Raw genomic sequence first — 129,343 nt, forward strand, 5'->3', positions numbered from 1 at the left:
AAGAGTTGTCCGGAGCTGCTGTCTTGTACAGAGCAATGCTGCTGATCAGCTGAGTGATGGCATCCTCCTGTAGACCTGCTTAAACAGCTTCAGCAAGAGGATAGAATAAAACTTGCATCTCTCCCCTGCTATGAAAATGAGCACCATGTCCAAGTGGAATGCCTAATCCCTTCACTATTTAGGTAACCTTTAAAATAAAACCTTATTCACTAGCAGAGCATGCTACCATGCTGCTGTCACAGTATGCTTTAAGATTAGGTACCTTTGAGCGACAACTAATACTTCTTACTCTTTAAAGTGCCACGAATAAAAGAAGTCATAGGAAGAAAGTTTGCCTGGCATAAAAACATAGTCTCTTGGTTGTGACCTTCATCATTCTGCACACTGAGAAGTAATAGGAGCTTCGGCTACAATTAAGGAGCAGGCAACATGCTGCGCAATCCAGGCTGTGCAGTGTAGGATTGGGTGTGAGCAAGAATTTCATTTAAATCTTCCACTTGTTAAATACATCTTTCCATCTGTCTCTGAGTCAGCAGCATCCCCCTCGAGGCTGATACAAAGGCCCAAGAGGAAACGAAACTGTTCCAAAACATTTTCAAACTTAATATATCAAGTCAATATTTAAACACATCTGAGGTTCGCTCTACTCTAAATGAAGGGGTGGGAGTGTTCCTTTCTGAACCACAAGTGTACTTCAAAGGTACACTCTTTTCACTTCAATGTGAAAAGCAGACCTAGTGCTCTAAAGCTACAAAGCCCTAACGCCCTTGATGTCTTAAAGATTATTTAAAATCAAATCAAAATTAATACCAGATGGGGAGGGGCAAGGAAGCCAGAGAAAACGAAAAAAATATTAACATTCTGTTTTATCTTCAGTTATTTTTGGCATTTCATATTGGTACTTTAATTTTTTTACCCTTCAGTCTGCTATGACTAACTAATTCCGAGCTTAACTGGTAGTGACTATTGGCAATTTTGCTCACTTGTCAGATAATCACAGCAGTTAATTTTTCCAGATCTCTTATTTAATAGCGCTAGGCAATTTATTTGCACCACAATTTATTTGCAAATACTATTCCCTTGTCAATTATTTCTTCTGCTGACTCATGGCACTGGTATTCACACCCCGCTTATTTACTTAGGCCTTGGATCCTGCTAGCGCTTATGTTCACAACTTATTGCTCACACGGAGCCAGCCAGCGGGACTATGCACGGACTAAAGGCTACCATCTCACGCAAACCGTGGATACACACAGTCAACAGTTGCACGTACAGTAAAAAAAAAAAAAGCTCTTGTTTCACAGCATAAAAGCAACCATTACAAATCCTTAAGCAACTTGGGAACAGAGAACAAGACAGCACATTTTTCACTCTTAAGCTTTCCATAAGGAAACAAAAAGAATAATGTGTAAAAAGACAATGATCCTACGGCATGAATAACTTGCAGCAACTGGTATAAGAAAAAAACCCACAGTCTAAAATGAATTTACGCAGATTACCGATTGAATATTAAGAACACGAACACATTCCCAACACAACCCTTTTGTGGGAACTAGGAATAATCTTGAGGGATATATTTTAAGAAGCTGAAAAGGTCCCTTTTTATAATTTGCTAGCTCAATCTAACTGAAAACCCAATTAAGATGTAAGATAATTTGCTTTAAAGTATCCTAAATGTCACATGGCAGCCTTGGCTCCACCACAGCATATTTATACATGTATATTATATTCAGTGTATATTACACTACATTATATTATATTCAAAAAAAGCCATATGGAAGAACGTTAAGCCTCCAAAAGCCAAACACTGAAAAGTTAGCAAAAATCCAGAGTTCAAGTTGCCTGTTCCACCATAGCGTAGACATTTTGACACCATCTCCCATTACATGGCCGCTTACTCTTCTCCCTAAAGAAACCCTCCCCCAGATATTGCATATTTCCTCCCTCCCTCACCCAGAAAGGTGCAGCACATTCTGTTATTTACTGCGTGAAAGCCTTACTGTGAGGGCAGGATTCATTTCCTCCGTGGTGAATGTGGTGTTGCACATCCCCATAGTAACTGAGTGCTTCAACCACGCACGTATTTTCACAACACCCCTGTCTCCATCCTCCGTCACTCCGCTTGGTCCCAATCCCTTTGGCAAGCTGTTGCCTTCCACAGTTTCTCACGCCCCAGTCACCCAATTCCTCATGTAATCTTGGTCTCAGCCACACCTAGAGAACGAGATTTCCATCCAAGTCATAACTCCAGCAAAAAAAAATTTAAAAGGTAGGGTTTAACCCTGATTTCTTTGTGCACCTTCTGATGAAGCTCCTCTCTGACTCCTACAGACCTGCCAGAGAGGAGAAACACCAGCCCAAACAGCCAGAGTTTAGCAAAGTTTTTATGAACTGAATGCAGGGAATTGGAAGGGGTAATGTCTTTGCAGAAGTTGCAGCAGTTCTGCCAATAGTTTTTATAAAAGACGACACCAGCTTCTAGGGAAAAGGAATTTGAACTAAGGAAAAAAAAAAAAAGCACATGGGGTTAAAATCACCCCCTGGAACAGAGAAAAGCACGCGTTTGCAAATGCCACTTCCAAGGTTAGGGCTGTTTCATTTTGCACCACTTTAAGGGCCAGTTCCCCGCAAAACGTGCCTCTTCCGAAAAGCAGGCAATATTAACAGTTGTAGTGAAAAGTGTTGTTTGTGTGTATTTTTGAATACTTCCAAAAAGCAAAATATATTACATATTCTGAATTAACTGTTGCTATCCTTGCAGATTTTGAGGTTTTTTTAAAAATAACAATAATATGAAATCACACTTCAAGACCGGTGGTTTTTGTTTTGTTTTTAAGCTTAAACACAGTGTTACTCTTCTTCCCTCTATAGTAATTGAAAAAATATTCTTGGAAATTTTCTCCCATTAACACATTGTGGTGGTCAAACCAACACACCCCTGCATGTCGAGGAAGGGCCTGTGTTGATGAGCTGATCACTCACAAACACAAACCCACATATCCTTTATGAAGGCTGTGTTCCTCTCCATCCCCTTCTGCAGGTTCTCCTCAACCTGACCAACATTGCTGCATTACAGGACACCACCTGGGTAACCCAGACAAATCAGCTGTGGGTACATGCCTTGGGTCAAATATGTCTCTTCTGCAGTATCCCTGAGCACAAACTACACCAGCTCCTAAGAGGAAACCAGAGCACAGCGTGGGGAATGCTATGCTATACTGTCCTAAAAACGAGCGGTCTGCTCTCTGTCAGCCTCTGAACATTTGGATTCCCCTCAAACACCGAGTCCCCAGCAGCTTGGAGTCCGAAGAAAGTCCTGGCACTGTCTCCACATCTCAGAGTTCACGGCCTGAGCATAAATGCCAAAAGGCCAAGAGTGGTGGCCTTTGAGACAAATGTTTGAGGCTGGAGGCCCCTTCTGTGCTCCTTCGGTCACTGTTGTACCTCTGAAGCTCCTCTTTGCAGGACAGCGGTGCAGCTGAGCACTCCGTAAACACTCATACGAACAGCAGCAAAGCAGTTTCATTCTTGTAGACCAAGCAATCCCATGACAGCATAGAGGTACCAGCCTTCCACTGTGCAGTATCAGCCCCAGTAGCAAACCCGTGTTAGAGGTGTGAGGCAAAATTAACTTTTTCTTTTATCAAATAATTCATAGAAGAACCGCCCCTGCAATGTCAGCTTCTAAAGATCTTGCAGCAACCAGGAGCACCCAGTCTTCACACGAACCCTTCCTACCTCCTAACATGAGAGACCAAATTTTTTCCTACTCGCAGCTTTAAGACCAAGTAAAATGTCTCAAGTTAAAAAAAAAAAAATAATAATTTAGCAGCACACTGACACACAAAAAAAAAAAATTAATGGGCTTGGGTTTATTTCAGCTTTATCAAATCCCAGTGATTTTTTAGAACATTTATTCAGCTGCTCTGGATAAAAAGTAAGATCTAAAATATTTTGAACTGTCATCAGATGTAAGACTCTCTCATAAATTACAAATTGAAAGGTCAATGACTGTGTGAGTGTAAATGGTAACCAATTAGTAATCTGAGGCAGGAGTCCAACTGTTATGAAATCCATCTCCTGACTTTATTAAGTTGCAGATTAAGAACTGTGTAAACCCTAGTCCTTTATGCATCTATTATTTATTAAAATTCAGCAAATGTTTTGAAGGCCACACCAGCTTAGTGTGGAAACAACTTTGAATCAAAGAGCCTCTGCTTTTTTGCCATAACTTGTTGTACTGCTTGTGGTTTTAACACTTTCTAAAGTGGACACTCTTCAGGTGAAGGATGTAAACCCTCCCTATTATCCTTACAGCTACCTCCTCAGGATATGAAGTATTAATCTAGGCTTGAAGTAAAAGAAATCTTGCAATCTCACCACACAACAGGTATGGATTTCCTGAGGTATTATCGCATGTCCATAACAGAACCACAGAGAGGAGCCCACACCTCCTGGCCCCAATCCAAGGGCCCCATCCACAAAAGCTGGCTCTCTTTTTAAATGCCTTCTTGTCAGCATTTGTCCAGAATTACTTTTCCAACTCTGTATCTGCCTAGACGCCAACGTCAAGCACTGAAGTGCAAGTTTTTCAATCAATAATACAAAAGTTCCTGTACAGTTAACGCGTTCTCTGTACCTAGTAGTGATGGCTCAGGTGATGCCATCAAACATGCACGTGATGTATCCCTAGCTCCTCCCTCCTATTTGGAAGGTGTCACAACACCACCATGCAGCTTCTTCACATTGAACATATGTTGTGGATATTATCACTTACACTACACATAAATGTACCACTCTGAATAGTAGGAATTTGAGGACAGACTCCCTTCGGTCTCTCTGGGAATCCAGGAGGCCTCATCTGGCCTCCACCTTGAGAGGTGGAAACAGAAAGGCTAGTCAGCCTTTACCAGAGTGCAGTAAGTAATTTTAATGAGCAAAATCGGTGTCACCAAGAATTACAGACAGTGCAAAACAGTGGGCTGTTGCCTTTGTCAAAATCCAATCTACAGAGCTTCCCATTTCCACCTCTAAAAGTCCACCATACCTCAATTTACCCTTATCTTTCTGCATCCATGTTTGGCTCCTGACCCCTACTTACGATGGCAGCTCTTTGGGGCGAGGCCATCATTTCTTTCTGCATTTGAACAGCATCAAGCTTCAAGTTGAGGTTTTACCACTTTTTGATAAATATAGTGCATAAATATTCTTCCATGCTTCCCCTAGCAAACAAACAAAAAAAATCCAAAACACAAGGGCGAGATAAATGCTCAGATTTGAATGACCTGACCATCACTTACATGGCATAAGCATTTACATAGATAACACACTGCAAATATAAATCAACAGGCTCTGCCTAAGGATTGCAGCTTCTACACAAGCAGGCAATTTCAGCTTTGATGCAGGTAGGCAAAATGACATGAGCTTCAGTTGCAGCCATATGCCAAACATGCCTTTCTCAGAGAGAGAAGCTTTTGAGCCAGGACCAAAACTACACGAGAAAGCTTCTAATCAGTATTGCTTTGCTGTTATGTTACACTCCCTTCCTCAAGTCACTTATTCACCATCGGATAGAAGGAGAAGAGAAAAGCCAGGTATGTTAAAACAGCAACTGTTTTTTTCATGAAAAAAAAAAAAATGCTAGAAAACCCAGAGAGGAATGTAAAGTATTTCTTTGCAACAGATTTCAGATAGGCTGACAGGGCACCCCAGTGCATTTCCTCCCTCTTTCTTCTGCTGTTTCAAGAAACCACTGTAGAGGTACAGTAAAGGGGCAGGTCATTTTATTCGTAAGGTAATAATCTTCCTTCATTGAATTTAAAAAAAAAAAACAAACCAAAACCAAACAAACGCAAACCACCCCAACACATTATTTTATAGAGAGAGAAGTTACAGCCATCAATGTTCAAAACTTGGGGTAAACCTTAGGCCTGCAATCAGACGCTCAGGTATTCAGCGTCTCATTTTAGGCATCTCTGAAACATCCCCTATATGGAACACAGTCAGGTCTGTCTTTTGGTGCCAGATGTTCTTTGATGAGGCAGCTGGCTTGGCAAAAAAAGGGGAAATTCTTGAAAATCATTATTATCTTCTGTGTTTCTGCCATTAATAGCAACATACAAGAAAGACAATGTGAACTGAGTATCTGGGACCCCAGGAAAGAACTGGCTTTCTGCAGGTGGAACCAATGTCAAGAGGAGGTCAGACAGTGGTGAGAAGGATGAGGAAAAAGGTCACTTTCTTTACAACTTTTTCATGGCCTGCGGAATGAAGGTCATAAAGACCTATACATTTACCCAGCTCTGTGACTTCATGAGAAGCTGTCTTTACCCAAACACTGACTGGTGGTGCTTCTGTGCCACAGATCACTCGCTGTCCCCTCAGCTGTGCTTAAAGAACACGTGCCAGGCTACATCAATCCTGTTTTCTAATAAATACCAATTCTCCTCTTCCGCTTTTTTTAAGCTGGATCATTTTCCTAGTCCAGATTAAAACATAGCCATATAAATAATTGTGCTTCCTTAGTGACAGTGGAGTGAGGATTTAACTCAACAGACCAATAATCGTTCTTTTGTTATTTCAAAAGAATCCCAAGACTGACTTAGCGACTAGTCAGTCAGTCAAAAAGCATTCATCTATCCCCAGGCTTTGCCAAAGTATCTCAGTGACCACTTGCATTAGCCTTCAGCTGTCATTTGTGTGTCTTCTAAGCAGAAAGCAATGTCTTTTAATGTTTATGGCTTGTATGACGTAATCAGTCAGCTAACCTTGCTGGGATAACTTTTATAAACTTGAACCTATTTGTTTCCCGAAATACAACTGGTCCAGGTCCGCCCCATGTATTTGGCTGTAAGAGGAACACTGACAGACTGCACAGCTGAACAACAGAAGCATTAACAAGAATCCCAGATAACATTGCTTGATGCCTCCCATGTCTGGACAAGGTAGCAGTCAAAACTACAACTCCACCACCACCACCGTACGCAAGCACAGAGCCTTCCCACAAGTGTCCATGACAGTCCTGCTGGGTGAATCATTATGGTCACCCTGACAAGATCCCAGGACACAGGCAGCTTAAGTGGTTTGTACAAAGGCACACAAGAAGCATTTGTGCCTCCTCCAACTCGGAGCCAGAGATGCCATGCTGCCAATTTCTGTTGAAAACACTCATCTGCAAAGCCCAGTTCCAAATAATCTTAAAAGACATTATAATTTGAATTTCTTGGTGAATAGGTAAGTGTCAATTAGATTAGTAAGGTCCTATAAACAGCCAAAAAAAAAGGAAAAACAAAACCAAAAGTACAAACCAATCAAAAAAACCCCACCAATATTCAGCAATTAATCAATTTTCATTGCCCAGCACTTCCACCAGTGCTGGGGGAAGAACAGAGAAACAATCACAAAGATCAGAACAACCACCAGCTACTTAATACCATCCTCTCGTAATGAATATTGCAGTACCAACATTACTGAGAGCTGGCTAATGAGGTCAGTGCCTGCACAAGGGTCCAGATTCAAACTTTCTCAGAGCTGAGTCAGATTCAGTGGTCATGATACTTTTTACATCAGAGAATAATTCACTTCTTAATTGCAAGAAATCTTTAATGTCTGACAAACCTGCTATAGTAGCAGATCTCTGGCTCTGTAAAATTCCAGAAAAGAAATATAGGTAAGCTACAAAATGCAGTTTCCACACATAAACTGATCTCTGACAAGCACCTTTACCCCCCTTCTTTCTTTCCAGTTAAGTTCCCTGCTGATGATTTAAAGCAGGCACAGCATGCTTTGATTAACTTCATACCCAGAAACAAATAACAATGCTTCTAAGAACTTGGCTTGCATGCAGCCCTCTGCAACCTGACAGGAAAGTTATTTTTCATGTGCTGAATGACAAAGAGGATTTTTACCAATAGCAGATCACTGTTAATGATGTGGGGATCTTCATGGACCCTAGAGTTGCCCTAATCTACCATATTTCTGTTGGCAGCATAAATGTTTTGCCAGAATAGGCAAACCCATGGTTGCAAGCACCTGTGCCATGATTTTGCAGATCTGTGCCTCTTATATTGCTTTCCAGACAGTTGTCAGTAAATGTTGAAAGTTGTTGCATTTACTGTTCAGACAAACATCTCAAAGCACCTTTGGAGTGATACCACTATTTACTCCTCAGATGAACAGTCATTGGAATTAACACTAACTTTTTGGAATGAGGTTTGGTCTCATCCTTGCTACTCCAGCCTAGGAAACTGGAAAATGCTAAGAATCTGATTCAGAAAATCTGAACTTTTGTTCACAGAAGTCACAAAATGTGCCCTGAGAGAGAAATATCTACTGAATAACAAGGTGCATGTGCACAGAGGGTAGTAATAATTTACAAGTACTCACTTCGAATTATCTGGGTACAAAAGAAGTTATAGCACTTTATAACTAAATGAAGAGCCAACAGCCCAATTCTTGTGCTAATCCTGTCTCTAGCATTTCTCTGCCTTTCCACATGGCCACTCCACACATCGGTAATGGACTTTCATGATACAGAAGACCCTGGCCACAGCCTTTTTTCACAGAATCACAGAATAGTAGGGTTGGAAGGGACCTCTGGAGATCATCTAGTCCAACTCCCCTGCCAGAGCAGGGTCACCTAGAGCAGGTTGCACAGGAACGCGTCCAGGTGGGTTTTGAATGTCTCCAGAGTTGGAGACTCCACCACCTCTCTGGGCAGCCTGTTCCAGTGCTCTGCCACCCTCAAAGTAAAGAAGCTCCTCCTCATGTTTAGGTGGAACTTCCTACACTCAAGTTTGTGCCCATTCTCTTTCACATGCATGATTTATGCTACTATGGACATAAGCACAGGTGTACAAACCCACCTTTATTTTGAAACTGTTGCATTTTCCTTGTGTCTGTTTTGTCTCTGGAAGGCATGGGTTTCCCACTCCCCAGTATCAATCACTCTGAGTTTTTCCCCTATATTTATTTTAATGAAACTCTATTAACAGGGCTAAATTATATGAACTCAAATATATCTTTTTGCAGCACGTACAGAGACAGCAAGAATAGCAGACAGCATCAGGTATAATACAACAGCACAGGCATCCTTTAAGTACCTATATAACAGCTGCAAGGAACAGGATTTGCTCTGCACGTGGAATAGGAACATCCACCTGGTATTTCCAGACTTCTACGACCTGGGTAGTGTCCAACCTGAACCAGTATGGTTAGTGAACCTGCACTGCAACAAGCTTCTCAACCAAAGAGGAAAAGACTACCAATGCCCACACCCAGGAGGATGCAGAAACATCCAACCTGTTGTCACAACTACAACAAACTTACGCTCACCTAACAAAAAGAATAACAACAATTAAAAAAAAAAAGTTTGTGTCTTGTACAAAAAACAATGGAAGAAAGTCAACTGCTGGTGACTGTATAAATCAAACAAATTGTGTCTCAATCAATTAACTTACACTTCTGTGATTGCAAAATCTGGCTGAGATCTCTCCAAGGATGCTCAGCTGCGATTCAGCATCACTGCGGGCTGTCATCTCAGTCTCTGCCACTGGGCACCTGGCTGGCCAGCAGGTGCTCTTGACAGAGGAGATCAGAAAGCCATCTAATCAACTCAGCTGTTGGCTATACAGAGACAGAGTTAAACTCTGACTTTCAAAGGTTAGCCATTTAGTCAGAAAGATTAACAGAACCAGAGTGGGGGGGGAAGAAAAAGAAAAACAAAAGATAAGGAGCACTCTCTTAAGACTCTTTAGCTTAATTGTCACAAACACAAATTGAGCTTTTAATTTGAGACTGTGTAACCTGTTGAGTACAAGCTTATTTGCATCCCTGAATTTCTGAGTGATAAAACCATGAAAGAAGTTAAACTGAAAGACTTCCATTTCCTTTCTTACATCAGTGTGTGATTCCTGGGGGATATGATTAGTTTTCTTGTAGTTTATGCTAGGTTGTGAGCTCACTCACTGTTATAAATGGGTTGTCCATATAATTGTTACCAATTACATGCAAATTGCTGCTAAATGACACAGACAGCCCATTTGTGCCAAATGTTGGTTTACACTTTGCTCTCTTTCCAAGACAGTGGGGAGATAAAAAAGCAATTGGATTGATGAGTGGGATGTCAAATTTTCTCTCCAGTTTCCATTATGCAGTTAAACATTGCCTCACCATTCTCTGACAAATACTGGAATATATCCAGAAATCACACTTCATTTTTTCCAAGATGGTGATCAAATACCTCCCCAAATCTGAGCAAGAAGTACCAGCTCTTGTTTATCCTCCATGTCAGATCGGCAATTCAGACACTACAAATGGGAGCTTGATATGTTTTCCTGCACTATCAGTCCAGTATTCAGTTTTCAGGAGGCTTGCCAAGCCGCTCCAGATTCCGTTCTCTGGTTTCCGATTCATTATGGATCTGAGGAGCATTTGTTCCAAAACCAGCAACTCCCCCAATGTCAAGTAAACGCTCTGATCACACAACTAAACCACATTTCATCTTTTTCTTTGTTTTCCCCCCAACTTCTTTATCATTCACGCTAGGAGAAAGTATCAGAAAAGTAACTGAATATATGAGAAATACCTTTTTTTTTTTATTATTTTTTTTTGTTTTTAACTTGGGAGTGGTTTTAGTTTATACCCTTCACAATAGGTAGAAAATTTAAGAAACAACACTGAAATTCCTCAAAGAACTTTAGCCTCAAAGGCATTTATTTCAATGGAGTCAGAATTTCTGTGTCAGCAAAGTATGCCAGAACGTATTTAGCTTCAAGTGTGTACTTAAATCACGCAGACTTCAAGGGAACTTAAATATGTGCTTAATTTTGAGCATATGCTTAAGTGCTTTTGGTGAATAGTATTGAACCACAGCATTCACCTCTTTGTAAAGGAGAGAATGCTTTCCAAAGCTACATTTACTTCTCAGGGCACGGTGTGTGTCTTTTAAATCTTCCTTTGATGTTTCTTGCTCTACTTTGTTTTTAAAAGCTCACCAGAAATCAGAAAGGATTAGTAGGTCATGATCCTGCAAGCTACCTGGTATGGATCAGCCCAGGAAAGGACAGAAATGGAGTTTAGCTGGCAAAGAAAAAATGTTTGCCTGGAGCGGTTCACAGGATCCAGTTTTCTGAGGCACAAATCAGTGAGAATCAGTTTGGTATTTTATTTGGTATTTATAATCATGATCATTCTAAGGAATATTTTAAATAAGAAAAGTAGAAAGCAGAATATAGGATACTTAGCAGATCATAACAAGTAAAGTTGATTATTAATGTGTATTAAACGCCTTCACCTATGCCAGTGAAACCTCATACAACATAAGCAGCTTTGTCCGCTCACCCTTAAAAGACAAACTTTCCTGAACCAATGTATAATTACCACATTATGTTTTTAAATCGGGACTTGAATTAATATTTTTATAAAAATATTGATTGCCAATATGACATTAGAGAGTAGAGGTAGAGAAAGTCTTGAAAGTGAAATTAAAAAAAGATCTGGATTCCTATTTCCTTCAGAATTCAGTGCTCTAAATGTGGTATCTGAGCAAACACAAGCTCTTGACCTCAAATCTATATTCTTCTCCTGGGTTCGTCCACTAGGATAAGGAACGCTGTGTAGCGGTTAAATACAAAACAAACCTGAAATTGGTACCTTCTGAGGTTTGGTTCCGACCAACCTTTGAAACAAGATTGCTTTCAGTCAATTGGTTATTTCAGCACTTGACATCACCCCCACATAAAACAAGGCAAATGGCCAATTAGCTAACTGGAAGTTTTCCAGTTCAAAATGGTGCCAAAATGCACCAAGATGAAGTGGAGTAGGAAAAAAAAAAAAAAGTTTAAATTGGCTGAACAGTCAGCTCTCTATGGGAAGCTGAAAATAGAAATCAGTTCGTGGAACTCAGGAGCTTCACTATCTTCTATTTGGGGAAGATCAAACTTCGGCATTTGCAAGTTAAACAGGGATCCCCAAGGCTTCCAGAGAGCACTTTATAAAAAGAGGTTTTATACAGGACCTGTGTATTTTGCAAATAAAACTGTAGCACATTAAATTCTAATCACATTCTATTCATAGCATCTGAAATCAGAGTATAAATTTGCTTCCTACAGATAATTATCTGGACTGGAGTTTTAATCTCATATGTATGCCATTACCCCTATGCAAACACTGATAAATTTTGGATTTTTCTTTTCAGCAGCATTCAGCTATTTTGACACTTTAAGTCGTTATGAGTTGGTTTTAAATAAAGACAGCCTAAAGAAATCAGATGATATGTTAAGGAGTAGTACTTGAACTGAGAAAGAAAAGAATACAACATTGTAGAATAACCTCTTTGCTTGGGAAATAATGCCCAAATTCCAGAAGGAAAAGTAGTTAATCATGTCAGCTTTGCAAATATAATTTCTATAAAGATTAATGTCGCTTTAAATGCATTTATCAGGCCCCTCATACAAACTCTTAAGCTACATCAGAAATTAACACAAGTATTCTAAATAAGAAAAAATCTGCAGAATTTTCCCCATTATTATAAAATTGCTAATTGTGTTATGGAACAGCAATTTAGTCTTCTGTAAGTGACAAAGCATAAACAGGAAAGTACAGTTCTAGTTAGATATACCAAGATTTACTTTGAGAGGGTTGAAGACACCAAGTTATGGGGGATTCTGTTTTGTTTTCAGTCAGTTACAGCTGTTGGGCCAGCTAAGAGCAGCGATCCAAGCATGGCACAGGTAGGCAGCGACAAGGCTTCAGAGCCACTTGCTCTCCCCAACGACACCTAAATCTTTGGTCTCAGATCCATGCATGAAATAGGGACACCTTCTAAACAGTACTCTCTACTACAACTGATATGAAATGGTCACGATCATCATGAAACAAAGATTACAAACCTTCTTTTGTGGAAAAAGCAACCATATTCCTAACAGAAAATAAATGTAAGAAGCAAAAATATTATTTCAACTTACTTAAATTGACATCATCATAAAAAGCAAAAGAATAGCCAACTTTATACATTACTGTGATATTTTTCAGTATAAATCGATTATAAAATTTTGGCTAGTGGGTTCAATATCAGGTGAATTTGACAATGTTTACTCTGACAAGCAAATTAGCTCTGCATTTAAAAGAAGCAGCCTGATCCAGAAGCCCTTTAGTTCCAGTGAAACCCAAACAGTGCTTTATGGAACAGGGTTTTTTGGTAAATAGATGCCTAATGATGCAGATAGATAGCACCAACAATTTTCAAATTCTTCAAAGGGCACACTTCACATCATTTTTCTAGTGACCTTGTATATGTCTTTTAAAGCTTTTTTTTTTTTAAAAAAAAAAAGTTATTCTGGTTAAAAGGAAGCATCATGTGTTTTCATAACTCTTATGAACGGCCAAAAGAATGATGTATTCAGAGAGGAGATCATGAACTCTTTGCAGGTTCTGGCACTCACAGCAGCTGATCATAAGGGAAAATACCTTCACATTCCTGTTTGTAAAAGTCTCAATTTGACCCCACCAAATTTTAGAACCACAAAAGATAAGAAGTTGCATGAGTCCCATAATGCCTCCAATACATGTATTAAAAGCACTGGTAATCTAACATACAGCCAGACACAATGTACCTATTGGAATTCACCACATCACACGAGACTGACCCTAGCAAGGAGCTGAACTTCGAAACAATTTTTAGCTGCAGAGCTGTTACTGAAATGATTAGTTACAACAGCTCTGAGCAGGCAGATCGCTTCACCCGTGTGGATCTGCATAAGATCAGGGCCTGAACACATTTCTTCCCTTCATCTGGCCTCAGCTGCAGGAAAAAACACGCTTTCCCCCACCCCAGCCTGCTCCCCATGTCAATGGACATTAAGCATATGTCGCCTCACTTTTGGAAAGTGTTGCATTATTTAACTTCATTACTGTTTGTTGAATTGCTTTCAACCTTTTTTTCACCTTTTTTAAGTGCATTAATATGGCACATGCTTAAACTTTACCGTATGTGAATCATGTGGATCAGCAGTGGGACATTACTTATGGAAAGGAGACCGGCCACAGGGCGGTGGCTCGTCTACCTCCCCACTATACACCTCTCCGACTAAATTCATTTCTGTCCCTCCAGAGTGCCCATGCTTTCCCTGCAGAACAGCATCTACTCCCTCTCTCCGTGTTGCTTAATCCTCCAGAATTACCTCTGACCTTTCTGCTCAGCCTGGTGGGACTTGGCCACAGCAATGGCAAAGGCACCCCTGAATCTTCATCCACAGCTGCTGCAGCACTTCAAAAGGCAGCTACCGCAGCAAAGGATTTAGACTGCAGCTGGAATCCGAAGGCTTGGGGTGCGGTCCCCAGGGCTGAGCAAAAAGAGCAAAGCTCATTTGTAAGGATTAAAACACGGACAGGTAATGGATCTAAATGGGGCAGGGAGGGTAGGGAAAGGCAGGGAGAGTGGAAGTCAGTATACAATGCAGAAAATCTGAGGAGGTTAAGAGGGGCAGCAAAGGGAGGGGCTGGGGGCACAGCAGACAAGAGATTCCTGGTTAGGGTAAATAATATACATGTATGTTAGGGAGGAAGAATGAGAGCAGCTTGGAAATGTAAACAAAAATATCTTCAGAGGAGGTAGGGCTTAAACATAGAAAACAGTGAAAAGATCAATGGGAATAAAACACAAAAGGATGTACAAGTTAAAGACAGCTAAAAAACAGGCACTGAGAATAAAAGACTGTGATGAGATGGAGACATAGAATTCATCTGTAAAATAGCTTTGACTGGGACATGTATCACAGCCTTCATACTGTAGGACTGCCCCAAATGTAAAAGCAAAAGTATTTATTAGTCAAGATAAGAATGGGCTTTGCGTATCACATTATGAAAAAGCATTTCTTTTTTGAAAAGTAAGATTACAGCAGTTTTTTAAAAGAAAAACACTGTTTGGTTTTTAAGACCGTGCTACGTATTACTTGGGAAGCAGGGATATTAAGTTGACTCACATGCACTACAGAAAGATGGGTCCGGCCTGAAGCTGAGCCAGGTTGTGCTCAGCTCCTCAGAGAGGGCGCAGTTCTCATGAATATTTCAACATATGGGCAGAATTCAGGACACAAACACAACAAGAAATCTGAGGGTTCAAAAAAAACTTACCACATGCTTTGGAGAGCATAAACTCAAACTCATCAGCTACTTCAGAAAAACTGTTTGAACAGAAGTTCTCATCTGATGGTAGTGATAGTTCACCTTTCAGATGCATTTAACGGTAAGGTAAAGCTACGCAGTGGGACCCAAACTCCATGGGACAGGAGCAAGAACACAGACTGTAACCCTAGAATAAATAATTTACTGCAAAATTCACACCTATCTTAGTGTAGTACAATTTCTCAGTATCTCAGCATGTTTCTTAGAATTTCCTACATTTGAAGGACAAAATATAAACAACACTAAGTCATTATGTAGTTATAAAACTATGTGTCAAGCTGCATGTTGAATGGTTTAAAAATGAACTTAGCTTTTCAATCAGCTTGGAATATACCAAAATAATAACAAATAGCATATTTTTGCCATCTGCAATCTTTTTTTTTTAACATAGTTAAAATAGTTTAACTATTTTATTAAACTATTAATAGTTTAATAGTTCTAACTATTAAATACTTGCTTGAACAGGTTAAAAGGAACACTCACTTGAAGGACCTTACCATTTTCACTTGTGATATACAAGCTTCCCTCACTCAGGCTCATTAATTTTCTAAATCTCCAAACGTTTTGTTGTACTTTATAAGAAAACACATTCTGGAGTTCAAACAGGAAGATTCCTAGTTTGGAATCAAGTTGGCTTAATTTTTTTTTTTCCTTAGCTTTCTATTCAGATGTGCCAGCTGACAAGTGCATGTCTAAAAGAAACTGCCAGAAAAGAAACAGAGGAGAAATGTGATCATCACAGAGCAGACAGCTCTTTATTTGTCATTTACTCTGAACTAGAAAGAAAAGAGTACCAGGCCAAAAGTCATTCAGTTAGTTATTAAAAATGACTGATCCTAATTGATCTATCAACAGTTTCCAATGCATGCTGAATATATCACTCAACATTTACAGCCCAAACTGTTGACTGAGGTTCATCCATATTCATGAAGATATACGAGCATATCTACTACTGCAAGAAGAAATGCTGATGTAGTAATAAAAATACACAAAAAACACTAGCATTTTTCAGAGCACTCATGGAGACAACTTGAGACTTCAGAAAAGTAACTATTTTTATATTACAGCTTTATTTCAAGCACTGTTTCTTACTGGATACCATTTATACATTTTGCTCTATGTATATATATTAGCGGAATACTTTCCAAATTATCCCTAGATAAAATATATTATGTGCTTAAAATTATTCCAGCAATAGCTTTTCCAAGTTACATTTTGATGACTGTTAGTTCAGATCACAGGAGAAAAAAAAAAAAAAAGGAGAAAAACATTTTTTAAATGCTTTGGCAAAAACCGTTCCATAGTGATGTCTTTAAAAGTGTTTTGAATGCAGATCTTCATCCATTTTTATTCCGGTATCAGTCAAATAGATAGGAGGAAACATATAAACACAGTTATACTGCTTTATTTAAATATAATTTAAAAGAATAGAGATCTTAATTTTTCAAAGTGTGTGGTCTCACGTTTGAACATCGGCCAGTCAAACAACTGCCTGCTGCTTGTCAACGTACAATGGTGCAACATGTTTTTGAAACCTCTAATTGCATTGTTGCGATGGTCACTGTTAAAACAAAGTTCCTGGTAATCCCAGAGCCTGTGTCAAGGTAGGAGGACCGCCAAAGGTATCAAAACAAAGAAGAATAGCATGGTCATTGAACTGCACACATTGAGCTTCTAGGAGGATTAACAGTTCTTGTCACAGGCTCTTGACTGTAGTTGACAATATCTGCCTTCACCACCCTCTGTCATAAAAGAAAACACAGTAACAATCAGAAAATACAATCTTCATGCTGGCAAAACATTCAACAGATATTTTACTATGAAATACGATAGGAAAAAATTAGGCAAAACAGACAGTGTTTAGGATTTTTTCATCACTTTATAGAAAGTCTTATCAGGTGCTAATTCTCACTCTAAACACCAGTTTAACCATACTAAGCAGAAGGAAGTGCCTTGGTAGGTTTCCACAAAACTACAAACGGAACATGACTTTTTTTCAAAAGCAGTGAATACAGTTTTACTTCTATGAAAATTGTTTTGTATGGAAATAATAAAACAATATTCATTTATAAAGACTACGGTATGCATTGTTTAAGAATAACTGTCTAAATTGTAACTGGAAATTGTATGTAAATTTGTCTTTTCATCTTTTCTCCAAGCACTTCACAGGAAAATATGGACAGAATACAAAGAAAATTTCAAATACAACCACGTTTCAAAAAAGCTTTGATAGGCAGACTGACTAAAGACTAAATTAAGAGAAAAAGAACCACCATAAGTATTTTCTAATACACACCAACAGATATTACCCATTCTATTTACAAAGCATTTAATAAGACTGTTTGGGTCTCCTATATGAGGAAATGAGATTGCAATTTTGTGTCCATTTCCATCTGAGGCAGCTATGTAGCATTTTAAATATACAGCACTGAAGGACCTTCCTAAAACAGTAACATGAAGTATTTCAAAGTTTCTATGAACTATCTCGTTATTAGAAACACTATATAATTGTACACATAGTTTCAAATTAGTATATTAAGTATTACAAGTGCTTACAGATGAAAAAATATATTTTCTTCCATAGAATTTACTGTAACAGTTGTTACTTCGTGTAAAAGCAACGAAGCTTGAAAAAAATACCAAGGTTTCCATCAATACCTGAACTACTGCATTGAGCAGACTTTGCTCTGGCAGTTGGAAGTGGTGTGATGTTGGTTATCTTCTTCAGGATATTTCACTAGTCCTGCCCTGACAACATGCTGTTAATCGTGTATCAACATAATGGATAGAGAGCAAGGAGAAGAATGTAAAAAGGAAAGAGAAGAAAAAAAAAATTGAGAGATTGATCAGTAGTTGAAAAGAACGAATGAATGACATAAAAAGACTATGCAGCAGCAAAACAGAAGTGCATTTCTTTTCAGGCCTTATGCTGATATAAGAGCAACATGTCTGGAAGCTGGAAGCATCCCTATCAGCATGAGGGCTGCTTCTCAAGCTTCTCCAAGGACACGCCCTTTCAAAGCACCAAAGTGAAATATTCTTACATGCAATCAATGGAAGTGTATTAAAGCAAGAGAAGGGACAGAATAAAAAGGAAGGCAATTCAGTAGAAGAAAAGATGACAATGGCCTATTCCTTTAAGTCTAGTGTACTGAAATATTACATTAGTTGCAACAACTGTAGCAAGTGCATTAGACATACGCATGCATCTTTCCATTGCATCTTTCACATTACAACTAAATATATAATAAAAAATAAATTTTGTGACATAAATTAACCTCATATCTAAGTGCTACAAAGCTTTGAGTTTTCTTTACTTCATACAAGAAAATAAAAGGCTTTCATTCTTCCCTTTAAAAACAAGCAAAACTGTTGAAAGTTTTCTCACTATTAATACAGTGTTCATGCAAAGGGAAGAAAAATTCATAGAGCAATTTCAGCAAAGAAGTAACAGAGCAGGGAGGTCTGCTATGAAAAGTACCATAAAACAGTTTAATAATTTTTTCTTAAATACTTCAACTTCTACACAACATATTTTTAAGGTTAAAATGAATGAATAAATTAATAAATACTATTATTTTAAAGGAAACAATACATAAACTGGATTATACAAATATATAAACAGTATATACTAAAGATTACCTCTGTAAATAAAACTTGTATGTCAAACAAGCAACAATAACTGAATTGGCTGGTAAGGGATCTGGATTTATTAGCTGCTGATGTGTTCTTCTTGAGTTTAATTGATCGCATTCATATTAGCTTATCTAGTGGACAACACTCATGATTTACTGGACTCCTGGTCTGATGTTATCAAGGGAAAGGTTGCCAAATCCCTTGTAAGGCGCTAGTAGGAGTTTTAGCATTAAACAGTCTTATCTGACCTCACAGGCCCCAGTTTCTTCATACCAGTCTTTTGACTACACCTAAGGGAGGGGGGAAAAAACTCTTGCAATCAGTAGGCAATTAATAGTTCATCAAAACATTGGTCTAAATCCCATCCTGTAAACATAGGCAGGTTAGTGACCCATGCTTAGGCACACTGTAGGAAGAAACTGACTATCATAAATGACTTGGATTTTCTAAAGGAATTTCATCTAAATAAAGGTTAAAAAAAAGTACCACTGCGACATTTCTTTTATTAACTTTCTGGTAATTAAAAACTTGGGCTTCTTTGTATCAGTTTCTGATACAAAGTTTCTGTGTCAGGCATATCATTGCCATGGTTCAAACCACTGTCAATAATAAGAAACAACCTTTCTTGGTGCAGGTGCTCTGAATTCCAGATCTGACTTATCTGCCAAACATTTTATTGTACAAAGCTGTTTTTTGTAGAGCACCCTCATTTGCTGAACTGGCATTTAGTTAAAGAGAAAACTACACATCACTTACAAAAATGCTAGCTCTTGCCAATGCCAAGGAACAAAGCTGTACCCCATGCAGTTTTTACACTACAGTTGAAAGTAAAAAAACATAGAAAGAAAAACATTTTATTAGTAAAGGAGCTATTTCCTCAAATTTCATCAGACCCTTGCGATTTTGAGGACTGAAAAATCAGTCAGAACCTCCAATTTTCCTACTTTGGAACTGTTTCACTTCAAAAACATGCTCTACTTTCCAGTCACGTATAAAGAGTAATCTAGTTCTTTGTTTCACCACAGTTTTGACCAAATAAAGGTTTGATTAACATTCATCTCAGCATATTAACAGACAAGGTTTAGTAGCTCTAGCTGAGATAGTTTAAAAACTTACCACCCCCAAATGTCTGTGCTATTCCTCTGCTGGAGATCACTGCTGCCAAAGGAGAGCTGGTGGAATGCAACGTGTACTTGCACCTCATCCGCTTCAGCACAAAGTCTGGCAGCTTCACTTAAAAACAACTTTCAGCAGCAGTTTAAGCTAAGCTGCTCGACTTCACCCTGATGTGGCCAAGGCACATGATCACCTTCCATTTTCTGATTCTGCTGTGGGAGTGATAAATTCCAGCAAAAGGGCAGTAACAAATAGCTCGGGTTGCATTAATATCTTAAACTGCTGCAGCCGTTTTCTAAAGCAACGCACAGTAAGTAATTCAATTTCTAAGGCTTGTTCTTGCAGTTAAGTAACAGAAGTTTTGCTGTTAATTTGAAGGAGACCAAGAACCCCATCCACGTTTCACCAGGGCTTCTGCCACTCCGCCAGTCATCAAAGCTCAAAAGGCATAAGTCAAGCCCCACAAATTCATACAAGTTAAAAAAATGTGTTTGGGATTCCTATTACTTATTTCAAACCACACGTGAGACACTTCTAAGATCTTCCTAGTGACTGTGACAATTATAATTGATTTCCAACACAAGAAAGATGATCTTCAGGCATGACATCAAAAGTGCAAGAAATAATTTTTAAAGTGTATTTTCAATATTAGGCAATCAGTAATAATGAAGAAAAAACATAATAAAACATAATTCACATATAAAATTTCACTGTTGGCATTTTATACAAACTCAGTATTTCATCTTGTACTTTGTTATCACCTAGACTGACTGAAGACATCTGATGTTCTCTGACAAAAATATTCAAGCGAAAACCTCATTTTTCAAAATGAGGAAACCTCACGTTACACAAAATACGAAAAATATGAAGATATAATCCAGCGTGTAAATAGTGCACATTTGTAAAAACTAAAATTTATTTTACTCTTTGTTTAAAAATTAAACTTAAGTCAACAATTGCATACTTACTGATGTAAGGATGAGTCACACTTACCATCGTATTTTTTTTATTTGTTTCTTTATAGCATTTATCTAGCATCTCTCTATCTACTTTTATAGTCCAATAGCTAGAGTATTAAATGGATACAAATTTTAAGGAACATATTCATATAACTGTTCGACAATTTAAGGAAGCCCTGTGCCCACTTTACAGAGAGGGAAGAAAAAACAACCAACCAACAAAAAAAAAAAAAAAAAACACACCTACAAAAAAACCCCACCAACCAAAAAAACCACAACCACCACCACCCCACTAAGGAAGCTGTACCTGTCATACAAAAAGTCTGTGGTAAACCAGAAACCTAGTAATGGCAACATCATCTAACACCACCTCCTTCCAGCCAAGAGACCAGCTCCATGCTTCTGGGAAACAGCATCAACACATTACTGCAATTAGTCTTTTCCACTGCAGACTAATAAATTTCTCTCAAGAAATGTCCTTCTATTCATCTCCCTGAGGATATGAAGGTTAAAGTTTTCCTTCACTAATTTTATATAGAGACTTTACCTTTCCTATCTTAAGAAGTTCCATACAACAATGAACCTTAAGACACAGCTAACAGACAGATGCTCCAGTACAATTCCCATTGGTTTCTCACTGACTTAAATTTGGACAATTCCTACATCCCACTCAAAATAGCACTCTGAAAGGAAGCAAATGTTTTACTGGTAACAAAGAACTATTGCTTCTTCGGCATAGACTGATTAGCAGAACCTTGCAAAGTCAGGCAGTTGCCTTCCAGCTCTCACTCTTCAGCTACATGCACAGCGTAGCACCACATAGTGACTTCTGCTGTACCTCAGTAGCGACAATGAAGTTTCTTTTCTGTCCAACTCCATTTACTGGCTTTGTTTCTACTTTTGTTGTTGGTTTTTTGTTGTTGTTCTTTGTTTTTCGGGATGGGGGGATGGGAGGGTGTTAACCTTTTTTTTTATCACTATAGCTTGGATTCACATTAACAGTAATGTGTGGGCCACTGTATTTAATTTATGCATATTAACTATTTCTAGGCTATTGCTACTGCAATTTACGTAATATCAAATTTGTCTGATCTACATATTGCATATTCCATTGATCTGCTCAACAAAGTTAAAAATTGTAATTACAATACCAAGGCAGAAATAAGCCTACTTAAAGCTGATACCAATTTGATATAGAAAGTTAGGTACTTGGGTCAGGGCTACATGGAGGTTCTTAATTTAAAAACAACCTAAAAATAGACACTTTCGTCAGAAAGTTCGGATTTTCTGTATAACCCTGTTTCTCATATTCTGTTTTTAATTTAAGGCAATTGCATACCTATCTGCAAGCTTACACTTGAGTTACTGGAACACACCACCCCACAGCAGAGAGGTCTAAGACTGATGTTCCAGTGCTAGGTAAACAATCAAAGAAAAAGTAAGGAACTCTTTACATGCTGATTTATATGCAAATAATCACAGAGCTCAGAACAGTAGACGGATGGTGCCTTAGTAGTAAAAGATCACTGAAGAGACATGATATTTCTCTACCTATAAATGACAGCTTTTCAAATCTCCTTAGCTTTGCTTGTTAGGTATGCGCTACAAGTATATTTTACCATTCCACTGTTTGCAATACAGTTTTCTAGTTAACCACTTCAACACAGATTGTAAACACTGCTGTGGCAAAACACTTTCAGAAATTACATGTTTATTGTATTTCCAAAAAGCAGGAGACCAAGCTGCACATAAGAAATGTTGTGCCTTTCTTTTAAACAAACCTGTTGACTTATTTTGTGGTCCTGGTTTAATGTTGGTAGCAATTCGCAGTTCCAGGATATTACACCACTAGAACAGCTACCTTTTGGTTCAATAAGTAAACTTCAAATAAGCATATTGTAGTCTCAAATGTCATTGTATAGGAAGGGTTGCCTCAGTAGCATAGCCTTTGTTTTCGAGGTTTCTGAAACTGGGTTTGTATAAAATCTTTTTGGTTTAAACCTATGCGCACAGTCTTGCTGGCAGGAAAATTATTTTTAGAAGCAGGAACTAGGAAGAAGGAGGTGGTAAGGGAAAGAGTTTATACCAGAAAACCTCTTGCTTGATTTCTTATTTGAACAATTAACACATTTTTGGTTTCCTAACTCAATGGTAAAATCTAAATGACTTCCAACTCTGGTAGATACAGTTAAGCAAGTACTCACATTTTAATTAATATATACTTATGGTTCAAATTTATAAAAACAGTGAAAACATCTTTTCCTCACTAATTCGTAAGGTCATAACACCACATCCTCATTAGAGCTATTTTGCATACATCAATTACTGAACAGCATGAACGGCAACAAAGCTCCGCTACAGTTCAGAGCAGAACATGGAGCAGGGTTTCGCCATGCATTCACAGTGAAATCACTACATTCACATCCCTAACTCACTAATAACCAATTTAAGAGAATGGGGGACAGCCGTCTTGATGACCTTCCCACCTATTGCTGGGAAGCTTTCTCCTCTCTCTCAGCCCTTTCTCACAGCAGAGGAAGTGACAGAAAATCCCCAAGATAACACTCATAACACAAAGCATAAAACACAGAATGCAAGGTCAGAAACTATGCAGCTCCTTTAGGGGAAGATTATTTGGGACTGATACAGTGAGAAAAATAATTGCAGATGCCAGAGAGCTGTAATAGCTACCCAAACACATGATTCCACAGGTCTGCCTGCTGCTGAGAATGGCTATGCCGAACCAGAGTTGGATTCACTTCTTATCTGCACATCATAATAAAATGGGAAATAGTGACTACAAAGTCAATATTCCTTCCCCAAGCCAGACAGTCACTACTGAGGAAAGTATTCTTGTCCTGTGTTATACAGGGACAGAATGAAAACTAAAATCTGATATTAACCAAACACAGGATTTGACATAGTTAATTCCTGACTGTGACTGCAAAATAATATTTTTTCCTGTATGACTACAATGAAGATTTATTTAGAACATTTCCACTCACAGAAGCTTATGCCTTCTATCAGTTAAATTTGTATTGTTCTAAAATTAAATTTGTTTTTAAATATGTAAAGAATTTAAAAAGAACAATTATCATAAAAACGGTATCTGATATCAATGTCTAGTAATTAATGTATATATAAGAGTGTCTCCCATGATACCTGTATATGCATACATATAGAGAGGCTTTAACTTCTAAAACAATTTTGAGTACTATTTTTAAACAAACAGTTCTCACAGTGAAGTTTTTTCCTGTTTCCTTGTTTCAGCAAGTTTATCATGATGGATAAATAAAGAATCATTATGTTTTTTTAACAGCTGTTGTGAAAGTCAATAATTGTCTTCAGAACAACAGATACTGCTTGCTTTAATGGACAGTTATTAATTTGCAATGAGGTAATTTTTTTAATACTAAATAAAATACTAAGGAAAAACATGTATTTGTGGAAAATCACCTGTGATTGTTCCAATTCTGCTTTGTTTAATTTGATGCCAAGTATGTCAGCAGCAATTCTCTGAAAACACAGGAAGACCTATGGAAAAAAATTAAATTGCATTTAAATGATTAAAAACAGACATCCTTGAGGTTCTTTCAAATATATCAAACCATTCTTGAACTGTAAACAATGAGATATACAAAATTATGACCTGTGCAAAACAGATCTGAAAATAACCTCATCTGGTACATTCAATTTTGTTTAAAAATTGGAGAAAATAACTCAACAATGGTACAAGGAACGAACAGTATGCTGGATTGTTAAGCAACACTTCTACCCTGCCTCCAGAGACCTAAGTTTAAACAAGCTTTTACACAACCCACCTCTCAAATACTACTCTCAGTGCTATAAAATATGAATAAGGGTATTCACTAATGCTTAGCACAAAAATATATTACCAGCATATTGTGCAAAAGCGTTGTAAGTTTCTGAAATTGACAACAACAGAACTGTGCATCAACATAACCAAAATCTCTACTGCATACATTTTAAAAAACATTAGCAATTATACATTTGTTCTGAAGAGTCTTGCAAAACATTATGAGTGTTATACTGAAGTTATCTAGGAAAAAAGCAAGACGGTGTATGGCATGCACCAGCCCAGCAGAGTTAGACTTTGGACATGGTTTGAGAGATAACACAGGGTGGCAATGCTATCTTAAATAACTCCTTTACTTCATCTCAATCCAGTCCACCAATCTTCCTGTTTAGGCAGCTGCATTTTAAATGAGATTAAAGAACACAACAGATGTTTAAAAGGGGAGCAGCTTAAGCTTGCACTGCTGCTGAACACTGTATTGTCAAGTTACACATTATCTTTTATCTACACGGTTATTCGACTGAGCTCACAACCTAAACTAATAACAAACATTGCTTTTCATCATGCAGCTGCCACCACCAAAAGGTAAGGCCTCTGTAAGTGCTTTTAGTCATTTGCAATGAAAATTCAAAAAAATACCATTTACACAATTTTTTTCATACACCTGACATGGAAACCAGTAATGAATTAGTGGCACAACCAACAAGCCATGGTAGCTTCCAAAATAATTTCTCTTTCTCTAACTACTTGGTCTAGTACTGGTCTATTCTCCTAGCATCCACACAGCAAGAAAGGAAATCCTGGCCAGGCTTACCTTTTCCAGAGACCTACTTTAAGCCACACCAGGCACTCAGGTGTACTGAGCTTTCTGCAAAAAGCATCAGGCACGAGTTCAGTGCTTAAGTTATGCAATTTGATGGACAGTAAGGCAGTTAGCTATACTAAATCTTTCACGAAAGTTTTTCTCCCCTGAGGAGACTTTCGGGCTTTTCTGTGTACATAAAATTATCTTTTGCATATGAGTGTTGGAGAAATCTGAGGTAAACAAAACAAATCACTTCATTTATCTTAACTGAGTATTTAAGACTCCTCTAGTCTATATCCAAGGTAGCAATGGATGGCCTCTTCTTAAATCATTGCCTAGGGTAAACACCCTGTCTTTCCTGCACAACTACCCAAATACATGAAGATTTTAAAAGGTCAGTGTGCAGTAACAGTGAAAGAGGTAATTCAAATCTATATTGAAACTAAAAATGAATTATGTGAACTACACCTCACACCTTCTTTTGTTAGTAGATATTTAAACAGAGATTTCTGGTTAACGCTTTCTAGGTATATTCAGATTTACTTTTGTTTTTAAACAGTAAGTTTAAAAAAAGCACAATCAGTATACATAGTGGGATGCTGCTGTAAATGATGAATCAATTGAAAAGATATAATGAAGATTCCCTCATAATTTGCAATGCTAAATATATCAACCTTATAAAAAGAACTGCTTTTTCTATTACTAAATCCCACAAAAAGGCTGTCTCCTTGAGAAAGGAATATATTTTATCAAATTCACACTTAATTGACTGAACTATTATGAAATTTTTCTTGTTTCTAGCATAAAAAGCTTGAATTTTCACACTTCAAACAAAAATTTATGCCAAAGGTTTAACACAAACTGTAAGGAGAATCAGAATTCACTGCATTTGTAACACCAGTATTGTTAGACTTTACCGAATAATTATTTTCTTATGAAATTAGGCAGTCCAATGTAGAAGTTTCATCAAAGATTTTAGAACAAGTGATTCCATTTATGTTACAGAATTATACTTCCATATAATTGAACATGGTCTTACCGTTCAATAACATAAAAATAAACCATGTTGTCATAAATAGGAGACAGATACAGGACTGCTTTAAGGGAATGACAAAGTCTTTAGGCATGTGACAGAAATGAAGCAAAGTAATACAGTGTGATTTACTTTGACTGATACAGTCAACTGAAAAAGAACTTTTTCTTCCATAGGCTTCCAACTAAAACAAATAACCCAGTTAGCTCAGAGTCAAAAGATTGTTCAAAAATGTGCTCTGCAAAGCATTACGAACACCAGAATGTTCAAATTTCAATGGACATGCAGAGAGAGTGTCTCTCATGGCTCAGGACCCATATTAAAAACTTTAATCATAACAGGGTCTTGTGACATTGTCAACTGTTGAAAGCTTCTATACTGATGGTCCATAGATGGGACTCCACCTGGATTGAAGAAATACATTGAACTGCTGGCTGACATCAAACAGACATCCAGCTGGTCTCAGTTCTCATGCTGATGAATAAGCTAGACCATTTCCATATTAAAATCTGTACCTCAAAATGCAAATCAGATAAGAAGCCACTGACATTAATAAAGAACATATACACTTGTACAAAATCTATTTTTCACAGAAGTAGGTAGGCAAAAAGGACCTGCAGCAGCCAAAGTTCTTGACAGTTTGAGATGTGAAGTATAATAAAGTTGCTACATCGTATCACAGAATAATGGCTTGCTTAAAATAAAATAAAAAATAACAAAAAACAAACAAACAAAACAAAACATCTACAAGGATTTTTTTTTCTTACTTACAGAATCTCCTGTCTTGGCTGACACGAAATGGCTACTGAAATTGTTTTCCTGACAAAATCGTTGATGCTTGTCAACTTTCACTGTGCGCATATGCTCCAAGTCAACTAAAAATAAGTTGAAAAAAGGAAAAATTACTACAACGGAGTCCATTTAGTTACCTGTCTTAGAAATTATTCATTGGAAACACATCAGATGTAATCTTTTCCTTTACAGATGTATGCAAATACAAGTTTCTTTCTTTTTATAATCACTTGCAAACATAAAAATAACTAATTACCTCAGATTGATTTTATTTGCAAAACTAAAATGAAAGCACAATTAAATTTATACAGTCAAATGCAAAAAAATCGTAATGAAATAAAGGACAAATTTATTTCTGGATAGACACAAGAAATATTTAAAAATTTTACTACTAGCTACAGACAAAAAGCTGAGACAGAACTAAATTTTGCGCATTCTGTTTGCAAGCATGATGCACAATGGAGATTCCAGTGTAATTAAAGACTTTTACAAAATAGAGTTCACGAAGCACATCTGAATCCACGTATTTTTTTTCTAAGAGAAAAATGTAAATGAGTTATAAAGAATTTTGTTGCAGAACATGGTAGAGCAAAAACATTCACTATAATAATAAAAAAATGAACTGAGTAAAAACATTGATGCTTAGTTACTTGTATATGAAGTTTTCAATTCCACAAAGGTTTGGTTCAGAAAATTAAAAACAGTAAAATGCATATTTTAAGAGTCACACGCATTTTCATTTTTATCATTTTACAACCATTCAAAGCAGAGCAAAGCTTTCAAATGGTATTTTATGTTGAAAAGTACTAGTTGCTTCCAAAACAACATGGAACTCAAGTCTTGCACAGGTTTTATTGTGTACATTCCAGTTTCTCCAAATCTGATCCTAAGGTAACTGGAAACTATATTGAACAGTTTCTCTTTTTATTGCATTACAGTTCCTATAAGGGTGTTGACTCAATGCCGTCAAATTATAAGGCAAATATATTCAGAAGGATTTAAGGACAACCAGGCTCTTTGAGTCAATACAGGAAAAAAAAACTTAAACTGATTTCCTGAGGAAGGGACCCAACTGACTTGTAAAAACTTGTAAATTTGCAAATCTAGTAAGCCTGCATAATAGTGTCATTTGATTATCAGCTGAAAAAATGCTCTCCTACTACATAAAAGGCTTTATTTTAAAATGATATTGGAGGTCTTTAATTTGTAGGCTCTGGAGATTTTCTCTTGGAGATTTTGAGTCTAACAGGGGATTCCTACACCCCATTTATACTGCTTACCTTGGTTAACATAGAGTTTTTGCCACATATTACTGTTCCTTGTACATCAGTACAGCCTTGTTTATAAGAACAGGCCTAACACCATCCAGTTACCACAGGCATTAATTTGTGAAGGACTAAAATACTAAGCTATTAACACTAAAGTTTGTAACAGTTTTTCATAATACTAAACGTAGAATATATGGTTTCATAAACAATAGGAAGGACAAATTAATTTACTAAGATAAAACCTAAAGTCGATAACAATTTTGTTAAAAACTCATGCAGTCTACATAACAGCTACTTAACTTTTTTCTCTCAAAAATAACTACCAGAAGAGAGCCTCTGTGGAAATGCTTTTAAGAATAAAGTACAGCATGCTGCCTAAACCATATCATTATTAACTATTATTTTTACTCTTCACATATTAGCTTTAAGTGCAGTCTGGAAAACACAACAGTGAGATTACTCTTTGGGGAAAAATAAATATATATTTTCTTTATTTTTATTTGACGAGCTCTTAAAGGAACCTTAACCCCACCTCCAAATTTCACTCACTGTATTTCTTGGACTATACCCGAACTCCAAAAACCTACACATGGTTACAATAAAAATAGATAGATAGATAGACAGACAGATAGATAGCATTTACACTGTATCCCTCTAAAATACCATGACATGCTTACGTAAATTGATAAAGACAAGCTCACAAATTATAATATCTCTCAAATTTTTCTCTTTTTCCCAGGAAGGAAAGAATAGAGTGTGGAAGAACACAACAGCATGCTAAAAGGCTTATGAATTTTCAGGAGGAAAATGCCACTTCCATATTGGAAATCATAACCTCAAATGCTTCCTACTTTCTACTCGAAGAAAGATCAAGAATAATATATGGTCAATGGAGCATATACTCTACTACAGTAAATAAGTTAAAAGCACTCAAGACCCTACAATCTAACAGACCGGGAGCAAAAATCAAGGTGAAATTATGTTTCAGAATTTTGTGTAATTCTCAGTCCCTCTCCCCACTTACAAGTATTTCACCTTGTCTTCTGAATTATAGGCAGTGTGCTGTGAACTGTACAGTTACTGTTATGCTAGATAACTGCCAGATAACTGTCCATGTGCACACTCTCAGCCCACAGTAAATGCAAGGCAATTCATGTTACATTAGCCCTCAATGAAAGAGGGCACAGTTTTAGTACAAGAAAAGGGTTTCAAGCGCTAATAAATATTTAACTATAAAAAGTTGCAGTTTGCAGTCAATGAAAGACGACTATGCTAACTCAAATTACTTTGCCTTGCCACAGGCTAAGGGCACAATCACAGACAGTTACCAAAGAACAGCTATAGCCATAGTTACTGTCCAGTCTTTTTTTTTTTTTTTTTTTCCTTCTTCTTTTTGCAACATCTGATGCTGGTCAGCTCGACAGGCAAGAATTCTCAGCACACCAGGAGATAAGTCTTGTCCAGCTTTTATTTAGACATCACAGCAAAAAGACTTTAAGAAGGGATTCGGAGGAGAAAAATGATTTTCTAAAAACATGTTTATAAGGAATGTAGGGACTTTATAGAAAGAAAACGAACAGCTGGCCAATGTGGGCTGGTTTGATGAGCCAATTAACAGCAGGAATAGATATCTTGGGATGAAGGATGGTACTAGAATGCACTTAAGCCATGAAAAATTTAAAGGCAAAGACAAATAAGTTTTGGAGAGCAAGAAAGAGAATCAGATACATAAATACAGTCTGATTGTACAAAGCAGGAAAATGATCTTGCAGAATATTCTAAATGATTAGATAACATTACATTGGCCAAGAAAAAGGAATTACTGAAATTAAGATGCAAAATAAGAACATTTTAACTGCGTTATAAGGTTATAATAGGCCATATCTAACAAAGGTCTCAAAGAAAGAATCCGCAGGATTTGGACACACATCAAACACAAACATTTAGGGAAAGGCCCAAAGCAAAGTTTATGTGCCAGATGGTACAGTCATCCCCCTCGTCTGAAGTGAATGACAGATACAGGAGGAAATTAACAGGTCCATTTTTACCAAGTAGAATTTAAATTGATGGCTAGAAATTCACAATGGGATGTCTAAAGGAGACAGAAGGATCTTAGTTTAAAAAGTGAAAAGAGATTTAACTATTTGCAAACAGTGAATCTCTAAAGCACACAAATTACAAACCAGTACTTTTAATTAAGTGCTTGGATACAAACATTAATAAATTACATTTTCTGATCACGAAAAGCTAAAGCAAACTCAAGATCTGTAGATTTTACAGAATGAACTGAGAAGGTTTCTTTGATCTATCGTTTCTAAAATTCTAAAGGTCTTAAAAACAGGACCAACAGGAATGGCAGTTAAAGTTAGCAAAGCAATAGTTAAAATGTCAAAGGAGTACAAGAACACTGCTAATTCCTTGACTATACAGGAACCACTTAGTATATTTGCATTAAATGGAATACTTAAATAAACCACATGAAAACTGAAATCAGGAGAAGCAGAGGGACGTCACAAGCAGTAGGGGAGAGAGAGAGATCATAGTATTGTTTCCCTAATTGGCCTGATAAGGAAAGAAAAAGGGGCTTATCAGTCCCCAAAGTAATTTTGAAGTTGCTAAGAAAAAAGCATCCTCAACATGGGCTGCTGCCATTTGATCATTTTTATCCCTTCTATACACACTAAAAAGCTCATTGACCACTACAAAAAACCCCACGGTTTCTCCAAAAATTACCTCAGTTGTCTTACTTGTCCTCTTCTGCAACTCTGTTTCTCAATAACTAGTCAAGAGCTCAACCTTTTGTTTCTCTGGAATCAAACCAAACATTCACCTTTATGCTTGTCAGGTGGGAAGAGTCATTTCAATTAAAGCTAGCAAGATGAATTGCTGTTCCATAGCTAACAGTTCTATACATCTTTGTATGTACAAGTATCCCATAAAAATAATAGCACAACAAAAATATATTAGGAACTTCAAGAATTCAGACATGACCTCCACCAAGTCAGATAAATCCAAGTGAAAAATCTCACCTCGTAGATAAAACCAGCATAGATCAGTGTCTGCTGTAGCAAAAGCAGGCAAGGCTTACTAAAAGACTTGTTTCTCGTGAACTCTGGGGAGTTAAATTTTGATTTGTAGATGAGACTAAACAGAGATCTAATGAGATGAAAAAAGAAAATGGAATCTAAGAGACAAGCATGAAACTCCCACAGAAATCCCAAAGATACTCCCTCTAAGGCATTCCTGAAGATGTGAGAAAAAAACAGGTAAGAAAACTGCAGTACCTACGTAAGGAAAAAGACATAAACACCATCATGTGGTGAACTTCTGTGGAGAGAAAGTGACATTTCAAATAAGATAAGCTTGAGAAGTGGGCCCGTGTGAATGAAGCTTGTGAGGTTCAACAAGGCCAACTGCAGGGTTCTATACCTGGGTCGGGGCAACCCCCTGCATTGATACAGCCTGTATCAATCCCAATGAAGGGATTGAGAGCAGCCCTGCCGAGAGGGACTTGGGGGTACTGGTGGATGAAAAGCTGGCCATAAGCCAACAATGGTCACCACAGCCCAGAAGGCCAACCACATCCTGGGCTGTATCAAAAGAAGCGTGGCCAGCAGGTTATGGGAGGTGATTCTGCCCCTCTACTCCGCTCTGGCGGGACCTCACCTGGAGTACTGCATCCAGCTCTGGAGCCCTCAGCACAGGAAAGACATGGACCTGTTGGACCAGGTCCAGAAGAGGGCCACAAAAATCATCAGAGGGCTGGAGCACCTCTCCTATGAGGACAGGCTGAGACAGTTGGGGTTGTTCAGCCTGGAGAAGAGAAGGTTCCGGGGAGACCTTATTGCGGCCTTTCAGTACTTAAACGGGACTTATAAGAAAGCATACCATTGCGATAGGACAAGGGGTAGTGGTTTTAAACTAAATGAGGGTAGATTCAGATCTTCAGGTATAAGGAAGAAATTTTTCATGCTGAGGGTGGTGAAACTGGAACAGGCTGCCCAAAGAGTTGGTAGATGCCCCATCCCTGGAAACATTCAAGGTCAGGTTGGATGGGGCTCTGAGAGACCTGATCTAGTTGAAGATGTCCCTGCTCATTGCAGGGGGGTTTGGAGTAAGTCACCTTTAAAGGTCCCTTCCAACCTAAACCATTCTGTAATTCTAAGACAAGGACAAAATAATCATTTTAAGTTAAGACTAGAGAGATTTGATTAGATCTTCAGGTGATTTATACAAACAACATTTTCATTATCCTTTGAATTGCTGCTATACATCACTTATTTGCATCAAAAAAGCTGATAGACAATGCTAACTCAAAATGGAAAAGGAAATTGTACTTTAAATGACTGTCTAGGCTAATGACAAGGCTAGGTATCAAATGATATTAGGTATTAAATTAGGTATTAAATGACAAGGCTAGGTATCAAATGATAGAAAAATCCTGAGCAAACACTTGAAATAGTATAAATAGTTATTCAAAGTCAAATCTCTTAAAACTTTACTTGAGAAATTAAGAGTCAATCACTGAAATTTTAGTTCATTGGGTAGTAGCAAGGCAAGTGGAACAAAGGGGTGTTTTATCCACACACAGCCATTCAATAGTAATTCAGTCTTGATTGAATAATTCTTCTATTTTTGACTTGAGACTTTGAAAGCACTAATGATAAATGAACTAATGCCGTATTTGTTTCTCTCACGCTATTTAGATATATGTACCATTTCTTCAAGATAAAAAAAGGCTTGCAACAAGCCACATAGCACCACTGTGCAGGGAAAAACAAGCATTTCCATTCCATTATACCTTACATATGTGGAAAACCAATAGTCAAGAAGCTTAAATACTGCTTTAGCTCACCTGCTTCACTGAAATGAACAAGAGCAAATATAATCAGCTCGCCAGAGTTTGCTTCAAAGAATAAAGTGTGATATCAAATCTCACCGCTGTATTGTCTTAAAATTAATTACATAAAAATGTGTGTAACAATTTATCAGAGAAATAGAATTGGCACAAACAGGAAGCTAGTAAGTATTTTAAAATACATATCATCAGTTAGAAGAATGATGAATGTTTTGGTTTTATAATCTTTAAAAATGCCGAAAATGTAAAAATTATTTATTTTTATTTAAATATTGTCGCTCAAACCAATAACTGCACATACTCTAAAAAGACAACAGAACACCATTTATGCAGAACGTAAAGGCTGCTACTCATGCTATTTATCTCCCTTTCCCACAGGGCTGCCAATCTCTTCTTTCATAACATCACTGGAGAAGAACTCCATGTAAAACTACAGTTTCTTAAAGTCGGAAAACATCCATTTTGCATGAATCTTCCTTTCAGATAAGTTGGAAGAAACACAAATATATAACTTGTACAGGTACTTCCAGGCAGCTGAAAAAATAGCGACAGTACTTGTTCAGAATGGCATAAACAGCTGAGTGGCATGCATAATGCATGTTAAGCAAGTCTGAATGTTTAATAGTTTGTTGGCATTCCTCCTGGATCGTGAGATTACACTTGTAAACTATAAGGCACTATACAGTCATTTTAGGTGACTGTATCAGTGACAACTAACCAAACAATTTTCTAAACCATATGTATGAAAAGAAAAATGAAAGAGACAGTTCAGAGAATTTCAGCAAAGGGAAACCTCTCCATCCAAATCTGACCGTCTTTCACTTTCAAAGCCTGCAATTGTAATAACTGTGAGGGAACCTGTTACAAAGGGGCAGTTCTCCTGTTTAAGCTACACTTTTTCTTTTTTGATAATTACAGTATTTGCTATTAAAATTGGTATTAACACATAATTGAATTTACAACTATCTAGTTTTGTAGTTATGCATATTACAACTATTTCATATTTTAATATAATCAAGCATAGTTTTAGAGTTATAAGTAAACATCTATATTAATCTATGGTACCACACAAAAATATATTCTCTTATAGTATGCTGTGAAAAAAGAAATATAAATCTTTCTGCAAAGTATTTGCAGCTGTTCACACAAGGTATACAATTACATAATGTTTAAATAATGAGCTATCACGATTAGCCCACACAGACATGACAAGAAAAATGCTTTAATAATTTATTAATTTGATTTACATGTGCTTAAAATTATGTACATATTTTCTCTTCTGAAAATACTCCAGGGTCATAAAAAAGGGGTCTGTATATGAGGATTTCTTTTTCATCCTATTTTTTGGTATTCTTCCACACTGATTTCTTAAGAACAAACGTAGCTTGAGCACCTGAAAACCTAACAGAGTGATGAAGACAATACTGTTATACAGTAATATCTTCATGCAGTATACACTGCTCAACAAGCACAGTCAGTTTAATTTCAGAGTGTGAAGGTTCTGCTTCTCCCACGCAAAAGTGCACGGAAGAGGGAATAAAAATAGGATTTCTCTAAGATGTGCCCAAATATCGATTATTCTAAAGAATAAAACAGAAATCATGATGAATACTGTAGCATTCTGGGTAACAGGATTTACTGCCCACTTTATCAGATCTCTGCCCCACAGCACCTCAGCAGAGCACAGCTCGACAGGTCCCACAGCTCTGGCCACAGGGAACCCCTCTCAGGCCTCTTCTGCCATAAGGAATTTTAAGCAGTTTTAATTCTAATTCTCCCATCACTCCAAAGAAAATAGGGGAAAAGGGCAACAAAAAAAACCTCCCTAGCTTTTTGTTGCTATGTTTACCAGTAACCTACTGCCTTCCTACTAAAAGATGGAGCTTTTTAATTATGCCTTAGTTTTTAAAAGAATATTTGAATGGTTACTTAGAACTTCAAGCAAGTGCACTTTCATTTTCTTAGTAGACACAAAGTTTCTTTCTGTGCAAATTAAAAATTCATCTGATACAATAAATATCTGATGCTGATATTATTATCATTATTATCTGATATAGTAACATAACCAGAATGAGGCAGAAATAATAACAAATTAATCTGAAAACAAATTGTACCAAGTCTGCAGTACTATCGGACTTTGTGTTATTACCTAGCTTTTTAAAAATAAGCTTTGACTTGGTACTTTTAAATTACTACAGCACATACTTCTCTAGCAGTCAGACCTAAATGTCAGAGTGTGAACTGCAGCTTTTTGTAGTTAAATTTTTATTAATACTTTCAATCTTTTTCTCACACTAAAATTGTATAACTGCCAAGAAAAGAAAACTCTTTCATAGGAGTCCTGAAAACTATGCCACTACTCTTGATTTAAGGAAGCTCAAAACGAAATATAAATATAGTTCCAGTACAGATTTTCTCAGTAATTTTTTTAGGTTATCAAGAAAACATCTAGAGTGTTGATCTGGTTATACTCATGTCAGACAAACTACATGTCACATTAACTACCTCCAGGAAGTTATTCCAAACACAAAATAAACTGTTTATGCCCCTTCTCAGATAGATAGCATGACAGATTGTTATTAGTTGAAGACAGATGAAATACATTAATTTGATTGCAAGCATGTGTTTACTTTCTCACTGTCATCTACACTCTACTGCTGATGCTTCCCTATGAGGACATAGTAACAAATCAAACATTGCATTAGAAGACTTGTTAAGGCAGAATAATAATAGCTGGCACTGCACTTTAATACTTAAAAAACTTTACCTAACATTTCCAGCTACAACAGGAAATTACTGGTTTTAGAAAGCAAAAAAATAGATAGCTTAAAAACTCTTGTAATTCACACAAAACATTGTAACACTTCCTCCTCTAAAAAAAAAAATCTGAATTATCAGCAAATATGCTTGTCAATTATCAAAGAAAAATATAACTTTCTAAATGCCAAATCTATGATCTGAGCTCCTTCTAAACCAAAAAGACGATTTCCTACAGATACAAGACAAGACAACATATGCCTAATACGGGAAACAAAAAGGGAGCAATTCCTAGGTCTCCAGTTAAAAAAAGAAAGGCATCTTCTTGTGAAGTTAGGTTTGCCTGTTTTTATGCATACCTCTCTTATTGGCCTCCACTTATTTGTACAAAGCATACGTGGAATTCTCTTGCCTCTCAAGGAATGACATATGAATACACAAAATCTGTGATGAGCTTCTTAGAATAAGGATACTTTCACACAATAAGATTGGGTTGATGACGCTGATAATTTGTTCTAACACATGAAATAATAAGAAAAGAGTGTATTGAGCATGAAAAGTTCTCTTTGATTTGTATTTATGGAAGTAGCTGTAGTCTTTATTAATATAATTTTTTAAAAAACTTTACTAATATAAGGTTTTCTACATAAAAACATTCCATATTAAATGAGACTTTCAAATACTGTTAAATAATAAAGGATTACAGCGTTTTTTCTAAAGCTATAAAACATAGCGGTTCTTGTGGATCTTTGGAAGGCAAAAGGTTAATAAGGTTAACACTTCCACGATTTAAAATAGGTTTGAATAAAAAGCAAGAAGAGCAGCCAGAGGTAAACATCCCCATCTCAGCACACCGAGTGCAGCTAACTATAGAGGACACAATGTGACAGGATTCTCGCCTAATAACAAGCATGTATGATGTTTGGTCAATGACGGGTCATTTTTAAGAGGATATGTTAACCTTTGCAAATACAAACAGCAGGCATCTTTTCATACCAAAGTAAAATTTCTTATGAAGAAAAAAATAATACACCCAAGTTTCTTTTCAAAACTAAGATGACAGATGACTGGCTTACGCAGCTTGAAGAGACAGTTAAAAAGAAAATAAGAATATATTTTTTCTCAGCTAGACATTTCCCATTTTCATTTTTCTATAAATTCTTGGCAGAAATTCTCGCAGCCATTTATCATTTGACTGAACAGACTAGGATTACACTGATAGTTAGAATCCGATCCCATCTGTTAGGTATCTATACTCCTTATGCCTACCCCCAACACAGACATTTTTGGAAACAAGTATTCAAAAAGATTATATTATTAAACAAATACACAATTGAGTCACCTTGTACTATTATTTTAGGATTAAAACATAATTGGAACAATTCTGCCTTTTCTTGCCTTTTAAAAAGGGTGCCATAAGGACACAGAAAGCAAGAGGGGAGAACGAAAGGCACGTGTCGACTGCCATCTCCCCACCCTGCAACTCAAGTGACTAAGTACATCGAAGATATATCTAGAGGCAGACAGTGGCATAGCAAAGAGATGACCAAACTAACCTGAAATGCATTAATCTGGGCACAAGGAGTTTAGCTGTGGCAGCACAGACCTCTGTGCAGATGATTTTACCACGTATCTCTGTTTACTGTCGGCAGTGTACAGACCTAAATAAACATGCCCTTAGGGTAAGCTTAACAAATCAAGTTGGGGTGTGAATGAGAGCACATGAAACACTTTTATCCATACTGGTATGGAGAATGAACAGTCCAGCTTCAGCAAATTAATGCCATTCTCTCTCAAAAGCATCATCTCACAGGACTTTAATGTTCTCCAATTTCACACCTTTGGTTAATTAGTTTTTACTTTCCACAGAGAAATGTGTTTTAAGGTTACAAGCTCCTCCTAGAAAGAAAGTTTGTTCGCTGTTGCTTCTTATCTAGTCACTCAGATTCTTACACGGCCGTTATCCCCAGTTTATAAGCACTTTGCAATTACTAACAGATCATTTGCTGACTAAATCTCTTCCCAGTAAATTAGGCAAACGCTATTCTTATTTTTACAAATGGAAAAGTGAACCATGTATGAAAAGATAAATTTAAAACCTTGCTTAAAATCACACAAAGTTTCACTGAACCATGAGTTTACTGCTTTGTGCACTAAATCATCTTTCGTCTTCTTTAACACTTTTGTTCAGGCTTCCTAATCTTTGTGCCAACGAGAAATCTGATAGCAGTTAGTTTTACTTCCTTATTAAGTTAAAGCTGTTAATTTGGACTTAAACATCTTTATAAATAGCTGTTTCCTGAAGACAAGGAGAAATGAGAAAATGGCTAGGACAGGAGAACACCCCCAGCTGGATTTTTCTTGCTCTCTTAATTCAACTGTAAAAATCACTGGGCAGTCACAGTGACGAGCCCAGCAGACGAATGCAGTTGGGAAAGGCTTATTTATTGAATGACACTGAGAAAGCGAAAAAACCTAAACTAACCTGTACTCACACAAACCATAATCCAGGATGCCCAACAACAGCTGGAACTCCAGTCCCTAGAGGCACACTAACACACTGGTATTAGACAATGAAGTATCTAATGAAATTATAAGTGACACAGTAACAGCATTAAGGTGACCATCTCAGAAAAATGGCAATTCTGTTAATTAAGTACCATACTCAAATACAATACAGCATAAAAATGCGTAATAATTATTTTGTATGTCTGCAACTGTAGCTGCAGCATTTCTTCTCACATCCTTAAAAGTTTCTACAAGTAACAAATACATTATTTCACTTTTTGTGTCCAGTATCCCTTACAAACACAGTAATTTAACAAACACATTGAATAAAACAAGTTTCAAGTGATATTTCATTTTCTAATTGCGGATTTTTTAGTGACACAAACAAGAAAAACGTTATATCATTTAGAATCTACATTTTCTCTCACCAATGTAACACCACCCTTTACAGAGCAGCATATGAGAAACACAGAATTATTTGATTCATAATCTTGTAAGAATATTTTTAACACTAAGATGACTGCAATATGTATATTTTAAAATGTTCATATGAACTCCCCTAGACAAATGAATTTCTATGAACCTAACTTCAAAAAATATGTTTCTCTTTACATTACACATTACTGTTTTTGACAGTAGTTCCCAAACTTCTCTATACTGAACTTTAATGACTGCCCAAGCACTCTGAAACAAAACTTGCTGACAGAAAAATAACAACAGACCCTTCTTTGATTCAACATGAAATGATTTTTGTCAGGATTACTGAAGCAACATAAAAAACTGCTTAAATTCATTTATTTAGCTGAGCTACTAGTGAAAATAGCTGGACTTCAATAGCATTTTTTAAAAAAATAATTTCCCTCCTTGTAATATTAAATGTATTTTTTAGGACAGGGGTTAAAGTGTAAAAAAATAATCTTTATTTCTCATTAATTCAACTGCAGATATTCTTTGTTTTGGTTTAATTTAACTATTTCATAAACTCTAGAGTGTAAAAAAGATATTACAAGTACTTTGATTACTGAAATTCAAAGTTGAGTGAATATTTTTTTAAATGTTCTTTAATATCTTAATGAAGACATAAAGCTGTAATGTACTAAACATTCAGAAGATGGTGCTAGTCCAATGTATCTGCAAGCCATGGATGGATCAGGTGTTCTTCATCTCTCTCAAATATTTTCTCTAATTTTGATGTATCTACTACATCATCACTGAATTTATCAATCCCAGGACAAGGTACAGTCATCTTCAGTTAAATACTGAGAACACTACTAAATATTTTATCATTCCAAAATTCACAAAGATTTAGTGTATTGACAGTCATAAAATATAAAGCTCGTTATAATTCATCAACTCAAGGTCTTGGGATCTTAATGAAAAATCATACAACATTCTTAGATTCTACCTTCAGTCACTCACATCCGTCTCTTTCTGCAGTCAACAAGAGTTGTCGACCACAGTTTCAAGACTGATGCCAGCACCAAAGCTCAGAAAATCTCACCATCCCACCCCCACTCCTGGTTGTTCATTCCCACCCTCATGTCACAGTGCACTATTCTGTCCTCACCTACTTAGGAAGCCATGCAACTTGCATGAGCTTATGAAGCTCAATGAGCTGATCCATGTTAAAAATAGCCGTTTCTTTTTGCAATGTTCTGCTTAGCCCAGATCATGTCACAGATCCGATTTCCCGTGGGGCAGTGGTGCTAACTTCAGGCTGTAAACCAGCTTCACCACGAAACCAACCGATTGTGAAACTGCAACCTACATCAGCTCAGAAGGGCCGAATTCGTTGTCATCATTCAAAAGGCCAGGCGAGTTAACAAAGTCAGTCTCACAATTGCATATGAAAAACTAAATTTTTCATGCTATTAAAGGCAGATATCTCCTTATTAAGAGATTAGAGGCAGTCTGTAATTATAGACAGAATACAAAAAAAAAAAACAAAACCAAAAAACAACCTACCTTCCCCCCAACCAAACCCCGACAAAGTGTTAGACACATTTGCAGTTCTACCTATAAGTGAAACATTCTACAGTGCCTTGTAAACTAGGTACCATTGTATAAGTCATTTCTTCCAAAAATAGTAAATCCAGACATACTATAACATCACGTGAAAAGCTTTATCCTTACACAGCAATTCCTAAAACACTGTTCTTAAAATAATGCATAGGAATGTATCTCAGAGTAGTATATTTCATGAAGCCATGGAAATTAATTATTAATACAAAAGTTCTTCCTATACAAAGCATTTACTTAATAAATAACACTTCCTCACAGGATCCACTCCACCATTCTTGATGGCTGATGCTGCATCCATCTATATAGACTGTTTCCACAGGTATACTTCTATTGATTTTATGCCAAAAAGCCATGTTAAAACACTGGCTATCCCCTCAAGCATGATGCTTTTATCCAGGACTCTGAATTACTCGCTCCTAACAGAGCCAACCAAGCTCAGGCCCAGGGCCTTTCCATGCCTGATTCCATTGTTGCTTCCAGCAGATGTAATAAAGAGTTGGAGACACTTGGTGCTTCTCCTACATACCCCTCTGGGAGCTCTCCCACAACAAAAATTATAAATGAACATGAAATCATTCACTGGGATATAAAACAAGCCTTAAATGTTCAAAGATCAGGCCAAGTCAGTATTATTGTTATTACAATAAACCTCCAGCATTAAGCAATTTCAAACATCAGTTCTTCTTCCAAACTTTTTTTCAATGTAGAGGCAAGATTGGCACATATCTGAGTGAAATTACTCAGTTACTAGGCAATTTATTACTGCTTAACTGTTCCATGTGTATCAAATCCTGTTTGACATCAGCCCAGCTTTTCTTTCACTTGGAAGCTTTTGGAACTAATTATTAATAAACCCAACTGTTTTCAACTGGCAGTTAAAAAATTAATAGCACAACTCAACTTTATATGAAATTACTTTTTATAAGAAAAAAGTAAGATTGCTTAGTAAAGAATTATAACATACTTCGATTAACTCGAAAAGGAGAGATGAAAAGCAAACATATTCAGATCACTGATAGTAAATTTATCAGTTATTTCTTAAATTGAGCATTTCAAAGACTACAAACAACTGAGTTTAAACTATTTATATTTCAGCAACTTGATGATTTCAAACCAGAGTGTAGAAGTGGGACTGTACAAACCTCTTTCACATTTGCCAAACAAACATATTTCATTATCACTAACCAGTCACCCAGGGAAAAAAAAAAAAAAAAACCCTGAATTTCAATCAATGCATCAATCATTGATTCATCATTGTATTGAAGAACTGTTCTTGTCTCCAAGTAGAATGAGCATATAGCTTGTTTCTTCCTGACATAAATTTCTATCATGATGTGAACGCTTCAGTCCAAAACTTTGTTAACTTAATAGAAGGCTATAATTGATTCAGATACCGAGAAAAAGCTACAAAAGCTCTTCTACAATATTTGCATCTACTATTTTTCCAAACAAATTAAAAACATTGAATAGGGGACACACTAAGACAGAATATACTAATATTGCAACTCTACAGTATTGACCAGTCTCAGATGAGTAAGAGGAACCAACTCATGCTAGCTACACGGGACTGAACAAAAATTGTTAACAACTTTGTCCAAGACTTCAAAGCTGTATAATACATAAAGGACCCAAAGGAATAATACTTAGACCTAGTGAAGCAAGGTCCATACTCAGAGCTAACCTGGCCATCTGTCTGTGCAGGGCAATCCAGTTCCCTCCTCCTTGACCCACACATAAAAACAAACAAAACAAACCCATACAAACTAAAAAAAAAAAAAAAAACTACACCAAAAAAACTTTTATCAAGAAAGTAGATGGTTCAGTGGAAGGGGATGGTCGGAAACTAAAGTTAGAAAAGTGGTAATTTCTTTAACAGCTAACATAATTACAAATCAAATGGATGGTCCTGGCTTTCCCCGTGCTGCTGGCCAAGCACTTGCAAATCTTCTCATGTGATAGTGTAACTGCGGAATAAAAGGAATCCACGGGTTCATTCAAACAAGAACTCCTCCCGTTGCTCTGTTCAGTTTAGGTTGGATCAATGAACTGAACCAACTCTCTGTGAAGTGCTACCACAACTACAGTCAACAGAAGCGAAACTGGGTTAAGTTAATAGCAAAACCACCTCCTCTGACTGGGCCAAGTGTTGTGGGGAATACAACACTAACACTGAACACAGCTCAGCTTGGAAACATGTATTGTCAAGATTCACTTTAATTTAAAAATATTAAGCAAGCAAGTTAAGGTTCAGCTGGGACTTCTTTTTGTAAACTTTTTAACACTTTTTTTCTAAAACTTCCTAAAACCAAAAATAATTTTAACAGTTTCTGCTTTGTTCAATTTTTATTGAAGTTAGAGAAATCAGCTACATCTGACTTACAGCAGAATTTAAATTCTGAAACTGTATTTTCACAGATCATTTGGTCAGTCATGACCTCAAATAATTAAACAAACCCACTCTACTTTTTATAGTTAAGGGTCCTCAAGGATAAGCAGCACTTCCTTTGCTAGGTTTGAAAAGGAAAGGGATAATATAAGTCAAGAAGTTAACAAGTCCCTCGTAAATAACCCCAAGGTATTATCTACTAAAATTTTAGCATGGCCCTGACGATCACCTAGTTTCTTTGTGACTTAGTACACTCCTCTTCTAACATACATTAAGAGGGCATGGAGTTTCCCCATGCATAATTTCCCTGGGTGAAGTTTTCAGAATTAGGATAGCAAAGAGCCTTTATTTAATGGTTGAACATTCATCTGGGCCATCATTGATCACTCTTCGAAAAATTGTGTCACCATCATTCTTTCATTTGAAATACATTTATAAAAATGTATTAAACAACACGTTAGATTTTCAGAACTTTTCAGCAAAACAAACTAACAGTCTAGGCAAGAAGTGAGGTTTTCAGAACAGTGTGCATGACTAACACAACTGAATTTGTTAAGAGAAGATACTGTAAAGACCCAGAGGGCCTAGAATACTCAGTGCCTCTCTCTATCTCACAGACTTCTTAATTACTTTATCTGAAGACTGTTGTATTGAAAAATAAATGAGAGACTGTGAAGCAATCATGAGAATCCAGATCACGTTCTCTCACCTGCTCTGTTCAACCAACCTGTTCAACTAAGTAATACACATAAATACAGCTACACCGATCCAAGGCACGGATGGCAAAACGGCAAGGGAGTGTTTCATTTGCTATTCTGGGTTGGGGTTTTTTTGGAGGGTGGAGTGGGGGGAGCAGGAGTTGTAACAGTTCAAAGTCAGGAATTTATTTTTTTTTTTTTTTAAAATCTTATATTTGAAGGTCTGGTATAACCCATGCCAGTAACCCGCTTCAAGAACAGTCAACAGCAGGTATTGAGGCAGGAAAATAAGAAACAGCACAACTACAATAACCATTCCTTGATACACACCTCACTTTCAGACGATCTGCATTCCTCAGCCTGACGCTACATCTCCAAGTTGCTAGGAATACAGCTGAAATGTTTTATAGCCACTGGTGGACCAGCCCTTCACTTATCTCTGCAGTTCCTTTCTGAACGCACATGCACTTTTGGCTTCTGCAACAGTCAATGAATAGGACTTTCACAATTTAATTATTCACTGTGTGAAAAAGTAATTTCATTTGTTTATTTTAAGCTTTAATAAAACAGCTTAAGATTTCCTCAGGTTTGTATTGAAAAGATACTATATAATTGCTCTGTAGTCTCATGGGTTTATACACCTGTTTGTCTTTTTTCCTACTGCTAAGGAAGTCAATCTATTACATCCCTCCTCGCATAAAAGCTTTTTCATTCTTCTGGTCATTATTGCCTTCCTATACACACTGCATAGACTGGGACCACCTAAGCTTTTCCCGATTCTTAAGGATAATTCTGTGATTGATACCCAAAATTCTAATCCCAGCATAGACAGAGTCCTATGAAAGCTTTACAGTTTGGCACCAGGGATACTCACTGTAACAGAAGGAAATTACTCACTTGGCATTTTGTTTGTCCTACTTGTTTCTTCTCCTCTCAGAAATGGTAGTGGGAAATTTTTAGGGAATTCTGACTAAATAACACAAAAATGAGACATCTAAGAAATTGGAAGTGATTAACAAGCTTTTTGGTTCTTGATCACTAATAATATGAAGTCATAACATACTTCCGCATATAAGGAGAAAACAATGACAAAATAACTTTAAAAAGAATTTACATGGCTACCCAATTCATCCTCACTATCTGCCAATGCAAAGAAAACACAGGCATATTGTAAAGAGAGACATCCCAAATGAAAGCCATACTGAACCTCCAAACCTGAAAAATTAGGTTGCACACTGCAGGCTACACCGTTAAGGGCAGAAGTGATACTGCAGGCATAACCCAAGTGTGGAAACCCCAACACAGCAGTCAGAAGTCTAACAAAGCAAAAAATACCAAGACAGACCATTTTAGTGACAGCACCAGTTAACACAGACCTGGTAAGATTAAAAGGTAACAGACACCTCAACAACCTCAACTGAAAAAAAAAAACTTGCAGCTTTGAAGAGACTTCAAGAGCATTTATGATTATCATTCTGCTGCCCCCCCAAAAAAGTCAAAAGACTTAATTAGAAAGTGTGGCTCAGGGGACATCTCACCACAGTGGATTGTCACAAGTTACCATGCAAAGCTTGTTCTGTCGCACTCACACATACAAGGTTATATCTATATGCCACACAGGCTATAGCGCATAGGCCTGTCCTACAGCCATATACCTGCCAGGCTTCCAAACTGTATGAAGACAATCCCACATCCACATGTATGCTCTGAATGAGTTTTACTATCCACTGACACAGTAAGCTTGAGCTAAACAAACTTATTGTCCCCCTACCACAGAGTAACTTGGTGGGACTGTCCACGCCTGTTCAGACAAACTGCCACCATACATCTGGGAAGGCATCACAGCGATGACTTCTCACTTATGGAAAGGACCAGCTAGGACAGGCCCAAAGAATTCCAGAGATACATATACATGGTTATTGGGTCACAGAGCATTTTATACTCTTAGCCTCATCAGTAAAGGCAAAATGTTCTTGAAGGAACTATTTTTTTTTTCTCTGAAAGTTCCTTACAGTACAGAAGATGGATTGAACAAGGAATGGTCTAAATCCTTCCTCTTTCTTTTAAATATTCAACTTCTGATAAATTCTTTGCATGTTTCTATCAAACCGATTCCTCAAATTTTGTAACGCAGACTCAAAAAAGAAATCCTATGATTACCTCAAAATGCTTAAGTCACGAGCAGGACTATAACGTCTGCAAAATATAGTACGAGGGAAGTATTATCCTTTTACACTTAGTCTTGGAACTCAGAAATTTCAATGAACAAGATCCCTCATTAGAATCAGATGGGGACAGATGTACCTACATGGTGGGTGGGCACGGGTGGACATCAGCCCCTCCAACCTCTCTAATGAGCAATTTCCCCAGATTTAAAGAAAAATTTCATAAAAAGTTAAAGAGAAATGGCAAGTTGCCTCCTATTACCACTGGCCTAACTGCTTGGGCTGCTGCTTCTATAAAACACAGGGTTTTTTCAAAGAAAATTATTGTTAAAACCATTTGGCTGAAAGTGAAGAGCTATTGAAAAGTACAGTCAAACTGGCAGCTTGCTCTTAAAATTCCCCCCACCACTTTTATAAGTATCGTTTTGCTTGTGGCTTTTAACAGCTGTTCACACACGCCTGAGCTAGATGTGAACTTTTACTTTCCCAAAACTAAAGGGGAAGCTTTAAACAGCATCTGATTTAAATTTTTTTAATTAAAAGTGGAGGTTAAAAGGACCGTGGAAATGGATGATGCAGCTGTGCTGATGCTAGGGAAAAGAATTCCAGAACAAGAAGTGAGGTAGAGTAAACACACAAAATAAGTTTCACAAAACTAAGTACTCACCACACTTAAGTGGTTTTATTAACTAATGGGAAGTTAACTCTATGTTTCCTTAGAAATATTTTGCAAAATTAAATTAAATTGTATTTTGCAAACATAATAGAATTTGTCTATCTGCTATGCTCTTCCCTCAGAGCAATTCTAAAATTAATTCCAGAATGAAGTGGCTTCACAGGTTCCAATATTATTCCCAAATACATTTGGGAACTCAAAAAATTCAGACACACAACTCAGAATCAGCTTACTAATATTGCCACATATTTACTGGTTTGGTTCTCAAAAGAACTGAACTTTCCCTGCATTGAGATGTCTTCTTAGAATAATTAAATGTTTAGAATCAGATTTGCAACTGTACTGAGATACTGGAAGATGCAAACAGGCATTCCTAGGGGGACTTTTTAAAGTACCAAAGCAACTACTGGGCAACTAAGCAATAGTTTCACCACAACTGCAAATCCCACCAGACAGCAGTCTACATTTTTAAGCACTGGCAGGTTCACAAAAATTATGCCCTCTTGGCCTAATTACTTAATACATAGCACTAGATACTAAATTCAAGCAAACAAACAAAAAACCCACAGAAAGAAAGCGAAATAAAAATGCCACGTTTTATTTCTACTTGTATACCTTAAGTACAAAAGCACACAATGACAATATAATAATTCTAGATATCACCACATATTTAAAGGGTCTTTTCTACTAAAACTCTTAGGAAAAACATAAAAGTATTTTTAAGGCAGAAAATTCATAGGATTATGAAGGAAATGCCACATTAATCCATGTGGATTATATACCCTGTATACTGTAACAACTCCAAAACAAATCTTTTCCAGTGCACTAGTACAGCTACTATTTAAACCAGAAGACCTTAGTAGTTCATCAATCAAGTTTATTCAGCCAGAGAAGCCGCTAGAATTTTTATAAAACATCTAATATACTAAAAAAGTAAGCAAAGCAACACACACTTCTCAAAACATAACCATTAAAAAAAAAAAAAAAGAACAAAAACCTGGTGCCCATATTGGGCTGATGAAGCAGCACTCCCAGAAGCTCTATGAACGAAAAAGAAAATCAACAACATTAAGAGCATTCCCTTTGCACCAAGCACAAAGGACTAGGTGTAAAGAGAATGGAGACGATAAAAAAAGTGCCAGAAAAGAGTCATGTAATCCAGCCTGGACAGCAGAGCCTAATAGAGGGATGCAGGTGGAAAATTTTAGTGATGCAGTCATCTGTTTGCCTCCCTTGTCCACCCACATGCAAGAGACTCAAGGATGAGAAATAAAGCACTTGTAACGAATATGAAAATCTGACCTAATCAAAACCAGGAATCCAGACTATTCTAATCAGGTCCAATAAAAAACACTACAACCTGGATACCTGCCTAGGGTTCCTCTGGGACATAACTTGATATTGCCTTTGATGATATGAAGCTTTGCTTTCTGTTGGGTTAGTTCCTTGCTGAATCCAAGGCACAGTTTGACAAATGAAACCCAGGGCACAAGTAAAATATTTTACGCAGGTGCATATAAATCACATTTGTGCACTTTAACACATCAAACATAACAAATAAAAATTCACCACAGGTAAACACACTGATAAAGCAAATACAGCACTAATATTTCTGAACCTTCTACAAACAAAATCATGCTTTAAAAACTGTGATTAATACACTGTACACCACTGACAGATTAAGTGAGTCATAGTGCACCAATTAACAAAACATGCTTCATATTAGACAGAACAGAAAGAAAATTAAACTCCCATAACTATGGCATCGTTATAAGACACTTTTTGTTTGGCTGCCTAATAGTACTGCCCTCAGCACTACAAATATACATAAATCAATTATAAAAGCATCGCTCAATGAAAAAACAAAAGGAACTATCAATGAGCAATATGCATTTGGCAGAAATACAGTTCCTTAGTATTCCACAGGTTTGCTGAAAAATAATTGGCCAAGAGATCTCAGAAATTGATACACACTACAAAATAAGACCACAGAGATGCACCCACACTATAAATGCTCAAAAATGGATGGCATGGAAACAGAAGATGCCTTGTTCCCATAAGATATTTCTTCGTCCAAAGGATATCAGAAATCCTTTCTTTTCCCTTCTGTCAGTCAGTATGATCCTAAACGTATGAGGAGCTAGCTCCAAAATGGAGCATAGAGATTTTCCTGTCTTGAGGATTATTAGCGGGAAGCGTTCTCCTCAGATTAAACTATAAATAAAGGCATAACACAGTGAAACTATTCAAATGGAAAGGAAGTGTAATCATTTTCATCAATAAAGCCATATAATCTGCTCAAGACGAGGAAAGTGGTTTTACTGCGTATTTTGCCAGTGTTTCCTTTGCACCCTGGTTTCCTAATCTCTGACTTTGAGAGACTGACTTTGTCTCCTCATGGCAGCAGGGCTTGGGATGTTAGTAGAGTCTGCGCGGCTTGAGAGAATAACTGATGGCTTTTTTCACAATGATCTATTCTAGTTCAGTCTGAATTACTAAAAATGAAGCAAGAGTTAGACAGCAAAATATTATGACCTGTGCCATGCAGATCAAGCCTGATTAATCTGCCCACAAACAGGGTTTGTGGCTAAAAATCTCCAAAACAAATCTTGGTCACACTGATGTCAAAGGCAAAACAGTACGTCTGACGGTGAAGCTAGACAGTTTTGAATTTATGATTTTTCAGTTCCCTCTCAAAGCAGATGAAGGATATCCTAAAGCTTATACCCACATACCTGTCAATATGACAAAATTGTAAGGTACTATTCAGTGTAAACATCATAATTAAAATAATCACTCTATGATCACTTATTTCAAAATTAAGAGATGAGGGGAGTTAACAGTTGTTTTGGTGACTGTTAAAGAGCAAAACAGCACATTTGTAAGTATGCTTCAGTTTTAGAGAAACCATGAACAAGACATTTTTCTGTACATTTTGCTCTCCATTATTAGTTCATTGCCATGCTCTAAATATATGAAGGAAACTTCAGTGTTCTTTCACTGTTTTTGAAGCCAATGAGACGACTTGGAACAAGTCAGGATAAGCGTACACCGTGGGATTGCGACATTGCTATAGTACTTACTCTTTCATGAATAGTAATTACTCTAGCAAGTGTGTAAAGCAAACAGGCCCAGTTGCATGAGGCTCGATGCAAGTTTTATGAACTGCAGAAAAGCATGATTAGTGTGGGGGGAAAAACATGTTTCACACTTTTATTGTAAAGAACATGAGAATCTCACAGAAACTGCCAGAACAGATGTTCATAAATTGGGCCCTTAATCTGCAGCACTTTCCAGGTTTTAAGCTATATCCACTGGTCTGTAGAACATATTCCTCTCTTTTTAATATAATTCTTCTGTTTAGTTTTTTTAATAAATAAGTTTATGACTTTAGTAGTGTTGCCAGCTGTTCAATTTTGATTTACCGTCAGAGTCTGCTTTAATATATAGTGGCTTTTGTGGCTTACCCATATAGATTACATTTTAAGCTTCAAGATATCACTATAAAGCAGCTGGAAAAAGTACTGGCTGAGCACAGAAACCAGCATTATTGCCCTAGTGATCAACCACTTAAACATGCAAGTACACCAGTAAATATTCTCTAAAAACCTTTTGGATACACCACTCCCAAAATAAAACTGCAGAATGCATGGTGTAAGAGGAAGTCATCTTAACATATGTACTTTAAAAAGCCAGCCCAAGAAAACTTTTAATTATTAATTAGGCAATGTATTAGCTGGCAATAGAGATCTCTGCAATGACTGTTCTTTATTGTTTTCTAACATTGTTTCCTTTACTTCTATGTAGCTTGAGATTACTGAAAAACTAAAACCGCTTCACATTGAAAAACCAAAACAAAACAAGGAAAACCATGTAAGTTCAAACATTATTAAGTCCAGGCATTTTCAGTACTTGCTCCTGACAGACATCAATAGTGTTGTAGAAAGTTACAGTTACTGTAGCATGAAGTTACTGAAGGATGACAAGGACTAAGCGAGTAAAGGATGCAGCAAGTAACTTCTAGGAAAACCCAGAACCTTTCTTTCAAGCCTGAACTTGTATTCTGTATTTTACACCTGCTTTATACAGTGCTTTCTAGAAAATTTCTTTACAGAATTGTTAACTGAATATTGCTGTGAAAGAACTGTCAATACTCTTCATATAGTACCATTTTTAAACTCATAGAATTACAACATAACTAGACTAGACTTTTTCTCCTCTATTATCTGCAAGTACAGGGTAATGTTATTAAAATAAACTACTACAACAGTATTCTTAGAATTGAACAATGGATCAAATTCAAAAACTCTGGAAACTCTCTACAGTTGGACTAGTCCAAAATTGTCAGTCGGAACTACAAGGGACTTTTTAGTACACTTAAAACTGCTTTTTCTGGTCAAAAAGTTTCGTTTTTCCATAAAAAACTAACTCCCTAAGAAAATTCCAACCAAGAGCAGATTGATTCAGAAAGAACAGTATAGTGCCTAATGAGAAGGATTTTTTGTTTGTCTTACACTGTTATTTTCTCCCAGGTTTGGATTTACCTGTTGGACAGTATCCATGAAGCCCTATCATACCTAAGAGGATGTGATATATCATGGAAGACATAAAGGGAAAAATAAAACAAAACCAGGCTTTACATCCATAGCGTCAGGAGAACGGGAAGTGAAGCATCAGCACTACCCTTCCCATGAGACATCACGGTGGCATCTCCAAACCAACGTACTTCAAGCTTTTCCATAATGGTGTTGAAGGGGGACTGAGAAATAGACTCCAAAACACCACAGTTTTCTATGTGGGCAGTAGAACATAAAAATATTTTTGAAACAGTTCAACTTAAGAGCCTGACCAACAACTCCTAGACACTGCTTTCTTCTTTCTGCATGCCTATAGCAAATGACTTTTCAACTTTTCCTGTAAATGTATAAAGTTATTAGCAACTGAGGGTTTCTCTTTCAGCGGTATCAAAGGTGTGCTATCTGTACAAATCTTATTTTTTCCAGCCTTCATTTTAAATTATCTACCACAAAAAATGTGTAAGACTGCAAAATCCAGCATTCTAAAGGTAAAGTTGCCCTCAATATACATAATTATTATATCCTAGTATTTGTCAAAAAAACAAGCCTTTCTTAAGGCATTTTACTAGTCTGTGTGTTCCATTCAACTATTTAGTCTGTAGCTTTTTTTTGCCTTTGTGTTTAACATCTGAAACAAAAATGCAATGATCCTGATGGCAGTTTTTAAATGCTTAGGAATGAGTTTTCTAGTCAAAGTCAGAAAAAGGTAATGTTATTACTCTTTCTGTATACATATTTCAAAACTAATGAATTTTACCATCACATAATAGTGTTATATTAGTATGATATATTCCTATTATCACACATAATTGGACAGTACTTACCACAAAAGAAAGACTACATGGTGTATATATATAAAAAAAGTAACCCAAAATAATATTATAATCTAGTGGCTAGTCATGAAAACACCAGAGTAAACTTGGAGCAAGTCATCTGAAGTCACTAAACGTGCTCTAAATTTACACCTATGTAACTAAAATTTTAATCTTAAGGTCAGTGATTCACCACACTGATCAAAAGAATGTAGTGAATATGATATGGCTCATTTTATAGTTGTAAAAATTTTTAAGTGTTAAAAATACTAATCTAGATGACATGGGATGGTTGCTCCTTGCGTTCAGAGCATCACAGGACAATGGATGGAATGAAATTAAACCTCCTCAAAGGGTACAGCAGAAGTTACATATTCATAAATTACGTAGGGTACAGCTACATATTTTAATTCCCTTGTCATATTCACAAATACACTGTTGCATCATTAAACAATGAAGATAAAACTTCGAAAGCACTACTCCTGCAAAAAAAACTAGTTAAAAATGCTAAAATAGATCACAAAAATTTCATAGGGAACTCAGTATTTTTTAAATAGAACCATGTACAATGTACACAAAGCCTTCCCCTTGTAAGAACTTATTTTAAATAAACAAACTAGATTTCTAATTTACCATTCATCATCACTGTACTTCACCTCCTTAATCAACATGTTTTAGCACATCTTAATTGATTTTTAACTGATTTTTTTGGCACTACAGAATCTTAGGTCTCTCCTTTGAATACAGTAAACATATTTTGAGGTTACGCTCCATACACTCTGGGCTTCCAGCCCTCACAGTAAATAACAATAAGAACAACAATGCTGTCTGCATTTAAACTATCTGTCTTGTCTCACGAACTATTAAGATTAAACAAAGTTTGATACTGGCTTAGTAGTTACTCTCATAGTAACAGCGTCACAGTCTCATATTACACAGACAAATAATGAGATACCTTTTTTTAAATATCTTTTTTCATGACCTATGAAATAAAGCAAAGTAGACAGCAGAAAGAAATCGCAGCTCATTCAGAATCTCATCAGGACATACCATCTCAAGAACTGAAACAATGAAGAATTCATAAACAGAGGTGTTAAAGTCATGAAGGCATTAATATGCTTAAAGATCTACCAAAAAAGCCACACATTTAGCAGTCTACATGCTCCTATACTGAAATGGGCACCATAAACTCAGAATGTCTCATGATATCAAGTGTACGGAGCTATAACTGTGGACTAAACTTGAAACACTATCATTAATTTCTGCTTCTTCTCTTGCAAATCCCCAATAAATATGATAAGGTCCTGACAATTATACAATTTTAAGATATACTCATAATGCTTTCGCATAATTTTTCTTCACTCTTACCTCTGCATGCACATAGTTCATACTATGCAACTAAGAGTGGATGACTTAAACACTCCACTCATTTATTGGTCTTCTATTGTATTTTGCTTCTAAATGATCTGATAGCAAACTGTTTTGAAAAAACAGCAAGATAATCCTACAGTATTACCTTAACTTTAATCTTTGTAAGAACTTCAAATTTTCTAAAATATTTTCAGGACAATGTTTCAGAATTGCTTTTTTCATACTACAAACTCAATCATATTAATGGAGGTTATCCATTATGATTATTCCCCATTAACACTGGCTATCCTTCATCCTCTAAATTGAGCTGAAACAATTACTGATTACTTCCAATAAAAACCTTAAATATTTATGTTCATTGACATGAATAGAAAAAGCTTAAGTTTTCCCTGATGATTAGGAAGAAACTTCTCTTCCACACTTTCTGCCTGTACAGAGTAGTAAACATATTCAATTTCAGCTGAAGCTGCAGCATACACGTAAATACTGTACAACTGTTACTATGTCTTATTAGTCTGACTATAAAACCGTGAAGCATTACAAGAAGATTAGTTTACTGACTTATCTAGCTTTTAAATAGAAAATAATGCTACAAAAGCACTTGTCTTTTTCCCACTTTGTCCTAAATTCTAATACCAATGCCCTATTCACACTTGAAATTTGGTTATCCTCTCTCATCAACTTCCTTGAATAATAATATATGAGAATATATTTCCACAGTAGCTAATGGAGACATTCCTACAAATCAATGTGCTGCAGTGATACAGAAATAAAAGCTTATTTCACTGTAATGATGCTTCCAGACTTCCCTCAAGTCAGGTGGTTACTTGCAGTTAATGATCTGTGACATACCACACAAGTAGTCCTAAAAAGACTTATTATCCACTGCATGTGCAACAATATTTGCTTTATGGATGGCTAAATGAATGAAGACATTCAATGTAACTGTAAAAGTAAAATCAAAAGAAAACTTACAAGTAACATGTTTTCTTTGAGTAAAAGAGCTGTGAACATTTTCCATTAATACTTAACCTTTTGCTGGAGCAGTGCAACCACATATAATGCTTGAATCCATAAAGCCCAAGAGCTGCTCAGGGTTAACACTGATTAACTGTCCCCAATCAAATCTTATAACTTTTAAAAATTTCAGAGAGCTTCGCTCCACTAATGAAATCAAAATGCATTTATGTCATATGGCAAAGGTGGGAGCAGGGCAACTTGCAAAGAAAAGAAATTCTGTCCTGTCTAAAAAACAGGTATTTTATTCAATCCAATAAAATAGATACTAAATTGATTGGGTTTTAAAACTACGTATTTTATGCTGCACTGACTTCCATTAATATACTAATAGAAAAGAATTGCAAATTAACTCAAAATAAGCTACAACCCAACAATACAGTATCTCCCATGACTCTCAGACTGTGCAGACATTCACACATTTTCTGTTTATAATTTTTTCATTTACTAGACTCAGCTTTTGTCCACCATATGTCCACTGTAGATTAACTATTCCCTTAGGTACAATTAAGGGCTTTCCATTTGTTGTAAGAAGACCTAAGTATGAAGGACGCAGCCAGAAAAAACATTTCTACCTAAACCAAAAACAGAAGCACATTCAGCCTGGACTATGGTTTATGCAGCATCTTTTTTATTAGACGTATGTCTACATTGCTAAATAAACTACAGACAAAATCCATGGAAACAGTAAGAGATCTCTCAGCATTTCATTTGTGTATTATTATAAAAATAGGATACATATACTGTTCTAACCTTTGTATTTAAACAGTTTGCTTCTACTTCCATTTTTCAATTACATCCTTTAAAGATTTTTCTGAATTTAAGTATAACTGTTAATGAATGAGAATATATTATTTACCAGCACTTCTGTCACACTGGCGTATGAGTTTCAACTACACTAACAGTATTCTACCGTGTCTTGGTTGGTCGTAGCAGGCAAAACATACGTGCACAAAAAAAAAGCTGAAGTGCAGCCTCAAGATTTTAAGTGCAGGAAGAAGAAATCAAGTTATTCACTCTCACTAAAATAAAAAAAGCGTAACATAAGAACAGTCTATCAGTTGGACTAGTTCATGACTACCTTCACTTTCTTGTTAAAGCACCATATGATCCAAATGAGAAAACATTAATTTCAGCAAACACTTCGTACAATATCTAATCTGTCCTGGTTCAAATGAATGAAAATGCATTGATTTTCATAGAATGGCACCTGTTTATATCAGGGCTCTGTCTAGCTGTACAAATCTCAAACGCATGGTATAACAGTAATATATCTTCTGCGGGCAAGAGGTACATGTTATTCAACTTCAACCCTGTACCGAATCCCATACTGTGGCAGAACACAAATCAAAAAGCAAACTCGCTACTAGTTAATCCTATCTGTGTTGAACATCAGAAACTGGTCTTAAGACAGGCAGGGCAGAAAATTATGATAATGATCATTAATTATCTTTTGAGCAGCATGACAGAAAAGATTTCCCCTTTCCACTCTGTTAGTACTCTGGCACAGGCCACTTGGCTTTTGAGAGCCACCATCAAAATCTGTCCTGCTCCAGTAACGGCTGCAGCCCTGGAAGAAAGTAAAGAAGTCTAAAAATCTGCCTTTAACCAGCTTATTTAGCAACTGCTCTGTCCACTGTCACTTTCCACCCAAGAGATCACTTTATGAAGGATTCTAAAAGAAGGGTCCAAGTAAAACATGGGCTGATTTGCAATCAGACGGAAGAGATACATTTATGACAGTGTATTACATGGAGATTGGGGCCAGAATGGAGTATGTATGCACAGATCCTTGCAATCTACCATGCCAGGTGTTTTCCCTTCCCAGCCAATGGAATATGTCTAAGGAAATACTACACAACAGCAACAAACCTTCTTTCTTTTGTTTTGTAAAATTTTCTGTAAGATCAGCTACTTTCTAAAGAACCACACTTGAGGCTCAGGCTCCATTTAAGTACCTCTGTGTGGCATATATCACAGTTCATTAGACTTGCCCACATGGCAACTTAACAGACATAACTAAATAGATCATCTCAGCAGTGATGGTAGCCAGCACTATTGTAACGCCAAGCATGATTTAGGATCAAAATCTCACAAGACAGATGCTTTCTCAAGCAAGGTAATTTTATCACTCAAAAATGCGTGTGTTTCTGGATTGCTCCCATCCCTAAAGTAATACAGAGCACATTCAGACACTGGGTTGGAAATATATTATTATGGTGAATAAAAGATTGTTTTCACCTGTGACTTTCCCTTTCATTATTTTTAACAAGAAATTAATGAAATTAATTTAAAAAAAGTTACCCAACCATTGAAACAAACAAATTCATAAGACTGCAATTTTCTATTAATCTTACAAGTTTGCTGAGACAAACATTCTATACATATTTTAAAACAGGGTAGCATTCTACATTTATTCAAATGAGTTGGTAAATTGACCGTAGCACAGGACAAGGTTTTCTTTTTAAGAAGTCTCTACATGTAAGTAGTTTACCCTCCAATCCCAGGAGCGCGTGGAGGCTCAGGTGACTGGACCTGCTGTCCAGCATACAGGAACTTTAGTTTAATCAGGCACAAGACTCAAAAGAACAGGGGTCTTTGCATTTGCTGCTCAACACTTGTCTTAATTTCAGGTGAAAGACCTAACAAGTGCAAGCCCACAGGAAACAAGAAGAGAAAACAGCTGGAGGAGGTTGGGACGGACAAGAGAATGAATGCATAGTTCTGGTTTTTAGTAAGCCAGAATCTTAAAATGAGTATTAATGAAGACATTTACTGAGTACAACTGGGGAGACTAAGCCTGTTAAGGCAGTAACAGAGTCCAAAAGCAGACAGGGTATGTCCTGTTACCAGCCAGATTCACATTAGTACACAGTACACCAAACATTCATTTGTATCTGGGCTGAAAAATGTTTCTTTCTGCGCTCAGATAAGATAGGTAAAAACATTTTACGTTGTATGTAAATGCAAGTTAAAGGGTACACTAAAATGTAACCTTTAAACTTCCCAGTGTAACAACATATCACTTCCTGTTCAGAGATAGCACTCCAAGATCAATTAATCATGGCTAAGACGAACAAACGGTCAACATTCTTAATTAGTGTTGATGCATTCTCCTCTGTGCCCTCATCTGTCATGAAGACTGTTTAAAAATCTGAGTTATTAGTCTTTATTGAGGAGTGGATCTGGTTAATATCTCTAAGAATAGAAATCATTCATCCATCCACTATACACTGGTACCTGATAATTCCTACAGCCTATCTAAGCTACAGATAACCACTGCCCTAAGACCATCTTGGTAGCTATAAATCAAAATGAGTGTAGCTCCCACGGGTTAATTTTTGTTTACAATATACCCACTGAAAATGTTGGTACGACACTTGAGGAGTCTGCTCATAGATTAGTGCAGAGAAAAATATATAAAGTAGTCAAGGCAAAAAGGAAAGAAACACATCAGTCATACAAAACACAGTAAAATCTCTCTAATTCACACTAACGACTAAAAGATCCAATGCAATTACTGAACTTTGTCAATACCAAATTTAAGTAAAGATGCTAAGTGCACAAAACCCAATCAATTCACTTGATAACTATAGTTCAATTTATCCTATAAGTCAAAGTATTTGACAGCAACATATCTACAAAAGTTTTAAGTTACTGCATTAAAACTCAAAAACATTGTTAATCACAACAATACTGTTTACTCCCTTTTTTCTGGTGCAAATGAAGTGGTATAAGCAACACAGAAATAAGCACATTTCAAATATACTTTTACTAAATAAGACTAAAATACCGTAAAGTAGTTACAAGGAAAATTAAATCTAAGATTCAATGTAAACTGTAAATTTTAGTATTGTTAAGATATTATGACTTACAGTTAATATGAAAAAGAAAAATTCTACATTAATTTTTATAATTCCTTTTGTTGTTTACTAAAAACACAGAGAGAAATCTACGGACAGACAGAGAATTAACCAATAATCGGACATAAGCGCAGGAAGCAGGTCTAGGTAAGGTCTTGACTCAAATCAGTTTTCTACTCTGTGACCAAATGGGCAGGTCAGGCTACGGAAATAAAGGTATGGGAAGGAAGACAGAATGGAAAATAGAAGTAAGCACACAGGAGGAAGACTGTCATCTTAAATAAAGTACCGCTTTCACAAAGGAGGACTGCATCTCTCAAGCTCTTGTTCCCCCAATTATTTTTAATAAATTAGTGCGCAATAACAGCCCTTCATTTTAGATAATACTGAAGAAAAGAAAAAAAAAAAAAGAGGGGGTGGAAGATAAAAGAAGGGTGGAGGAGGTCCAGAATTTAGGAGATCTCAATTCATGCTACTCTATTATTTTCAAATAGATTTCTGATGGGTGAAAGACTGGAGAATGATTGGAGCTTTGTATGCAGAAATTACCTGTCCAATGTTCCATGAGTAAATCAATCTCTTACAATCATAACAGGACATTTCAATAAATTGCCACCACTCTGATGTTAATTATCATGCTTTAAAGACACAGAGAGTAGCTTACTGTGTTCATGCTTCTAATCTACTGCAATGTGCAATAAAATAGAATAGTCAAAACTGGCACTAGTTCATTTAGATCAGCACTGAACAATTTCTTCAAGTTTGGTGGAATACTGAAGAAATTCCTGCAAACTTAACACATTTAACAGAATGACTACAAATTGGTACAAAAAACCACTGACAAATCATGAAGTTTTACAGACAATTTAACAGCTAGTACACAATTATGCACCACATACTGTTATACCTGAAGTAATTTGCTTTCAATGACAAAATTACCTAAGGAAATTATTTTCATGTAATAGGATTCTTCTGTACAGTTTTCTGTATTTCATTGTGAAGAAAAATATTTTTCATTGTTTTCTTCCTTTTTTTTTTTTTTAAATTATAGCTTTATTCCTGTTTCTGAAGCACTACATCAGAGATACCAGGTGTATTAACCCCAAAATGGAAAAATACGCATTTCTTTCAGACAGTATCAGTAAGTGAAAAGAGTCAAATGAGAGCCTAAACCCAAGCTACGTATACTTAAAATAGCAGCACTAAATTTAGGCTGATGGTTTCAGCTGGGCTTCCAAATTCTTATCTAGTTATCTAATAGTGGCCCACTGCTTTCCAGTTCCTATGAATGAAAATAACTGCATTCTTGGCAATTTTTGAAAACTTTTATCAGAAACAAAGGTGTTAGAATAACTTCCCTGTGGATATAGGCTTTACTAGTCTTTAAGTAAGCATACCTGGATATTTTCCTAAAAGACATGTATAACCTAAGAACCAAGTACAATCCTGAGGCAGATACTAATGACTAAAAGTATGTCTCCTGTATGATGCATGAGGTCAAATAAGTTCATCAATACATCAAATGGCTTTGCTTGGTTTTAAACCTATTATTGCTCTTGCATTGTGTACGAGTGTCTTATCATTGAGCAAAGAAGTTGAGCTATTCTGAACGCAGTGATTCCAACTGAAGACCTTGTTAATACTGGTAGCTTTGTCCTTTCACAATATGCAAGTCAACACCACACTTCTATAAAACACCTTGTTTTCTATTTATGTAACAACAGGAGCCTGACCTCTCACAGGCCATTAAAATACTGAGGTGGAAGCCCTCCTAGATATTCTTCTCCTTTTACAGAATTCAGAAAAGCTATACACTTCTAAAAGCTTAATTTTTATCATACTGAAACAAAAATAAAGAAAAAAAAATTACCTCTGTAAGCAGCATGCCCTGCGTGCTCAACATATGCAGTAACAAAGATCATATGAAAGCAATAGTTTGCTTTTTTTTCTTTATACACAGCTACTGAAGGAAAACAAGGTAGCACGCATGTTGTTCCTTCACCTGCTATTTTCATAAATAGTGACAGTGTCAGCCTTTCACCAGTCAGTGTCAGCCTTTATCTGGAAATTCACCTATTAAACCTCACAGTACCCCCTGGAGGCATAAGTCAAAGTCAGTTTGGATGGGGCTTTCAGTAATCTGGTCTAGTGGAAGGTGTCGCCTGCCCCTGGCAGAGGGATTGGAACTAGAGGATCTTTAAGGTCCCTTCCAACACAAGCCATTCTATGATACCATATTCTATTTGCAGATGCTCCCAAGGAAATACTTGGATTTCAAAGAATAGCAGGCATGTGTACAAAAAAAAAATGTATATACTTAAGGTATATAACACAGATACAACTCCTTCAAATGTAAACCAGTATCAGATTTTCTACCTCCATGGTGTCTTTCCAGCAAAAGAATATTATTTATCCTACGTTACAGTGTATCTTACTGTAAATACTCCATATGATTTGCAGAACTCCAGCTAGGAAATCCAATTTCGGGTCAAAATATAAATCAGTGAAAAATATTTTTCCTTTGAATTTCAACAGAATCTGTATTATTGACTCTAGTCTGCTAGAGTACAACACTGTCTATGTTATACTTTCAGAAGTGCTATTTATATATTGTAACTCTAAGAGCTTCTGTTTTCTTCCCAGAAAATAAGCAGTCTTTCATAATTAATATCATAAAATGTTACAGCATCACAGTAGTAACACTACTGTTAGTGGTTCTGAATGAAAGTGTTGTTTCTACATTGTTTTCAAATGCTTTTAAACAAGGTTAACTTGCTAGATGAGGTCTTTCTTTGAGTTTGTTCCTGATATGGATATTGCAATATGGACACTAATTACTTGGAAAGTCAAAAAAAACCCAAACAAATCTGTTTTTTGTTGTTCAAAAAAACATGTTTACATTGTTAAAAAAAATCTGTATCTGTTTCCACCACTTTGTTTCTAAAATTGATTTAAGTTGCTTTTATCATCTTCAACTAGAAAAAGGGTAAGAGAGCCAGGATCAAGGTCTCAGATATGTTAATACGGATGTTTCTGTAAGATTTCTTAGCTGGAAATGGGGGAATTTGGACTCCATCTAATTAGGAAACTAACTAGGTGATGGTTATGTAAAGTAGCATATTTTGGTGGTCAGGACAAAACCATTATATCATACTTACGCGATCAAGAAGAGGACAGGTTAAAAAAATCCCAGAAAAGGAAATAAGTAACCTCATATGCAAAACTACAGATAGCACGCAAAAAAAGCCTAATAAGCAAGTCATAAATATTATGTCTAGTGCGTAGTGTAGTTATTTTAAATAACGCAGACCAGTACTTAAGTTAGCAGTCTCTTGAAATACAGAACCATGAAATATACCTGTTATTAGATCCAGGAATGCTTCCCAGTTCTCCATTCTAGATGCATGCCATGGCTATATCCTGAAGCCCTATCAAACATGGGTGAGAGAGATCTCTTATTCCTGTCTGCTGCTCTCCCAGTAAAGAAAACACAGGCAGAGCGGCTGCAGGCTAGGCAAGGCATGCTGCAGCAAGTCCCTCAACCTAACTTCCCAGAACCAGAATCCTGAGGTACGGCCAAATATGTCATCCGTACGCGGCAACAACACACAAGACAGTATTTAGTTTCATTTTACTAAAGATTATGCCCTGTGCCATATCTTCAATAGAGAGCAACATCCAGAGTATTTCAATTAATATTTAAGTATGAATAACTTACTTTTGTTTCCAACCAATGCCACAAGTGGCTGCGTTTCTGATTCTTCATTCACTTTTTTTACCGCATTATACCAGTCTTCTAAATTTTCAAAGCTCTGACCATTGGTAATATCATAAACCAGGAGAATACCCTAAATAAGAAGATACATTTAAAATGTTAAAGGTTATAAAAATATTTGAACATGGTAAAATTTGCATCAGCCTAAAATATTATTATCATAAAAGCATTAACAAATAACAGCATTGTCTCTTTTGAGGAATAATCAAACCAATCATAAGCTTCTGTAATAAAAACATTTTGTTACAGTATTTCTCCCACATTCCTTGTGTTCCAAATTCAGACGTTAACTGAACTACAAGGGCAGAAAAAAAAATGGCAATTCAGTAAAGAGTACAATTAGTTATATTAGAAATATTCCAAACTCCATATGCTTTACAAAAAACCCAAAAAGCACTTCACAGTAATAGTAAGATAAGAACCACACTGGAGAAGGACTCTTATTTTAGCTAATATTATTTGTAATTTCACTGTTCCCCTTTTGAAAAAAATTAAGATAAAGGCAGTCCAATTACGTTTCTGCACATTGCCACACTGTTGTGTCTCTGCTCTCCTTTGGGAAGAAAGGCCAGATCCCTTCCTCCACTGTTGTAGAAGAGAAGCAAGAAGTACTGGCAGGGTTTAAACTTTCAAAGAAGAAACTAAAAACATGGTCAAAAGTCAAAAAGAAGGGATTCCCATGCATTTCAGAGGTTTTGTGCCAGGCTAAAGTAACAAGTACTCAAAACAGACATAACTGAGGATTCCTCAGAGCTAATATTCAATGTTGTGAAGCACGGCCCATTAATAGTCTAAGTGTCCAACTTCTCCCCTCCATAGTTCTAAGATCAGTTCTCATAAATCACTTTCCTCTCATTATTGAGCCTTCTGCCCCTGCTTTTCACTACACCCTAATAAAGTATCTTGCAAATAAGGAATAGAGTCAGAATTGGCTTCTGTTGCACTTGTTCTCATGTCATTCACATCTGAAAAAAAAAAAAATCCCTAAAACGGCACATGAAATTTTCACAAATATGCTAAAAAATAGAATACATGCAATACAAATACAATGCATACAAAATTAGCTGGTTCAATGACCCACTGTCAATAGAAAAGACTTTTTTCAAGTCAAATTTTCCAGGCATTTGTCTGGGCCCAGCTTTACTTGATAGTTTCATAAGGAGTGTCTTAGATTATAAAACAAAATGCATGCTTATTAAATTAATGTCACAGATGACAACAAACTGGTAGAAACCATAAGATTATCTGAGGAGCGTTTAGATTATATGATGAGAAACAATCTAAAAATAATAGGATGCAATTCAATAAGTACCATGACAAGTTGAAAGGAAGCAATAACCTACTGCACAATAGGAAACACCTGGTTTTGTAACAAGTTCTATACAATAGGATCACAGCCACTAGATCAAGGGATCTATTGCCTTCCACTCAGCACTTGTTAAATCATATCTAAAGTAAATACACCCAGTCTTAGGCCCCTCGAGACATCAGTAAACTGGAGTAAATTCAGCAGAGGGCCACCAAGATGATCAGTGTGGTGCACTTGACCTATGAGGAAAAACCGAGGGAACCAGAATTCTTCAGCATGGAGAGGAGGTGGCCCTGGGAGGATGTAAAAGCAGCGTTCTAATACACGAGGAAGCTATGAAGGACATGGAGCCAGGCTCTTCACAGTAGTGTATGACAGGAGGATGCCATACAACAGGCACAAGTTGGTACAAGAGAAATTAAAACTAGATATAAGGAAAAGTTTTTTCACCGTGAGGAGATTCAAGCAGTGGAATAGATTGCCCAAAGAGGTTGCTCAGCCTCCATCCTTAGAGGTTTACAAGAAGAAACTGGATAAAGCCTTGAGCAACCTCATCCCATTTCACAGCAGACCCTACTTTGAGCAGGAGGTTTGACTAGAGACCTCCTGTGATCCCTTCCACCCTGAACTTTCTTACAATTCTGTGATCAGATCACGTAGCAATAGGTTTAACTCACAGCAAGATTATAGCAAGAGTACATACTAGAAAAAAAACCTGTAGACAATAATAGTGAAATTCTGAAATACACAACCTTCAGGGACAGCAGACACCCCAACACTGGAAGATTTCTGAAGGTTGATAAAAATGAAATAAGACATCATACAGGTATAGCTTTGGAAAAGGGCAACAGATCCTACTGAGATACCTTCAAATCCTATTTCCTTATGACAGCATAAAAATCTATCTCTTTTCCTTCAATTCCATCAACTCCTTGGCAAAAATGAGTTCTTGTTCCTTACATTTACATGGCTGCTATTAATTTCTGAGGAGCAGCCTTCATCAGTACCTTCAAGGAAATTAAGTTATGACACACATCTTTTCCCTTGCTATCTTTCCTCCTTTACTTTACTAATAAAATCTAATATTAAATATCAACTTCCCTCTTCCAATTTTTGTACAATTTATTCTTTAATATCTTGCATCTCAGTTAACTGCTCATGACTATTTTTATAACTACCCAAATGCCTGTGTGTTTTTGTATTTGTCTTTCATAAAACAAGCCTTGCTCTAGGAAGGACATACTGATGTTAGTGGAATGATCAGTGGAAAAGAAGAAACTGAGGCTGAAGGACAGGTATTGTAAAGGTTAAAAAAAACAGACAGACATAAGGCTGAAAGTTTTAAATGAGAAAGTGGATATGCCACATTTCTTTCACCAGCTTGCAAAAAAGCAGAGCAGACTACGCAAACCATCTTCAGCACTGAAGAGTTTAATCAGACTTAGATGTAAGAAAAAGTTAATAGACTCTGAGCATTTAAAGTTGGCCAACTCTGCTTCTAACATTCTTCATCAAAATGCTACCCTGCTACATGTCCTCTTGCCAACTGCAGCCTACCTACACCTTTGGAAGAAAGAGTATTCATGGTAGATTTACTGTGAAAGAAAACACTGAACAAAGTTTGCAGCTAGAGCTCACCTAACTTCCATTTGGTCCCCTTCTCCACGAACTAAACATTGCCTTTAAAGAATATTCTTTTCTTAACCATTCTTCTTTTTAATCTTGTCAATATTTACTATACTTAAGAAACAAAGACGGCAGGTATAATATCTTAGAGATGAAAAAAAAAAAAAAAAAAAAGAAAAGCAGCATGGCATCCAGCAGCACTCTATAAGCAACTTGGTATGATATAGATAATTACTGAAGGACTAGTCATAACCCCATAGCTAAAATTTATTTCACCTTTTTTTATTTAACATAGAATTCCTATCATTGCTTTCACAAAAATACATCATATTTTCCACAAACTTACAGTATATGGAGTACATAATGCGTAAATAGCATAAAAGCTGTTCTTTCCCTATTATGCATGAGCGCATTAAGGTGGAAAATTAACACTGGCCTTTTTACACAAAATTAGCACATTTCTCTGCCATGAAAAAGGCTTGAAACATATGGAGGACAACATGCTGAGAACAGCACGTAAATTCTCTAGTCTCCAGGAACATGGCAAATAGTCCCTGCTTGCATAATTGCACTCTACTGAGTGCTTACTTTTTTTGCTTACATTAGTGCATATGTGAGTGCTTTTTGTTTTGAAGTTATAGAGTATTTTCAAAAATAGGTCACTGGAAACTGAGAATACTACAGAAATGATTTGCTGGTCTCTGGAGAAGGCAGAGTCTGCAGTACTTTTATTCTATTAACAAGCCAATTTATGAGGTAGCATATGACAGCTCTTAAAGATACTTTAGACTAGATATGTGGACAGGGGCAGCAATTGCAGGTAAGAGATGGGAGCGGTTCTGAAATATTTACCATGCAAACAGCAGCAGAACTGCTATTATGGAAGTGTTATAACCAGGCAATATACTCACACAAGACAATCAACATTTAGAAGGTGTCAAGTTTGTGTCAAGATTTGTCACAATAAAGGAAAGCTACAGAAAACACTAATTAAAACCATATGTTTTCTTCTTCAGGTTTATCCTCAGCTGCCCTCAACCTATGACTGACTTTAATTTGAAGGAATAAATTAACTTTCAAATTTTCATTAATATTCATGAAACGTCAAACCAAAATTGTAAAGTTTTTTTTTCTAGTCGCAGAATATTCAGTTTAGCAAAGAGTAACTTCATTATGATATCTTGCACATCTGCAGAAATGCTATTTTTACAGGTGAAAACAGTTTACAGTCTACATACACTTAACCACTGTTGTCCTAATACTGAGGATACGGTCACTCAAATACATGCAGTTGAGTTGCCATAATTGAATGAGCCACTGTCTGTCAGATCAGCAGTTGTAACTGACTATCTGATTACTCTTAGCCTCTCTCAATTCTGAGATACATGTGTCAGTTTTAATCAACACTGACAGAAAGCTTTTCATTAGCACCTTTCATTTATGAAGATCAAAAAGCTCTTTTTCACCCCAGCCTGCAGCGTTCTTCTGACCCATCAGTGAAATTCAGCTACCAAGATGGGAAGCCTCAACTATATTATTCCAGATGAGACAAAGAAGAAAAAAAAAGAAAAAAAAGCAACTGCTTCAAGACAGCAAGTGAACTGCCATTTCTCCAACTGCAACCACACAAGCAAATTAAGTAGGTTCTGATCCTCAAATCTGGCACTCCTATTTTAAAACATGGCACAAGAAATCAGGGACCTTGGTCAAAAAATGGCACCTTAACAGTAACTTAATCAAAAGATCTATCCTAGAGATTTGATTAAGCTCTCATTCAAAGAAAAGGAAACCCCCAGTGGCAAAGTTTGCAGCAAAGTAGAGATGGATGCTCCATTCACTTACCCTGGTATCCTCATCAAATTTCAATCGAGATCAAGTGAACTGCAGATTTGCTATTAAGATAACCTTTTGTACTTTACAAACAAGATGTTTAAAATCCCAGTTGCACCACACATGCCACCAAGTGCAACGCAGCATAGCTACACATGCTTCTTTTGTAGCAACCTTTGCTAGAATTGCGCCAATATTTTAAAAACTTTCTTGCATTGGAGAACCCAAAACTGAACACAGGACTCTAAATGTAGCCTCAAAAATGTCAGAGAGAATGCTAATCACTTTCTTTGATTTGCCTACTTCATTCTTACTAATGCAAGCCCAGTAGCTTTTACTGTTGCAAGGGTGCCTTGCCGACTCACAATTCAACTGTTATTTTTTCCAGTAGGACCTCCACCTTCTTTTCTCCAAAGCCATTTCACAGAATGACTGAGGTTGGAAGGGACCTCTAGAGGTCGTTTGGTCCAACACAAGGACCATTCAAGGAGCATCACCTACAGCTGGCTGCCCAGGACCATGTCCAGATGGCTTCTGAGTACCACCAAGGATGGAGACTCCACAACCAGCGTTTGGTCTCAGTGAAAAAGTGCTTCCTCACGTTCAGAGGGAATCTCCCGTGTTTCAGTTTGTGCCTATTGCCTCTTGTCCTGTCACTGGGCACCACTGAAAAGAGCCTGGCTCAGTCATCTTTGCACCCTCCCTTCAGGTATTTACATACATTGATAAGAACCCTCTGAGCCTTCTCTTCTCCAGGTTGAACAGTCCCAGCTCCTTCAGCCTTTCCTCATAGAAGAGATGCTTCGGTACTTTAAATAGCTTCACGGCCCCTTGCTGGATGCTCTCCAGTTGATTCCCAGCCTGCATAAGGTTATTCCATCCCAGGTGCAGGACTTGGCATCTGTCTTCAGTGAATTTCACAAGGTTTCTGTTGGTCCATTCCTTCAGTTGATCATGGTCTCTCTCAATAGCACCTCCAGCATATTGACCATTCCTCCCCGATTTGGTATCATTTGCAAACTCACAAGCAATGTTTTGTTCCATTGTACAAAGAATGTACAATGTACAGAAAAATGTATGTTCTTTGTACAAAAAAACATGACCTCTGTACCAATCCCTAAGGAATACGACTTATAACCAGGCACTAGTAAGACATTGATCTATGGACCATCTCCCTTTAAGTACAGTTGTCCATTCAGTTTTTCAGTCACCTTACCATCCACCCATCCAGTCTACATCCACCCATCCATCTCTACATTTTGTCTGAATTAATATTATAGGAGATTATGTCAAAGGCCTTGCTGAAGTCAAGGTAAACAACATCCACTACTCCTCTCTCCACAGAGCCAATCATCTAACCACAGAAGGCAATCAAGTTGGCTGGACACAATTTACCCTTGCTAATTCCTTCTTGCTGCCTCTTCCCAGTTACTTTCTTGCTGCTTTGCTGTCCGTTCACAGGAATTTTTATACTTAAAAGGATTTTTCTTTCTAAATACTCCCAATTGTTCTACTTTATCTTTCCTCTTTTTCTTCTGCAAAGTTACAGATGTTCAACATGAAATAAGCTTCTGCCTAGAAACAAGCTGTAAGCAGTGCCTTTACGAATTACTCACGGCGTTTCATGAATAGATGAAAATAAAGGTAGTTTTATGTGTCTTTAACAGGTGCTGTTACAAAGCTAATAGAAAAGTGTCTTACAAGTCAGCTTTGATGCTAAGAAGCCTATCATAGACATTGACAATATATGCCAACAATGGGAGAGAGAACAGCCGTTAGTTCATTAAAAAAATTAGGGTTACAATGAGGATTGGGGGAGGATTAAAGGAGAGGAGATTGGATGTAGGAGTTTTTCTGTTATGTGCTCAGAACGACTAAAAATCGAACTTTTGTAACTTTAGGCTTACTGACATCAATTTTTTCACTTCTTTGGGTCATTGGTATTAACTTTTTGACCTGCTATTGCTGATAAGAAACTCCTAAGTTTATCACCAAATTCAATACAGAAAAACTTAATAGCCTTTTATTTCCTTCATTGAGTTTACTTTGGGCATATGGCAACAATTTGTGATTAATCAAATTCCCTCCGTCATGGAAGCCACTTTCTCCTATTGCTTGGTAGATCTTTAACATGGCAGCAAAATGTTTTTTATTATAAAATAAGAAAATGCTATAAAACAGATGCAACAGCTAAAAATATTTAGACATGTTTTTGAAAGTGACAAAATGTTAAATTGACAAGTTTAGGATTTATCCTATTAACTAATAAATCCTAATCTCCTCAATTAGGCATTCCTGTGCTATACTTATTATTACATTGTTTCTGTCCAATAAAAGTTTTAGGATTCCATATTCCTATTGCTTAAAGTATTGGGGGAAAAATAGGTGCATTTGTTTTATTTTCATATAAATATAACATTTTATAATAAATATGTTATGCCTATTGCTCTCATTACAGACTCCAAATTAAAGAACAGAGCACATTTTAGGATCACTCACGTTAAGAAGTTTGGCATATGGTACATCCTCCTAAATCATCTCATAACTCAAGATACTGTTATAATATTTAGCTCTTACTTAACCCTCCATTCACTTTAAGTTGCATAGTCTACCTCAAGATAAAATTAATTTTCATTGGATAGGAGCTCTGCAAAAATATTTAGCTACCTGGTTGCCTCCTTTTGTTTGCCCTCTTATAACCCCAGTTGCATATATGAGTTTAATGGTGTAGGACTGCTCTTAATTTCCTCCTTCTACTTTTTCCCCCCAGGAGGCATCTGTTCTAAAAGCAGCCACTATATCTACCATGTGGATATCCAAATAGCCTTTACTATTTACTGTGATTGCTTTTCTTAACTCAAGACACAAAGCATGAAAACATACATCTGTTCTTGAGAGTTATTCAGATCTAACAATGTGCACCCTTGCTTTGCTTTTTAAGGCAGCCCTAAAAAATTAACTGCATTCCATAATTAGACTTGCATATTAATATCAATGAAGTTTAGGTTAAGCAGAGATTCAACATTTTTGAGATCTACAAAACAACAACCTGTAAGATACATATAATTTTAAGAACAAAGTTTCAGTGAATTTTATATAATTACTATAGGTACAATTATCATCATTTATACTGTACCTGAGCTCCATAAATATATTTATCCAGCATTTTGCCTCCTATCGTTTGCCCCCCTACATCCCACACTTGAAGAGTAACATTCAAATTTCCTGAAAAAGAAAATGATACGGATATTGTGTAACCTGGAAAATATAGATGCAAATAAAATTAAAGATATATTATCACAGCAGGCAATACAGCTCTAGCACATCAACAGCAATAGCTTTTTACAAGTATACAATAAATAGTAACTAAAGTTCAACACAAAGATGACTGTATCATTTGGAAAAGAGTCACTTGCGTCCAGCTAAGTCATTAAGATACAGTAAAACTATAGCTAAATATTAACATATTTAACATTAACAGAAAAGAGTTGGATTGCATAAAATATAACATTCCTGACTAGAAATTATATAACATATTTCACTGAAGAAACATGTAAAACTACAGAGAAAGTTCTATAGCATGGTACTTGGAGTTGAGATGTAATGCAATTAATGCCAACTTAACCACATTATTTCATACTCTGTGTCCCTTAACTCCCCTCCAAATTTTCTTTACAAATCTAGAAGTGCGGAAAATGTTCACAGTAGCTATGTTTCGGTAGTGACGCTCTTAGTACTATACAGTTAAACAATTAGATAGTTGACAGATTAAAAAATGGAAATACTGACACACATCTAAGTTGAGGATGCAAACTATGATTATTTCCTCCATCCACCACCCCAAAAGCAGGGAACTAAACTGGACATGATTTACATAATTTCATTTTTTAAGAATCTACACCAAAATAGACCTTCCTTTCTACTCTGAACAGTCTTTAGGCTGTGTTGAAACTGTTAACAGGTTTTCAAAAACAAAGTAACAAAAAAAAAAATCAGTATTTACCATCCTACAAGTCACACACACATACTCTGTGAGCTAACAACTCAGAAACCCACAGACTAAACATACACATGCAGCAATGCATGTCACCACATGCATACAAACATATTAAAGTATAATTTGCCTCATTTTGCATGGTGACAACTGTTTTCAGAACTGTACTCATTATCTGGAAGCACCAAACTGTAATACAGTAAGGTCTGATGAGGATTTTTCACATCTACATACAACTCACATGACTTGCATGTAAATAATAATTTATTCACACATATTCATAAATGCCTATTAATTTTATTCCTAGATTAAAAACATCACAACAAAATCAAACTATTTTATGTTATTAACAACCTTATTTTACACAATGTAATCTACTCAGCCATCAATTTATAACTAACATGCTCACATTAGTTATGCACTTGAGTGTGCTCCATGGAAATATATCCCAGTGCTCAGTGAATATTAACAGCAAATTAGAACTATATAGCTGAATAGATGCTACTCGTGGTATTAAATATACCACTTCATATTTTTATGATGCATCTTGCTTTAATCTAGTTAAAAGCACAGATTTCCTCAACTGTTACTCTGGTGTCAAATATATAGAGATGAATGTGAGACAATCTATTCACAGTACTTTTAAAGTACACTGAGTTTTATCTAATACTAAGATAAAGCATTTCTACATGGAGCTTAGTAGATAACATCGTAAACACTCCAGCTCAATAAAGGCAACTTTTCATAGAATAAAAAGCTTATTTGTTTTGACAGTGCATATACTATTAATTATTTTTAAAGCTTAGAACATAAAAGACTGCAAACAATGCAGGAAAGTCTTCCATAAAGCATCTGCTGCAGATAAATGTGAATCCGCTGTCTGAAATGACTATGCATCCTCAGTGGGTAAACAAACTAAACATGCTCAAAAGCTCACCATGCTGCAGTATTCCGCCCCTAAATTGGTTGTATGTATTCTACTGGAAATTTACCATGTCATCCATGCCAGCTATTTGGGAAAAAAAAAGCTTTATAAACATTATCACTTTCAAATTCAACAATTTTCAGATTCTTAATTTCGTGTTCAAATGCTTTAAAAAGTTTCTAACTTTATCTTCTCTCCTAGGAGTAGTAATCATGCACAGCCTACTGGGCTTAGTACCTGGATAACTGTATGAAATCACCTGAGAAACTTTAATGCAGGAAGTAAAATTAAATGGTCTACCGGTGACTGTTCAACTTAAAAATCTACTACTGTGAATTATTTACCTTCCTTCACTAACAACAGAAAAAAGAAACTGGGGAAAAAAGGTTGGAATGTTCATTTAAGGTGAAGTGGTTCTTAATTAAGACCTCACTAATTCCTGAAATTCATGCTGATCATCTCCAGTGCAAAATGCTTCATTTTCCCTTTTTTAAATTAGATCTTGTAATACTTGTCTTGTGGTCAGATGTATTTTGGGGGAGAAAGAAGGATGTTAGGATTATTCCGACAGAAGGAAAGACTCCAGACAATTTGCCTAGCAAATATTTAATTAACAGCTATGATAGTAGCACGTTAAGTTTTCTGCAAAGAGTTTGAAATCTTCTATTTTTTCATAGACTTCAGAGGAACATACAAACTGGAGAACGACAACAAAACAAAAAGAAACTATGCATAATAAGACAGTTCTTAGAAAAAAGGTTAACATACCAATAAAAATAACTGAAGAATCCCATAAAAATAATATGCAATACACTGATAAGGAACAAGAAAGCACTAGCATTTCTTTACTCGGCAGAAAATGCACACAAGTGCGAAGTTAAAATAACTAAGGGAAGACAGTGCATGTATCTAGACTGTTCCTTGTATGTACTGAGACCACTGGGCTGATTCAGTAGTGATCCTGCAGAAGTATACTTGGTGCACTGGTTAACCTTATTTAAAGTGCTGCACAGTCAAGATGGAACTAAAAACAAGAGTCTGCCCACTTTTTGCACTGACGACTTAAAAAAATCCTTTTAACAGAAGAATCCTGTTTACTGGACTGCACCCACAACCTTCCTTAAAGTATTCAACTATGGCTCTTAAGAATCTCTATCAGCAGACCCTCTAACAGATACGCTATTTAAGCGGTAAAAATCTACACTGTGGTTGCATCCAGACTATACAAGACAGTGCATCAATAAATACACTGAAATTGATTTGCATTTGAAAAAATATTTTGAACGAACTGCATGAAGAGAATTTATCAACAGTTGAACACTAAAAGTCACATTGTTCAAAATTAAGCAAAAGATTTACTATTTGTATTAAACCATATTGTTTTACCATATGTTTACTTTTTTCAATGCAAAACTGCATCAGTTACTAAAACAACTGGAGATGAATACAGCTTTTATTTTAAAAAAGGCCAAAAAACAGAAAAACAGTACTTTATTTCACAAGCTTTAGCATTTTAATGCATTTCTAATGTGGCCTAATGTAAACTTCTGGGCAATTCTAGAAATCAGTAACTTAACTTCTGAAATCTTTGCTTACATTTAAAGAAGAAAAAAAAATTCAAATACTGAACCATAGTTATTCATCAATTCTCCTACTAAATAGGAGAAATAGAGGCTTTTTTCCTACTGATATACACATTATAATTCCTGTGCAGCAGTATGAATTAACCTTTCAAGTAAACATAGCAGCTCTGCAGACCCAGAACTAATCAAGAAATTAGAAAAATCCGCTTACTTAAGTAATGCTTCCCATTCCAGTATTTAGAAGTTTTACCTCCCTCCCTCTTCTCTTCCTCCCCTCTCACTCCCCACCACCAGTTCAGCTAACCTATAAAACACAGAAATTCATATATACCAACACACACACATAGGCACAGACAATCTACAGAAAAATGCTTCTTCCTGCACATGAATACATTCCACAAACGTTACTATTTTCTTAGTGATAAATGAGAAAAATACATGTACAGACTTTGCTGCTGTTTTGGTGCTATTTTCATCAACATTCTGATTTTATTACAAAATAAACTGGAAGAAAGTAAAACATGAATGAATCAATAGTTGATAATTTTCCAAATTTTCTACTCAACAAGAATATTTAGAATCCCAGTAACGTACTAATAGCTTTTGTATGCTTAACAGCTGGAAAAAAAACTTGCAAAATACAAGTTCTCAGCATGCACACTACATGATTTGTGTACACGTTCTACTTGCAAGTACTGCTGTTAAGTATCATGCACACTGGTATTTTTAGAGGCATGAGCAGGACAATAAAAAAATTATTCTGTTGACTTTATGGAGAAATAAGCACTGAAATTTCGTACTTTATCACTCACCAGATACTAAAAAAGTACAGCAAAATGGCCAAACCAAAACAGTGAATGCAGAAATAGTCTGGAAAGATGATTCTGTTTCACTTAAGAAAATATATAAACATAATCAAGAAATTATTGGCAATATAATTTTAACAAAATATAAGTTCAAGAACTTTATATATTTTCTTATAATTTCAGTTTATAGCTAAAATGCTTCATTTCTGGGTTTGTTTCACTCTGCACTCTCAACAAGGGAAAAAGACAGAACTACAGAACTTGCATCAACTTTATCAAATCTCACTACAACTTTTAATAATTACACATACTTTTTCTAACGTCTTCTGGTTTCTGGAACTAGAAGAAATTGCATTTAATGACATACTTTCATACTTAGAAACTGAGCAACCACAAATGAATTAAAAGACTTATTTTAAGCTTCCAATTGTTCAGAGACAAACTTCTACCAGCAACTATTCTCTTTTAATTATTTTTTTTGCGTTTTCCATGCAGTGTGCTGCAACTGGCATCTAAATAGTTTCTTTGCCGTCGTGAAGTGAAACATCTTGAATGCTCAAACTGTATTTTTATGAGTGCCGAGGGACCCTAAATTTTAGTGGTCTATTAAATGCCAGCAATTTCATGCTGCCTTGCATAAAACAGCATTCACATATTAGAGCACTGCAACTCCATAGCTGCATTATGCTTCTCTCACACAACTCAAATACAAGTTGTGTATTTCATTTAAAAAAAAATTTAAAAAATCTATTTCTTTCAAAACACTTGCACTTTTTCAATGAATATATTTGAAGTTCCATTTCTTTGTTGTATGTTACATTATCCACGTGGACAGCAAGTACACCCAAGTAGAGATAATAAAAATCACAAATATAGATAGCATTCCTTTTATTTGAATTCAGTGTTTTACTTAAAGATAGAAGCTGTAAATACACAACCCTTTATCACCCGAAAAGAACATACTAACAAAATTTTCTCTGAATAACCTAATTTACTTTGCCATAAAAACCACTGTACTAAGCTTATTTAGTATAAGTTACTTTGAAGAATCTGTTTCTACAAGCCTTACTTCTGCCCAACCTTTCAGTGTTAGTTTTTATTCTCTTACCTGGCAATATTATCCTTTTCAAGAAGAAGTCCAGTCCTATGGTTTGTTTATACTGTTTTCCAAATGTTTCTTGGGCAAAACGCATGGCTAAGGATGTCTAAAACAGAACAATATTAAATTAAGTTGTCGTTTTAAAAAGCAAAAAACCTGATGTTAAACCAAAAGTATGAAATACCATGTAACATTTTTTAAATCAATCTATGCTGACAGTGTTCATGGGTTTGGACTGACAAGCATTTCAGGCAGCTTCAATATAATAAGACTAGGTGGCAAAGCCTACTATATGCAAAAAGCATCAAGGCAGATACTTCCTTTGTATTTCTAAGATACTGTGGCATTCATACTACAAAATATTACACAGATTTGAATGAGGTACCATTAGTACGCTCAAATTGACACAAATCTAAGTGACACTCAACATACCTGAAGAGCCTACTATTTTTAAAAAGCGTTTATTTCCAAAACAAGGGTCCTTCCCTGGTACAGAACAGCATGATCCAAGACCAACTTTCTGGGAGGGAACAGAGATCTGCACAGTGCACAGTCCCACAGGGGCTCCAAAGTGAGTCAGGATTCCTGCCACTGTACATCAAAGTTTCAGGATCAGGGATAACAAAATTTAAGACAGGAAGAGTACTTTTTCATACACAGAAAAAACTAAAATGTTAAGAATGTACATTTGCAGAATCATTCCTTTAAGCAGAACTTTGGAAACTTATTTCTTCAATTTATATTTTGTGGATTTATGAAAGCAGATACACTGTTGACCTAATAAAGAATCAGCTTTTACTACATACTGCTAAAAGGATACACAACTAACCTACATAAAGTAATGAAACAAGGCATTTATATTCTTTCACTAGCAATTTAAGCTCTCCACACAAGGCAAAAAAAGAAAAAAAAAAAAAGGAAAAGGGAAAGAAAGAGGAAAAAAAGCCCCAAAATCTAAGATTAAAAAAAAAGGAAAGGAGAAAAAGAGAAGAGCAAATATAAAGAATACAAAAGTTTGTATTATGGAAAAAACTTAAATACTATATTAAAAATTAATGTTACATAGATAAAATACATCCTACATCAAATTAGTGGCGTGCACTTACAAATCTCTTGCTGACATGACATCTGAAAATATAATAACAAAGTAAGCGCAGGGAAAAAAAAAAATCTAAATATGCATTTACATTTATAGGGGGGAAAAAAAGCCTAACAGCCTCACAAAACCCTTCCACTGAGAAAACTCAAAATGGGCAAGTAATTTTTTTGCCAGCTTTCCATTTGTCAAGACCTGAAGAGATGAGCCACAATTCGATTATTAGAAACTGCTGTTAGAGCACATTTAGTTAAAAACGCAATAGCAAAATAATGCCAATAGTTATGAAAAATGAGAATAGGCAAGTTCTATTAATAGAATGTTATAACAAAGATCTAAATTATGCCCATAATGTCAAATGTATGCAGAAAGAAAAGGTAATTTCCTTTTTTTTTTTTTGCACTAAAACATGATCATCAGAGCTCCATCCAGTATTAAAGCTCTAGTATGAACAGGCAAACATTTATTCAAACTATTAATTTCCTGTGAAGTAAATAACACAAGATTTACTATTTTCCTTTTTCTATATCACATTTATATTCCTATCACTATCTATATATAGATAGATATACAGATAGATAATAAATGACATTTTGATATCAGAAGATATGTTTAAGAAGTAGTAAAAAAAAAAACCAATTGAAGACTTTGGCAACATTTTCATGTACTTCATTGAACTCAACCCTTGAGAGGATTAAAAATAAATAAATAAATGGGGAAAAAAAAGCAAGTAAACTTGAAATAGCATGAGTAGGCTTAGATATTTATATTACTGTGGAAAGGGTAAAGACCACAGAGGACAAATTGGGAGAAGGTTCTTCTGCCTACAGATATGTGACAGTAATACCAACAACATGCACAAAATAAAATTCAACACAGCTTTAGACTGTAGTACTAAAAAAATCAGTAGAACTAATTCTTTTAATCACAATAGTTAGTACGTCAAGATTACAAAGACATTAATTTTAATCTGTCATGACCTTAAATACGCAGATAAGAATAAAAACATTGCAGGAATACACCATACAGTCTTTTCCTTGAAATTCTCCTTTTTGGAAAAGTAACCAGTACCCAGAGTACAGATTATAATATCATCTGACTATATCATAGTATTCTATATTCTCTAACACACTAATTTAGATCCCCATTAAATAAGCAACCACTCCCTTCTTGTTTTAAGGGCTCAGTAAATATTAGCTTTATCACTCTGTGACACTCAATATTCCCTGAGGGCTTCTAGGGGTGTTAGTAAAAATAAACAACATACATTCAATTAACAGCCAACCAATAAGAGCAGCAAGTAATCAACAGCACGGCAAAGTTCTCTTAAACAGTTTTCCTCTGCCATGCTCTTGAATGCAAAGGAATTTATAGCAGAAAATCATTGACTAACTCCTTTTTAATTTTTTTTTCTAAAGCTCAAGAAAGGTGTTGGATTACCAGACTAGACTCTATTCACAGAACAAGCATTTATCCACAAAATACTAAGAACAACAGTTCAAACTTCTCCACAACAGTAAACAGAGAACTTATATCAATGCATATTCAAGTACCCCTACAATGCAAATACTCCCTTCAATCCTAAAATTGTGCTCTGCCATGCCTGCCATAAAAGATTCTGCATGACAGTTTTGCCTATAAGGATATGTTGAGTACAATCTATGTAAAAAGTAACCAAAGTTAAATAACTGTTCAGTAGAACTGTAGTTGTAAAAATAAATAAGTGATTAGTGACCATTTTTAAAGTAAGATTATGCTCCATTCATAAAATTTCAGCCATTAATCTAAAGATCAGAGGATAGTATGATATCAAGAAATCTTTGTTCCTTCACATCTGTACTAAGGCAACCAGGCCACCAACTTTCATAGCAGTCTTTCCATTAGACCCAGTTTGGCAGGTTCACACATTTGTCTTACATACTTCAAAGCAAATGCTGTTCTGAATAGCAGTACACTATCAAAGGTTGGTGTCACAAACTCCCTCCTTTCAGAGTCTTTGGGTTCTAACATACGTACGCAACCAAGACAGCAGTAAAAAATAATACATAAAAATTACAGTACGTAATTTTATAAATAAATCTAAGTGCAAAACACAATGGGATATTTTAGGAAGGTTTTTTGGAAGCAAATGAAGATGCAATTAAACCTCACAGGTGAGGCAGGACAATTTCTTGCTTCTATCTCTCAATGTCAACGACTCACAGTATAAACTGCTGACAAACTGTTCCTAAATACCTACATAGTGAGTAAATAGAAAAAAAAGCAAAAAATATTTATGAATTACTAGCAGACAAATCAAACAGAACAAGCAATGATAGCCAGCTCTAACCGACACTGACTACTCACCAGGACAACACGTAAACTTGTAGAGAAAACCCTGGCAATGACAATTCTTTGAGTAAAATCCTATAGAAGAAATCTTTCAGAAACCGATGCCAAAATGTAGTATCATAGTTGTAAGAAAGAAAAACTAAAACAAAAATGCATGGGATGCAAGCATGTAGTTTTGAAGCTATGAATTCCCATTCACATACCAACTTTACCAGCCAGTGGCTTCTCCAGTGGCTTGGAGAAGCCACTTCCCAAAAAGCAACACTTACCTATCCCTTCCCTCACTCACATCTAGAACCTCAATGCCATTCTCCAAGCACAGCAACACTCACCCCTCAGTCATGTCCTATCCCCACTGGCAAGGACTTTAAGGCAGACAAAATGAAAAGAATCACTAGGCTAAATAATGAAATGCTTTAACTAGCATAAAACCGCATAACTGTCCAACACAGACAATTTGTCCCTGAGAACAGTCTAGGTTTAAAGGGAGGGAAGGTGGGGAGGAAAGTATTTTTTAAACTAAGGAAGTAGTTCTGTCATCTGAAAGTGATGTCTTTCCACCCCACTCCTAACTAGTGATGAAACTTGGTTCACTGAAAAAGAGAAAATTATCAAGACCTTTTCACATTAGATATGCATCTATGAAGTTAGGCCAATCTGCACAGGACTCTTGATGCAATTTTCCATTTGCAAGACTGAACAGTGACAACCATGTTTTTGTCAACACTGATGAAGTTTTGGAGCCCATGTGAAACAACAAGATCCAGAATTGGCACAATGCTTAAAAATGTGGCATCCTAAAAAATCCTAAAGCAAGCAGGACACAACTCTGTATACCAGCCTACGTTTCAGTTCCTGCAAATTCCCACACCAGATCAAGCATTTGCTTTTTCATTTTCATCATTTGTTGTTAAGAGGAGAAGGAACAGGTAGGATGTTTCTGCTACCATACTTTAGCCCCAGTTGCAACAGATGGCATAAAGACAGAACCTCAGCTGCTTTCCTCTTCCCACACACCTATTTTTCAGGACCTGCCTTCCCATGAATAGCTCCAAGATTTGCTTCCAGAGGCCCTAAACCTTTTTCAATAGTAGCAAATTGAAGTAGTTCTGGCCCTAAGGATCATCATTACATATTTCAATATTAAGCCAATCTGTGCATAGCAAAAGTAGAAATATCTGGATCATAACATCATTTTTTTCAATCCATACTAGTACTGCTGGTTTATTTTAATGGAATATCATTTTGATTCAGGAAGAGTGGATTGATTTAAAAACCTAGATGCATAAGGCTGCTGTGTGTATCTATGTTCCCTACCAAATCAAAGAGCCAACTGCTACTAATAATTGCTGTTTATCTTCATCTCACATTGTCCCCACTTCCGATTTTTTTTCGGATTGTTTTCCTAGTTTGTCTAGTTCATTAAAATCATTCTCTATTACTATCTTCTTACTAACCAATCTTGCCCCTCCTCAATTTTTCTTTTCAACAATTTACCATTTCCTTACCATCTCTATTTTACCCTAATACTTTTTCTGTGAGATTCTACTCTGCCTCACTCTCTCACTCCTCTCATTCCTTCATCACTTTTTACCCTTCTCTCCTTAGAGCTTGCTCCAGCAGTGCTTATTCCTACTCTTAAAATTCTAAGTATCTAATTATTCATTCAACCACCACAAAACAAATGAATAGAAGCACAACATCCCTCTCTCCTCATGGACTGAGCAATTCCTAGCTAGTGAAAACACAAACATTACCCTTAGCTTGAACTCACATTGGTTTGTTTTTAAACTGCTGCCAACCCTTGCACAGAATCTGAATCACATTGCTTCTAAACAATGGTTGAGGGAAAAGAAATGAAGTTTTCACCTCCAGCCAGCTGACTCACAAAGAGAGATTTTTATTTTTTTTCCCTGGAGAACTGAAGACCAGACAGCCCCAGATGGCCAAGAGGAAGGGAATAATTTTTTTTTTTTCTTTTTCCCTTTTTTTTTTTTTTTCGGCTGGAGGAAGCAACAGAAGGAAGTCAAATGTGAACATCTCAAACTAAACACGAGATGCAATATTTCAAAGATATATTCAATTATTTCCTACACTCCTCCTGCCCGATGATCCCAGTGACAGAGGAAGAGAAAAACCAATGTCTTGCACAGTAAATGAGAGGCTAAGTATGCATGGGTGTAAAGACCAGCTGTGAACCAGATGTGAGAAACAGGCTATTTAGAGCTGCAAGCATATAGACATATGCATGTTTCAACAAGTTAGCAGAATGAGTAACCAACAAAGGAGAGGAACCTCAACGATTTAGTCTTCAGACGTGCTTGAAATAGCACTAGGTACATTTTACCTTTCCATTCCATGACCCAACCACTTCTTTATTTTCACAACATCCTACAATAAATCTATTATTGCAAATGTTTGCTGCTAGGCCATCAGGATGGCTAGAAGAAGCCTCTATTACAGCATCATCTAGGGGGGACAGGAGGAAAAGCAGCCCACCATAGCATAGCTGCTGCTCATGCAAAATAAACTGCTCTTGAAGCACAGGATTCCTAGAGGCAGTAGGAGATTCAGTGAGCGGCAGCTCCTGTGTGGGAGGGAGGAAGCAGCAGGAATATACATCAAAACTCAAGAATGCTTGAAAATCCATGTTTGGCAAGAGGTCTTGCCACAAGGTGCTGAACAGCAGTAGTGAAAGGATTCCTCAGTTTGAATGGAAAACTCCTGGGGAAAGCTACCCGTGAAACAGCACTTCATCTGTCAATCCTGTGCATTTATTATGCTCTCATCACATAGTCACTTGGAATTGCCCATCAACTGACTTGGATGAGTACAATGCCACTTCAGACTGGGTTCATAATCGCCAGTGACAAAAAATGTTTTGTTTCTTCACAGAGCTCTGCATAAGTGAGCAAAACCATGTACGTACTTTCACTAAGAGCTTATTTCTATTAATGACAGCTAGTTCATTTAAAGCACCTCTAAGAATATTTCTACTTTTCATCTGAACTGTGAGGCAGGCAGACTTTCTGCCTCCCTGTGTTTTCAAGTTGTTGATAGAGGAAAGAATATTCCTCAAGCATAGAATAAAACTACTATTTTTGTGTGTACGACACAAAAGCATTCAGGCTACATACTGCAACAGATATGTTCATATGTGTAAGCAGAGACTAGTGACTACTTCCATGGGTAAGAAAGCATCTTTTGCCTTCTTTGGTCTCTATTTGTCAAAATTTCTTTTTAAAGAAGTCAACTATAATCAGTTTATAAACAAACCACTTATAAATAGTACTTAAATGATTACAGATAGAAAAAAAAAAGGTAAAAGTCACAAACGAAAACTAAATTGACCCAAAGCGTCTTTCCAAACTCTGAAAGGAGGTTATCATCAGTTCTGAAGCCGAAACGAAGAGAGCCTGCGGACCCAGCTAAGCAACCTTCCCTGCCCGCCGTTTCGGGGGGAAGCGCGAACTGAGGTGCCCAGCCCCGACCCCAGCCCCTCCCGGGCACTGCCCACCGCTGGGAACAACCTGGGGATATCCCAGCAGCTCTAGCCGAGCAACCACCCGCCACCAGCGCCCGGCCTGCCGCCCAGGGAAAAGCCGTACCAGGCAGCACCATAGCAATCACGTTGTTAGCCGCTCCTTTTATTAAGGCTCGAGAAAACTGAATTAAAGTCGTGTAAGGCTGTTTGCTGACCAAGCCTCTTCGGGTGCCGCGAGGGTACGGCAGCCCCGTTAGAGGGTTTCGCTGCCGAGCAGGGAGCGGACACGGAGGGACGAGCCCGCCTCGGCCGGCCGAGGAGCGGCGCGGGCTCGTCCCGGCTCTTCCTTATGCCCCCGCCCCACACAAGCTGGGGAGACAACAGAGAGGGAGAAGTTGAGGGCCGGGGGTGAAGGGGGAACAGTCAGCCGACGTCACGCCGCCGGGTATCGCGACAACGGCAGCGCGACAGACTGGAAGCCGCCGCGGGCTGCTGCCTCCTCAGCGCGAGAGGCGGAGGGGGAGTGCTGAGAGGGAAGGCCAGAAAGGGGGCACCGCGGCGACGGAGAGGAGCGGGGCGCTGCCGGCGGGGGCCGGCACTGACCTTGCCAGTGGTACCGTCTCCAAGCACCACTAGCTTGAGCTGGCGGTCCGGACTCTCCTCCTCCTCCGAGTCCGACATGGTCCCTAGGCCCGCAGCGGGGAAGGAGAAGAGGCGGAGGGCAGCCGGGAGGGACGGGGTGCGGGAGCGAGGAGGGGAAGGGGGAGAGGAGCGAGCGCCGCGCTCACGAAGCCCGCAGCGCCACAGAGGCCGGAGCCGCCATCTTCCCTCAGCGCGCCCGCCGTCGCTATGGCCCGCGCGGGACGAAACCAACGAGCGAGGCGAGGGAAGGGGGAGAGGGGAGCGAGCGGGCGGGAGCTACACCAACAACTCCGGCGGGCGCGAGCAGGGGGCACCCGCCACTCCCTCACTCCACCCTTCCTCCCTCCCCCCCAGCCGTTGGGCGAATGGTTCGGCCCGGCTCGCGCTACGCGCAGTGGTAGTTTGGTCCCGGAGTGACGCCCCGCGCGGTAACTAAGGAACGTGGGGTCAGAGGTGCCGGGAGGTGGGGCGGGACTAACGGCTCCAACGGCCTCAACGGCCGTGCGCGCGGAGGGGTCCGACGCCATCGCGGGGGGTGGGCCACCCTGGCCGGTGTGGAGTTGCCTGCCTTGACCGGGGGGCGGCCGCCCGTCGAGGCCCTCTTGGGCGTGTTGGCTGCAGGCCGCCGGGGAAGGCCGCGCTGGCAAGTGGCTTGGACACTTGGAAGAGAAAAATCCGGGAAATTCCCGGAGGGAGTTCTTTTGGAGGCAGAAAACAGGTGGTCTGCGGTGCTTCCTGGTAGCATGCTTCCACCAAGGGGCTGCATTTTCATTCTACGTCCACCTGCGTGGCCAATTCCTTTTCTTGGCTGGGCTTCTCTGCAGCAACAAGATGTACTTTTAAAGAAATGTGGTAGCATAGAAAAAAAATACGGTAGCAAGCACCGCACCAAGTCCAGCCTAATTTCCCCGTGTTGCAGATGAACTTGGCTGCTCTTGACAGCTCTTGGCTTAACCTCCTAAACCCACCAGATAGGGATGTCACCGTTTTCTGAGGCAATCTACTTAGAACTTTCGATCCAATTAGGCAACTACTAAGAAAACTTGTCTACGTAGCCCCAACTGAATTTTGAGCCATTATTTCATTATGCACAATGACCATGGAGAACAGTTTACAACCTCCTCTATTGCAGCAGTCTTTCCCATACTTGAAAGCTGTTAGTGTGTCTTCTGTCCGTCTTCTTTTCCGTAGACTAAACAACTCCTCCTCGTTCAGGCTTTCCCTGGGTTGTCTGTTCTAGACTTCTGACTATTCTTGTTGCTTTCCTTTGGCCCCTCTCCACTTTCTTGAAGCGGTGTGCCAAAAACTGGATACAGTACTTTGGTTGAGGGCTTATGAGTACTGAGTAGAGTGGAAGTATTACTTCACGTGTCTTACATACGAGACTGCTGTTTATGTATCCCAGTATGATGTTTGCTTTCTTCACGGTATGACATTGCTGACTCGTACTGTTTCTGATTTACTTAACAACGTCTGAATCCCCTCCTGTTATCAGAATTTCATACACCTGGAGTTTTTCTTCCTGTGTAACTGTAGTGCTTGCTACATGTCCCCATTGAATTTAATCCTATACTACAGGCTGCTTACACAATTTGTCAATATCATTTTATTTATAATCTTGTTGTCCAAAATGCATGCTATCCTTTCCAACTTGGTTATATCTTCAAGAATCATATTCTCTATTCTAAAGTTATTAATAAAGATATCCAATTGTACCAGATCTCTGCAAGCCCTTATTTGAAATATCCTTCCAATGATGAATGATAACAATTCTTTGGGCATAGTAAAAATTTGAACAAAAGAGATAGTTAATGCCACTTAAAGTATAGATCCACTTTAATGAATTCAATATCAGGCTAAGAATTTTTAGAACAACTTTGTGTAATGCCAGAACAGAAATCATTCCTGTTTCAGTCTCTCCCAGGTTTTCTTTTTGAAATGTATGTTAGAAATTTCCAATATTACAAGTACAGCGTTTTACTCAATCCTCAGCAGGATCGAGAAGATTTCTTATTACTCATGTCTCATGTATTCGAGTGTTTGCCGTACTGAGTCCAAATGCTTTCCCAGTGACATTCTGAAAAAAAAAAAAAAAAGAAAAAAAAGCAGACAAGACCTTAATTTCTAATGGAAAACCAGACACACATCTTTGTCACTTTCTTCATACTTCAAAACAAATTAAATGTGTTACTCATCAACTATTTTCCACTTTAAATCATATTTTAGCCTAATTATACAGCAAGCTGTTCTAACTAGGAACTTCAGCAAGATCAGCATCAGGGTCCAGCTGAACAGCATTTCTTGGAAGGAAGAGCAATAAGGACAAACATGGAATTTTCCTTTAAGATTTTTATATACTGAACGTTTGTACAATTGGCATTAGACATTTAAAAGCTTCTCATCTCCCATCAGGGCAGACAGGCAATCGATAAACCACTGGAAATATCTATGGAACTGTTCATATTCCTGCCTATTCTGCCTCAGTAACCTTAAGAAAGAACATAAAAGATGAATTCAGAGCTTCCCAGTGCTTCTGGGGAGAAGACGGGTTCTATTCAACCCCCCAAGACAGAGAATTAGTGGGGTTCGGGTTGTGTGTGCAAAAGCAGGATGATCAGAGAGGAAGGTGCTCCAGGCTACACGTATTCTCATTTAAAATACGACAGAAGTGTGTGTGTTATAATACAAATCCCTAAACTTAATTTTCTTCTTAGATAATACTACTCCACAAATCTCCTGAGCTTATTAAAAGTTATCATCATCATCATCATCTAAATGAGTGAAAAATACAGACAGAACCGTTTTGTCTCCAACATGGCATTCATGGCGTAAAATTGTCTTGAATTGCTGTATTTCTGATCTATTTAATTAAGTGCTTATATATTAAGGCATAATTTTGGAAATACAGAAAATACTTGATATGGATAAACATGCATGTTTGCTGTTGCCTACCAAGAAGGATGAATGGAAACTACCCCAGGAGACAGCGCAGTAGTGTAACTGGACAACTCAACCCCCAAGAGTCTCCTTGCAGTCATTAAATGTATGAAATACAGGGATGTACTAAAGTCCTTTTTGACCAGAAGAAAAATCAGTGTACAAGATTAAAGCTGCCCATTGGAGTTAAAGCTTTAATTAAAGATAAAAATGCAAAGGAGCATTGTTTACCATTTCCCTTTATACTAGCATAATGGAGCAAACAATCGGGCTACAAATCTTTTTATTTGTCAATGTTCAGCAAGCACATCAGGGGTGTGATCTTGTTCTTTTATGTGGAGTGGTACAGACTGGTGGTACCAGCAAATCCCCTCTAGGAGGGTTTTTGAATGTATAGTCATTTGAATGAATGACTACATTTGAAATGTAGTCTTTGCAACCATAACTAGTTTGTTATTTGCTAAATAAGAACAGCTTTTTAATAGATGAAAGGAAGTTAGTCGTGAACTACTTCATACTTTAAAGGTAAAGGAAATATATGAAGCATGTTGAAAAGCACTGGAATTAACAAACTGAACACACTGCAGTCAAATATATTTTTTTTCATTGATGGCAGTAAGCCAATAATTTGAAACTCTTCTGCATTTTTAGAATAATAAGGAAAAATCCTTGAACAGTGCCTTTGAACAGAGCTTTCACTTAAAAATCCCTGGGTCACCCAATGACACAGAAAATAAATATATTGTTTAGGGGACATTCAGTCAGTATTTTGATATTTGCTCAGTTGTTTTCTGTATACTTTATATTACTTCTCCATGAAGAAATTTCACTGGTAATATTGTCAATGATAAGTGAGATGGCAACAATTTAAAAATCCCCATATTTCATTTAGGCTCTAAGGAGGTAGTTGTATCCCCATTCTCTGTCCAGTTTTGGCCTGTTACTTGGCTTGAGCATTTTCTACTGAATTACATCAACTTCTTAAGTATGTGAAACCAAATGGTATAGACAGTGTCCTATCTCTGTACTTCAGAAAAAGGGAGGGAAGAGCTCTGTGACTTTATTTTAATTCCCTAAACCAATAGTTATTGATCACTGGAGCCTTGGGTGTTTGAAAACACCTTGCAGGAGTCCATGGAAGGTTGCTGAGAAAAGCAAACCCAGAAGGCTTAAATTCAGCCTATGTAGATTTTCACTTTCGGTTGAGGACTTTTAAGAGTCTGTAAGACCTTGTACTCCTGTAAGGCCTGTAAGTCTGTAAGGCCTCTGTATGCCACTACCAAATCTTCCACCTTTATCAGCAGGGCAGTCAGTTTAATAAATGTTTTTATTTGGTTTGGTTCATCTTCAGATTGTCACTGAAGTTGTTCCAGTTCAGTTTTAGCAGAAAAGCTCAAGTATTTGGAGGCTTGGCAGCTCCCCAGAAGTGGGATCACTGCAACTGCTGAGGAGGTTTGGGTGCACAGAGGCAATGGAGAGTGACAGGAGGGGACAGAGTGGTTTAGGAGGGGAGACAGGCAGTGGTGGAGGAGTCGGAAGTTTTATGTAGGTAGGGAAAGGGGGGCTGGAAGGGTTGAGTGGGTGTTGTAGGAAGCTGGTGCTGGGAAAGATCTGTGGGAATTTCTGCGGATCAGAGATGAGTGTGGGAATCTCTTCTCCGCAGTCCACCCCTCCTGTGCAACATCTTCCTCCCTCACAGAAGACAGCGCCACGTACCCAGCTCACTCCTCATCTGGGTCAAAAGGAACGTTCCTTCCTGGCACCTGCTCATTTCTGTGCCTCTCTTGGAGGCCACAAGTTCCCTCCCTCATGTCTTCCTCTACACCTCCCTGGTCACGTTTTTCAGTGCAAGCCATTGCCTTTCATTTCTGCTGTTGTTTTGAGCTGTCAATCAGAAATATTCTTTTTCCCCCACTATTTTGTTCCAGTTTTATTAGAAAACAATTGTTGGTAATCAGTTTCAGTTTGAAGAAGAAATAGCACAGTTCCAGTTTTGGTTCCTTTGCCCTTTTGTTCTTAGGTTACCCTGACTAAATAACTGTGGCATACAGAGTCTACTATGCTTTCAAAGGCAAATTGTACAAATGCAAACTAAACCTTTTTGAATGTGTGAATTTTTTAGAATATAGTATAAGGTTACATTTCCTACATGCAAGTGTCTACAAAAGAGCCAAAAATCACTACCGACATAGGAAACAGCCATATGCTTCTCCCAGGCTCTGGGAAAAGGTGCGAATTGAGCTGAATGAGGTGGAATTCTGGGTAGAATGAGAAAGGAATGGCATGTGTGAGAGCCTGCAACCTTTTTGCCATTCTCGTCAGGAATTTAGGGTCGTTAGCTAGTGAGTCATCTGTGCCGTCCTCTTCATCTCTTGATGGAAACAACACATTTCTCGGAGTGATCGGGGTGACCGACAGGAGCTGCATCCTCTGTTACCGATACAAGCCATTCCTTTAACTTTTGTTCTGTTTCTTCCTGTGCTTATACAAACACATGCATTTCTTTTTGTGTTTCATTCGTATCAATTTTTCTATTTCAAGTCTCTGTGGCTGGAATCCATAGACCCTCCTCTTCTTCGAGGCGGAAATTACCATTACATCTGTTTGAACAAAGAAAGTGTCCTCGAAAAGAAAAGCGAATTTGTTGCAAAAGAAAAGTGAAATGTGCATTAAAAAAAATAAAAATAAGAGATTTACTTGTGTTATTGTGTTGATTTTGCCACTCAGCTCTGGAGCAGAGTAGAAAGCAGCTGTTAATTTTAATTGCACTAGAGTTTTGCAAATAACAAACAAACTGTTTCTTCTTCATCAGTATCATCTCTAATGTCTTTACCAGATAGTCTTTTCTTCTGCACTGCTTGATTACTGTGCCTTGAGTCAGACTCGGTGATTAATGCGGCTGACTAGACTGACAACTGAGTGGAAATGGTAAATAATCACTTGTTTTTATACATGTAAAAACCAGTTCCTACTCAAGCTGGAAATCCTTGCTTTTGGAAGGGCATTTTTCCATCTTGCTTCCTGCTAACCTAAGGTCATTTAAAGAATAACTGCTTTAAGTGCTTGTTGATTACAGTGATGTAAACGTCTCTGGCCCAGACGCTGCAGTGAACAAGACTTTCCACACAGGAATATGGTTAAAGTGAAGGCCGCAACTTTTATGAACTACATTGCCTAATAAAACAGGGAAGAACCGCTAGCCAGCTGTTCCCCACAAACTACCCAGTAAAACAGGACCGGTGAGGTTCACCAAGCATGAGACTATGGAGGCCAAGCTAAATGTTTAAGAGAAGGCTAACCGCATCCTCCCTCCCGCAAAAGTGACCAAGGCATGTGGTCCCAAACAATAATCTCCTTCTGCACTGTCTGTGCTGGGGAGAGAAGAGTAAAGTAGTAGCTTTTTTCCTTTGTGTAAGCTGCTAATTTTTCCCTGCATTGTGGAAAAGGAAATAGCTAACTGACACCTGGCTAGTATTTAAGACATGAACAGTAATTCTGGCCACAGCTAACATGAAAAACCCACATTGGAAACTTGCTCTCCAGTTGTGTGAGTGCACAAACAAGTTCTCTGGTCTTTCCACTAGCCGAATTTGCTAGTAAAACCACACCGCATTTTCAGTGTGGTAAACACTTTTTCTCTACTGTTGGAGGCAAGCACACTAGCCAACTCAGAGTAGAAAATCCAGCAACAGCCAGGCTAAATAACAACAGTTAGAGTCAAAAAGACCTTCAGAACAAGAACTAATTTATAGAAGAGGCAACGGGAAAGTCACACAAAGTACATCCAACTTCTACTGAGAGGATCACGCAAATTTGAAGTTTCCAACCTGAGCATAGAGGAACTCCAAGCCACAATGCTTGTTAGAATAATGAAGAAAGCAATCTTTCTCACAGTCTTGACCTCTTAGTAGTCCAATAAAAAGCCATTAATTTTTTCTTCCTTTTATAACAACGTGGAAAATAATTCTAGGATTATTTTCTAGCACCAAGGACTGCAGGTTTGGAAGGACCCACCTGAATCACCGGTGACCCGTTATTGAGTTCCTGAAGGAAACCACCAAATTCAGTCAGAAAAGCAGGAAAGTAATTTTGTCCCACCTCTCTTGCTGGAAGCTTGTTGTAGATTCCATTTGGTGGGTTGACCCCACCTGGCAGATAAGCTCCCACCCAGTCACTTGCTCGCTCTCCCTCAGCAGAACAGGGGAATCAGAAGGGCAAACCCAAGAAATGAAGGTTGAGATAATGACAGTTTAGTAAGTGAAATAAAGCTATGCACACAAGCAAAGCAAAAAAAGGGAATTCATTCACTACTTCCCATCAGCAGGTAGATGTTTAGATGCTTCGTGGAAGGCAGAGTCTCAGCATGTGTAACTGTTACTTGGGAAGACAGATGCCATAACCTCAAATGTGCCCTTCTTCCTTCTTTCCCCCAGCTTTTATTACTGAGCACTACAATTGCATTTGCTTTTTTTCACAATTAAAATCACAGTTCCAATAGATCTAGTAGTCATCTCATTCTCCTCTTAAATTTTTAGCTATAATGTCTTATCTTCTCCTGAAAATTTAGTTACTATTTTCCAAGTGTATGACCTTGCACTTTATATGGCTGAATCTTATCCCACATCAAGTGCTTCAGACACCAGAGTTATCCAGTTCTTTTGGACCAATATCTTGAGCCTCCTCTTTAGCTTCCAAACATCATCTTACCAGTTAACCAGCCCAGTCCTGCTGTTTATGGGCAGCTCATTAAGAAACGCATTACACAAGATTGCAACTGAAGCTTATCACTGAGGCAGCTCATCCCCTGCAACCTGATACTCCTGACAGTAATATCCATCATCATTTTGTCTTTATCTAGTTCTCCCATCTTCACTTTATCTACTGATTTCCACCTTTCAGACTTAATGAGTAGCTACTTTCTATTGAAGCCCACATAGATGATATCTACAATATCGCCCTTGTCTAAAAAATCTTTCAGCAAAGAAAATTATCGTGTTAATCTGACACATGAAGTAAACCTGTGTTGCAATGTATCCTATTTTTCACTTGCCTGGAGGTCCTTATTAATTATTCTTTTTCAAAGGGAACTTTATGCCAAGAGAAATCCCTTGGAAGTACATCAGTAAATGCCTTTATATAATCTGTGAATATATGATCTACATGTGAACAATTCACAAGAAGACAAACTCAATTTTCTGAATAAATTATTAATTGCAAATTATTTTTAAGGCTCCCACGATACCGAATATATCCCTTAAAGCACTTTTATGATCTGCCTCTCCAACAATAATCATGTGCTATTGATCTCCATCCAAGGTACTGCACATGCATGTGTGGAATGAATCTTGACTTGGGAAACCCACTGCAATCCCCCCAGCTCTTGCCAAGTCTAACTGACCTGCTCAAAGTCATATATGGTGTCAGCCTCAAAGGCAAGACTAGAGCTCAGGGATTCCTACCTCGACCTCTCCAAAAATATGTTTATCTCCAACACTAAACTGCAGATGTTATAGTCGTGACTGTTATACCTAAACATGCAGTTCTGCGTTCACTGCAGCACATACCAACCATGCTTTCAGAGTGCTCAAACCTAATTAGTTCCCCAGACTCCTAGGCTTTATTTTACTAGTCTCTGTATAGCACAGAAAAATATTCTGGGTTGTGATCCACCTGGCAAAACTTTAATCCCAGTTCCAGGAGCTTTTTTCCAGAAAGAGATCTCTCTAAACTTCAAATTATTTTGGTTATGCATCTGCATAGCTCTTCAAGAATCTCCCATACTGTATGGGAAAAAACGTTACTAGTCCGATTACACAAGGACTCAGATGTGAAGAGATGAGAGTCTACTCCTCCGCTCCTTCACTGCTCAACTTCCTTGTCTGTAAGTGTCTTGGCTGGAAGGTACTGATGATCCAGTACAGTTGTCTGTCACAGTGAATAAAATTGTCTCATTGTTTCTTGGTTCTCCCCCATGACTGCAGCAAGTTTCTGTTTATTTCTGTATGCCTAGATTTCAACTTGCAATTTTTAAGGAGCAAATATGATCTATTGGCTATCCCCGTGTACATCACCTAGTGAATTGAGATCCTCATGCCTGACTACAGATTTTAGCTGCTGTGAATATATGATCAGTACAGTCAGGTCTACACCTCAGTCTGGTGTACTCAGACTGGATGCACACTTTGCTGTGAAACTTTTGTGGGAGAAGTAGGTTTGCACTGACTGCAGAGCCTGATTTTCTTGAGTAGAGAACTATGCTAGTCCGAAATGAATTTGAAATGTCGTTAAAGTGCCATTTATTAGCCTCCTACTCAGCTATGTACTGCTGTTAGAGACCGTATAAGATAGAGAGTAAGAGGGGATGAAGCCTAACGTTGCCTCCACAAACCATCCAGCCATCCATCAGCTGTGCCATTTCAGTGCAACATGTCGGCAAATGAAGGCAAAGATGACTGAAGCACTAACTACCCTGGTGTACTTTGCCAGAAAATGATCCCTGCTTGAATAAGTAAATGTAACATGTCTTAATCAGCTTTGAAATGTCTATTGTGCCTGCCAGGCATTCATGTCACTGCCCAGTGTGACAGGGGACTCTGACTCACGTTCGGAGAGCAAACAGCTGCAGCAGTTTGCAACGTTATCATGCCCTCTGTTATTTGCTGTCACACCTCTGCCTGCAATTACCACCACAGCAAGAGATTTGGCAGAAATGAACACGCGCCCACACCTCACCCACACCGCAGCCTCATGCCTTCGCATGAACTCCTCTTCATCAGTGACTTAAGCCATGACATGAGCAGTGAGGCCAGGCACAAATCCCTGAGGCCACTTCAGCTACTGTGAGATCCAGCAAACTGGAGAGCTGATGTCCTGGCTGGGCAGCTGGGCATCACAGTCCGATTCAGCAGCTGGCCTGTCATAGCTCTAATAAACATACTCTCTTGGATATTACCAATATTTAAAACAGTAAAGCTTACAGCTCACTGGTAATGTGTCTCAGATGGAATGGCAAAGGGCTAAAATTTTAGATACTTTTCCTGTCCATCTTTCTTACTGAACATGACAAACTAAAATCAGAACTGCCAATAATCCATAAGTGGGTATGACCAGCAGAATTACATATCTGGGATAACTGATTTTCAAAACCTACTTTGTATTAATTTTCTTCTTTTGATATGTATATCAAAAGTTACAACTCACCCAAAATGCTTTTGCTCAACACTAGCCTGTGTGCTCCCAAACTAATTTCCTCCCAGGAAATTTTACGTCTTAGAGTGCAGTTCATTTATCGCTGCCAAAACTATAAGCATTCTTGATGGAGCAGGAGTAGCTTTATGGCAGGATTATCTCAGATCTCTGTTTAGCCAAACTATAGAGATGTATTAGCAACCCAGTAAATATAGAGAATAGTAAGGAAGAGATAGTTAGGAGACACACCAGGAAAATTTAAAAGCAAAAACTGTGACAGAATTTGCATATCTAATTCTGTACTCAAGTAGACAAAGTTGAAACCTTGCAATTAAGGCTTTGAGAATACGCAACTATTCCTATTGTGAGATTAGGTATTATTTTCAGTGCCTTGAGGATTCCACCACATATCCTGTTAGTGGATCAGGTCCTTTTGGTTTTACTTTACTTTACCCAGGCAAAGCTCTTGCTGGTTAATAACAGACTAAAATTCATGTTCAGTGTGGCAATCTAGTCAACGAATTAAGAACTTGCACAGCTTATTGCATGGACCTGATGAAAGACCATGAAAAATGCACATCTAGAGTACTAGGAGAACCGAGATTCAAACTTACAATTAGATGTGCTGGCTCTTTAATCTTTCTCACCAAGCAACACAATTTCAAATGTTTGGAGTGATTTTTCTACAGTTACTTGTAATTAGAGTGCACATTTTTCAAAGAAAATATTATATTTGAGGTGATAGTGTTCCTTTTAAATGGACAAATGTACACGTACACCCACAGCCACACACACCGACATATGTACCTGTGACTGCTGGAGCACATCAGATGAAGTGGCTGGATTTTAGATCCCTACTGGCAAACACAAACATGTTGGATGCTGTGCAATTCTGTCACTTCACTTTGGTGCTTCAGTGGCAGCTGTAATCCTCTTAAAAAAAAAAAAGGTCTCATAAATGTCTGAGCTGTTTGGCCAAGTTCCTGCGATCCTTTGCCTACACAAAACTGCCTTCTCCTCAAGTGCTGTTATCCATTAAAATGTTACCAGAGATCTCCACTGATATCACTTTGTCATGCAAGAACTTTTCCAAAATATTCCCTGCTAGATTTCAGCTTTAACTGGTAGGTGTTAGTATGTTTTCATTTGCCCCGAATTATTCAATGTCTGTCTCAAGTGAAAAACAAGGATCCTCGAGCCAGACTCTTGCCATGTGCATGCAAAGAAATTTTTTGGAGATCAAAGGAGAAAATCTGGCTGGTCTGAAGGGTGATATCACTGCTAGCCCTGTTTTATTTTCTGCCTAGTGAGAATGAAGAGAAGAAAGCTTTATATGATATACAATGTAAACACAACAGAGGGCATGAGCCTGTCAGCCTATCATTGACATGAGACATGCATACCTGGATCCTGACAAGGATATTTTTTGAGCAAAAGCAATAATGAGATTTTGAAAAGCACGCATTTAAGAATGGTGAATGCTTTAGAGCTGTGCTGGTACAAGTTGTGATTTAAAAGGCTGGAGGCTTCCATCTGAGCCACTAAAATTCAAAATGACAGAAATTTACAACATTTTATTGCGCTGCATTTAATAAAATTTACATTTACAAGCTGTCACTTTGAAATGCTGAATAACTCATAGTTTAGAACACTGAACATCAGTTTGGATTGTGCGTGAAGTTCATTGCTTCCTATTTACAGTCTTTCTTGGATACTCAGAATAATCCTTCAGTACACACACCTTTGTTATCTCTCTTAATTCAGCTTTAGCCCCAAAAATATATTGACTTTGCAAGAAGGTCAAAGAAAGACATGTATCTCGTTGCCATAAAAAACTCCAGGCATAATTAAAAGCTCCCTTTCTGCTTGTTTAATGTGCTAATATGAGAACATTAAGGCCAATGTACCATCTACTGCTTGGTTGCTCCAGCTGTCTGGATTTTTTTGTTAATTTACGGACTCAATTATGTAGACTCTTAAATCCATAGCATTGGTGGGTGGTAAGGTAGATGGTTAATGAAGAAACCTAGAGTAGGAAACTCCTTTAATGCCTGTTTTATATGTATCTTGGGTAACATTTTTAGGAGAACAAGGATCAAAGATTGTAACTTTAAGAAACTCTCAAGACGGGAATAAATGTACATGGTTTTAAGGCACCCCTAAAAATTATGAGATGGCTAATATCCCCACAATTCTGTGGTCTGTTCTAAAACAAAAATATTAAGCTGAATGTTTGGCTCTGTATAATAAAAACAGATTATCTAATGGTTTCCAGTGGGAAATATGAGAAAGACCATTCATAAAGACTCTGTAATAGTTATGAATTATAAAGACTTCCTCATTTTCAGTATAAACTGAGACCCCAATAGAAACTGTTAGATATTTATTCACATGCCCTCAAAGGGACTGCACGTGGACATTTTTAATTAACATTATTTGCAACACCTTACTCAAGTTGTTCATTATTAATTCGACATGTTTTGAAGTCCTGACCAGAAAGTTTTCATCACTTACTCTAATTACACCATTCTTATATGACTTTAATACTTTTAAAAGGATAACAGTGATTTGCAATCTATACTTATTTTAATTAAAAAAGAAAACCGTGTTTCAGTAATCTAGGTCATAACATACCAAAAAAAAAAAAAAGTCAGGAAACATGAAATGAACTTCGGGTCATTATCTTTAACATGCCACTATGCCTTCTCTGTAAGGAAAAATAATAGATAATTTAAAATTGAAGACAAGGTTTGACAGCCCTCCTGCATTTCCAGAGATGTCTCTGTTGTCCCCGTTTTACCCTTCCCTTTCCAGCTCCCCCAAATGTTTTTGTGTTTATTAGTGGGCATAAAACAGGTATATCACCCTCCGTTTACCTCCATCTGTGCTCATTGTCCAGATGCCTGTGCCAGTCAGTTCAAATGATTAAACTAAGGTAAAACTTCCTTGCCTTGCCTCATTTGAATTATTTTCCTCAGCCTTTCTCTTTCATGCAGTTTTACCTATTGAAGCCATTCACCAAAACTGCCTGGTGAATCCACAGAAATTTGTCTGAGGTTACAGTGGTGGTAGCAAAGGCAGAAAATACGCAGAAAACTATTGACAGGACTTTCATGTTTGTGTCTACAAAGGATAATTAAACTCTATTAGTTTCTTCCTAGAGAATGGTAAACATAACTAGAAGAAGAGTGCCACTGGAGAGACCTGGTAGATCAGCAAAGCCTGAGTTGTGCCATGATAGATGCAAAAAAACCTGCTCATCCTCCAGAAGATCCAACTGGCTCAATGATGCTTAAACTTTGTCTTTAGCTAGAAGATAAAACGTTGAAATTTAGCGTTTTAAATAAAACGGGCACTTGGCATCTCCCTTTGTGGTTGAACTGTCTGCAGACTCAGCTACATACACCTTTTCCTTTGCAAATTACACCTTTTCGTTGAAACTTAGTGACAGAGACCCTGGTTTTGTAAATAATAGCTGAAACTCTAGAACACAAGATGGCAGTGTCAGACACCACGTACCAAGGCAGGAGGGGGCTACAGGCTGGTTCAGCTGGATCTCTCGGGAGGGGGGACGGGAGCAAGCAGCACTGAGGTCTTCGTGCTTTCCTTGGTACCCCTGTGGAAATCTTGCTAGGAAGTTGAGTCCTTTGTGTTCCCAAAATACCTAGAAAATACCCTACAGAAGGAATTAAAAAAAAAAAAAAAAACCAAAAAAACAGTACTCTCTGCGGGACAGGTCTTGCTCCCACACAGATCTCTGAGATCTCCAAGTTAAAGATGGTGTGTTAAGTCATAAAAAATATGTATCTTGCAAAGTGCTCAAGGAAAACGAATCTTCTGTCGCTGGAACGTTGTTTTTCTTTCCCTAGGGTTATCCTAACAGAGAACAGAGATACAGGTTAATTTTTTTTTTCCCCAAATTCGTATATCCTCAGTCTCTGTAGCTGGCTGGAGTGACAGATACAGTAAGAGCCTAATCTTTGTGAAATACATACAGGAAAATGTATTAATTAGTTCTTAAATTCCGTGGTTTTGTCTTGCTACTTCTTTTAGGAAGCTCACTGTAACCAATGAGGGTGAGGATGTGAAGGTCAGAGTGGAGAAGGTGCAAACGTGATCTAAAACGTGGCAAAAGCCCCAGATCAAACCTGGCAGAAGTGGAGCTATCTGGAGTCCAGACACCTGGCAGAGTCTCGGTAGGGAAATAGACTTTAAAGACCCTTTAATCACACCAGTATGTCCAAACTCAGTGAAGTTCGTTAGCAATTATCGTTCTGCTGAGTTTGGGGGATTCTCACTGGGGTGTCCTTGATGACTTTCTGAGCACTACCAAGTGCCTGAGCCCCAGTCCTGCGCCCGCTGAGGGACACGGGTCTGTTCCTTTGCATGATGCGGTTCTGGACTCCCCCAACCTCCCAAGTGCAACCAAAGAAAACTGTCACTGAGTGTCATTACTTGAGCAAGGACACTCAAGTCGAGCACTTCCCCCGTTGACCAAAAATCGGGCAGATCCTTGGGGGCGAGCGGAGGAAGGATGAGAAGGCATTTGAGGATCCAGGATCCCACTCGGGGACCTGCAGACATAAGGAGCGGTGGGGTGGCAAAGACGCGGGGCTGGAGTCCCGCATGCCGGGGCGGGGAGCGAGGATACAGAGGAGGGACCGGCTCCCAAACTCCCCGTCAGCCCCGTCGCCTTCCCCTGCGGTGTGTTTGGGTCCGCCTGAGGACCGGGGTGTTTCAGACCATCCTTCCTTTCCCAGGCGAGAAGCCCCGGCTCCTGGTAGTCACTCGGTACTAGCTGACTCGCAGTGCCCTAATTTTTAACACGTAGTGGGATGGTGGTTTTTTTTCCGTCGTCTTTACCTCGAAACGGAGGGCTGAGAAAGTATTTTGTTTAGTTCTTGGAGAAACTGCCATAACACCTCAGACGTGCCGGGGAAGTTTAGCTAGAAATAAACTTCCTAATCAAAATACCTCGCCGGGAACCGAGAAACCTCAGACCGGCAATCCCTCTAGTCCTTATTTTAAAGCACATTGATAGAGAAATCCCCTTCCACTTTCTCCGTTAAAAAAAAAAAAAAAAAAAAAAAAAAAAAAAAAAAGACTATGAGAACCACATTTCCTCACTCCCAGCTGTCCAAGGCAAGGTCCGGTGTGTTCCCTCTTTGCGGGGCCGTTTCTCTGCGGTCACTCCCGGAGCTGGGGCGGGGGGTGGTGGTGTAAGGACTTTTTCCCCCCGGCAGCGGAGCGGGCCCGGGGCGTTGCGGCGGCGGGGATAAATTCAGCACTTTCCGGCCGATGACAGTTCCCTCTCGCCGCCCCCGGCGGGGGTCCGGCGGCGACGGGCGGGCCCGGCAGCTCCCCCGTCACCCCCCCGCATCCCGGCAGCATCCCCCCCTGCCCCGCGGCCGCTCCGCCGCGGCAGGGCACGGCTGTCCTCTCGCCACGCCGCCGCCGGCAGCTTTTTCTCGGGCGCCCAGCGAAGAAACAGCAGAGAAAAAAAAAATTAATAATAATATTTTTTTTAAATGGTATTAAAGCGGGGCTGTCGAGTTTGGGTGGGTTTTGAACTTTTGCGATGAAGGGAAGCGGTGTCCAAGGCAGCGGGGAAGGGCTGTGTGCGGGGAGGCTTGAGTTCACGAGTGGGTTTTGTAGAAGAGCTCAGGGAGCTCAAGAAGGGGATGAAGGCAATGAGAAGCTCCGGGTAATGCCGCGGCATGCTTGGGCGTGTGACCCTCACACCGGTGGTCGCCAGCCCTCGGACACATCTGCCTGCCCCACTGGAAACACGCGTGACCCTGTCTGTGCTTCTCTGTCCCTCTAGCTAGGCCGTGGGCCGCGTGGGTGAGCATTGCGCTGCGGGGGAGAGCAGCGCAACCCCAGGATGTGACCGTGTTTGCTCCCTCGCTCCCCTTCCTCGCAGCCGTGACGGGGATATCCACAGTCAATTATTCCCTGACGAAGGAAACGTTTCACCTAGCTCTTTAAACGTTAGTGCAGCAGAAATAGGGATTAACAAGAAAACGGTGCATGCCGATCTATAGAAACGCGGAGCTTCTCGCCTTGCAGCGCTCGGCGGGGACCTTGTGCCGTGGGTGTTGTGTCGTGGCAGTTGCGGCGTGTTCCCGTCGTGCGGAGGTTAAAACCGAAAGCCACGGCTTCATTCGTTCTAAATTTAAAAAAAAAAAAAAAAAAAAAAAAAAAAGAATTACCCGCGGTAAATCCTCACTAAATTGCTTTTGGCAAAACGCGTCCCGGCGCGGAGGGGCCGGGGGCAGCGGGGCGCAGCGGGAGGGGGCCCCGACGGCCGGGACAGCGGGGCTGCCAGTCCTGCTTCCGTCGGCTGCATCGGGTCCCGCAGGGAGACCTTTCATCCAGCGCATGGGATTTCCAGGGGAACCGTGGAGGTGAATGCCACAGGAAAGCTGATGGATGTGATGGAAAGCGCTCCGCGCCCTTTTTACAGCTCCCCGCCACCCTTTTCTGCCTGTCCCATAGAGGACGGTTCAAGGCCGTATCTCCTCACGTCGAGGAGGATCAGGGCTTTTCGCCTGCGCTGAGAGCGCAAATAAATGCAGGGCTTTCGGGAGGGAACAGCCCGCAGAGACGCCTCAGACTCCCGGATCGAGCCGCTTCTCCAACTGGAGCTTTTCCCGGAGTGTGCAACCTCCCCCGGCACCGAGCCCAGCCCCGGGCGGGCGGCGGGGCGGCGAGCGGCGGGGCTGGCAGCTCCGCACGGGGCTCGCTTCTGTCCCCGCCGGCTCGCCCCACGCACGCCCACAGCCACGGAGCTGCCGTCCGGGGGCTTGCGATGGCAAACGGCCGAGTTCCAGCGGCCTGGGGAAGGGACGAGGGTACCGAAGGGGAGGTATGGGGGAGGTGGTGGCATCCCAGGTGCCCCTCTCCTCTGAGAGGGGCTTGCTGCAAATGTCATCAGGGCCTCGCCGCCCAGCCCGGCGCGTTTCAGCCACATATGGTGGGTGGATTTAGGTGTCAAAAGCCGGCGAATTAGAAATGGTAATTGTCCGTCATTATGGGTGAAACGCGATCTATCACAACAACTGGAACATGTCTGGGCGCTAGCAAAAATAATTTGAATGATTAGCGATCATTATGGATGTCAAGCCGCGTCCATTAAGTTGTATGAAGAAATTATCCTTGACGTGCGAAATCAGACTACAAATACACAGGCCTGGCATTGAGGAGACCCTCCCCGCCGGGCCGCGGGAGGCCGGGACCAGCCCGGCGGGGCACTGGTAGCGCCCGGGAGAGGCGCCGGGGCGACCGCGCTGCCGGGGCCGGGAGATCCCGCCCCGCCGCCCGCGGTGGCCCGGGGCGAGGGCTCTGCCCCGAGCCTGCGTGGCCCTGCTCACGGTGGGGGGACGCGGGGGGGGGAGGCGCTCGGTCGTTCACAGAAAGTTTTGCAGGCAGACGGAGGCGAGGGGCAGGGAGCCGGGCGGGATGCGGCGGCGATGGGCGGTTGTCCCGAACAGCCAGCAGGCAGCTCCCGGAGCGGAGAGGGCAGGAGAAAAATGATGGGGCGGGGGGAGGATTCTGGAAAATGTCCTCTGCAAGGGACCCGTCTGCATGTCCCATAGTTACACCAGTCCTCGGCAGGAGGGGATGTCCGGGAACTCGCTTCCCTCGGTCCTGCGGGGGGGCAGCGCGCCCCGGCCCCGCCGCCAGCCCCCACTCACCCCCGCCGCGCCTGCCTGGCAAAAGGGCTTTGCCACCCCTCTGGAAACGAGACTCTTCCCGAGGCGAGATCGGTTTACAAGTAATTTCCACGTTGCAAAGGTTGCATATATTTTTTTCTAAGATAAAATGTCGGTTTTTTCCTTTTAGAGTTCACCCTTTACGGCGAGGGCTTGCGATATAATTTTTTTTCTGCACTCTCTCCCTTCCTTTCTGGTCCTTCTTCAGCGAAATCATTTGTTCGCAAAAAAAGAAGCGCATATTTCTACATCTTTTGGAGGTATTTTTGGTAAAATTATGCCATTGTGATTCCCCGGGCCATAGCCTGACACACACATCTAAGTACAACTTCCCAAGGTCCGCGAATCCACGGCGCGGACCGCACTTTTTAAAGCAATACGCGAAAGCTGGGAGGAAAATCGTCCGTTTCTTCCAGGCATTTCATTTTTTTTTTTAATCCGATAAATTGGTAAAATTTCAGACAAATTAAAGGAACCTTCAGAGTCACTTGACAAAATGACAGTCTGCACCCCTGCAGAGTGGTGTTTATAACCAGCGAATGAGCACGTATATTCTTTTCTTGTTGCGGTCGCTGGGAAAAGGTAGTATGTCCGTAGAAGTTTCCCATTCGCGAATATTTTTTATTCTTAACTGAATAAAGGGAGCCTCGAATCGTCTTTTTTTTTTAATTAATTTAATTAGCCAAGTAAAAATTACGTTCATTTAGAAGTACTGTGCCACCGTGCAGAACAGAGCGGCCACGCCGCCACCCCGGTAAATCCGCTCACGACGTTCCCCACGGAGGAACACGGCCCCGCGGCTCCCCGGGGGTACCCGTCGGGCTGCGCACCCCCCACCAGCCCTGCCGCCGCCCGCATCCCCCCGGACACCCCGCCGCCGCCGCCCGGTACCGCCCGCGAGTGTCAAAAAGCAAATTCCGGACACGACCCGTCCTTCGTTTTCTCTGCCCCGAGCAGAAGACCCCGGCACAAACCTCGCCGTCAAGCCCAAGTGCTGCCGGCAGCCAGCAGAACTGCCCCCCCTCCCTCCCCTCCCAGCCTGCCCCGGCTTTCTATCGTACAGTTTGCAAATCTGTATTATTCCCGCACAAGCCAAAAATAATATTAGTCCTCTCCACGCGCATTTCATCCCTAATTATCACTCGAATCCTTTGCGACACAAAGAGTTTCCCCGGCCGGTTTAAGCGCAACGCAGCGCAGATCCATGGGAGAAGTGTTTTACCCCTACCCGGGAGAAAAGCGGGGCGTGGGGGGGTGGGTGTCTCGCCGTCGGGGGGCTTTAACGGGGAGCAGATCACCGGTGCAGAGCAGGATCCTCAAACCGGCAGAGCCGAAAGGCAGGGTCGGGCTCTGAAGCAGCGGGCAGGGGAGACAGCGCTTTTCAGAGCCACCTCACCGCTTGCAGGATTTGCTTTCCCCAGAGAGCAATTTAGGAAACAAAGCAGTAACCCCCCATCCCGAGCAGCCGCCTCCTGCCCCGTGGGCGCTCGCCCCGGCCCCGGCCCGGCGGCCACCCGCCCCCCCGCCGCCCCTCTGCCCCGGCCTGCCCGCTCCCCAGCTCGCAGGCTGATGCCGTCCAGCCCCGGGAAGCTGAAAATCAGATCCCTCTTTGCCTTTCCACCCGTTTTATGGTTTTTTGGCCATTCTTGCTCGATGTGGAAGCGCTGTTTTGGTTGTCAATCGGCCGTGCATGAAAAGACTGCGTGTAGCCTTTTCAGCTCCCCTGTTGTTTTTTTTCCTTGTTTTTTTTTTTCCTTGTTTTTTTTTTTAAGAACGAAAAAAATATGTTTGAAGTACCTACGAGCACTGTTACCTAGATCTGTATCTTTATTAATAACTGTGTCCCTAGTCTGGTGGGAAGGACGTCAGTCACCAGCCCTGGTGGCATCTCGCACCCCTTTGGAGACAGCAGGTAATGCCTGCAGGTCGCCATCCGCCGATGGCCAGCGGCCCCTTGCCTGGAGCTCCCAGAGCCGAGCTGCTGCCGCGGGAGAGGAGAGGCTTCCCCGGCTGAGATGCGGTTCTGTTTCAGCGGAGGATCCGTTGCTGGCTGCCAGCAGTGTCTTTCGGGAGCACAAGCGCCGGCCTATTTACTACCGACTCAGATTTTAGGTAAAAAGCCACGGGCGCACCTGAGAGCTCCAAAACGGCGTAACCTGCGGCTCTGCAGCCACCACTTGCCGCTGTCATTTTTTTCAAGGAGCGCCCCGACAATTGCACTCATCGCCAGCATCAGTTGGGGCCAGCCTTGCGGCTAACACCTCTCCCAGCTCCTGTACAGAGCTGGGGAAACAGCGGGGGAAAGAGGCGGGGACGGTTCTTTAGCCTCCCCAAGGGGTCAAAACCCTCATCCTCTGGCCAGGGCTTTCCTCTCGGGCCCGTGGGACCCGCCTGGGCCGGGCAGTGTCTGGGGTAGCGGCGGGAGGAGGGCGGCCCTCGCCCCTGGCCGGAGCCGGACTGATGCCGGCCCTCGCCGGGCACCGCGACATCCCGCCCCCCGGGCGGGCCCGGGCGTGAACTCGCCCTCCCGCTCCGCTCCATCCCTCCGGAGAGACCAAAGGTTTGCGTGCGGTTGCTGAAATTTTCTCCTTCCCTTTAAAAAAAAAATAATAAAAAGCAACTACAAACCATGTAAAATAAATTAAAAATAAAAAAATAAGTCCCACCTGCGGGTGAGAGACCGCCCGCTCTCGCGGTCCCTCGGCAAGGCACCGGCCAGCCGCCGTGCGGGGGGAACGGCGGCTACCCGGGGGCAGGAGGGTGCCCGGGCCCCCGCGGACGGCGAGCCCAGCGGGGCCGGGGGCTCTGGGCAGAGCCTTCTCGCCCACCGGCGTCCCTGCTGGCCCCCGGAGGAGGGGGCGCTGCCCGGGGCCGGAGCGGTGCGGGGTCCCGGCGCTGACCGCCGTGGGAAATGTTTCGTTTACTCTCCGGTTAATCACCATGTTTACCGCAGCAGCGAACAACGGGAAGCCTTTGGGGAGGCTTTCGGACAGGAGAGGAGCGGTAGCATCCACGAGGATGTGGCCAGGGCAGAAAGACCTGCCCTTTATTTTTCCCATCACCTGGGGAAAAAACAGCCTCCTCGCTAGAGCCACCACTGCCACCGTCGCACGGCTGCCCTGGCCGCGGGGGTCCCGTCCCGCTGCGGCCGGAGCATCCCCGCCTCGGGCTCCGAGCGGAGCTGGGTGCTCGGTGCTGCAGCCCCGGGGGAGCCGCCGGCAGGAGGGCAGCGGGGTTTCCCCGTCCCCCGGCCCGGGGGCCGTCCTCGGGGCGCGTCGCCTTCACCCCTGACAGGAGAAGCGGAGCGGAAAAGTGCCTGCCAAAGCCTGCCGGGGAGAGGCCCTTAACCCCCCGGCCACCTTTGCCCCCTGCTCCCGGGAGCCCCTGGGAGGCCGGGCAGGTGCTGCGCTGCCGGCGAGGGGGGAGATGCCGGTGCTCCGGCATCTTCTGCTGCTTCTCCTCCTCCCCCCGGGAAGAGCGTCGCTGATTTCTACCTGACAAGTGTGTGTGTGATGGGGTGTGCGTGTGTGTGTCTGTGTGTGTTGGAAATCTACGTGGTTTCCTGTTTTATTACCCTGCGAGCGAGCGGGAGGTATCTAAATATAGGCAGCCTCCCGGTCGCAGAGTTGGTCTCTGCGCCTGTGCGAGTGTTTAATACACAAACACAAGCGCCTATGGAGACATATGCAAAGATATACACAATTTACATTACGTTTCAACAACCGAATGTCTTGTAGCTGCCGTAGTTTCTCTTTCGCTCCCCCTCTTTCTATTGCGCCGTTTTCTCTTCTGTAAGACTGGAGCTTGTCCACGTCCGGATAGAAAATGATTCCCACGGCTCCTGTATGGATTCGGGGTTTGGGAGAGAGGCTGAAGTTAGGACATACCATTAGGGAGATTATTTTCATGTTGCAGCCGTGGATGTGCTGATGAGCTGAAAGTGTGTTTGTGAAGGATGGAGAGAGCACGTTAGAGCCCAGGTTTTGCCGATAACTTAAACGCCGAAAATCCAGACTAATTCCCTTGGCCTTGGTACAATTACGCGCGGTTTACTAGGGATTTTGTCATTAAAGAAATACAAAAAGATTCTTGAGCGTTTGCTTTATATTTTAAATCGTAAAATTATCAATAAAAACAGTAATAGAAAAGCCTCCAAATTCCCGTAAAGTTCCATTAAATTATCCGTTAGATTTTCCCGATGCAAAATACTGAAGGTTCTCAAATATCGGATTTTGTTAACGTCAAACTAAGACACTCTCGCTGCGTAAATATTCGATATTAAACACAATCCTAAAATTCCAAGTAACTTCCCTCGCATCATCTTTTTCAGCAATTTCTGTCTCGAGTAAAATGTATCTTAGTTTTATCGGATTCAAAGAAAAATACGCTCTATCCCGCGTATGTTACCCAGTGTTACAAGCCGGGGAACCCCGGGGAAGCTCTAATGACCGACGCTTTCTTTTCATATCAGGCGGTTCCCTACAGCGCTACATCCGTCAGCGAGCATGAAGCAAAATAATAAAACACGGTGTCCAGCGGGAAAAAGAAAAAAGGAAAAAGAAAAAAAAAAAAAGAAGGCTTCGAAATAATCCTCTTTCTCCGACAGGGAGCCCGATAGGAACCATAACCAGCTTCGCCGAAAGCCACCCCCGCCGCCTTGCCTCCGAATCCCCGCCGGGGCCAAACCCCCGCTGGTGTAAAGCGTCCCATGGAAGCTGGGATGGGAATCAGCAGCTCTATATCTTGTATGGGGTTGTAAGGCAGACACGGGGCTGCAGACAGAGAAACATCCCCCGGGGCAAGAAAAGGAACAAACCGAGCTGTCTGCGGGGTAGCAGGGGCTTCTCTTCACCTTCCCAAGTGCATGGGGCACTGCTCCTGCCATCCAAAACCTTCATTTTCCCAAGAGGGAAAGCGGTGGGAAAGGCGGAAGGAAATAGTTTAAAGGAAAAAGAAAAAAAAAAAAGAAGAAAGAAAAAAAGAAAAAGCGTTTCAGGATCGGGCCTAATGAATGTTAGTCCTCCCGCATCCGCCAAGGTCTGCTCTACCGAGGACCCTTCTCTCCAGGACCGCTACCTCTGGAGCGCTCCTTTCACCGGCAGCATTGCCGACCCGCCCGGCGGAACAAACCCCAACCCAAAGCATTTTCCCCGCGGTGCCCTGACGGCTCTGGGAGCGGAGAGCTCGCCCCGAGCCCGCGGTAAGGCCGGGGCAGTCCCCGGGAGCCGCCGCCGCCCCCCTGCCCTCCGCCGAGGGTGCCAGCCTGGGAGCATCTCACCGGGGGCTGGGGACCGGGGCGAGGCGGGTGACGAGGAAACAGCGCGGCTGCCTCTTGGGACGGCTCGCAGGGACCACGACAGCGGGGCGACGGGGCAGCAAGGGCTTCCTACGAGCCACTCCGTGCTCGGGAGCCGGAGGGAAGCCCGTGCGACCCAGCGGGGAAGGAAAGAAGCCGGCGGCGATGGAGAATCGGCGGCGCCCAGGCATCGCGGCCGCCTGCGAGAAGGGCTCGGGCAGGGCTCCACCGGCGTGGAGAAACTACCGCAGCCACCGCCGGTCCCTCTGAGCGCCGTTGCCCGGCCCTGGGCCCCCCCGGGTGGAGTTGTCCGCCCCGCCTGGCAGCGCTGGCCCCGCGGGGACGGCCGGGGGACGGGGGAGGACGGCGGGGATGCGCTGCCAGCACCGCGCCGAGGGCCCGGGCTCGCCGCGGAGGCTCGGAGGGGGATTCGGTCCAAAGCGGGAGGCTGCCCCAAGCGGCTATCGCGGCTGTGTCGGGATACAGACGGCCTCGCCCTTTCGCCGAGGACTGCGAAGCCCCTTCCCGCGGCCCCGGCCTCCCCGCCGGCCTCCCGCCGAGAGAAAACAGCCCGCTGACCCACGCACTTTCCCCGGGAGCTGCCAAGGTTTTAAACCGACACGGCCCGTGGAACCTACGCTGCCGGGCCGCCCGTGCCGGCCCGCACGGCGAGACCGCTCCTCGCCCGGGAAAACCCACTCGATGCCCGCGCGGCTCCTGAGTGCATTAAACCAGCGATCCCGGCTCTCCAGGGGACCGCTCCAGCCTGGACGCAGCTCCTTCAGGCGCCCGGCCCGAGCCCCTTCGCCCCCTCCGCTTCCCACGGAGGAAACCCACGGCCAGAGAGGCCCCGGGGACCGAGACCTCCGCCAGGCCCCGCCATCCCCATCGCTGCCAGCTGCCACCAGAGCCACCGCCAGCCTCCCTGCGAGTGGGAAAAGGAGGGACGTGGTCTGAACTACAGCCCGAAGTTTGCTGCAAGGAAAAAGTCGCCGGGGAAACGCGTGTCCACTCTCAGAAACAACACAAGCAGCAGAGCTAAGTGTTAAACTAAAGTTTATAAATTAAAAAAAAAAAAAAAGTACAGCGGGTAGCTTACAAACATTCACAATTCATTTGAAGTAAATAATCTAATTGAGTGCACAGTGCCATTAAAAGAGAAAGGGAGAGGAGAAAAAAAAAGGGAGAAAAAAAAAAAAAAGCAATGGTTACCTTGAAAGAAAGAGACTGTAATTACATTGCTGAGATCAGAAACCCCCGCCCCTGAAGGAGAGGTCTGCAGAAGAACTATAAAAGGCACTGATGGTATTAAAATTTCCCGTTACATCGATTTCTTAAAAAGTCTGACTAGAAATATTCACATTGAATATAAAAATAATAACAACAACTTTAATACAACTGGAAAGTGCGAAAAATCCATAACTCCTCCCTCCCCGAACACGGAAAGATCTCAGGAAAAAAGGAAAAGAAGAAGTCTGGAGTTTCAATGTAAGTCTCACCCTTTTGTGACATATTTATCCTTTGCCAGGGATCATGGAGTACAGGAATAACATGGGCAATAAGAGCAGGGGGGATCTGAAAGAGGCTTCCTTACATTCAGCACCATACAAGGCACACTTAGTTCGCAACGAGTTGGAAGAGCAAGGACTCAAACAGACGTCAAAAATAATCTTCCTTACAATCCACCGAGGGAGTCCTTGATCTCCTCTTTTGAGTTTTGAGCTGCATTTGGTTTTGAGGGTTGGTTGTTGTTTTTTTGTTGGTTTTTTTTTTCCTCTCTTTTTTTTTTCCTCTCTCTCCCACACAAGATCGAGTCTCTACCAATCCGAAGCGAAATAAAACAAACAAACAAAAAAGTCTACACCAAATACACTGACAACATGGATACCATGAACTAGTCGTGCCAAATCGCGAGAGTCCTCGGCTGGCAGGGTGGGGACGGGGTGAGGGTCAGGGCGGGGGTGGCCAAGAAGTCCTACGTTGGAAGAGGAGAGGGTGAGGAACCATCCAAATAATATTAATAATAAAAATAACAATAAAATAATAATAAATACTGTCCGAGGCACTGAGAGCTGCAGCTGGGGCTCTGGATTTAAGAAGCTGGATGAATGGATGGATGGACAGATGGGGGGTGGCAGAGGGGAGATGGGTTTCCTGGCTGCCAGTGTGTGTGGTGGGGGGGCTGGGGAGGGATGTGTGTGTGCCCCTCACTGTGTGCCGGCGGCTGCAGCGCAGGTGGAGAGAGCCCACCCGGGCAGGCAGTAGTAGGGGTAGTAGTAGGAGGGCTGGAGGGAGAGCAGCGAGGGGGGCCGCAGCACCTCGCCGGGGTGGTACTGTCTCTGGTCGTCGCGCACCAGCACCTTGACGGCCACCTTCTTGGCGGCGGGGGCGGCGGCCAGCAGGTCGGCGGCCATCTGCCGCCGCTTGGTCTTGTAGCGCCGGTTCTGGAACCAGATCTTCACCTGCGTCTCGGTCAGCTTCAGGGAGGCGGCCAGGTCGGCCCGCTCGGGCCCCGACAGGTACCGCTGGTGGTTGAAGCGCCGCTCCAGCTCGAAGACCTGCGCGTGGGAAAAGGCTGCGCGGGAGCGCTTCTTCCGCGGCTTCGGCGCCGCCGCCTCCTCCTCCCCCGGCAGCAGCTTCCCGCACTTGCCCGCTCCGTCCTCCTCCTCCGGGGGGCTGCGATCTGCGGGCAGGGCGAGAGCACGGCGGTCAGGGCCGGCAGCCACCGGGACACCCGCCTTCCCCCCGCGCCCCCGCACCCGCCCCGGCGGCCGGGCGCGCTCCTTGCCGCCCGCCTGCAGCGACAGGGCGGGCGGAGGCCCCGCCGAGCCGCTGCCCGCGCCGCCGACGGGATTTCTCGCCCTCCTCGAACCTCCGATCGCCGCCCTGGTCTGCGGGCTCAGCCTGGCAAAGGGCTCTTCCCGTTCGCCCCGCGGGACGCGTTTTGGGGGCTTTTTTCCCTTGGAACCGCCCGTCGCACCGCCCCGCGGAGACCAGCGAAGAGCCCCGACCGTCTCCCGTTCTCAGCCCCCCCCCCCACACACACACCGGGACCCTCCCCGCCCTCCCCGCGCGGGCGCGGAGGGGCCGCCGCCGGGGCCGCCCGTACCTGAGACGGCGGCCGACATCTCGCTGTCACTGAGGCCGGCGGCGTCCCGCTCCGCCGCCTCCGGGGGCTGCGCTGCCTCCTCCTCCGCCGCCGGCCGCCCCCCGCCCGTGGCTTCGGCGGGGCGGGCGCTGCCGCCGGCTCCCTCCTCCTCGGAGCGCCGCTCGCCTTCGGGGTCCTCGCTGTGCGCCGAGTCCGAGTCCCAGCCCGCCGGCGTCCGCGGGGCCGGGGCGCGGGCGGCGACGGCGGGCGAAGACAGCGGCGGGCCCTCGGAGGCGGCTCCGCACAGCCGCCAGCCGCCGGCCGGCCCCGGCCGCCCCGCCGTGTGGCGGGCGCGCTCCTCCTTCTTGTTAAGGATGGCCTGGATGGAGAAAGGCGTCAGGGCGTTGCCGCTGCGGACGGCCATGTCCCGCCGGCGGCGGCGGGCGAGCAGCGGTACCGCGCCGCGCCTTTCAGCTGGGCGACCGCATCGCCGGCCGCGGCCGCGCCGGTGCCGGCCCCTTCTCTGCCGCCGGGAGGGCGGGCGCCAGCGGGGGGCAGCCTCTCTGCGCCGCCGGCCCGCCCGCCCATAGGGCCGGGGCCGCCGCGCTGCGCCGCGCCGCGCCGCGCTCGGCCGGGCACCGCCGGTCCCTCCCTGCAGCGCCTCCGCCCCGCTCTGTCCCGCCCCTGCCCGCCCCTCGCCCTTTTCTGCCGGCGGCCCTGTCATCCCTCACCGCCGCCTCTGACAGCACCGCCCCCGCGCCTTCCTATTGGCCCGCCCCCGCGCGGCCCGCCCGATGATTGGCTGCTGCCCGCCGCCACGGGGCGATGCGCCTCCGCGGGGCGCCACGCGCCTTAACCTCTTACGAACCGCGGGGCTGCGCCGCGTCACCCCCAACACCGTGTCACCCCCCCGTGTCACCCCCCACACTGGGTCAGCCCCCCGTGTCACCCCCCACAGCGGGTCACCCCCCCGTGTCACCCCCCCCGTGTCACCCCCCACACCGGTCACCCCCCCCCGTGTCACCTCTCTGTTTCCCACCCGGAGAGCAAAGGATAACAGTCCCAGGGTGTTTTTCCCTCTTTGCAGCCCGGCGGCGGGGAAGGCTCCGGTACCGGCGGGGGATAGTGGTGGGGGAGGCGGGGGGATAAGGGCGCAGGCTGGATGCGGTGCCGCTGCCGGGAAGATCCCGTGGGAAGCGGGTCTGCCGGGGGCGACGGGTGGTGGGCTCCGGCGGGGAGAGAGCCTCAGGAAATATCACGCCGCCGGCCCCTCGCCCCGTGGGTGACAAACGCGGAATAACCTCGAGTGGGGAGGTCGAAAACGCGGAATAGCCTCGTCTGGTTGTGGAAAATGGGCTTTTCACCGCTCCGTTTGTTTGAAAGCGCGGCCGGTTTTATATTAGGGACGGTCTTTCGGCCCACCGGGGACTTTTAAAGACCGCAGCTCCTCGCAGATCAGAGACTGCTTTCCTCGAAACGATCCTTTCCCTGAAAGAAAATGGCCCTGAGCAAGAAGCTTTCGGAAACTATTGCACGCACGTGAATCGTGTAAAGGCGACTCGTTGCCAAAACAACAATGCGCTCCCAAGCACCGTCCTTGTCTTTATTTCAGACGTTAGTGGCATTCCCAGAGCCAACGGAAAAAATCCCGGCGAGGGTTATGGAGCAGGTACACGAGAAATGAAATGCCAGCGCTTCACGACCTTGATTTTTTTTTTTTTTTTTGGTGCTGGGGACAGTCGGCAACGCAACGAGCCAGGGGATATCAAAATGATAGCCCCAAATTCGGCTTTGCTTCGTGAGCCGAATTCCCAGGGTGTTAACCTGCTTCTGCACGGGCGTCGCGGCCACCTCCAACGTTTCCTTACTTGATCCCGCAGGGACGAGCTCCAGTTTGCAGTAGACCACGAAGCCACGATAATTGATTGTCAACGACTCCGGCACGAAATAAATGTTTTCAGTCATCGTTCTTACTCCTAAAATAAATTAATAAAATAAACAATCCCGTTTTCATACGCAGCACGAAGGCGGAGAGCACCTTTGCGTGACTGCACGAGAACAGGCTTTATCCCTTTGAACGAATTCAGCCCGTTTTACTCACCTCGCTTGGGCTCACTTTTTATCTCTTTCTCCCACCCGGGTAGTTCCCGGGAAAGCCATCGCTTCTGCTACCCGAGACTTCGGTGCCACGGTACACTCAGGAAATATCCAAAAGGGATTTTTTTTTTAATTTTATTTTTTTTTTAAGAGCTGGAGGGGAATAAGAGGCTTGAGGGGAAGCTGCGAGAAACACACTTACGAGGAGACGTACAGGAGGTGCAGGAAGGGTGCCCTGCGCGGGCATTTTGAGGGGTGCTAAACAGCCGAGAGATGAAATTTTGGGCGAGGGATCAGAGGAGAAGAGTGGATGGAGACGCGGGCAGGGAGGAAGGGCTCCGCGCTTCCCAGGGGAACGGCTGGAGGTGCGGGTCGCGGGAGACGGGCTGGGGGCTGACGGCCGGAGCGGGGCCGCGGGCACGGCGGAGACGGGCAGCTCCGGGCAGGACCGGCCGGGGCAGCGATCCGCAGGGCGCTTCTTTTTCCGGGCTCTGCTCAGGTGCGGCAGAGAGCCGGGCAGGAGGCAGACGGGCGGCTGCTTTGGGGCTGGGGGGGAGGAAGAGGCGCTCCCCCCGGTGCAGCCTCCCTCCAAGCTCCGGCACAGGCAGTTTCCAGCCCACGAAGCCCCTGATTTACAGAATTTCGCCTCCAAGCTCTTGGAAATACCTGCGGTTAGTTTACAATGGCTGTAATTCTTTGCTAATTTACCCAGCTCCCTCCCTACCACCTCCTTTTCTTTTTTTTAGTTTCTCCTTTTTTTTTCTTTTTTTTTTTTTTTTCTTTTTCCCCTCTCTTTTCTCTCCCCCTATCCCGCCTCCCGGGGCGATCTCTGCGCCCTCTTCCCCACCAGAAAAACTAGTGTTTGGGAGAGGAAATGCCTGGGGAGGAGGCCGGCAGGAGAAGGGAGCAGCAGCGGGGGTAAGGCGCAGGGGAGCGGCGGAGGGAGGCCGAGCCGGGCCGGCGGTCCCGAGGCTGGGGCGGCCGGGGGCTGGCTGGGTGGTCCCGCCGCACCCGCCCTCCAGCCCCGCCGGGGGAGACGGGCAGCGGGAGGGAGGGAAGGAGGGAGGGATGGGGACGGGGGGTAGAGCGGCGGCCCGGCACCGCTCCGCGCTGGCCGCCCGAGTTGGAGGGCTCGCAGCCGGCTCCCGGTCGCCCGCGGCCGGGGCAGCACCGGGGGGCAAGGGCTCCCCGGGCACGGCGGGCACAGGGCCCCCTCCGAACGTGGCGGGGGGGGGGGGGCGGGTGGCGGAAACTGGGAGCAAACCCTCCTCGCGGGAAAAGGCTCGGGGTGGGGGTGGGGGGAGAGGGCGGGAGCAGCGGGGTGGGCTGGGCAGCGCCTGAAACGGGGATGTCGGCACGATCTCCCCCTTGCCCCCACGCCCTGATAAGGGCTCCGCACGCCCCTGTTCCCCGAGGTTTGGCAGCAGCCAAACCCCACATTTTGTGTCGGATCCTCCGTTTTACAGCCGTGTATTGCAGCGGGGGAAACCCCACACCCCGCCGTGCCCCGTAATTGCCTCTCCCTGCGCCCACCGGAGAACCGCCCCCCCCCGTGCCCGCTGTTTACCCGAGACCCCGCGGAGGAGGCCGGCGGGCGCCCCTCGCTCTCCCGTTGCCGGCGGCGGGGCCGGCGGCCGGGCTGCCCCATCTAGAGGCGTCCCAGCCGCACTGCCCGGCCATGGGCGCCCAGCGGCTCCGTGGGGACATCGGGGACCGGGGTGAGACGGGACAAGGCCACCCCGTGTGGGGACACCAGTGCCCTGTCCCAGTATCCAGTGACAAAGCACGGTGCGGGCTGGGGGAGCGGGAGCGGAGCCTGCCTGGATGCAGCGTGAGGCGGCTTCTTGCAGCCATCCGGGAGGTTCTTCTTTCCAGGTGTGAGGAAACTCGCTCACAGAAGCACCGCGTACCGTGCATGGGGCGATGAAAGAGGGAAGGATGTGTCCTGCATGAAAGCATCAGATAAAGATGTGAAAGACGGCACGCACATACACGAAGGCGGCAGCAAAACCTTAAAAAAAAAAAAAAAAAAGCCTTTGTAAGGAACACACGCTTTTTATACAATATATAATGTTGTATAAAACCACCCAGATGGTCCCCTGGGTGGCCGTAGCTTGCACAAGGAAATGTTATAACCTTTCCTTTAGGGCCGGGTTTGCCCAGTATGGGAAATTAATTAGTGATGTAGCCTGCACGCACCAGCTCTCGGGGCAGAGCCAGGGTAGCTCGGTCCCACTTCTGTCCCGACTTGGCTCTGAGGCAGGACAAAGAGTTTCATGGCCCAGGACTACCCCGCTCTGTAGCCCTCTCGGCAAGCACTTCCCAAAGCCTGCATGGTGGTAGGTAATACCTTTGCCATACCTAATTAGAGGTGATATTTTTTTTCCTAGACAGAAGCTGTCTCGCCAGACTTGTTCCTAGTTTGCCTCCTGATATACACAGAGCGATGCAAATACTTCCAGTTTCCTGCTGGGTCTTCCAGGGGCTTTGGTGGAAGATGGTGATGGTACAAACAGTGCTTCTTCCTACAAGGAATTTTAATCCCTTGTTGGTGACGGGGAAGAATTGGTTCACGGTTTTTACCTTGGCTCTGCTCCTCCCTGGCTGTGCTTCAAAGGCACATAAACGCATCCTGGACAACTTGCTGGTTTTGCATGAAAATGTCAGGTCACCTGCTTTTGAACAACTTGTGACTCTATTTCTTAAATAATAAGAATTTATTTCCCAGCAAATGTAACTGTAGCTACACAGTAGGTGACTGCTGTGCATCTCTAAAACAAGTTCCTAGCAGGATTTCTGCATGCACTTCACGAGGGACCTCACGAACTGCTGCCACACTCAGCGTTCAAACTGCTTGTTTGCAGTTGGCGTCAGGATCCTGGGTTGTTGCTGGGGTGTCAGCTGTAAGATGCTCCTGGACTGCTGTGAGAGAAGGATATACCGACTACAATTAAGAGCAAAATCTGAATGATTTTTAGAATCCAACTGAATATTAAACTTGGAGAATGTGCAAATATGATGGTGACAATGAGAACTTTATTCTTACTAACTTGACAACCTCTTAGCAAATTAGCTCAATGGGTTTTAATAGCTGGCTTGCAATCCCCTTCTCTGCTCATACTCCTTATATGGGGAAAAGCCCGTGTCCTTTAAGGCTGGGAGGCTCAAACACAAACACTCCTATAAGAGTTTACAGCCAAACTGAAAGGAAAGCTTGAATCTTGCTGGTTGGGTATATGTGGTGACGTGATTTGGCCCAGTTTTATCGCTCAGAGCTGCTGTTTTGGGGAAAACCAACCCAAACGTCCTTCTTGTTGCTTCATCCTTACAATACAAAGTGAGGATGCAGAGCACCATGCAGAGCACCAAGGGCAAAACTACCAAAACTACCGTTTCAGTGCAAGGCAGTTTTTCTCCTGAATTATTCCTCCTTGCAAGACCCTGAAAAGGAAAAGCCATATGGACTATCTCATCACCATGCCCCTGAAAAAGGGTGAGGATGTACGTTCGTTTCCTCCGCTTGGTGCCAGGAGGCCACCAGCTGCATACGCACCGAGAGCCCCATCCTGCGACCATGCTCCGGCGAGACCGTCTTTTGGGATAAATCTTCTCTTCGACTCTTTCCTTATTTTTATGCTAGGCTTTCTGCTAGCCCAGTAAAGGGCTATATATTCCTCATCTTCTGACATATTTATCTGTAGGATAGAAATGGACAACCTGGACAAGATTAACTTGATTTACTAATAAAAAGCAAACCATCATATCCAAATGGCCAGATGCATCTCAGAGTCATTAATTAAAGCTTTTTATATTTTCTGTGAAATAAATATTGTGATATTTAGCCCCTGCATTTGGCTTTTTATCTTTCGCAAGCAATTTAAAAGGGGGGGGGAAGGTAGCCTATTTATTTCTCTGGTAGAAAAATTGAACTGGAAGCAGGTCGAATTATTTATGCCCAAGTCATATATGTGTGTCATCCACACAGTATCTGGTCCATCTACTTGTTCTGAATTTTTCCTTATTATTTACCAGAACATTTTAATAAATATTCGACATATTACAGTAGACGTGTTTGCTGTGTGCAAGTCTCTAGGCTTTTAAGAACACCCATTGCACAGATTAATCACTTGATGTTTATTTGGTCCAACATCATATGAAGTCCAGGTTTCCTTTACCATTGCTCCTCAATCTATAAATAAGTAATAATAACCTCTCCCACTTTGTGTTTGAAATAGTCGAGCTCACTTTTCATGTATGATGGACTAACTTGGTAATTAAATCAGTGGCTACATTGGGGTAACATTTAAATATTTTTATTGCTTCTGACGCTTCAGTAAATCAAGTAAGCCTGCCGGCCTCTCAGGGGCTGTTTACATTTATAAAGTGATTTCACATCTTTGTCTAAGAGACACATCTTTATTGATAGCAAGCCAAGAGTCATTTTACATTAATTTTTCTGTCTCTTTATTATTTGTATCAGGAGCAGATGCCCATCAAAAGTAATACCTGGAAGTGTTTGGGACTTATCCGTTATAGATGTACACAGATCACCGATTACTCAAAAATTTCAGAACTTGAGATCAAGGACTCATTTGTTTCGCATCCTCCTCACACTGAATAGGAAGCCCAAACTGTGGAGACAGGATGTGGCTTTTCTGTGCATTTTTTGGGCAGCCTCTTGTGTGCGGTGCTGGCTGTCAGGGTGCCTGCTCGGAGAAGAAGATCTGACTCGGGAGCTCCAATACTGGACTCAGCTGCCTCAAACGGGACGTGTTGCAGAGATGAGAATCGCGGTATGTCCGTCCTGTTTTGGATCCAGGCCTGTGCGATTAATTTCATGTGCCTGAGGAGAAATCAGAGGTGTGAGTGCACCAGGTAATTGCAGAGGGTGGTTGGTCTGGTCCCTGGGCGCCATCCCTCCACTGAGGAGAGAGGGAAGCCAGGCAGGTTAGACCGAGAACCTCGTTCCATGGTAGCTCCGTTCTCTGAAGGGACCCCAGCCTCTCTGAGAGCTTTTTGACACCTCTGGTGGAAAACGAGCCCCCCAGCTCTACCTGCTGTGTGACAGGGGAGTCCAGCCCTGCAGCCGCCTTACACGGCCACGGCGTTGGCCTTGCCGCAATCCATGCCCGATAGCCCATGGTGGAGCAGCCAAGCCAAGCTATTTGAGCGTGGAGGCCTTGGATCCAGTGTTGGCTTTATGAAGTTAGGGCAATTAGCAGGTTCACTTTGTGAGTTGTTTCCACTGGCAATGATTTTGTATATACAGAGACTACACATTTATCTGAACGCAGCTTTTACATTAAATCACTAATTCTTTTGGCTTGCTCAGCGAGAATACAAATACTTACATAAACTTCACAAATAAATCAGTGACCCTGTTTTGTTCAGTTCAAGTGCAAATTTAATTGGCTGCCTGAAAATTAGCGAACATGACACAGGCTGTCTGCAGGCAATACCGATATTGTTCATATTTTCTGTGTGTATCTTAGAGAATAGAGACTTTGAACATGTCAGTTATGGACGAACGCAAATATGCACCCTGTCTTGTCCTTATGACACTCATTCTCTCTTCTCAGAATTCCCATCTTCGTTAGTGTTGTCTTTGCCTAAATTTAGATTCTGGTTTATGGGTTGTCTCCTCCTGAGCATTTTTATGGTGTTGAGGGGAGCACAGCCTGACTGCGTTCTCAGGGTATTTCTGTCGTAGAATTAGCTATTTCTATAATTTATTAGCCAGACACATTTTGGGATTTACCTAACGGAAGAAAAAAAAGTATTAAGGTAGATGACAAAGAATAAAAATGTGTAATATGACAAAGGCAGTTTGCACCTTACTCATTACATGAATGAGAGTAAATGAGGTGGTTGAAGAAGTCTCCAGTACTAAAGGACTCCAGCGACGCAGTGGAAAACTCTTGCGATGTGAGAGGGACCAGACCTGCGGGTAGACAAAATGTCGGTTATGAATCCCTTGGGAAACCAAGAAAGTCCTTTTACTTCTCCAGGAGCTTTTTCACAACAAAAGGATGCAGAAATCTGCCTGCAAGTGAAATGGTGAAGGCAAAGGAGCGCTGGCTGGAAGGACATTTTGGTAATACTTTCAAGATGCCAAGTTGTGATTTCCTGTGCTATGGATGAGGTTATTGTCGGCGGGAGGAATGAGAGCTTTCTGCTCTCCCTGCTTGGGAGAGAGGGTAGAGCGTGGTATGGTCTTCTCATGCTTTATAGTATTGTCTGTATTTTACGAGGGCTGATTAAAAACCCCACACCTTCCTCTATACAGCCAGTGTTCCACCTCTGTATAAGACCACTGTCAACTGTTGCCTGTAGAAAGCATTAAAACCCAATCTTCAGGCAAAAACGCTGCTCTCAACTGTCTTTCCATATCTCTGGAGGACTTCTGATGTGTATTTCTGTCACATACTGTACACTTTGTGCAAGACCTCTGTGTTAAAAGGACTCCTTTTGAGAAGGGCTGTGCCGGGGAATGTGCTATTTTGCATTGGATATGCCCATCATCAGGAAATACAACTCTCAGCAAAGCAAAGTTTTATGCTTCATAGCTTGAAAAAGATGTCTGCAGTATAGTCTTCTGCAAAATGTGCAACAAAGTTCTTGCAGTCTGATCTCCTTGTACTGTCATGGTAATTGTCTGGTTGACTGACCATCCCAAACAGCAATGGTATACATGCGCATTGATCAGTTGTGCTCCTCTTGATATTCAGATCTCTGACTCTGCCCATAGTTATCATGGAGGGGACCTAAATTGTCCAAAGGCAAAGGACCTTCGCATACAATAACATTTCATTCACAGGGTTTAGTTTAGCTCTTTTAGTGGCTCCTCAAGAGCTAACTGTAGGAAATCTCTGCAGCCATAAGGTGTGTTGACCCTGAAGCCCTGAGAACTGCTGGCAGACCCTGGAAGAGCGGCAGCACCGTTGGAGAGAAGAGCTGACATCCCTGCAGTCTGTGGGGGCTATGGCAGTATCTGGCATGGAAGAACTTCCACCTTCCAACAACAAATGCCTTGCTTCTTGGTTTGCATTTGGCCAGGCGCACCACTACAGCTCCTAGGGCTACTTTCTAATACATGGTGACTTCAGAGAAGCAGGCCTGGGCAGGTCATGCAACTGCTTTGGTCTAAGGTAGCAGCTGCTTTTATGGCGAGCATATTAAATGTCAGAACACCTGGATAATGAGACAGTGTGATCCTTTCAGTGAGGAGGAGACAAGACTGCCATCTGTGTAGCTGAAAAGTAGCCTGTCATCTACAAATCAATGTCAAGACAGGAATCTGTGCCTTGCTTCGTTTCAATAGCCCTGGCCCTTTGGACATGGTGTGCGGTCATGGTATTTCTCATGAACAGCTCAGTGCCATACTCTTGCATTTAATAAACTCCTTTTCAAAAAGTGTTGATTCTGAGATGCATGATAAGACCAGCTTATGAAAATATTGGGACATTATTGTCTGTAGCTAGCTTTGATATGCACCCCTTATCGTGTGCCCTAGCATCTGGGCTCCAGCTGACATATAGAAATCCCCCGTGCATTTTCTCCAAGATGCAGAGAGTGTTTGATGATTTTCTTCAAGAAGGGGCTTTATTTTCCCACCTGCTGGCTCAGCTGGTGTTGGATGTTGACTCTTTCCCAGTTCTTGCTTGCTGGGTCCTGGGAGCCTGAAAGGTGATTCCAGTCACATCAGAGTTAACTGCAAAAAATGGGGAATAAGGATGGCTAATGAAAAGGGGATTGTAATTGCTCTAATCATTATTTTCATGACTTCTCTTATTGCCTTTACTCTCAGCAGCCAGAAGGAGGAAATGTAAAGGCCCCTTAGCCTGTGCCTAACCTGTTTGGATGTCAGTACATCTATGTACTGTTGCCATCCACAAAAATTCTTGGTCATGGCAAGAAGATTGAGAGGAGGGAAAAATGGAGCTGAAGGAAAGACTTTTGAACAAATAAAAGGAGGACATGGGCAGAGGGAGAGGGCAGGGCCTGCCTGATCCAAGAGTATGCAACAAACTGATGAGGGAAGGGAAAAGGAAAAGGGGAGAGGAAAGGAAGGGAGAACCGAGAGCTGAGAGGGACCCTGTGAGGGACCCTGTGAGGGAACCAGAGGTCACAGGATGGGAACAAATGGATGTGGAGCAGCGAAAGACAGGTCAGATGAGAAGTGAGGATGGAGGGAATTAGATCAGCAAAGCACTAGGAACAGGGGGCTGGAAAATGAGAGAAATGTGAAGGTCTGGGCAAGGTACCTGTGATTGGAATGGAGAGCTTCTAATAAACCTCCAAATCTTGTTCCTCAAGAAGTTCGATGGGCCTACAAACATAGACCCACGTTATATGGACTTCAATATGCATATATTGTACCTATAAACATAACACTAAGTGGATTTAGACCTATGCTATGCAGCGTATTCGTGAATATCGAGTCGGAAACAGGTATTCCTGCCAAAACTGGTGGCAGGCTGCCCGTGCCGAGCTGTCGGTGGTCGGGGTGTCCAAGCAGCGGTGGCCCCAAGGACAGTCCCACGCCAGCCCCTCCTCACTCCTCTGTCGTGCTCTTAACGGGCCTGGCCCAAATTCCACCCCCCCGCGGCTCTGGGCGCACCATGCGCGGCGTGCGACCCGGCAGGCTCCCGTTGCCATCTAGTGGCTATTTTAGGACTATCTGTACGGGGAAAAAAAAGCCAGTATTTTTTCCAACCTACCTGCGACCCAGCAACTGTTTTTCCGGAGAGGATTCCCACTATTCGTCCCCCAAAGCCGCCTTGAGCGACTTGCGCGGAAACCAAAGGGGCTGATGACGGAGAAGGGGGTTGCAGAGTGTGTCCTCGCTTTGCAATCGGGCAAGTTCCTCGCCTGCCTTCCAGGTGTGGATTTTGCAGGAGAAGGCGGCTGGGGGTCCTGGTTTGAGCAACACAGGACTAATTTCTCTTTCAGTAATTTTACTTTTCACTAAGTTCTGTTCTGATGCTTGGGAAAACTGCATTTTTAGAAGACTCTAGTGTCTGAAGTGGTGAAAATATTTACTTTATAGCCAGCTATGGTATGTGGGTTTCAAGGTCTCAGTGTTTTTGAGCTAGCCAGGTGCGGGGACGAAGAGGAGCAAGACCGGGGCACTTGACCCAGGCTGGCCAGCAGGATTATTTCATACCGTGAACGTCACATTCAATATAAATTAGAAAGTTTGCTGAGGAGTCTCTCTTTTCTGTGATAGCTGCGATCCTGAGAACTTCTTGCCCCACTGCTGGACCCTTGAGGCCTTCCCGACCTCCCGAAGCCGCAGCGCTCGCAATGTCCGACATTTGCTGTCCACTGCTGTGAGCGCACAGCTTCCTACTGATAGAACTCGATCGGTATAATCCTCATTTATTTTCTACTTTCATCGGGATCAATATTGGTTCTTTAATATTATTAACGTTAATTATCTAGTCTTATTCTATTAAATCTGTTTCTATTTCGACCGTCCTGTTTCCTTGTTTTTTCCTGATTCCCCTTCCCAGGTGGGGAGGGGTTATTGGCTGATAGAATAATTGTCTAAACAACAATAAATTCCTGTGGGTTCCTGAAACCACAAGAGCGGGAAAGCCTCAAAACCAGTCGAGTGAGATCTCAGCCCTGCTGGGAAAAGGCTGGCTCCCTTACTGGCACAATGGCAATTCTTCCAAGGAGTTCATCAGCACCAGGATCTTCATCTCTTGTTTGTAATGATTCTGGCCCCTAACAGTTTATTGGAATATACTGAAAGTTTTTCTCATGATATTTTAGTATATTCACCCTTGCCAGATCCCAACCACACCAAGACGTGATGTTCTAGCTGTTGGGCGAGCATGGAGAAAATATCGGTCCAATGGACGTGTTGCACTTTGGCTCCACACCATCTCTCTTCCCTGGTCAATGAAAATCAAAGCGCTGGTGCAGAGCGACTGTGTCAAGTCTGATGTCCTTGAGCGAAAACAAAAGTAATTGGACTTCTTTCCCTTTTTTAAAAGCTTATGGTCACTTTCCCATTCTTTCTTTTTTTTTTTACAGAAGAAAAGAGGCGATAAAAGTTGAGAAAGTTTGAGGAAGGTGTGAAAAGAGGGAGAGGAGCAAAGGAATGAGATCTGGTAAGGAAGCCCCGTGTTCACCATTGTCTTTGAACAATCCCATTATCTCAAGAAATCAAATTGACACATCCAAGGAAAGAATTAGGTGAACTTGCTTAGAAAAGAGAAATAAAAAACCCAAGCCATTTTATTATTTTCTTAAAAAGGAGAGTGCTGTGAAGGAATGGAAGAATTTTCCTTCTCAGTCTCATCGCGTGCCTCGGTACAACACACCCCCACATCCACTGCTGTGCTAGCATCTGCTTGTCTTTGTGTCCACTTGTGATGGATTATTCCATTTTGGATTAGTGCCATTGTGGTATATAATCATCGTGGCAAATATTATCCAACTGTATTTTAAGTACTTAGCACTTTACACCCTGAGCCTATTGCTATTCTCAGAAGCAAAACTTCCCCCATTCTGAAAAGACAATAAAATTGTATGAACATCTATTATGAGGTTATAACAGTCACTGGACAGTGTTTTGTTCACGCAAGAAAAATGAAGCCAGCAATATGTCTGTAACAGTAAAGCCCTGTGAATGTCTTATATGGCACAGCTGCCTTTCTCCTTTCTTGGCTACACTTGGAGAGGCTCCTTGGTCTGTTAGCTCCAGGCTACGGCCAACTAAAGTGTACCTGCAAAGCTTGACTGCAGGGCAAAAATCTGAAGCCTTTGTATGAGAAAAAACCCAGAAAAAAATTTTAAATAAAACTATAGACGTCTTAACGGTGGGAAAAAAACCAACCTCTATTTATTTTAATGTAGATCACTTCCCTTGTTTATATGTTTATTTCAAAACAGAAGAAAACTGCTTTATGCTTCTTTCTATATTGAGGCTTCCATGCCGTTCCTCCTTTTCTTTGTCTTTCCTTTTTTTTTTTTTTTTTCCCCAGTGAGGAAAGAGGGAGAGAAAATATACGAGACACTGAAAGCTGAGAACAAAAACAGTTTTTGAAAACAGAAAAGTTACAAAACTACATTAACCAAAAATGCAAGTCTTCAAGGGGGTAGCACCCTGCTGTAAAGAGATAACGGCTGTACAGGAAATAAAAGGCACACATTGCAACAGAGAATTTCAGGTTAGAAAAAATGTTTTAAATCTAATCAGCAACAAGGGTTAGGTGACATGGGGGGCGGGGAGGTTGCCATCACTGGAGATCTGTAGGATCTGGTACAGACATCACGTATTTGGAATAACCTGGAACAACCAGCCTGCAGGATAAGCCAGTCTTTGCCTCCTCCCAAGACAGTGGCTACCAGGCAGCCGACTTCCAGAGCTGCCGGTGCCGCATCTTCATGGAGAAATGAACTAATTACGACTTCCAGCCCCGTCTTTGGCAGTCCTGTCACACCTACTGCTGCAGGGAGCGGGCATGGGGACGGGTACCACCTCCCAGCGCCACCCCAGGGCCCAGCAGCCCTTCCTGCCTGTCCCTGGTGGCTTCTCTCTTCCACTTCCGTGCTCGCTCTCTGCCTCCTCTGAGCCGGAAAAGGAGCTGGCATCTCACCGGGAGTGTGCCCAGGAGTGCGGGAGTCCCGTTTTACTTTGATTAAAGCTTCCCCCAAGGGATATTTCCTGTGCTTGAGGGCCAAATAGAGTTCTAAGTTCAAAATTAGTTGAAAGAAGTTTTATCATCAGTTTAATTTTTTTTTTTTTTAAAGTGGCCTTCTATTGCCTGTTTACTTAGCCTGAAAAATCCTGGCTGAACAGAGTTAAATAAGCACTATATTACCGAGCAATTCTTAGCTCTTGTTTATATAAAAAGAGCAGAGTGAACCTATCATTGTCTAAAAGGAAAGTCGCATTCCAGATCTCTGCTTGCTTTGGGCACCGAAGCAGGAATGACTATTTAATTTTAACATTTTTAAATTTATATACTGGAACTGGTGCTGGAGTATCATGAATGTGATCAGTGAGCATTTTTCTCTTATGTATTCCTCTTTATTCATTCATCTTAATATCTGTTGACTTATATAAAGCGTTGCATAGCATGGGAGACATGTTACAATAAAATCTAGAAAAGGAAAGGACACCAGGAGAGGGTTCAGTTGTCCAGCTAACAGTAAGACTGATAGCTTTGATATTCCTCTGTTATTCTCAATTAAATCCTCAGTACGTGCACAGAGGCACAACCAGTGCCTGTGCTCCCTGGCTGTGTGATTCGCAAAGGAACCGTGTTTGAAAATACGGCACAATTTTGGTCCATTCATGTGGTTCGCTAGTGAGGGAGGGCCAAAACTACGCTGAAATACGTGGTAGAGCTTTTTCTACTTTAATGCTCTTCCCACTAACTGATTAAGCTGCACTTTGTGTGTGGCTTTGCTGGAGCCACGTATAAACATTGTCCTTCCATGAGGAAAAGCCCCAAAGGGAGCTCGCTATGACTGCAGCAGGTACGTCATCTCCAAACTGAACTCACGACTGACAGAAAGGTCTCTATTTCCCCAGTGGAAATCATATTTATTTTCAAGGTATTTGGTGACATTAGAGGGCAGGGCTCTCAGACAGCTTTTCGACATCACGGAGTACCTGAGATTGCTGCTAAGAGATGGTGGTGGTGAGGAGAGAGCTGCGCACCCACCGTCCACCCGCATCTTACACCCATGGTTAACTCTCAGCAGAGTTATGCTAGTGGCTGTGAACGCTCAATAAATAAAAGCTAAGCTAAGCTAACGGCAAGCACAGGGGTGGCATTGCAGCCCCCAGTCCCAGCAAAGTACTTCTAATAATTTTTCAGCACTTGCTTTTCACCTCTACTTTTTAGTCTGTGTCCGCTCTACCCGTCATATCTGGCACAGCGTAAGGTTTTTATGACGTACTAATAAAGGTCGAGATCTCAGTGGTAGCAGGGATCAGTAAAGGAACTGCGTAGCCTGGGTCGTCAGTTGCCTCTCTCGGCATTTCTACATCACATCCACACCGAGGTCGCAGGTTCCACAAGCCGTGGTTGTGAGATGTTGATAACAGAACGTCAAAAAGCCACTCACATCTCCCCTCGCCGCTCCCACTTTGCCTTTCAAGTGCCAGTACATCTTGCTGCCAACACCAAAAAAATACACAAAATAAACAACAAAACCTCATTGTTGGTGATGCTTTCTTTGTTTCTATGAAGGATTTTTTTTTAAATAATCTTCACAGAAACTGTTTCCAGCATGGTAGAACTGAGCTGCCCTGACCTAGACTGTATCTCTAGAAAGCACCAAAGGAAGGATTTCCACAGTGTCGAGGCCACAGAGAAACAAGGAGCCTGTGATTATAAGAGGATTTATATTAATAATAATTAATATCATACTATCTTCCTTGGAGGTAGATACCCACTGGGTGTCACACCACCTCAGCAGGACTCCTGCACAGTGCCCGGGGAAGCAGCCAAGCTAAGCCGGTGCCTGGTGAGATGTCCCAGCTGGACAAACACCCCTTCAAAGTCTGTTTTAACACCTAACTTGGGGTGGAAGGAGACGCCTCGTCCTCTTCAGGAGCCACAGACATGAAGCCTACCTTGGAATTAAAAGCCTTAGCATTTCTTTTTGACAAACACTGAATGAGACAGTGGTACACATATGCCCCAACATCCCATTTCCTCAGTATGCTATGGAGTGGAACAGTCATCTGGAATGTGGACAATGAGACCCGGTCCCTAGCTCCTGCGTCAGCAAGTAGGACAAGTCATGGGATGTGAAATATCTTAACAGGAGAGAAAGTAATACCCACCTTCGGATACCCTGCAGCCTTCCCTTCCCGAGACGTGTGGGTTCAGGTCCCCCATGCTCTCACCACAGCATACAAAAAGCCTTCTTTCTTTGCGTCTTTGGAAGAAGGGCCAGCAAAGGTCCATCCTTGGTGAAACCTAAGCAGAGGGTAGATATCATCTTCCAGCACTACATGCTTGTTCTTGAGGAGCTAATCATAGATGTTTCCTACAGGCCAGTGCCATTGGCTTCCAGATAGCTTGGTCAGTTTTGTGGACCGCATCTGAGGATCTAAGTCTCCTAATACAGGAAGCTTTGATACTTCATTTGGATTCCTAACTTCTTCAGGGAGCAAGCTGGCTTAAGTTCAGATTTTTCAACATTAGATCCCGTTTAATCTTTGAGCCCAACCCCAATCTTTACATCAGTTTTAGAAACAGGGCTTCAGTTCCTGAAGAACCCTGAAAAATCTTGTCCCATGTCAGAGTTTAAAGCATCCCACTAGGGGAGGACCCTTCGCACCCCTGTGAGTGATTTAACTGTTAATTTCCACGCGCTGCCGAGAAGCAACACAGCACATTACAGCTAGTCTAAATCTGGATTCAGCTTTCAAAAACTGCATGATCTCTTCTTGGTACGTGGCTGACAGCAAGGATCGCTGACTGGTTGGGTAATCCATGCTTCGCGTCAGGAACCTCCCTGTTTTGTCACTAGGAAAAGATCAAACCCACAAATTAGCTCACTGTCCATTGATACACCAATTATGTGATACAGAGACAGCAGAAACGCTTGTGAGAGCTAATGGTGCACCTGGGCGACCAGCTGACGTGTACCTGAATCCACGGTACAATGGAAGGGTGGAATCACACTCTGCCACACGGCCATCTCCTTTGTGCAGGCAGCAGTGTTTGCGCAGCCCCAGCAACAGCTGGTTTAGCAAACTGACCGCATTCAAAGCTAATCAGCAGTTTTGTTTCTGTAGAGGAAATTTCAGGCTTCCTGGCCCAGCAGTCTGTGACCGTACGGTTCAGCGCTGGCATGGAGGAAGGCTCTGGCTAAGGGGCAGAAGAAGAGGGAAGGTGAAAGGTGCTGTGCAGTCGCAGCCCGACCGTGAAACCCCACCCTGGGCTAATTAATTGCACAGCCACTGCCAAAAAATCTATTCCTGCCCTACTAAGTTATGGCCATTTCAAACCGTATTTTTCTTCCCTGGTTGCCTGGCAAGAGTGTTATGTTCCTAGCTTTAAATACAGCTATCTAGGGACTCCCAGAGAGACATTTATTTTTATTATGTTTTTCTTTTGGACTTTATTCACAAAGCTAGCAAGGATAAGAGCTAAAAAGCTGAGATTTGAAAGAGGAAGGGAGTTTAAATCAGAAATAGACTTCCAAGGAATTTTGGTGAAACATCAGAATCTGGAAACAAAGACTAGAATGTAGATAGAATTTCCTTGGCCTTTAAACTTTCGTATTTTAGTAGAAAAAATCCACCTTGCTTGAAACGGGCTCAGGATTTTTGAGAAGCTGATGGAAGTAATGGAGTGTGACATACATAGCTGGGACAAGGAATCTACTGGAAGAAGTGAGCACAGTATCTTTAAGAAGCTGCCAAAACCTGCAGAAGGCTGACACGGGCAATTTCCTCTGAACTGAAGCTACAAGCAAATGAAATAGAGGGAAGGCTGCTGAAGTCGCGAAGGTACGAGTCTTCTGAGCTGGTACATGAAATGACCGAGCAGGCAACGTTGAGAACACCTAAGTTATCAAGAGCTTGGAGTAAGCGTATGTACAGATCCCTTTGTTAAGATGTTCGCGTTAAATTTTAAAACTGAAAATATTTCGCGTGGAATGACTTTAATGGGAAGAGAACAAAAATCTACCAGTTAAATTCACTCTTTGCAATATAAACAGGTACAGCTCCAAAGAAATCAAACGCTGCTTTGGAAGGACGTGTAGAAGTCACTCAGTGTATCCCAGCCTCTGGTCAGCAATTCTCTTCAGACCCGTGACTCTCAGCACCACAGAGGTCCCACCACCTCTTCCAAAAGCAAGGAGTGACAAGAGCCCGTGGTGGCAAATGATCTTTTCTCAACGCAGAAATTGATACAGGTATCAGACTTTGACCACTTTCAGTGTTGAGACCTCAGCCTGTATTGGACTTGCATCATAGTGGCCATCTGTTGATAGTCACTATCACCACGAGCACTTGTTGCTCTTGGTTGCCAGGTTTTATCGGACAAATTTTTACTGAGTTTCTGGACAGATGAAGGCAGCTCAGGACAGCACGCAGCCTCTGAGGGATCAGGCCCAGAGGTTGTTCTGTACACACGATGCTCTCAGAACACAGGCTGAGAGAGAAGAAACAGTGGATGTGTGTTCTGGGATAGATGCCCCAGAACAAAACAAAACAAAACACCACCAAAAACCCCAACAACTGAGAAATAGATGTTACTAGAGAAGCTATTGGAACAGAAAATTGAGGCATTCAGAGATGTGCCAGCATCAGCAAAAACTTTGCCTCAGCCGCTGAGTGCGCCTACTGACTTTCGGTCAGGTTCTGGAGAGAAATTTCACCTGTTGCAAGAGTTAAAGCTCGCCAGACCCCATCAAAAAATGAAAACTGCAAATGACTTTTTACTGATGACCCTTCAGTTGGTTTAAAAAAAATCCACCACCACAGAAAAGACAACCAAACAAAAGTCATTTGTGAGATTTTAAATCTATACAGTAGACAACCCCATAGTATTTTAGGTTGAAGACAGTAAAGAGATGTAAATAACCTTTAAGTAGAACTTACTAGAAAATATGAAGACATACTGACAACTAGCCAACAGCCATCTGGTTAACAGAGGCAGCCGAGGTAGGGTAAGCAGGATTCAAGTTATTGCTCTGTAAATCTCAGCAGGGGGACTTGAAATCCGTCTTCCACCAGGGTGGCTCTGGTTCACTCACTACTTTAATACTCAGAGAAACGAAGCAGGTCCAAGAGAAGGAACTGGAAGAAAAATGAGCCACTGAAAATAATAATAAAAAAATATAGCCAAGTGGTTTAGAAATGTAGCCGTGTTCTTGCACTAAAGGTGGCAACAAACTGCCTCAAGCAAACCTCTCCATAAAACACTTTCAGGACATTCTGTTTCATCACAGTGCGGAACAGTATTTTTTTTTCCCCCCTGAACTCTCTAAGTTTGCACCGAGTAGTTGTTTTATACATATGTCAAGACTTAAGCTGGATGACAAGCCTAAATTCTGAACAGGATGGATGTGCCTCCTCCTGCACTCAAGGGAAAACTGATTCCTCTGCCCCCACTCCTTCCTTGTGCTCGGGAAGGGCCCTGGGAGACAGAGGGTATGAAAAACTTGGAAACTGTAAATATCCAATGCCCAAGTTATGCTTAAATACAGCAGACCACTACTGTACCTGTAAAGTGTAATAGTAATTTAGATGACAGGCACTTGAAACTACTAAGCAAAGAAAAAAAAAAAGTAATTCCAAACCTGGATTGACAGTGATGCGGCCTGGCAGAAATGTCTGTTTTGTTGAAAAGGAACAAGACGCTGCTGTTCTGTTACCATCGTGCAGGGAACAAAGTGTGCGTAAGTTAAAATACTTTGTGGAATTGGCACTTCCCCCCTGCCTTTAAGTAAAAGTTGCTTGCTTGGTGAAAGATAGTTCCTTTGATGCCTTCATATGATGGGATAATTTAATGAACGATCAAAGATACATTCTATAGACAAGATTTTCCTAAATGTTATCCATCGCTAAGGGGAAGGACAGCAGAAGACCTTCTAAGCAGGTTAACTCGGAGACTGCCATTGATCTGCAGGGTTGTATTTCTCTGCTGAGATCATTAGACAACAGGCAAGAGAATCTGACACTTAGGAGTAGAAGCTTTGTCAGTCGTTACAATCCATCAGAAGAGATGTGCCTGTGAAATATGCAAATACGAACAGGAGAGGTACTACCAGCGGAGAGAGAGAGAATAATAAGTGATAACAAGGTACAGCTTCCTTCAGAACCTCCCAAGCAATCTCACTCTTGAATTCAGGTGTAAGGAAACAAAACTGAAGAAGATGCAGGGAAGGACTCCAAATATGATCAAAAGTCTAGAAGGCACCTATTGAAAAAAGAAACACTTGGGCTTGGTTAGCCTTACAGAACAAAGGCTGAAAAGAAATCTACAATTTTGGTCTATGCACACTGCAGGGGGCAAAGGGGAAAACAAGGAAATAAAAGGAAAAGATTCAACTTATCCTACAACTGGATATGAAGAAATGCGTAAACACTAGTGTTAGTAATATCTAGGCACATATCATCAGTGTGTTAGCAAGGTATTGCAGCAGAGTTAAGGTAGAAATCAAAAGGAGTTAGTTTTCAGAGCAAAGAGGTTTCTGTTTTTTAGATTCAA

At 41.0% G+C, this 129,343-nt stretch overlaps 2 protein-coding genes across 11 annotated transcripts; both read right to left on the reverse strand.

The window, feature by feature from the left end:
* Positions 1 to 16,234: 16,234 nt before the first annotated feature.
* On the reverse strand, positions 16,235 to 83,241 carry RAB28 (RAB28, member RAS oncogene family). 10 transcript variants are annotated; one of them, XR_012587061.1, is made up of 10 exons: positions 82,781 to 83,028; positions 75,699 to 75,857; positions 75,276 to 75,372; positions 69,996 to 70,084; positions 62,038 to 62,167; positions 27,321 to 27,424; positions 24,351 to 24,428; positions 19,936 to 20,147; positions 17,842 to 17,942; positions 16,235 to 16,925 (listed from the first exon to the last, which is right to left on the reverse strand). XR_012587061.1 is itself a non-coding variant. In XM_074587610.1 (9 exons), exons 3-8 carry the CDS (start codon positions 75,358 to 75,360, stop codon positions 17,847 to 17,849), a joined length of 582 nt encoding a protein of 193 aa, XP_074443711.1. In that variant the 5' UTR covers positions 75,361 to 75,372; positions 75,699 to 75,857; positions 82,781 to 83,033; the 3' UTR covers positions 16,235 to 16,925; positions 17,842 to 17,846. The 10 variants fall into 10 exon arrangements, 5 of the variants coding, with proteins under 5 accessions (XP_074443711.1, XP_074443708.1, XP_074443712.1 ...); XR_012587057.1 differs by lacking the exons at positions 19,936 to 20,147; positions 75,699 to 75,857 and adding an exon at positions 19,576 to 19,634 and having other exon boundaries at positions 82,781 to 83,166; XR_012587060.1 differs by lacking the exon at positions 75,699 to 75,857 and having other exon boundaries at positions 19,936 to 19,991; positions 82,781 to 83,166.
* Positions 83,242 to 106,693: 23,452 nt separating this feature from the next.
* Positions 106,694 to 109,670, reverse strand: NKX3-2 (NK3 homeobox 2). The gene is made up of 2 exons (XM_074589087.1): positions 109,065 to 109,670; positions 106,694 to 108,638 (listed from the first exon to the last, which is right to left on the reverse strand). Exons 1-2 carry the CDS (start codon positions 109,465 to 109,467, stop codon positions 108,163 to 108,165), a joined length of 879 nt encoding a protein of 292 aa, XP_074445188.1. The 5' UTR covers positions 109,468 to 109,670; the 3' UTR covers positions 106,694 to 108,162.
* Between the last annotated feature and the right edge of the window lie 19,673 nt (positions 109,671 to 129,343).

Source organism: Larus michahellis, chromosome 5, assembly GCF_964199755.1.
Source record: "Larus michahellis chromosome 5, bLarMic1.1, whole genome shotgun sequence".
In the NCBI taxonomy this organism is placed as follows: domain Eukaryota; kingdom Metazoa; phylum Chordata; class Aves; order Charadriiformes; family Laridae; genus Larus; species Larus michahellis.

Coding starts and splice junctions, on each gene's coding strand:
- RAB28 (XM_074587607.1), bottom strand. CDS start 82,858: ATGTCGGACTCGGAGGAGGAGGAGAGTCCGGACCGCCAGCTCAAGCTA. Junction 24,429..27,320: donor CAGCCAAGACAGGAGATTCT/GTAAGTAAGAAA, acceptor TTTTTTCCATAG/GTCTTCCTGTGTTTTCAGAG. Junction 17,943..24,350: donor CAGAATTGGAACAATCACAG/GTGATTTTCCAC, acceptor CACGATTAACAG/CATGTTGTCAGGGCAGGACT.
- NKX3-2 (XM_074589087.1), bottom strand. CDS start 109,467: ATGGCCGTCCGCAGCGGCAACGCCCTGACGCCTTTCTCCATCCAGGCC. Junction 108,639..109,064: donor GATGTCGGCCGCCGTCTCAG/GTACGGGCGGCC, acceptor CCCTGCCCGCAG/ATCGCAGCCCCCCGGAGGAG.